General features: G+C 51.1%; 3 protein-coding genes across 17 annotated transcripts; all 3 read right to left on the bottom strand.

Moving 5' to 3' along the window:
- Positions 1-4291: 4291 nt before the first annotated feature.
- On the bottom strand, positions 4292-6064 carry F2RL3 (F2R like thrombin or trypsin receptor 3). Its single transcript, XM_053912081.1, has 2 exons — positions 5951-6064; positions 4292-5699 (listed from the first exon to the last, which is right to left on the bottom strand). The coding sequence occupies exons 1-2, from the start codon at positions 6057-6059 to the stop codon at positions 4630-4632; spliced, it is 1179 nt and encodes a 392-aa protein (XP_053768056.1). The 5' UTR covers positions 6060-6064; the 3' UTR covers positions 4292-4629.
- A 5122-nt stretch (positions 6065-11186) lies between these two features.
- SIN3B (SIN3 transcription regulator family member B) lies at positions 11187-47410 on the bottom strand. The gene is made up of 19 exons (XM_045195724.2): positions 47288-47410; positions 46928-47034; positions 45585-45738; positions 39831-40031; positions 35934-36077; positions 29266-29388; positions 28058-28147; positions 27504-27622; positions 25627-25834; positions 24687-24803; positions 23102-23340; positions 22237-22420; positions 19512-20163; positions 18857-19026; positions 16032-16205; positions 15589-15681; positions 14029-14123; positions 13114-13318; positions 11187-12948 (listed from the first exon to the last, which is right to left on the bottom strand). Exons 1-19 carry the CDS (start codon positions 47387-47389, stop codon positions 12718-12720), a joined length of 3408 nt encoding a protein of 1135 aa, XP_045051659.2. The 5' UTR covers positions 47390-47410; the 3' UTR covers positions 11187-12717.
- A 4385-nt stretch (positions 47411-51795) lies between these two features.
- On the bottom strand, positions 51796-114256 carry NWD1 (NACHT and WD repeat domain containing 1). 15 transcript variants are annotated; one of them, XM_045195785.3, is made up of 20 exons: positions 106872-106894; positions 106006-106040; positions 105837-105912; positions 104709-104825; positions 99204-99501; positions 95676-96948; positions 89597-89800; positions 88279-88438; positions 86997-87114; positions 85912-86070; positions 83014-83211; positions 81419-81541; positions 75447-75655; positions 73879-74145; positions 66598-66688; positions 64084-64238; positions 62580-62856; positions 60464-61014; positions 57794-57899; positions 51796-55987 (listed from the first exon to the last, which is right to left on the bottom strand). In XM_045195785.3, exons 4-20 carry the CDS (start codon positions 104775-104777, stop codon positions 55686-55688), a joined length of 4560 nt encoding a protein of 1519 aa, XP_045051720.2. In that variant the 5' UTR covers positions 104778-104825; positions 105837-105912; positions 106006-106040; positions 106872-106894; the 3' UTR covers positions 51796-55685. The 15 variants fall into 15 exon arrangements, 11 of the variants coding, with proteins under 11 accessions (XP_045051720.2, XP_045051717.2, XP_045051716.2 ...); XR_008425120.1 differs by lacking the exons at positions 105837-105912; positions 106006-106040 and adding exons at positions 56525-56613; positions 109298-109872 and having other exon boundaries at positions 55901-55987; positions 60489-61014; positions 106872-106957; XR_008425119.2 differs by lacking the exons at positions 105837-105912; positions 106006-106040 and adding exons at positions 56525-56613; positions 109298-109871 and having other exon boundaries at positions 55901-55987; positions 106872-106957.
- Between the last annotated feature and the right edge of the window lie 7640 nt (positions 114257-121896).

The following is a 121896-nucleotide window of genomic DNA, read 5'->3' as shown; positions in this document are numbered from 1 at the left end:
AGGGGTCCCTTCTCCCCAGCCACATCCATGCAGCACACATCAGGGAGCAGCCTGTGTGTGCAGTGTGCGGCTGAGGGAGCCCCCCACCCCGAGGACTAGGCCCCAGGACAGGCCTGCTCCTGAGGTGCACGGGGCTTGGGACCGCTGTTCAAGAAAATATTCCTGACACACAGCAGGCTGGTTCTGTTCAAGGGGGTGGGTATCGAGACAGGTAGAGGGAGCCTTGCCTTGGGGAGAGACGTTGGCTCCGACTCTGAATGCAAGAAGTGGGGATTTGTAGCCAAGGAGCTGGATGGGGTGGTCAGTGGATGGAAAATGACTCAGAGGAAATGTCGGGGTGAGGGGGGGCCTGGCTGAACCAACCTAACAGGATTCTTGCTGAAGGCAGACTGGGAGATCAGTCATCATCCCAGGGGTGGGGGCAGGGGAGGGTGGATGGGGGGCGGGGGAGGCCCCTGATTAGCTATGAGGGTGATCGGATATGGAGGGTGGGAGTTCTGGCTAACCTGACTTAGGATTCTTGCTACACTTGACAGTAGTGAGATGTACACAGCGGTCCAAGGCTGGAGATCTGGTTGAAAAAGAGCCCAGAGGAGCCTGTGTGGAGTTGGGTCAGGGAGGGGACCTTTGTCACCCCAGCGGGGGTGGTCAGACCACAGGAGAGCCCTGCGGGGTGAGGCTGGGAGGGGACTTCTGAGCAGACTTCCCAGAGGGGGCCAAATCTTATTTTAATCCTCACCCGAAGATATTTTAGAGAGTTGAAAGAGAGAGAGAGAGAGAGAGAAACATTGATCAGTTGCTTGAAGTACTCCCTGACCGGGGATCAAACCTGCAACCTAGGCATGTGTCCTGACCAGGAATTGAACCCACAGCCTTTTGGTGTACGCGAAGATACTCCAACCATCTGAGCCCCCTGGCCAGGACAAGGAGGCCTATCTTTTGGGTGTACATTACAGCAAACTCAACTCAAGAGGTTATAGCAGCAGGTCGAGTTACCAGCTCAGTCATGTGCCCGGTCTGGGCTGGCTGTGCTGTCAGGCCTCAGGCTCTGTCCTCTGAGCTCCGACTTCCTGGAGGAATCTCTTAGCCACCCCATCCCAGTGGCAAAGGCCGATTCTAATGCCCAATCAGGAAGCCCAGCAAGAATGCTTCTCCATCGGCACCAACCAAAGCCCCAGAGCTTCAGGGGTGCTTCATCTGGTACCAGGCAGTGGGTTTAGTCCATGAGCATTTAATATAATTATTGATAAGGCTTCTGTTGGAATATTTTTGTTTTGTCCCACCTGTTCCTCCCTCCATGCTCTCTTTTGGATTAACCGAATATATTTTTTAGAATTCCATTTAATTTAGGTAGTATCATTTAGCCTTGTTTTTGTGTTAGTGGTAGCTTTGGGGATTACGACAGTCATCCTTAAATTTTGCAGTCTATTCGGGGTGAGTACTGTACCGCTTTGTCAGCAACGTATCACCTTTGAAGTCGAGTGTCGCCGTGTTTTGGCCTCACCCACCCTTCATGCCGTAGCTGTCACATGCACAGCTAAACGCTCCCGGGCGCTGCCGCCCGCTTCCGTACCTGCCAGCTCTTTCCAGTGCCTTCTGAGGGGGTCTGCTTTTGTTTTTGTTTTTGTTTGGTGGGGGGTTGTCAAACTTTTAAATCTGAGGTCATCATAGGTTCACACACAGTTGTAAGAAATAACACAGCCCACGCTGGGGTGGCTCAGTGGATTGACCGCCGGCCTGCGAACTGAGGGGTCACTGTCAGGGCACTTGCCTGGGTTGTGGACCAGGTCCTGGTTGGGGGTTCTTGAGGGGCAACTGATGGATGTTTCTCTCCTCTGTCTACCCCTCCTTTACTCTCTCTAAAAAATCAATCAATCAATCAATTAAAAAAAAAAAAACCTACAAAGATCCCAGTTCCCTCCCACCTCCTCACCTTGCAGAACTAGAACACAGTGAGACACCGGGGAGCTGACACGCATACAGTGCACCGGTCTTGTTCCTCTGTCACCACGCCCACAGGCGCTCACCTGCATCTGAGTCTGCAAGCCCTCCCGTGTGGATTTGGGTAACCACGACCCCAGGCAAGACACAGAGCAGCTGCTCGCCTCCAGGGTCCCTGTTGCTGCCTTTTGTAGCCACCCTCATCCCTGCCCCGCCTGCCCTCCTCCACAGAAGTGTGGAGTGTGTCACTTCTGAGACCGGCTTCCTCCCTCAGCAGAGATGCGTCCTGCGGTTTTACGTATCAGTAGTGCCTCTTCACAGCTGAGTGGAGGTCCGCAGATCGTTTTTCGATTTGGCTAGTGGTCCCACACAGGCTGCTCAGCTCTTCACGAGGTGACAGCCCCCCGTGAGCTGTGCTGTCTCAAAGGGCCAGGGCTGCGCCGCGTGGAGGCGGGGTTGGGGAAGAGGGCTCAGGGTTCCCCAAGACCTGCCAGCCCACAGTGACTTTCTCCTTCTCTCTCCCTCAGTCAGAGCAGCTTCTCTTCCTGATGCTCCCGGCAGGACCTGATCTGGCTGCTTCCCGTTCCTGTCCCTCTGCCGGAAGGGGACCACTGACCGCAGAGCTCCCTTGACTGCCTGGTGGGCCGTTGGACCCTGCCCCAGGTGACCCCACCTCCAAATGCATCCCATAAACCCAACTGCAGAGACCTGACCTGCCTGACAGGTGACTGGCCTCCTGGCGACCCAGCCCCCACCTCTACAGGAGGGAAGGCCTTTGTGAGGGAGGCTGGAGGCCCTTTGCCCCCGACTCCCCAGCTGCAGCTGGAGCTCCGGGTACCCCAGCCTCCATCCCGGGGCTGGACCTCCCCTTTCTGCGGACCAGAGCAGCTTCCTCAGCCAGGCATTCCGCTCTGGGGAGGAGAGATGTTTCCGGGAAGAGCTCACGGCCTAAGGACTGTTTCTGAGAAGACGCGACTCCAGACAAATCAAGGACATAGCATCCGTGCCCTCCTCAGCAGCTTTGAAATGAAACAGGCCGCCTTTCTCCAAAATGCACAGCCCCAGACTCCCTTTGGGGACCCGGGCTGCTGAGTGCCCCCAGGCCCTGCACTGTACCAGCACTGTTGCAGGAAGTCCCCACATCCTCTGCCCAGTCTGGCCCACGCGGTACCTGAACGTTTCGTCTTGGGCAGATGCACCTGGTCCTTACTGCTGTTGAGGCCTCACCCCTGAAACCCTGGACCCTGCACCCCACCTGGAGGACCACCCCCTCTGCAGCCCCGCGGTGGGTGCCCTGCTCCACAACCCATGGAAGCCGCATGCTCAGAGTCGCCTCCTGCCAGGGCCCTCCAGCTCTGCTCTGATTCCCTTTGTAACCCTCAATCCGCCTGTCTCCCCACCTCCCACCCCCAGGTGGTATTTATTTCAGAGACCCCTCCAGGGCCTGAGGTGGCAGCCCCGCCCATTTCCCATGCCCTGGCCCCTGCAGTCTATGAGGGACAGGTCACTGGCCTAGGCCCCGTTTTTCAATCGCTGGAGGCCCTGGTATAACAAAAGCTAGTTTCCAGAGTCACTGACAGGCTCTGGCCTTTTGGGGGCCAGCCCCAAAAGCTAGAGTCCCAGTTCCCATCCGGCGCCCAGGCCTCTGTTCCTTCATCAACAGCCCAACCTTCCAGGGCAGGGTGGGGGGAAGGGGGTTGCACACCTGCACCCCAAGATGATCAGATTCCTGGGTATTTGTAAGAAATTGCACCCCTACAGAGACGTCCCAGCGTCCCCACTCAGGCTCCCCCAGTTGGTGGCGTCTTAGTACGTTAGCACCCAGGCCACTGCCATCAGGGCACTTCCCTGGTCTTACACTTCCCCAGGGGGTGTGTGTGTGCCTGTGTGCATGTGTGTGTGTGTCCCAGGGCTGCCCAGCTCAGTTTCCCTGGATCAGACACAGGCCCAGTGTGGAGTTCAGGGAATGACCTCTGTCCAGGGAGGTTTGCTGACCCCCACAGCTGATGCCTCGGTGGCTCTTGACAACCAGTGCTGCTCTCAGGTGCGAAGAGGGGGCGTGGCAGCTGCCTTTCCCTGTGCGGTGTCTCCCTCCCACCCAGCTCAGAGCAGGTGGTAAACAGCTGGGGGTCGCGGGGCCGGAACTGCTAACTAGGTCCCCACTGCCTGGGCCACCAGGGGGCGAGAGGGCCTGAGCCTTCTGGGTGGGGTTCTCTAGCAGGTCCAGTGCAACACGCGAGGGTGCTGGCTGGGCCTAGAATCTGCATTTAACCCGTGTTGGTTTCCCGGGGCTGCTGTAACCAAGCAGCACAAGCCAGGTGGCTTAAGACAACAGCAATTTATTGTCTCAGTTCTGGGTCCTTCTGCAGGGCCTGAGGGAGAGTCCCTCCCAGGCTCCTCTCCTGGCTTCCAGTGGCTGCCAGCAACCTTTGGTGTCTAAGCTGTGGCCATGATCTCTGACTCCATGGTCACATGGCCTTCTTCCCTGTGTCCTCGTGTCCTCTTATAAGGACATCAGTCATACAAAGTTCAGGGCCAAGCCTGCCTCAGCGGGACCTCATCTTAACTAATTCCACCTACACAGACCCTGTCTCCAAACAAGCTCATGAGCTTCCTAGTGCATGTGAGTTTGGGGGGAGGCACAATTCACCCCACTGCAACTGCTCTTCGTTGCCACCTGAGGGGCTGTCACACAAGTGAGGAGGACCAGGTGCCCATCCCCCGGCTGCGCCCCTCCCTGGAGGTCGTGGAGGAACTCCGCACCCAGCAAAGCAGCGCCTCCCACACCTTGTCCCTGAATTCGGTGGACACGTAGTAGTAGACAAAGGGGTCCACGCAGCTGTTGAGGGTGCTGAGCGCCAGGCTGGGCACGTAGGCTGCGTACAGGTTGCCCCGGGCCTCTGGGCCTGGGTCCGAGTAGTGCAGCAGCAGCAGCACGTTGCTGGGCGCGAAGAAGACCAGGGCGGAGGCCAGCACCAGTGCGGTCAGCCTCAGCGCGTGGCTGTAGCGGCGGCCCCCGGCGGCCAGCGCGCACAGTGCGGCCCCGTGGCACAGCAGCATGGCCATCAGGGGCAGGAGGCAGCCGAGCACCGCCAGGCAGATGAAGGCCGGTCGCCAGTAGGAGAGCTGGGCACCCATGGGCAGCACATCGTGGCAGAGTACGTGGTCTGAGCGTGACAGCTGGTAGGTCTGCCGCTGCAGCCCCAGGGGCAGCGCCAGGGTGGCCGCCGCCAGCCAGGCCACAGCACAAAGCCCGGTAGCCAGGCGCGGGCCTCGCAGGATGCGGGAGCGCAGTGGGTGAACCACGGCCAGGTAGCGGTCCAGGCTGATGGCAGCCAGCAGCAGCACGGAGCAGTACATGTGGCCATAAAGTGCGGCTGTGTCCAGGCGGCAGGCGGCCTCCCCAAAAGGCCAGTGCTGGCCCTGGAGATGGTAGGCGATGCGGGGTGGCAGGGCCAGGGCCAGCAGCAGGTCAGCAGCTGCCAGGTTCATGAGCAGCACTGTGGATGGCAGCCGAGGCACCCGTGTGGCCAGCACCCACAGTGCCAGGCCGTTGGCGGGCAGCCCCACCCCCAGGGCCAGCCCGTAGAGAGCGGGCACCAGCCTTGTGGGCACCCAGCCTAGCAGCAGCGCCCGAGAGCTATCCCAAAGGTCCAGAGTGTTGCTGTTGTTGGCACAGGACCAGCTGGGGAAGCTGCGCGGGAGGGATGGGCACAGGGTTGCCACCTGGGGCTGGGTCCAAGGTCCCAACGTGCCATCTGAGGGAGGGAAGGGGGTGGAGGCTCTGAGAACCCAGGCATCATCCTTTGCCCTTCAACCAGTCCCTCCTGCTCGATGGTACTCCCCCACCCAAGGGCTGCAGTCCAGGCCCCAGCTCCTAGGAGCCCCCAGGATACTGGGGCAGAGCTAGACATGACATGGAAACCCCCAGCCCCATGGGCTCCTAGTCCCCTCTGCCCATCCATGATGCCTCCCCGCCAGCCCCCAGGCAGTGACTGAAGTCACTCACCATCTCCTCCCTCTGTGTTCTCGTCCTCGTCGTAGACACTGGGGGTCTGGGTACCACTCTCAGGGCTGAACCCCAGTGTCAGGGGCCACAGCAGCAGGAGCACCCACATGCTATCAGGGCTGGGCGCCGGCTGCTCTGGGCTCTCCAGGCTTCAGCCAACTGGCCTTGGGTTTCCTGTCTGCTGGACGCCCCCTGCCAGCTTCCTGAATGCAGGCGAAGGAGGAGACAGGGCCCAGTAAGATAAGCCAGCAGCTTCTGCCCCCAGCCAGCTTGTGGCAGGCCCACAGATGACCCGAGGTGGCCTGGTAGCCAGGGCTACTTTTTCTGGCAGAGATGCCTCATGGGACCCAAGTACTGGGCCAGTAAGGTAGGGGAGGAAGTCCGGGCCTGCAGCCCCTGTCCAGCCCGGGAAGCCTCTGTGGGCCAAGTGAGCAGTTCCTGCTGGCCAGTCACAGCTGTCACAGCAGCCCAGCCTCCAGGTCATGTCCCCCATAAGGAGCTCATGGCCTTTCCTGAAGCCATCCCCCACGTCCACTTCTTGTCTCTCTCTGGTGGGCAAGACTAGAGTCCTGCCTTCCAGGTCATAGGTCAGAGCTGGTGAAGGACCCCCACCTTCGCACATGCACCCAAGCCCCTAGGATCTTTGTGGAGGCCACTCCACCTTCTCGCTGCCTCAGCCATGCCCCAGCACGGCTCCCTGGGCAGGCGCAAAAGGAGGCGCAGGGTGGGAAGGGGCCTTGCGAGTTGGGTTGGAGGTGTGGACCTTAGCCAGAGCCCTGACCCTGTGGCCTCGCATGGACTATCTGAGGGTAGCCTGGTGCTGCCTCCTCTGGGAGCTCCTTCTGCTTCTGCCCTGGCCCCACCTCAGCCTGGGGCCCTAGGAATGGCTGGGAGAGACGGTCACAGCCACATCTGAGCCTTCAAGGGAGGCAGCCAGCCTGCCCAGGTCAGGAGGCCACCTGGACCACTTCCCGGGGGCCTCCTTCCTCTGGCCCCTCCACGTTCCTGCATTCCGATGGGGGTCCACTGTGCAGATGAAGGAACTGAGGCTCAGAGGGGAGGGTACTCCTCTCTCCTGCACACAACCCCCTCATTCCCCTCCAGGGCTTAGAGGGGCGCCCAACAAGTCCTGCCCTGGGGAGCCACGAACTGGGGGTTCTCGACCCTAGTGGTCTGTGCTGGGGCATGGTGGCCAGGGGTGTGTCTGGGAGCAGAAGGACCCCAAAGGGGGGGTGGGGGTCAAGGAAGAAGAAAGGACAAAGGGTGGGAGAGGAGGTCAGATGTGGTGTGTCTCGGCACACGAAGCCCTAATCTAGTCAACTGCAGGAAGTGACTGAGCAATTCAGGCCTTCGGAGTGGCCAGAGGCTGAGATGCTGAGGTCCCTGCCCCCAGCCCCGGGGTGAGGGGGACAGAGGCCTGGAGCAGTCGTGCTGGGCAGGGGTCTCAGCCAGGAGCTGTCCTGAGCAGTCTCCACCAGGGACTAATTCAGCCTAGGCCCATGTCTCTGGGCAACGCATGACCAATGACACCCTCAGTACAGGAAAACTGGGATGGGGACGCCCTGCCACCCTGCAGGAAGCCTGGGCAGGGGAAGCTGGCGGCTGGTGATGCCAGACCAGGGCAGATCAGGGCCCCCCAGGAGGGCAGTTTGACCCAGGAGTTCTGTGTCTAGGAATTTACAGCGGACACCCCCATGAAGGAGCACATCTATACAGGGGGGTACCCGCAATGTAGGGCAGGGGGTGCCCATCGGCAGTGTCCCCACCATGGAGACAACCCTGGGCCAGGAGTCGGAGGGACCCCAGATGGGGCAGGCGGAGGTGCAGGCTGCCATCCTGTCCCAACTGGGTGCTAACCTCCCTTGGGGACCCTGAGGCAACTGCCTTTGCAAAGAGGGACTTAGGCCTCTACTTTTTCTCCATGTGCTTCTTTGTACAACACATGTGTTGCTTTCCTTAAAAACTTATGTTTTTAAAAAAAGCAAAAAGGTCGCTTCAAAATGGAAGGAAATTCTGTCACATGACACATAGATGGACCTTGAGTAAAATAAGCCGGACACAAAAGGACAAATACCGTATGATCCCACTTACGTGGGGTCCCTAGCGGAGTTAGGTCCACAGAGACAGGAAGTAGGTGGTGGGTGCCGGGGGTGGGGAGGGGGTGTTACCGCCTAGTGGGGGAAGAGCTTCTGTTTGGGAAGATGGGAAAGTCCTGGGCGGGAATGGTGGGGGGCTACACAACGATGTGAGTGTAATGGGTTGGCCAAAAAGTCCATATGGTTTTTTCCGTAAAATAAAAGATACATTTTTCATTTTCACCGATAACTGTATTGATTTAGCTATTTTGAGTATGCCAGCTCTCTCCCATGTGGTAGAATGTTGATTGTTCTCAATCAATGTCTCGATTTGATCACTACCAGCTTCAACTGGCCTGCCTGACCGTGGAGCGCCGTCTGGTGAGAAGTCTCCAGCGCAAAACTGCTCGGACTTTTGACGCGTTCGACCAGTCACAGCCCCCTCTCCACACCCCGCACACACCTTTTCTGGTGTTTCAGTTGCCTTTTCACCTTTCTGAAAATACTAAAGCATAATACGCTGAAAATGTTGCTTCTTTTCTTCCATCTTCACTATTAAAATGGCTGCACAAACATTCACCCATTTTGGTGTTTTTTTTAAATGCACGCTGATGTGACAGCTGTCACATCACACAATCCAACACAAGTGTTTCGAATGGAGTTAAAGACAGCTAAGCGCAGCTGGAGCCATCGTACGGAAAAGAACAAATGAACTTTTTGGCCAGCCCGATACTTAATGCCACTGAACTGTCCACTTACAAATGGTTAATGTGGGCCCTGGCTGGATGGCTCACTTGGAGTATTGTCCTGTACGCCAAAAGGTCACAGGTTCAACCCCCAGTCAGGGCACACACCTAGGCTTTTGGGTTCAATCCCAGGTTAGGGCGTCTATGGGAGGCAACTCAGGGTTGTTTCTCACATCAATGTTTCTCTCTCTTTTTCTTCCTCTCTAAAATCAGTAAAAACATATTCTCAGGTGATTATTAAAATAAAAGTCAATGTGGTAAATTTTACTTACCAAAATTTGAAACTTCTTAAATGATGAAGAAATGGCTGACAGGCCCGACTCAGTCACCAGTCCTGGGTGTCCTGACCCTCCAGCCCCTGGCCCGAGGCCAACCCTCCCACTGCCCCCGCCCCACCCTGCCTGCAGCGGGAGGTGGGCCTTGCACCCGGCACTTCTCAGGGTGGCCATCTTTAGGGGCGTGTGTTTTCTTTATGTTGGTGCTGGATGGGTACCCCGTGTGCCTTCCCCACCCCTCACCCTGGGCTGGGCCCTGTGCTGTGAGCAGGGTTGCTCACCCACTGCAGTGACCCAAGAGGAGGAGGCAGTGACTACGTCTTGCCGGGTGCGGGGGTTTGAAGTCTGGCCCTCCCAACCCCAGGTGGCCCTGCGCTTCCTCCCCAGGCCCCAAATCTGAGTCCCCTCAACTGTACTGCAGCCAGGACACCCACACCCAGGGCGAGGGGCTGGAGAACCCGGGGCGGAGTGCAGTGGGGATTCCAGAGGCTATCATCGCTCAGGGAGTCCTCCCCTAACACCCAAGTACCTGCAGGCTTCTACCAGGAAGTGCCCACCCCTACTGGCCCCACCCCCATCAGGGGCCTCCTGAGACTAATTCTAGGTCCATTTATTTGCCTTTTAGAACCACCAGCCTCATTCTCAGCCAGAACATCAGGTGTGAAGTCCTAGTTGTACCTTACGAACAGCCAGCAAGACAAACACCCCTCTAATAACAGAGTAAATGTTCTTTGGGTCCCCCCGAGCTCCCGATGCAGCACACAGCCCCTCTCTACCACACTGGGGAGGGCAGCCCGCCTGGGCCTACAGCCCCCCTTCCCGCACCTGAGGAGGTACAGGGGGAGGCGCAGGATAGTGAAGAGGGAGCGCTGCTGTATGAATTTGGGCTGATCTTTCTTTCACTGTGGCCTAATCCCTTGCCAAGGACACAGTGGCCCAGGACAACAGGCCCTTAAGGTCTGGTGCTTCCCAGGGCAAGGAGTCCAGGCAGCAATCTGGTCTCCCCTCAGGGCCAGGCCCCTATCTGCAGTGGTCACGGTCCCTCCCCAACATAGAGCTGCTGTCTTCCAGGACAGCAGGAGACCGTCAGTTTTCAGTTGCTGTCTAGCAACCTGACCACGGTCACAGGGCACCTGAGGGCAGGGACCGGTGGGGATGTCCATGGGGGTGGGAATCCTGGGGCTCTATCAGAGCTCTGCCCACACAATGGGACCCCCTTCAGTCTGCTCTCAGGGGACCCAGCGCTCTTCACGGGAGCTGCAGCAGCCACTGTTTGCACACCGAGGCCTCTCAGCGATTCAGACCGAGGAAGGTCAGTGCACGGGCACAGAGGCAGCCTGAGCACCCCTGACGCGGGCTCCAGGGTAGGAGGAATCTAACACAGAACAAGCCTCTAAGTTCCCTGCTACCCTGCACATGTGGGGAAATGCACATGAAGGGTCCCTGGGAGGTCAGGACAACTCCTGGGAGGGCTGGCCAGGTGGCAGGGCAGTGCCAACTGAGAGCAGGAACCTGACAGGACTGGCATGGCGCTGGCAGGGCTGAGGGGAGGGGGAGGTACAGGATGCAGCTGGTTCCTCTGCAGAAGTAGAGGTGTCAGCTAAGAGGCCCCTGAGCAGAGGTGTGGGCAACCCCATCCTTAAGGAGTGGGAGCAGGCCAGGGGTGAGGGGGTCCCAGAGATGTCCACAGGACAGTCAGTGACAGGGGAAAAAAGCAAGAGGTAGGAGGGTGGTTTTGTGGACCCGAGGAAGCAAGTCCACCACCCGCCCAGGCCTCCCACATCCCTCCTCAGCACCTGGCCTCCGGCAGGGAAAGCTCAGAGCCAACATCAGGCCCTGAAGTTGGTTTGGATACACAACGCTAGAAGGAAACACTTGGCATTTCTAATGAATATAAAACCTGAATTGGGACGAGTATTCTAGAAAACGCTCTAGTTTGGGGGTGGAGCACCACCCCACGGGGAACGTGACCTCCTGCGCAGGGAAGCTGCTAGGGCTCTGCAGGCGAGGTCTGGGAACAGCTAGGTGCCAGGAGCTGCTCCCTGTTGGTTCTGGCGCCTGGACTCACAGCTCGGGCGGGGTATGGGGTGGGGGGCCGCCCTGGGGTTGATCGCAGGAAAAACGGATGGAATCTCACAGCTTCAGGTCAATACTTAATTTTTAACATTAATGTGCAAATAAATAGAAAAGGAAACTACAATCAAAACAGCTGCAAAGGAAGTCTAAGCCCCAGAACAGAAATTCTTCAGAAATGAAAGGGCTGCCTAGAAGCATGCAGGGTAGGGGCTGGTGGGAGGGGAGCTGGCAAACACCCCAGCCCCACTGAGGCACAGAGGGGCGGCCTGAAGGGGCTGGTCCAGGAGTTCTGGTAAGTTCCCTTCTTACAAAACAAGGGCTTGGACAAAGTGCCTGGGTTACACTTGAGAACACGCTGGCAGGGAGACCCTGGGGGACACGCGGACCCTGGCCCTGGAGTCAAAGGCTTCATAAACCTTCAGTTCCACAGGTAACTTCTAGAAACACAGCCCCACCTTGGGAACAGTGAGTTTGGCACAGCTCAGCTGCAGGATACGGAGCACTGCGGGTGGCGGCAGGGAGGCCACGCAGGGACTGTTTTGGGCCCACCGGCCAGCGGTACGATGTTGCCAGGGCTTCTCCAGGGGCAGGAAGTTTGGGCGTTCTTGGCACAGAAAGCCTTGGAGGCCTCTACAGGACAGCTGCCTCAGCCCTCACACATGTGCCCTCCCCGGGTGGCATCTGCAGGAACAGCAGTGGCGGGGTGGGTATGAGGAGCGCTCTCACTCCCCAAGAAGCTGTGGGACTTGGTTGTTGCGAAAGTTACAACCACTAAGAAGGTGTAAAGGGATAAATATGTGTGCGCATCTATGTTATTTCTAGAACGTCCATCTTAGGTACAGAATCCTGCCCTGGGGCCCCCCCAACGTGGGCCACTTGAACATGGTGGGAGTGTCGGGCCAAGTCCTGTCCCTGACAGACCCAGAGGCCGGCTACTGGATCAACACAGGGTTTGGTGTATCCGTTTTCCATAGTGGGGTCTTCTAGGCCATTCTGGTGCCCTTGCCCACCCCACACCTAGCAGAAAGGGCTTGTACGGCTTATAAAATGAGGAGGACCTGAGCACCAGCTGATGCCAACACTGTCAGATATAGCCACTGCCCAGCTTGAGAAGTTTCTGGAAGGTTTCCAAACCACTTGGGAAGGACACACTTTTCAAGCAGGTCCCCGGCCCAACTCCTTCTATGCCAACCCTTCCCAACCATGTGCCCTCACAAGGATCGTCACTGACTCTCCCAGATGTCCCGTGCACGAAACGACCAGCACAGCCCCACCCGGCAGGTATGTGAACACAACTGCTTGTCATCAGGCAGCACGTGGATCCTCCCCTTTCTGCCGGGGACTGAGCCTCAAGTTCAAGTGAAGGGGTTTCAGGTTTGGCACAGGACTAGCCCAAAGGAAGCTGGGGAGCTGCGAGGGATGGTAGCGTGGGGCTGCAGCCGACAGAACCCCCTTCCCTGGAGCTGGCAGCCTGCAATGGCAAGGCTGGGGATGCTCTCCTTCCCTCAGGTAGTTCATGAAAATGCCCTTGACTGACACCTAGGCTGAGGACGTAACCACACCAAACTGCGTGTCGTGATGGCTGCTCGGGTGCCTCAGGGGGACGCAGGACGGCGGCTGTACTGCACGCGGTAGCGGGTCACAGGGAGGCCGTGCACGTGGGCCGTCTCGCAGATTGTCTTGCAGGGCACCATGTCCTCATCCTCTTCGCCCATCAGCCAGTCCTGCACCAGGCTGGCCGCCTCCACGGTCACGTTGTCCTCCAGCCAGCGGCTGTGCCACTCCTCGAAGTGCTGGTGGTGCCGCAGCAAGACCAAGGGCTGCACCTGCAGGCAGAGGGTGGGGTGGAGTCAAGAGACCCAGGTGCCCACAGCCAGCTGTGGGCTGGACCCAGGTCCCCGTTAGATGGCCATGGATTGGATCACAGGGGCCAAGGCAACCCCCGTGGGCTGTGGGCTAGACCAGTTCCCAGGACAGGGCAAGAGAGGCACCTGCTTGGCACGGCACAGGGTCCCCCGGCGGTACATGTAGTCCTCAGAGTTCACAATGAACATCATCTTGTGGGAGCTGAGCTTGAAGCGGCAGTCTACGTTGCAGGCGCTCTCCACCCCCACCAGCCGCTTCCAGGAACTCTTGGCCTCACCACGCAGGGCCCGCACCTGCTCGCACTGCCACCTGCGGAACTTCTTGAGGTTCCTGGGGGGTCAGAGGAACATTTGCAGACCAGGAAATCCTTGGCTGGATTTCCCAGGAGTCAGGGAGATGCAAATCAAAGCAAAACAAACCCTTCAACCCAGTGAAAGCCAACTCCACACAACACAGGTGCTGGCAACCCCGGGGTAGGGGGCCCCTGGCCAGCCCTGCCGGCTCCTCTCACTTGCTTCCCATGTCTCTCCAAAAGGGGGACCCCCTCATCCAGCGTCTCCCCTCCCTGCTTCCACTCTCCCAGATCCGGTTTTCTCTCTGTCTCATCAGTGGGCTTGAGTCTCCACCCTCAGCCTGGTCCCCACTTGGCAAGGGGTTCCCACTCAAATCTAAACACCCACCAATAACCCCCACTGATCTTAAAGTCCGCTGTCTCAACCTGGCCTGAGACGAGATCTGACCTGGCCTGGTCCCCGGTCCTGGGTCTGAGGGTGGTACTCCTGCCTCTAGCCTGATGGCTGCCATTTCCAGCAGCTTCTCCCTCCAGGCTGTTACCCCCTCCTCCCAGACCCTCTGCTCCCTTAGGCAGGGCGGCCCCCTCCTACCTTCCTTGTCCTGGGATTACTGGTCTGCTTATCCCAGACCTCAGGGGGGCAGGACCACACCTCGCACACATCAGGCGCCCAGTAAGTGTTCCCAGACAGAGAAAACCGTCGTTCGGCCTCAATTAAAGACACGGACCTCCCTGAGGCTCCTCTCACCTCTGCAGGAACACGGGCTTCAAGAGGAAGCCCTCAGTGGGTGAGCTGGATGCACCCTCGGTCCCCACATACTGCTCCACGTACCGAGCCAGGTGCTGGGGGAACAGAGGGGGCCATGCTGTGACTTCCCACACAAAGGGCTCTCAGCCAGGACCCTAAGCTCAGGGCCCGCAGGGAAGATGCTCGCACCCCACCCTGGCTGTGGAAGACCGTGTGTGTGACAGGGACCCTCAACTGCTGCTGGGGCAGGATGTGGTAACTTGTGGCATTGTGTGCTGAACTGGAGAAACCCCTGCTGCGTAATGACCTGTTCACCGTGTGGTTAGGTCCACAAGGGAGCGGGGAGCCCATGCGGAGGGAAGTGGGATCCAGGAGTGGACATCAGGACACAGAGTAGAAAGAGAGAAAAACCAAGTCAGAGATGGGAGTGAACAAAAGGTGGGGCTGGCAGGGGCCACACAGGTCCAAGGTGGGCGTGGCTGGTAGTGTCCAATGACCCTTCATTTGCTCACCGCCCTGTGAAAGCCACAGGCTCCTCCAGACATGAGCTGGAAACTTCTAGAAGATGCAGGGTATGCAGACCTCCCCCCTCACTCATCTTGAGAAGAGTTTCCTATACGGAGAGTCCTGAAGCAGTGCAAGGAAGGGAGCCCCCGTGGCTGTGCGGAGCGTCGGGTGGGCCCTGTTCCCAGTGGGGCAAGGGCACCCAGTGTCACCACACCCTCCCGGTTCTCCCACACGAAGCTCCTGAGCGGACATGACGCTGCAGGGCTGCTGGTCCACAGATCCTGGCTGTGTGACTCAAGGTCAAAAAAGCAGCAAGAGAAATGCTACTTTTTTGGTATCCTTACTTATTTGGTTACAGGCTGCTTGACCCATGAAGAGGTTCTGATGTAGCTAAGTGTCAGGGGACCGATAGTCATGGTTTGTCTGAGAACGAGCAATTCTTGAGATGTGGAACTTTTGGTGATAAAACCTGGGAATGTCCTAGGTAAATTGGGATGAGCTGTTCACTCTTTTGAATTGAATTGAGTCCCTGAGAAAGACACGCCTAAGTCCTATGCCCTGGGCACCTGTGAATGTGACATCGTTTGGAAACAGTCTTTGCAGATGCCACCTAGTTAAGGTGAGGTCACACTGGAGTAATGTGGGCCCCTAAATCCAATGTCTGGTGTCCTTGTAAGGACAGAAAGCAGAGACACGGGAAGATGTCTAATCTAGTGGAACATGTGACTCAGAGTGTGGGCCAGGCAGGTGTCCTCCTGGTGATTGAGGCTGGGGACTGGGATTCCTGAGCTCCATGCGCAGGGAGTGCAGAGGCCACACAGCTCAGGGGAGTGACCGTGCCAGCCACCAAAGGTGGGAGGAGTCAGGAGGCAGGGTTTAGGGAAGAGCGACCTGACCCTCCCACACTGGGTCACACTCTAGACTCCTGAGGGGCTGCCTGCAACTCCAGCCTCTCAGGCCCCCATGGAGAGCGTGTGGCTTGTGCTTGTGCCTGTAGCCGCCCCAGCCCCCATAGCGCTCACAAGTCACAGAGCACGGGGCCATGGTCCTCACCTGGACCTCCACGGGGTCCTCCGACTGGGCTTCCTCAGTGTCCAGGAGCTCAATGGTCATAATCACCTGCCCTTTGCGCTGGAGGAACATCACCTAGGGAAGGTGTGGGGCAAAGCCTGAAGCCACGAGCACAGCCCAAGAAGACACAGGACAACGTTGAAAGGCCATCAATGAGCCTCCTTCAACAGCCTCTGGGCCTAGATCCTTCCTCTAAGGACCACGTGCTGGGTGCCCACCTCATGGGCCCTGGGGTGCCCTCAGAGGCCAGGGCCAGCATCCAGAGGCCCAGGCAAGAAGGTGCATGTCACTGGACCGGCCGCAGCAGTCCAGTCTCAGTCCAGTCCTGCCCCCCAGCCTGAGCATGATGTCTGGCCCCCTCCTGTTCTAGGCGGTCCCCTTGCACCCCCAGCCTCATATGGGGTTGAGCAGGGCTGGCCTCTCACCTTGAAGCAGTTCTCGTCAGCCATGCACCGCTCAGCCTTCCACTGGTAGCTGGTCTCCCTGGCGGCACGGACGCAGCGGGAGGACAGGTTCCCACCAGCGGCACCGCGCTTCTTCTCGTTCAGGTAGAGCTCCACCACCTTCAGACAGACGTCGTCGCTCACGAGGTGGTGCAGCTGGTGGGGAGGGAGAGCCGGTGGGTGCCTGGGGTGTGCGCCCCCGGGAGGGGTGAGCATGGCTCCGAGCACTCCTCCTGCTGGAGTCCCTGCCTCGCCCGGAGAGGACATAGGAAGTCCACAACAGGGAGATGAAGGCCGGGATCAGATGGACCATGCAGAGTGAGTGACGTCAGCAGAGGGTGCAGAGCAGACCAGAGCAGAAAAAACTAGACCAACTCAGACTAGAGCAGACAAGAGCAAACCAGTTCAAAGCAGAGCAGACCAGTCCAAACTAGAAAGGACCAGCAATCCCTGCTTGGGTTTGGGAAACATACAGAACGAACACAAAAGAAAGTGCTCCAAAGTGGGGTTGGTCATTATCTGGATGTGGCGGGAGGAAGGGAGGCTATTTTCCCCAAGTTTCCAGCTACAAACACAGTGAGGTACTGTAACTCCTACAGACACGACAGCAGTAAGGCTAAGGAAGAAAGGACTAACAGAACGAGCTGAGGTGCGGGCCGGCCACGCCACCACTAGCGGCAGCAGACAGGCTGCCAGGCTCAGGACCTTGAGTCCTTCCCCGAGTGTCACACTGTCACGAACAGAGTGACATGTGGGTCTCATTTGGTGCCTGGCCCACAGCAGGTTCCCCAAAACACTGTGCTATTACAGAAAACAAGCGGTGCTGATAGTAATAATGAAAAGAGAGAGGAAAAGGGTGCAGACATGATCCCACCAAGGTGGGTATCAGATGTCAGTGTGCAAGGGCCCCGTGCACAGCTGGCCCAGGGCATTTCCAGTGGGACCTGGTGGACCCTGGCTCTCCCCAGAGCTGTGGCCTATTGGGGGAGACTCAACCCTGAGCCCTGGGGGTACAGCGCTTGGCCTCCTGGACGTGTGTGCAAGGCCCTGTGCATGCTTCTCCATACCCGGGCCAAAGCGGCCACGATTATGGACGGTGACAGGGAGGGAAAGATACACAGCTCAGCAGGCAGAGGGAAACGGGAAGGTTCCTGAAGACAGAAGGATGAGGGGTCAGAACAGAGATGTCAGTTTTGGTTATCTCCTTGTAACTGGAAGACTCAAAAGCCGCGCACTCATCAGTGAGGAAAAGTGGCAAAGGACATGGGTGGGCTCTCCACAGCCAGGACCTCCCGACGGCCGCAGAGGAACAGAAAGGCGCCAACCTCATGAGCCATGGGGGAAAAGCAACATAAACCACGATCAGGGCCCCTGCTCCCCAGGCCCAGGAGGGAGGGAAGAGACAGACATCCGACCCCCAGCTCTGGGCCAGGTGGAGTGCAACCACCGAGAAACCAGAAGCCTCCACAGTGGCTGGCGGGAGTGGAGGAGACTCACAGACGACCACCTGAAGACATGAAGCATTGCTTTGCTCCCAGGGCCCAAATGTGAGCCTGTTCCCTGGAACAGGCCAGGATGAAGGAGCCACAGGCATCTCAGGAAAAAGGAATGTCGCAGAATCACACGACCTGACGTGGCCAGACAGGTGGCACACCCCTCATTTACACACAGCTCCAGAGCAGGGACCCTATCCCAGCCCTCGGGCGCCCACGGGGAGGAGAGGCGGGGGCGGGGGGGGGGGGGGGGGGGGGGGCGGCTGTCCACACGCGAGGTCTGCGCACTCAGGTTTGGGCGCTTTTCTGTGTGTGTGCTCTACCTCAGTAAGGCGTTTCTCAAACCCAGAAGGAAATGGCTTTTCTGGCATGTTCCCACCGACTGGGTGGTGGAGTAATAACATTATTCTTTTCCTGGCTTCTCTTCCGCTTTATGGGAACTGCCTTAGCAGGCCATCAGGAAACAAAAGTGGAACTGAAAACCACCACTGGCAGGACCCTTGTCCCAGGACCACCCCCGACCTGTCTGGGGCTTTGCTGTTTTTATTTGTATGAGTAGTTTTCTCTCCTTGACATTTGGCTGCGAGCAGTGTTCTGCTGCTGTAAACAATGCTGACTGCTGGGGAACATCACCGCATCACTGATATCCACCCCCCACCCCCAAAGTGACCTAAGAGTCTCCACACATTGGCAAGTCCCGTCAGGAAAGGTTTGTCAGCAGGGGCTCCAATGCATGTTCACAGCACCAATAGCCTCAGTCCAGCCGCAGCAAAATGTGGCAGCAACGCAGGCGTGCACCCATGGATGAACGATCGCGACGCGGTCCGCCCACACGAGGGAGCATGCCTCAGCCGGAAAGAGGAGTGAAGCCCCCACACGACACGACGCGGATGAACCGTGGAAACACCTTGCTGAGAAGTCAGGCATGCAAGACCACGCAGTGTGTGGCTCCACGCAGATGAAAGGGCCAGGCCACGAACTCCACAGACAGAGAGCAGGCTAGGGGTGGCCAGGGGCTCGGGGGCTCATGGGGACGGGGCCTCTCTTCGGGGTGACAGGAATGTTCTGGAACTATAGGGAGGTGATGGTTGTGTAACGCTGCACGCACTAAATCCCACCGAATTGTTCACTTTAAAATGGTTAATGTTATGTGAATTCTGTCTTGACTAAAAAAATAAAAAAGAGAGGAAGGCGCTGACACGGGCTACCCACGGAGCATGAGAGCGACGGAAGGGCCCGTCTGCAAAGCGGGAGGCTGGCCGGGAGACTCGGGGAGGTGCCATGCCCTGTGTGTCAGGCCTCCTTGACACTCACCTGGCGCGCGATGCTCTGCACCAGCTTGTCCATGGTGAAGCCGACGTAGGCATGGATGGTGAACATCTCACGGAGCGTGTCCTCGTACTGCGTGGGGTCAATGCTGCCATCCAGCAGGCTGCGCACCATATCCAGGAAGGCTGGGTAGTACTCCTCCAGCTCCACCTCACCTGAGGGTGGGCGGGGACCAGGTCACCCTGGCTGTACCCACAAGGGCCCTGCCAGGTGAATCTGGAGCCTCTGTGTTCCCCACCTCCCACCACAGGCTTCCCGATGTTGGCCCATGACTCTAGGATGGAGGCGTGACTGGGCAGTGAGGAGTTCCGTGCATCCCAGTCTGGGGGAAGGACCACAGCTTCATGCCTGGGGAGCACAGGCAAGAAGTGGCTGTGACCCAGCGATGCTGGTTTCCTGGTCCTACCACAGCACCACAGTCAGAAATGGTGCTTCTGGTCGGGCGGGCTAGGTGTGTTCAAGACTACTGTTCTTGTGACTTCTCATCTGAGATAATTATTTCACATGAAATCAGAAAAACACGAGGGAACATTTCTGGTCATAAGCTACGAACTGGAACCCTGGGGCCCACACAGGCTGCCACTCGTCTCCCAGAGCCTGCACAGCACCCCTGGGCTCTTGCAGGGTCTGGGGGACTCACTAGGCTGCTTGAGCCGCAGCTCCATGGCGGGGTCATTGCCCTTTTCCCGGCGCCCCTCACAGAGCAGCTTCTCCCTCTCCTTCTCGGTCCGATACTCCAGGAGCTGCTTCTGGGCCTGGCGGTAGATCTTCAGGAGCCGGGAGCACAGAGTCTGGTGGAGACGCAGGAAGAAGTACCAGTTGTTGTTGGCAAAGAAGAGGCTGTAGACATCATCCATGGGCTTGTGAGGTGGTGGTGGTGGTGGCGGTGGTGGTGGTGGTGGCGGCGGCGGCGGTGGCTGCTGCTGCTGCTCAGGGGCAGAACCCTCGCTGGAGGCCACCTTCTCCTCTGAGGGGCTGCTTTGTGGCCCAGGCACCGGCTTCTTCCGGTCACCAGGGTCCACGCTCTGCCCCTGGGGGCTCCCCCGGCCCTCGTCAGCAGAGTCCTCAGACGCCCCTAGGTCCAGCTGCTGGGAGAAGAAGAGGCTGGGCACAAACTGGTGCACCAGCTGCTGGATGGTGCCCTGGTCCTCCTTCTGGATGGCTGGCTGCCGCTTCACGTAGTAGCTGATGAGCGCGGCTGCGTCCTCCAGGATCTGCCTGTCCTCATACACGAAGATAAGGTGTGGCTCGCTGGAGGGGGCGCTGCGGCCCTCTGAGTGCTGCTCCTGGTGCTGGGGACAGGGGTTGTCAGGCAAGAAGCGACCCACTGGGAGAACCCAAGATGGGGACCCAGGGCTGAAGGGCTCTAATGGTGTCTCATCGCCCAGCGCCAAGACCAGAACAGGGCCAACCCCTGTCCCTCCCACCACCAATGCCTGCAGCAGTGCCCACAGGACTGGGACATGAGAGGACCCGGGCCCTGGTCACCAAATCCCAACCTACCCAAGCTGCCCATTCCAAGCTCTCCAGGGAAGTGAGGAAGGCTCAGGGTGCCCCCTGGGCCTCTCTGCCCACCACATTCACTCATGGATGCCCAGCTGGACCTTGAAGGCCTGAGACTGCTAACATGTTAACCCTCTCCTTCCTTAGCCCTTCACACCTAGCCCACACCCTGCTCGTTCCCTCTTCCAGCCGCTACGAGCCCCTCCGCAGTCCTCCTATCACTTTGTACAAGCCTCCCCTACCTGCCTGTTTCCATTTACCTGCCAACACTCACTGAGACCTGAGCCATTTGGCCAACAGGAGCAAAGCCAACTCCGTCACCCCTCCCACACAGCTCAGCAGAGGACTGCAGTCCCTGGCATGCAGTCCTGCAGCCTCCCCGCCTCAAAATGAAGTCAGTGCCCTCCTCCGATGCTTCGGGGGGCCGAGCTGCCCTGCTGTGTACAGGATCTCTGTGTGAGCTGTCTGCTCTTTCTACCTGGAGAACCATGGCCCTGGGTGCACCCTCCCCTTGGTCTTTAGCCAATGATCGTTCTCCCAGAAAACCTTAAGACAATGGCTTCTCCCAGACTGTCTGAGCGCACTGGGGGGTGCCCGGGCTCTTGGGAAAAACAAGTGTGGGTGCCATCCCGGCAGGCGGGACGTCCTGAGGGCAGGGGCAGGAGGCAGGGCAGTGAGGGGGTGGTGATGACAGTCTGCTCCTCCAACAGAACTAGTGATTAGAAGGACACAGGGGCGGGGCTTCCCACACTGTGCCCTGCCCTCACCAGCCAAACACTCTTACCCTCTCTGCCCCCAGGGGAGCAGCCCAGGAACTCAGTGGTAAGCAACAGGTTTGCTGGGCTGTATTACCACCCCCAATTTGACAATGTGCCACAGACCCCATAGACGGGGGAAGTGTCTCAGGCTTTGAGGTCCCATGTAAGGAGATCAGATAGGCTGAAGGGTACAGCCAGGGGCCAAGGGGTGGGCCCTGCAGGAGAGAGGCTGTCCCATGGGAGGGAGGTGGGAGGGAAGGATCTCTGGGCCCAGGCCCGGTGACACGGAAGAGCATGCACTCTGGACAGGGCACCCCCCAGTAGCTGGCTCCTCCGCCTTCAACTTCTGCACTGCAAGAGGAGGTACGACTGCTTGCTGCTTATGTGGCAAATAAAGGGGAATAAGTGACCATCCCACGCAAATGCTCAGTCTTCGATGCCACTCTGTGCCTGTCTCCTTGGCACAGCCCGGGAGCAGCAGCCCTCCTGTGCCACTCCCTGGAGCTCTGGCCAACCTTCCTGACAGCCAGCCCGGTGGACTCCATCTTCCTGCCATGCCGCCCCGTGTGTATTGTTCAAAGGTCCAGATTCCCAGAGCCCAAGATGCCAGCCCTGCCTCAGTTTTGTAGTTCAGAGCCCATGAGCCCAGATGCTCCAAGACTGGCGAGAAGGCATGGCGCAGCTGCTGGGTGCTGGAGGGGGAGCCCCAGGGCCCAGAGCTCTGGTCTCCTGTGACTGGCCTTGGCAGGTGGCCACCTCTTGTGCCTCAATTTCCTCCCTGCTAAAATCTGGCTAACATTCCTTTGTAGGAAGACCTGTGAGCAAAGGTCACATGGGATGTTCCCTCCGGGGGTTGTACACTGTCCAGAACACACTGGAGGTGGAGAAAGGAAAGCCGCTAGTACCAGGCAACTGAAGGAAGATCCCTCAAGGCCCACGGGGCCGGGGGGGGGGGGGGGGGGGAGCCCTCCCCGGACCAGCCCTAGTGCCTGTGCTGCAGAAATGTCCGTCTATACCCCTCCACAGCCCTGTGAGCGCGATGCCTCCAATCCCACCTTAGCACTGGGACAGAGGCACAGGGACCCGGGCGGAGGAGGGCCTCACCTCATCGTAGACACTCTCAATCTCATTGAGCAGGCTCTTGGAGCGAAGGGCCTTGGTGTCATTCTGCTTGAAGTTCACAGCCTGGTGGTCCAGGGACTTGAGGTATGCCTTCTCATACTGCTCCCGCCAAATTTTGTTGAAGCCCTGCTGGGCCTCCCGCCACTCCTCTTCCTTGGCCTTCAGCCTGAGGGGCCAGAGGGGCTCAGCACAGGGAGAGTGTAGGAACAGCCCGGGACACCCACCTGAGTCATCCCTGCACAGGACTAGTCTGTCTTCCTCCCACAGACCAGCCACCACACTGCAGACTGGGGACAGCCAGCTCCAGGCCTGTCTGTGTTGACTAAATGAGGTAGGTTGGGAGCCATGGCCCCGGAGGGCCAACAGGGTTGGTTTCATGGTTTCTCAAATATCGCTGCCATGGGACCAACCTCTTCCCCGGCCTGGCTCCTGCCTCTGACGATATTCCATGCAGCTTTTGGCTCCACTGTGAACTCAATGAGGGAAGGGACGGTGTGGGCCTTGTTCAGCTCTACCCCCCATGGCCAAACACAGTACCCAACTGAGGGCAGCCACTTTACACCTGTTCGCTGTCATGGAAAAGCTGCTGAGACATATTACTACGTGAAAGGCAAGTTGTGGTATGGGTCCCACTCTTCATGGTGAGATCTAATTACGTGTGGGTGGCTGAGGGACTCAGACTGTTACGCACGCTTTCTTCTCAAGAGGGGAACAGGAAGAAGAAGAAGACTGGAAAACCCAGTGAGCCAGCATGAGGCCCTAGGGACCCGCCCCAACCCCCACCTTGTGACGACACCTGTGACCAACAACACTAACGAGCTCCCAGGGGGCAAGAAGCCAAGGAAACCTTTTGAGGACGACGGGGACAGCAGTGACAGGGTTTTTCTTGAGGCTCTCGATGATCTCAGGGGCCTTGTCCCCATAGATCCGATGGATGGCGCGACGCTGGATCACCTCGGACGTGCCCCCCAGACAGTCGTCCAGCCGGAACTTGTCCTGGTCTTCGGGCGCCATCCGGGAAAGTTTCTTCTGCACGCTTTCCAACACACGAATTGTGGCCAGGTTGGTCTCCAGGACGACGTCTAACTATGGAGAGGAAGGCGGGAAGGGGTCAGGGGGGCCCTGGGGGGGCCCAGCCTGGAGAAGGGCTGCTTGGACAGAGCATTCAGGATGACAGGCATTCGGAGGCAGGGCCCTGAGCAAGTGTGGCTGATTATCAGGCTGGGGCCCAGCCAGGGGAGGCACAAATGCAGGACTCGGCGTTGAGGGACTGAGAGCCATGGGTGCTCAACACTGGCTGACCCCCTTCACGGGCATAAAGAGCAAGTTTTGCCTGGCAAAAAAAGGGAAGGGACCCGTGTGCACTTAACCCCCAGATAACTCTCCAGGCATGTGTAGGGGGAGCCAATCCCCAAAGGGTACATACTGTGTAACTCCATTTATGACACAGTGAGAGAGACAAAGGACAGGTCAGTGTTGCAGGGCTCAGCGCTGGGTGGGGCTGGGAGGGAGGTGTTCGGACAAAGGGCAGAACGAGGGGTGCCGGTGGTAAGGAGCTGTCCAGTATCTTGGCTGCAGTGGTGGATACACAAACCACCAAAGGTGGGAAAACTGCACAGAGCTAAATGCACGTGCATGCACGATACAGGCGCACACACGCCACATATGCAAACACAGGCACGCACCCACAAATACAGTCCAACTGGGCAGGTGTCATGACAACACAGCCAATGTCACTGACCCGGCTGTGGTATCATGACAGGGATTTGTAAGCTGTTACCACTGGGGAAAGGGAAGCTGGACTGCTGTGTAATTTCTCACGCTACGTGATATTCTACGATGACCTCAGCCTCCCTCTCACCAGAAAATTAAGTTAATTTTCAAAAATTAACTTAAACCCTGGCTGGTGTGGATCAGTGGATTAAGCCCTGGACTTTGAAAGGTCGCTGGTTTGATTCCCTGTCAGGGCACATGCCTGAGTTGTTGACCAGGTCCCCAGTTGGGGGTGTGAGAGGCAACCAATTGATGTATCTCTCTCACATTGAGGTTTCTCTCCCTCTCTTTATCCCTGCCTTCTTGTTTCTTTAAAAAATAAACAAAATCTTTTAAAAATTTAAGCTAACTTATTTTTAATTCAAATAGTTACACATAAAAAGTAAGTAAAATAATTAAATTCAAATACATTGCCTAGCCAGTCCAAAGGAAAGCAAGGCAGGAAAGAGACCTGCACGGAGCTGCTCCTGTTGGAAAGCCCTGGCACCCCTGATACTCGAGAGGATGCTGAGGGGTGAAGCAGGGTCAGCATACATCCCAGGACAGAGAGGGAGATGAGCAGGGGAGAGAGGGCAGCGGTGTGGAGGAGGAGGAGAGCCACCCCTATGTGGGCCAGGATCCAGGGCTACCCAGAGGGCCTGGAGCACCAGCATACGCACCTCAAAACGCTCGTCCTCACAGCGGTGCAGCTGCTCCTCATAGGGTGTCTTCTTGGAGCTGACGAAAGTGGAGTCCTCTGACCAGGAGGGGAAGGAGACCCAGGTGTCATTCAGCACCTGCGCCAGAGGAAACACTGTTACTCGGGCGACAAGCCCTGATGGCCAGACCTGTTCACTGTGTTATCTAGTGTAAAACATACGAGTAGTAACAGCATTCTGATTTCACAGTACACTCCCTCACAAACAAATAGTTACATTAATTTTAAAGTGATCTTAAGAGAAAACATGACTTTGATCAAGGTGAACAAATCATACTATTTCACAGATCAGCAAACTTTCTCTGTAGAAAGCCGGATAACAAATATTTCAGGTTTTATGGGCTTGTGCAGTCTGCCAGGACCACTCAACTTTGTCTGAGTCCTACTAACGTAGCCACAAGCAACAGGGACATCAAAGAGCGTGGCTGTGTGCCAATAAAACTTTATTGACAAACACAACCAGCGGGCCAGCTCTGGCCTGGGGTCTGGCCCACAGGCCATTCTTTGCTGACCCCCAGCCACACCCTGGAGCCCAGCAGGCCCTCTGAAGTTCTGGGTAACAGTAACAGTCTGTGCTCCAGCCTGCAGAGGGTTCGACTGCCAAGTGAAATGGGGCCTTACTGAGGGCAGTGGGCCCAGGACTATGCAGACTTACAGCCAAAATAAACCTAAGTCAAAAATGATGGAGAGACATGCTGAATGCCACGCTGGTGCTGCGGGCGCTGCAACTGCCACTAGGGCATGGAACTGTTGTCTCTGCTCAGGTATTTGCCACGTCCCGGCACCATCCATCATCCAACACCTGGAGGACTGACATTTAGTCTTTCACCTGGCACATGGGAGTGGTAGGGGTTTTGCGGGGGAATGCATCACACGAGCTGACGTGAGCCCCGGGGAGCTACCTCTTTGCAGATGGCCGTCCTCCCACTGCACTTGGGCTGCTGGTAAGTTTTGGGGAGTGCCCGGTAGCTGGATCCGATGCGCTTGCAAGATGAGTAGTCGATTTCCCGGCTTATTCCATCCCCAGATCTGTCACTCATGGGCGGGGCGAATGACAGCTCTTTCACCCCCAGGAAGGATTTGAATTGTGCAAAGAGTTCTGGAAATTTCCTTCAGAAATAAAGACATATAGTTAGTCAGCACTCCTGGGGCTTTCTGGAAGTGATCTAGATATTTCAGCATAGCGCCGTAGAGATACCTGTGATCATTGATGGTCAAAATACAAGACCAGGGAGGAGAGGCAAGAGGCAGAACCTAGCACCAGATGTGCAAAAAGTCCCACTTGGGAGTGAATCTGTCCCCTAAAACTGTCACCAGCTGGGCCCCACCACTTGCAGGACAGCCCTGAAACACACTGGAAAAGAAAACCTAGACTGGCAGAAGCTGGGCTGGTGGCGTTCCTTGACTGGAAGCGGCCAGGGCTGAGCAGCCTGCCCTCACCTGCCTCTGTAAGTAAGGTTTCCCTGGCAGTGACAGCCTTCCCTGACACATCACTTGTGGGGTTTTTTGCACCATGCCAGAGTTGGGTAGTCCTAGCCCTTGGCCCCTGACAGATCAGATCGGTCTGCCAGGCTCTGCTCCAGAGTCTTCTTCCCCTGGGGGGAGACCCTCTTGGGAACACCCTCTATGGATACAGTCTCACGAGTCATAACGTAACAGCCATGCATGCTGATGGGAAGGTGTTTGAGCAATTCACCTGGCGTCACCTGGACTAATGTTTAAATGAACACCAAACCCTACTCAAAGTGTGCGGTTACTTGACAGCTGGCATGGTGATCCTGCCATGACAGAGCCAGGCAGACTCCTCCCTCGGAGTTGCCTTTGGGCACAAACAGATCACACGTATCGTTGTATATAACGCACACTCCTCATATTTCAGATTATAGTTTAAGGGTCTTGCACACAACACCCACATGGAGCTTCCTGAAACTGTGGTCAGACTGGCTAAGGAAATTGCCCAACATGACAGGGCTGGGGGGCGGGGGGAGGCTGTGCTGGGACCTGGCCAGGCCCCCTTTCCCAAGGCTCACTGGCCTCCTAGAACGTGCCCACCCTCCCAGCGGCAGCCCCAGCCTGTGGTCTGCCCACACACAGCAGCCCACGCTCTGCGGCGGGACAGGGTTTCTCTTCAGGCAGCTGGGATGCTGGGCAGCCTTTCGTTCTTCCTGCAGTTTGACTGTTAGAATTTTAAAAGCCCACATTAAGAGAATCTGCAGGGTTTTACGCCAGGTGGAGAAAGCTGATCCCAAAAGGTACTGTATGATTCCATTTATGTAGCACTTTTTTCCTGTAAATGTTAGGGACGGAGCACAGATGAGTGGTTGCCTGACGCTTGAGGGGGACTGGGAAGGGCAGCAGGAGGGACACAGCCTGTGGCTCTGGAGCCATGGTGTATCCTGACTGTGGTAGTGGACACACGCCGCTCCCCAAGGTATATACAGAGCTGTACACACACACACACACACACACACACACACACACACACACACACACACGGGTGCTAGACACAGGGAAACCTGCAAAGATGGGGGGGGTGCCCGAGAGTCACCATCCTGGTTGGGGCACTGACTGCAGATGTCACCATGGGGAGAACGAGTTCTAAGGTCTGTGTTCTTCCTCACAAATGCCCGTGAGTCTCTAACAATCGCCACAGCAACAGCTACTTCAAGACAGCATTAATAAAAGCACCTATCACTTTTCAGAAAGAACAGCCCAGGAAAGGTGGACAGAGTTTACAACAACAAGACTCATGTGGGGAGCCTGGGGCAGTGTTGCTCACCCCAAAAACGGGCTGACGAGCTGGAGGAGCTCGGAGCCGGACACGAGCTCCTGGTTGAAGAGGGCGATGCAGCGGAGAAAGTTCTCATAGACCTCCTGGCTCTTCAGGACCCTGCGCACCTGCAGGAAGAACAATACAGGAGGCCTTGCAGGCTGGGCACAATCTGGCTCCCACCTGGTTTGGACACCACTAGGCACATGACGTCACCAACACAGGTGTGCCCGAAAGTGACTGGCAGTGGTCTGCGGGGCAGTGCTTTCCTTGCAGCCGTCCGCAGTTCAAATAGCACGGGACATCTCGCTGGCTCTGGGTGGGAGCCCCAGCGAGATCCCTGCTTTAGAAAAGTCACACAGCTGGGGAGCAGCAGACGTGTGTCCTCAAACCTGGTTCCGACCCTGAGCTCTGCCATCTCCTGCCCACGACCTGCCATCTGTTCAACGATGGCCTACAGTCCCTTCCACGGGGAAAGCTGGTGCTAGCCCCACCTCCCAGACCCACTCACGAGTTCCTGTCCCAGGCACTCTCACCCTGCACATGTGAGCCCCACCGGTCACCTTGTCAAAGAAGGAGAACTCCTGCAGGGTCCCGTACTTCCCCACGGCAGCGATGGACAGGTCTTTGGTACCACGCAACTTCATTTTCTTCTGTGGAGAGAAATTCGTGTTGTCAGGGCTCTGTGCATCCCACGGGCAGCCCCTCTGTCTGTCTCGGTCAGTCTCAACACCGCTAGCACTGAGTTCCTCCGACAGAATCTGTCACTGCGTGCTAGGTGAGGTCAGCCCAGGACTCCTATGGATGAAAGTCTTAGACCACCCACCTCCAATTCCGTGACCCAGTGAAGGGTGAAGGTCACAAGACTGCCCCGCCCACAATCTGGGATCTAAGTCTGACAGTTTAGGGCTTTTGGTAACAGGTGGGGACATCATAAAGCTGGAACAGCAGGGAGCTGTGCCCCTGGACACAGTATCAGAAACCTCTCCTCTGCCTGTCGTGTCCCATGGGCCATGACAGTGATGGGAAGGGGACAGGAAAGGGACAGGGAGAGGACCGCACTGGTGGAATACTGGAGAAGCCCAGGTTTTAAATCTCCAGGGAGACATTTATCTCTAAGCTAGACTAGGACCTGAACTTGGCTGCACTCCGGAGCCTACAAAACCATCTCCCAAGTGCCTGAAGAACGATGGTGACGTGTCAGGAGGACACAGGAGCCAACCCAAAAGGGCCCCACTGGTCAATCCTGGGGCAGTCTGGGCACCACCCGGGGTCCATGCTGATACAGGTAACTGAATCAATGTGGCTGAAGACAAAGCCCTTCCTTACAGCAGAAAGTCACTGGGAAAGGCACAAAGAACAGTGGAACTGGAATATCACTACCATGGGTGACGAGTGCAACAGGAGCTGGAACTCAGGCCCTCTCCTCCCTCAGCGGGGCACCTGGTGCAGTGACCCACCTGTGCACGGGGCCCTGCTCACGAAAGAAATGAGCAGACAGAGCATCATTTCCGGTTTCTCAAGGAGGATGTAACACTCCTCACAACCATCTTCTGAGACGGACACAGATGAGCAGCCACCTTGGAGGTGAGCTGGCTTTCCAAGGTTCCTCAGCCTGTGCATTTCAAGCCAGACCAGGGTCCAGGATCAGCCCCTGCCACAGGCCGACTGCTTGGGGCCTGCGAGTGCTGTTCCTCAGGCCACCTACAGATAAGGCCTGGCTGCTGGGCCACCACACACTTGGACACCTACACTCATGGCTGACGGTTACCTTGGCCGGTGCTGACACAGGACGGAGGAGCGAGGGCCGGGAGCGCTTTTTGCCGTGTTCCAGGTTCTTCTCGTGCTCACTCTTCTGGACACTGTTCATTTCGCAGGGCCCATTTCCTGTGAACTAAGGACACAAACACAGGAGGTGGTCAGCACTGGAGATGCGGCTGGGCCCTTCAGTGTTGGTTCTCCACTTGTGTGAGTTCACAGAATGGCCAGGCTCAGCCCCCAGCCCCAGCCCCAGCGAGCACTGTCTGCCACGGGCCAGGGGCTCTGTCCACATGCGAGGTGGCCCCACCTCTCGAGATGCTCATGTTTACTGGGGGACAGACTCGTGTACACAGGCCATGACAGTGTAACGAACAGCAGCAGGCTGGGAGAAGGCCCACGGAAGGCCACGCTGGAGGGTGGGGCTCACCCGTGGACCACTGATAATGAGGGTCTGGTGTTCAAGGGCAGCAGAGACAGAAGAAGCCTTTCAGACAAGGGGACTGCATGCACAAAGCCCCAGCAGCTGGAGGAAGCAGTCGACGGCCGCCAGGTCACACGGGAGCAGGGGGTGCCTTCCAGCCAAGTCTGTATTTTTTTCTAGGATGAGCAGCATCATCGCTCAGCGGGGGATCCTCACCGGTCCTCTCAGGCCACGCCAGCCATCGATTACCAGGTTATACGGATGCTTCTCCCAAAGGGGGTATCTACAGGCTGTCAGCCACATTTACCAAAAAACAGTTCTGGAAGAATCTAGTCAGTATTCGCCTCCATGGGAATGTGCCCCAAGGCTGGAGTGGGTGGGGAAAGGTGGACAGACTTCAGCCTCTCTGCAGGATGTGGACAGGGCTGGGAGGGCGCGCCGAAATCACCCCGCCACGCTGCCTGCTGCCTGCTCCCCCCGACAGTGGGACCTGGACGTAGAGACACCACGCAAAGGATGCGCTGGGGGCCCAAAGCAGGGGCTGGGCAAGCAAGTCACGCTGCCTCCAAACAGCACAGCAGCGTCTATGGGGTAAGAGAGAGCTCTGCGCCTGTGCGCCACTGCTAGGGACAGGTGTGCTGATACACCGTTACGTGCAACGGAAGGAAAAACTGAAAAACAAACAAACAGGATGCCATTTTTTAAAAAAAGGATACACCTTTATTTGCACATGCAGTGGGAATCTCTAGAAGGACACACAGACACTGTGGGTACTTAATTCTGAGGACAGTGACTGGGAAACTGAGGAGAGGAAGGAAATTCACTTTCCATACCGACTCTCTTACGGATACTTGGTTTTTTCATGAGCACGCACTATTTTATAATAATTATAATGACAATAATGAAACCCTACCGTTAACTATAGGCCAAACGTGCCCCTCAGGGGATGAACTTCTTTGGAAGCAGTTATCTGAAGATTCAGTTACTCCAAGAACATTAGTGGAAAATTCTCTCTCATCTTTTTTGGATGCGAGAATAGCTGCGAACACCAGTTCCTAAAGGAGGTGGGTGGGTGGCACTGTGACACGTGCTGAGTGGGGTGGGGGTGGCGCCCCCACTGCTTGCCCCCCACGCTTGCCTGGCTGGAAGGGCGTATTAGTTAACAACAGTCTTTACCAGTTCCAATTTGTAAATGTTTGAGCTAGATGGACCCCAAAACCCATTTGGCTGGGGGCTGTCTTATTCACCATGCTCGGCCTGTTCGTGTAACTAAAGTTTCTTTGCAACAGAAACTGCCTGGCCTGCAAAGTCTAAGATACTTACTATCTGGCCCTTCATAGGAAAACATCTGCCAACTCCGATCTAGGCCAAACAGTCGAATTTAATTAGGACAATATCAAATTTCATCTTTGTTTTCTTTTTCCTGAAGTTTTAATAGAAATCCAAAAATTAATATAAAGGACTATGAATATAAAGATTACTTTATATAACAGATTGTACATGGGTGTTGTTAATAATAATTTAAAATCTGATTCAATCTTTCTAAATGTATAAGGTAGCTCTAATCACCCAATATACACTAAAAAACTGTTGAATTGCTAATAAATGCCACTTAAAGAACAGTAGACAGGAAGTTTTCTGAGAAAAAATGCTACTATTATTTCTTTTAAGGCAGGTTTGTCCATGTCCAATTTTGTAAAATCTCAGCCATACCACCAGGGGTTGCTGCGACCACAGAGGACAAGAGGTTCTACTCACTGGCCACCCACCCAGGGATAGAAGAATCACTACCAAGGTGAAGTTTCATGAACTAAGACGGCCCTTGCCAAAAAGCTGCTCACAGTTGGAACAAGCAGTGTGGACTGAGAGTTCTATCAACCACCTAGTGTCTGCTGTGCAACACCCCCACACCACAATGGACAGGGCTCTCCATCAGCTATACCGACCCCGGGGTGGTTCTGCAGCACAAATCAGCAAAGGCAGGGCCCTCAGCTCACCCTGGCCAGGCCCTTCCCTAAAGAATCTTCCAACAGGTCTGGGGAGGAAGGTCCCTATTGCCACTTCTAGATGAAGCTGAGGCTTGTGGAAGTTAGCTGCCAGGCTCCCACAGCAAGAAAGTGACAAAGTGAGATAAGGACCAGGTGTGCAATCATCAGTCCTTGCTCCAGGAGCTGTACCCACGGTCTCTGGTCAAGGCCGGGTTGCTTTCCTGAGCCTCCCTATGTGAAGTGAGGACACATCCCTCGCCGCCTGACTTCCGCCAGAGTAGCAAAACCAGGCAAAAACTCAGCTGGGCCTTTTTTCCCATGAAGCCTCTGGACTACTCAGCACTGATGGCGAAGGCTCTGGGAAGGCCAGCCATGGACATTACTGTGTACCCTTCTCTCTGTGAGGACGAGTTCAAGGAAAGAGCTGCCAAGGCTGAGGTCAGAGCTGAGATGCAAGAGCCAAATCCAAAAGGATGAGACCCAAAGAAAATTTACCAAGCATACCAGGGGGCACTATGGGGCTTCACAGAGTGCGACAAAATGCAGCTCAAGCTCCCAGGGGTGCAGAAGGAGGTGGTGAGACTTTTGCTGAGGAATGGAGGATAGAGTGCTGAGCACGTGCAGGGCCCTGCAGGGGCACTTGGAGAACAACAGCTTGCTGGGTCCCCACCTGAGCAGGAGGGCCGGTTAATCTCGTGGAAGAGAAGGAAAGGAGGCCCAGGAGGAGATGCGGTGGGCTCCAGCCCACGTACAGCACCCGAGGAGGCTGAGTGCTGTGGCCCAGGCTGTGTGCTCACAGGGCTCTGCCCAGTCCCTCAGCCCCCTAAGGACGCCCAGGGCTCCAGCTGTAGCACTTAATGTCAGATCCACTGATAGGCACAGGGCTTCTCTGACTTGGAGTCAGGAAGTGTTTCCCGGTGGCATTCCTGGTGGCATCCCTGCTAAGGGTCCTGGAGGCAGTGACACAGGGCCGGAAGAGTGTGTGAGGGGCATGGGACAAGCCCCAGCCCACCCTGACTGGACCAAGAATGCTCAGGGCATATAAACCCAGACTCCAGTTGCCCCGATCTCCCTTTGATGCCACTGCCCCCAGCCCTGCTTCCACAGCATCTGCATTCAGAAGACGTACGTAACTGGGAGCGGTGGTGATGACACGTGATGGGGGGTGACTTTTAATGTGCTCACACTCCAAGTCGTCATTAAGGGCAGAGAGGAAGAAGAATGAGAAGAGGAAACAGAAGTCAACAAACTAGGAAGAGAAAGGGAGCTTCCTCAATCTGATAAAGGGCATTTATAAAAAACACACAGCTCGCAGAACAGCACACTCAATGATGGAAGACTTCGATCTTCCCCTCTAAGATTAGGAACGAGACAAGGATGCCTGCTTCCACCACAGTACTGGGGGTTCCACCAGGGCAATGAGACCAAAAAAAGAAATAAAAGGCATCAAAACTGGAAAGGATGAAGGAAAACTGTATTAGCAGGTAGAGTAGTTGGATATACAGAAAATCCTAGCAAATGCACAAAAACGAAGCTGATCAACAAATTCAGCAAAACCGCAGGTTACAAAATCAACACACAGAAAGCACAAAGAAGTGGTCTTTCTATATGCTAGCAATTGAAGATTAAAAAATGCAATTAAGAAAATAATTCCAAGTGCTGGCTTATGAACCAAAGGGTCACTGGTTCGATTCCCAGTCAGGGCACGTGCCTGGGTTGCAGGCCACGTCCCCAGTGGGGGGCTCTCAAGAGACAACCACACATTGATGTTTTTCTCCCTCTCTTTCTCCCTCCTTTCCCCTCTCTCTAAAAATAAATAAAATCTTTAAAAAAAGAAAAAGAAAACAATGCCATTTCCAATAGTATCAAAAAACATTTAATAAATTTAACAAGGGCGGTACAAGACATGCACACTGAAAACTATAACGCGTTGCTGAAAGAAATTAAAGACAATTCAAATAAACAAAGATACTGCATGGTCATGGACTGGAAAGCTTAATATCGTTAAGATGGCAATACTCCCCCAACAGCTGAAAGATTCAGTGTAATTCCTATCAACAGAAATGGTGACTTTCAAAGAAGATCACCAGGAAAAACCGATCTTTAAATTCCTATGGAACTGCAAGGGCCCCTGAAGAGCCAAAACAATCTTGGAAAAGAACGAATTTGGAAGACGCACACTTCCAGCTTTCAACTTACTACAAAGCTACAGAAACCAGGACAGTGTGGTGCCGGCCCAGGGAAAGACATGGAGGTTAACGGATCAGAAACAGAGAGTCCAGAAATAAGCTCACACAACCACGGCCAACTGGTTTTCGACAAGGGCGCCAAGACCATTTAGTGGGAACAAAAGAGCTTCTTTAACAAGTGGTGCCGGGGTGACTGGATCTCCACATGCAAAAGAATGAGGTGGGACCCTCACCTCACACCGTATACAAATAGTGATGCAAAAGGGATCAGTAACATAAACGTAACAGCTAAAACTATACAACTATTAGAAAACACAGGGAGAAATCTTCCTGACTTTAAAAGATTTGGCAATGGATTCTTAGACTTGACACTAAAAGAAAGTGTGAGCAACAAAAGAAAAAGTAGGTAACTGGACTAGATCAAAATTCAAACTTATGTGCATCAAAGGACACTAACCAGAAAGTGAAAAGAGAACCAGTAGAATGAGGGAAAATATCTAATAAGGGCCTAGTGTTCAGAATATATAAAGAACTCCTACGATTCAACCACCAAGCGACAAACTAAAATAAGGGCAAAGGACTTGAATGCACGTTTCCCCAAAGAAGGTATACGAAGGGCCAATAATTACACGAAAAAATGTTCAGTGTTACTAGCCATCAGGGAAATGTGAATCAAAACCACAATGAGATGCCACTTCCCATCAACCATGAAGGATATAATGTGTAAAAAAGAGAGGAACACGCCATGTGTCGGTGATGGAGAGGAGTTGCTAGTGAGAGTACAAAATGGTGCGGCTGCTCTGGAAAACGGTCCGGCAGTTCCTCAAAAACCTGGACACAGAGTGACAATGTGACTCAGTAATTCCACTCTCAGGTACAGACCCCAAGGAATTGAAAACAAGGACTCAAACAGATCCTCGTACACACGTGCACACATCAGCGGCACTCGCAACTGCCAAAAAGTAGAAATCACTCAAATGTCCAGTGAGGCACAAACAGGACGTGGTCCATCCACACAACGGACCCTCACTCGGCCACGAAAAGGAGTGGCACACCGACACGTGGTGTGACACTTGAAAATATGCTCAGGGAGAAACGCCAGACACGAAAGGCCATGTGTTGAATAATCCCATTTTTATAGAATGTCCAGAACAGGCAAATCCAGAGACAGAAGGCAGACTGGTGGGGGGAGGGCATGGGGAGTGACTGTAATGGGGATAGGGTCTCCTTTTTGGAGTAGTGGAAATGTTCCAGAACTAGACAGAGGCGGTGCTTGCATAACATGTAAGTGCATTAAATGCCACTACACTGTATGCTTTAAATTTTGCCCTGGATGGTGTTGCTCAGTGGATTCAGTGCCAGCCTATGAACCAAAGGGTTGTCAATTCCATTCCCAGTCAGGGCACATGCCTGGGTTTCCGGCCAGGTCCCCAGTAGGGGGCACGTGAGAGGCAACCACACATTGATATTTCTCTCCCTCTCTTTCTCCCTCCTTTCCCTTGTCTAAAAATAAATAAAATCTTTAAAAATAAAAAAAAATTTACTTCTATTAAAAAAGAAAAGCCTCATGTTCATGGAAAAGAAAAAGAGGGAATGGAAAGTGTAGCCCAGCAAACCTCAGGCCACAACAGGGGGAGAAAGACCGCCAGTATAGTCCGCACCCGCACAGTCCCTGTCCCAGGTCCCTCCTCTGTTCTTTGCCCTTCAGTGACTGCCAAGACTCAGCCCACCCCCACCTGTACCTGCCCACAGGGCCCTGGTTACAAGGCAGGTAGCTCTGTAGTCCTGGGCTGCAGGTCAGGAGGAATACAAGGTCTCCTCCCCTCGTCTCCACCTCCTAAACCAGCCCTCTCCATCTGGCACTGTCCATACTGAGAAGCCCTCTTCAGGATCTGCTCCAGCTTGATGTGGAGGTAGAGCCTGCACTGGGGCCCCCTGGGTGTCTATATCCTGTGTGGCTCCCGGGGAAACCCAGCATGTCCTGGGGGTCGCACAAGCTGGCCTGGCTCTGGGGCTGCAGTGAGGCACAGGGTTCTGGATGAGAAGGTGGCCCCCAGGCTGGGTGGGCGCTCTTACTTACCAGGGACCGCTTGGCTTCAGGCAGGAACTGCCCAAACTCTGAGAGCAGGTCCTCCTGGCCCCGAAAGAGGTTTGCCACCTCGGTGAACACCTCCTCTTCAGACATGCCTCGGAAGGGCCGACCCTTTGTGCTCAGCTGCTCCTTCTGCCAATTGTGAGGAAAGGGAAAACAAGCTGTTAGCCACAGAACCAGGTACCCAGGTCATGACATTTAAGCATCTCACTGTGGAGGAGACAGAAGGACAGCTACTGGGAGAGAGGCCCAGCCTGCCACCTTGGGGTGCCTTGTGCCAGGCTCACTTGTCTGGACCTCGTTCCACAGCACAGCCTGAGTGCCCTGGCCTAGGATGGGGTCCATGCTAGGAGTATGAGGGGACGTGGGCAGGGGTCCAGTTGTGGGAGCAGTGGTCCCAGCACTCGCAAGGGCAAAGGAGCATGCACTGCTGGGCAGGGGGGTGCAGCGTTGGCACTGGGCCTGAGAGGGAGGAGGGTAAAGAGGAAGGGATGGCACTTCCAGGCCAATGAAAACGGTTAGCCCAGAGTCACTAAGACCTGAGGGTTGATGAAAGATGATGGCCTGACCCGGTGCTCAAAGGGACAAGATGAAGACCAGAGGGGACCTGGGTCTGGAAGGCAGGAAGCACAAGCAGAACTTAAGATGTACATCAGAAATAAGTCTCTGTAGAGTTTGCACCTGGAAATGTGACCAAGCGAGAGGCAGCAGCGGGCTGGGGCCCTCCCCGGGTGCAGGACTTTCCCTCTCCGCACGCCTACGCCAGGGCTACAAAGGACAACGAGCCAAGGGTCTTCCTCCTCCCGCTCTGCGGCACCCCAGGGAGGCTAGTTTTCAATCCTGCACCTGTAGCACGTATGTAGGAGGGGGAAAAATAACTGCCCCCCCCCCCCCCCAAGTCACCAGGACACCTGAAAGCCAAAGAAAAAATGGGCGAAGACCACTCAGTTCAGAGAGTGCTGCCTCTCTGCACAGGAAACAACGATCAAAGAGCGCTACTTTGCTCATCGGATCGACGAAGATGGAAAGGACCGACTTTCCAATGAGGACATAGGAACCATGAAGCGGAAGGGAGACTGGTGCCACCTGGCACAGGGAAAGGTGGCACTATCTGCAACCACATGTCAGGTGCACACCCGGACTCAGGGCCATACTTCCTGGGGATGTTCCCATGGAAACGGTCAGTTCTGTTCCAATGCTTGTTTTGAACACATGTGTTGGAGCTGACACGCATACTAAGGAATCGTTTGAGTGCTGTGCAGAGTTTGCGATTGCTTACGTGGGTGAGGGCAGAAAAGTCACAGAGCTGACGGAGCAGTGTGGGAACGTATCACCCCCCAACATCTGTCAGGAGCAACCCACCGTGCCCACGGGAAGTTACAAACACCCATTTCAGGAAACCCCCTCCCAGCACCTCACAGTGCCCCACAGGCTGCAACCTTCCACACCCACGGGTGAACCTCAGGCTTTTCCAATGTCAAGTGCCAGGAGTGCTGCGGTATTCCTGCCATTCTTAGCCAGTTAATGTGTTCGATGGCACTACCGTTTTTAGTAGGTGCCTTTTTTTAATGTTTCACTGAGTTTCCCAGCAGTGTGCTCTGACTGTTTTCCCATAAGCCCCGTGGCTGGTGCGAATTTTCAGAGCAAGGTCACTTTTAGGAGTCTCCGGTGTCACATCAAGGCAGGACTGGCTGTGCTCATCCAAGTACACATGGGACATATTTATGAAGTTGGGTAATGGAGACCAGCTCCCCACAGGCGACCCAAGGCAGGCACTGTGTGAGTCGATGATCTTAGTTAACTGCATTTTAACGCAGGAGTCAGCACCACCAGCATCAGGCCACTTGACAGATTAGGACCTGAGGGGGGTGAGCTCAGGCGGGTGAGGGAAAGGGCTCTGAGGGCGCAGGGGGCAGAACTATGGTCTGAACCAAAGCCTGACAGAGATCATAACTGTAACATGTGGCCAGATTTACCCAGAGCTTCTGGCTTTTGGCCTGACAATGTCTTTTTAAAAACCTAAGCCAATGTTCTGAAGTCGGAATAATTCACATAAAAATTCCCTTTTAGCTACTCTTGAAGAAACAGATGGTCTGACGTCCAGGCCATTAGGGGGCTTGTTTGAAATACAGATGCTGGGCAAGACCTGAGGAGTCACAACTCAGATGAGGCCCAGGCACCTGTGTTTCCAACCAGCTCCCAGTGGCTCTGGTTGGGGGATGCTGAGCTATACCTTCCCCAGTGAGTCTTCTCTGAAGGAGTCTGTGGCCCACCCACATGACTTTGGATAATGACCGTGGATACATGTCTAACTTCTTTGCCCCCCTCCCCATTGCCACCAACAGAACAGACACCTTCCAGCCTTCTCTCCAATGACCCTCCCAGCCCCTAAGCTGTAATGACCCCGTGGAGTCTACGAAGGACCCACAAGGTCCTATGATCCCAAATGTCGCTGTTCCCCACCCCGGGGCCCCATCGAATGTTCACAGCTGCCACTGCAATGGCCCACCTGTGAGAAGCCAGCCCTTACTACAGCATACGCACTACCTACAGCCTGGACTGAGTCCAAAGGGGCCACGCACACCGCCAGCGCCACTGATGGCCGAAGTCTGTTGTGTCACAACAGCTCCACTGGGTTTTCAGGAAGCAAACCCCATCAATCTGACCCTACACTTTTGGCTAAAGGGAATCCCACTTCTTTACTTCACTTATCAAGGTTGTACAGAAGATTTCATTTCTAAAAGTTAGGTTCCACTGCTTAGAAAAATAAAAGGAAACTCCATGTCTGGAAGAGGATGATGTCCAAACTCCTTGTATGACAGAGAGGTCCCTCAGCACTGGCCTGCCTGCACTTCTTGTCATGCCCCCTCCTGACCCCTGGGCCTTTGCATAGGCTGTCCCCAACAGCAAGAGCCCACCCTTTATCTGTACTTGTGCACCTGATGGTTCTGACCCATTTCCCAAGATTTAGCCTGAATACCTTCTATCTGATCCCTACACAGTGGGCAACTGTTAATCCTGACACACTTCTTCCCAGTTTCCTTCGTTCCCACCCCAAGCATCTCTAAGTTTCTCCCACCTCTAGACTGAACTCCTGGGCGGCAGCAACCATTCATCTCTGTCGCTCCAGCACCTGCACGGGGCCCAGCTGTAATCAGCAGAAACAAGGAAGCTGTGTGGTCTAAACAATTACGAAGTCATCTTTTAAGTAAAAGAGTATCCCCTCAGGTGCTTTTTAAATCCCTCTGATATACATTTCCTTGGGTGCACAGCTGCCTCAAGGAGTAAATTAAAGTAAAAACTAAACAGAACTCCAGCAGGTATTTGTACACCCGTGTTCACAGCAGCCAAAACGTCCCTCAACAGATGACTGGAGAAACAGAATGTGGTGCACCCACGCAATGGAGTATTATTTAGTCTTAAAGAGAGAATTCTAACACCTGCTGCCACAGCTGTTCAGTTAAACAGAACAGTCACAGAAGGACAAATACTGCAGGGTCCCACTTATGTGAGGTCCCTAGAGAAGTCCAAAACCTCACGGAGACAGACAGTGGAACGGTGGGTGCCGGGGGAGGGGGAGGGGGCTGGGGCGTTAGTGTTTGACAGGGACAGAGCTCCGGTCTTATAGGAAGAAAAGCCTTCTGCAGACGGATGGTGGTGGCAGCTGCACAACGATGTGAATGTACGTACTGCCACGGAACTGGACACTTAAGATGGTGAAAATGCTGAGTCTTATATTATCTGTATTTCACCACAAAAAAGTTAAAGCAAAAAAGTCAGATTTTTACAAAATTCCATCATTCAGACAAGAAAATGCTTCTAAGGCACCTGACACGGGATGACGCCAGGAGCAGCCACCGAGAAGTGTGACCAGAGGCCTCCTACCTGGTACGTATGCAGTATCTCCAGGAATGACCTGTAGATCTCAGGGTGGTCCAGAAAGCGGGTCTTAATCTTGTTCACGTAGCTGATGGCGTTGTTGAACTCCACGGAATCTGACTCCAAGGGCACCTGGGGCTTGTCCTCCTTGTACAGCAGCTGTTGTTTGAAATTCTCAGCACAGTCGCTGTGGTTGTGCGAATTCTCCTGACAACACGACAGTGAGCTACCGTCAGCCGGACACCAGGAACAGACTGTGACAAATGCCAGACAAGCCACTATCTGTACAATGACAGGCAAAACCTAGCACAGAGCCAAGTGTTTTGACGAGATGCAGAAAAAGGTTACTTCTAGGGGTCTGGAGGGAGGGATGCAGATGGGGGACCCACAGAACATGCAGACAGCTCCTCCCAGGCAAGTCTCACACGCTCGCCTCCACCTGATCCTTCCTGACCAGTTCAGAGCGCACAAAGGGTTGAGAAACAGTCTGCAATTTGAAAAATTAGCATTTGCGAGAAATGTACAAAATGTGGATTGTTTAATCCTTTTTGGAGAGTTTTGGCCTCTTTGTAAAAGACTTCCCACGCTTCCTGCCAGCCCATTTCAGCAAGACTGTTTTCAACCACAGAAGCACCTGCTCTCACCAGGAACTTGGAGGGGAGGGAGGCTCACTGTCCAGGCTGCCCGGACTGCAGGACTTTTGGTGCTAAGCTTCGGGCAAGTCACCTGAGAGAAGAGTGGGCCTTGCCCAGCCATTGGGCATACCTTCATTTGTGTGCTTTTCCATCAATCCAGATAAAAAACAGACACACACATCTCTCCCCTCTGCATTCAGAATTCTAATTCTTGGTGGGACATGTCCTCTGACTCCCCCAAGGTGATATTTATGTTTCTAAACTGGAATTTTGCACATGGTTCTGATGACAGCCTCCACCTGCCTCTGATAATAGCTGGGCCATCAGGAGTGACCCTGCATCCTGCAGATCTCCAGCAAGCAGGGGCTGTTTCTCCAGCAGTTTTCCGGAACCATCCCGTGCCAAACTAAAATGACCCCGTCTCCCAGCACTCTGAGCCTCTTTCTTGCTGCTTTTCTCCTACGTGCATTACAACACATTGTACTAATTTTGTTGTCTGTCCACCCTGACCAGATGGCAAACGCCACGGGGACAGAGATTCTGCTTCATTCACGGCTGTATCTGCGGCGCCTGGAACAGCCTGGGGCAGACCGGCCTCCTGCACTGCCGGGGAATGGTCAGACAGACAGTGCAGGAACAAACGGACTCTACTGTTTCCACTGCCCGGGCGCCCAGCACCCCACCTGCATCGACGCCGCCCGAAGGACTCTGGCAGGGTGGGGACTGCTAGGCACACGGGCCATCATCTGGGTGCGCGTACTCATCTGCTTAGGTTGCTGTAACAAAATGCCACAGGTTGGGTGGCTTCAACAACAGAAACTTATTTCCTCACAGTTATGGAGGCTGGAAGTTCTGGAGGTTGGTTTCTCCTTAGGCCCCTTGGCTTGTAGATGGCTGCCCTCTCGTGGTGTCCTCTCATGGCCGTCCCTGTGTGCGCACGTCCCTGGGTCTCTCTGTGCGCCCAAATCTCCTCAGGACACCAGTCAGACTGGATGAGCAGTCACCACGAGGCCTTAATTTACCTCACGTACCTCCGTAAAAACCCTCTAAAATAGTCACATTCTGATGCACTGAGGGTTAGGACTTGCAAGTTAAGAATTTGGGGTGGGGGGGATACAACACAATTCGGCCCACAGCAGTGGGTGTAGAGGTAGCCCTAGAAAGTGTGAGCTGAGGAAATCAGACACACAACGGGCCCAGAGCAGTCACAGTTCTAAACATCACATCTCCCGGGCAGTGCAGTTCCTCCGAAAACACTCTGGGGGTGCTCTTGCTGACAACCTTGCTGTGGAAGATGGAAGGAACAGGGACAGGGAGCACCTTGGGGCCAGGGTTTGCTTCAGAGGAGGCTGTGCGCTCGCTGGAAGCTCCCCGCCACTCCTGAAGGGGTGTTTTCAGGCACCACATGCCCCTTCCAACCCCCTGGAGCGAGTCACTGTGACCAGGCAGAGAGCCACCCCCAGAGACCAGGGCTCCACTAAATGGTGCGGCAGCTACAGCAGACAGTCTGGTGTTTCTCTAGTAAGTTAAACATAGTTACCATGTGACCCAGCAATTCTGCTCCCAGGTATCACCCCAAAAGAACTGAAAACAGGTGTTCAAACAAATCCTTGAACACTCATGTTCAAAGTGGCACTCACTAGTCAAAATCACCAATAGATGGAACCCACCAAAGTGTCCACCAGCTGAGGAACGGATGAACTAAATGTGGTCCATCCATACGGGGGCATGTTATTCAGCTGTAAAAAGGAAGGAAGCTCTGATTCATGGACGCTCTAATACAACACTGATGAACCTTGAAAACACCATGCAGAGTGAAGGAAGCCAGACACAAAAGGTTATACAGGCCCTGGCTGGTGTGGCTCAGTGGACTGAGCATCAGCCTGAGAACCGAAAGGTCACCAGTTTGATTCTAGATCAGGGCACATGGCTGGGGTGCATGCAAGAGGCAACCAGTCCATGTTTCTTCCCCTCTCTTTTCCCACTGTCTGGCTTCACAGGTCTCCTCTGCAACCTCAGTCCACGGCTGGCATAGGGGACTTTCCAGAACTGTCCACCAACTTCCCGCGCTCCTGGCTCTCTGTCCTACCCTCTACACGTGTCCCAGCCCCACTGGCTTCCTGGCTATTTCTCAAACACACTCCCTCATTCCTACCGCAGGCCTCCACCACACCACCAGGAAGACACCCGCTCCCCCACCCCAGGCGCGGCTCCCGCTGCCCTCCTCAAGCCCTGCCCCGGCCACCCTTCGCTCGTCATGCTGAACTCCCTCACACATTTCACATCTGTGTCTGTGTCTCAGGCCCACCTCGACTGTGCAGGCCCCCAAGAGCTGGGATTCCAGCAAACCCCGGGGCCTGACGCACAGGAGACGGTCTGCACTCACTCTGCGGGTGACCGCGCAGAGACGACCTACCGGGAACTGACCGAACTTCCAGACTACCCTACTCAGCGCGCGGACAGCAGGCCTCCCTTTGAACGCAGTGGGGCCACTTATCTTACAAGCTGCACTAGAGGTTTGTCTGCCCAAGCTGGCTGCTGCCCCAGCAAGCATAAACAGGTCAGCTCCCAGAAGGCAGGGTCTGCCCTTGAGGGGACCCACTGACATCCAGTATCTCACCCTGACCACACATGCCTGACAACGCGTGCTGAACGGGGGACACAGTCAGGACAAGACAGATGAGGGTCCTGCCTGACCTGGAGGACTCCCGGTTTTCCCAGGAAGGCAAATCTGTAAGAAACAGCAGATTTTTTATTTCCTGACTTTGCCACAAAAAGGCGTGGAATGAGAGTGACAGAGAGGGTGGCAGTGGGGGGGTGCTCTGCACAGGTGAGGTAACAAGGCCTAGATGACCAGATCCAAAATGGCACCGACTATGGAGGCTACGGCCCCATGAAGGGGACATTCTTCCCCTCGTGGTCCCCTGGCCCTCCTTTTGGCCCCGCTTCTCTCGTCCCGGCACATCTGTCAGTCTTCCCCTCTAGACTGGTGTTCTCCGGCTGGGTTGATCCTGCCCCGCAGGGAACACTTCGCAACGTCTGGAGCCATTTCCAAGTTGTCACTCCGGAGGCGGCAGTGCACTGGTATCAGGCGGGCGGAGCAGGGGTGTCGCTCAGTGCCTTGCGGTGCAAAGGAGGCCCCACCAGAAAGAACGATCCAGCCCCGACGGCAATGGTGCCAAGGCTGGGAAACCCTGCATGAGGGCTCCCCAAAGGCCAGGACGCCCTTATTTCTCTTCCTCGGCACCTAGGAGCTACTCCCTCGTCGGCAGTTGACAGGATTCATGATGAGGTGAAAAATGAAAAGAACCAAGCTGAACTTCAAACGGTGAGGCCAGACAAACCAATTTAACGAAACATCGCCAGAGCACTGGCACACGAGGAGCTCTGTGAAGATGCCCAGCTGCTGTATCCTGTCAAAGGACTCCGGGAAGCCAGGAAGACACCTTGTTTGTGCCCAACACTGAAGACTGCTGAGAAACCGGCTGAAAACCCTGCTGGTCCTCAGCACCGACCGAAGCTGAGCGGGCTGGTGTTCCCGAACGCACTCTCCAGCTGAGGGAGCAGAACCTGGACGTGGCTTCTTTCGGAAGCAGCAGGACTATTAGCCCCGCTGAGTGGCTGTTCACTAAGTTCTCCCCGACCTTTCCTCAAGTTAATGGGCCTTCATCACCTCAGCCAGCCAGGGAAGACAAGACTGGTCTGGTCCGTTATCTCTACAAGAACCCCCCCGCCCGGAGTGTGTGGAACAGCAGAGCCGCCACTGTGCAATTCCCATGCAGACGCAGCCCAGAGCAGAGTGACTCCCACAGCCAGGGACTCAGAAAGGCCATGTCCACATAGGAAGCACAATTCTTGCTCTATCTTAGCAAGTGATGGGAACGATACGCCAAGTTTACAGGGTGCTCAGACTCGCTAAGCACTCTGTGCACTCTGTTGACAGTGAGCTTGGTTTCCTCCCCCGGCCGTCACTGTTTCAAAGGTTAATCCTGCCAAGGCTTTTATGGTCTGGAGGCGCAAGCCCCCTGTCTGGATCCTGGGGCTTCATTCGCAAACATAAAATGGAAGCTCTTTGGAATTCAGCAGCCACAGGCTTCCAAGTTCCTTTTTAAAACTGAGATGCACCCCTCAGCTTTAACAAAAGAACACACTGCATGTGGAGCTTGCCTTGTGTAGGCCTCTCTCACTGTTTTCCTTCCCGATCTGACACCCGCATTGGAGAGGACACTCCTTCACCAGGGGAGAAACCTGCAAAATGCTCCCTGCAGTACATTTTTACCTTCCCCACGAAAACCCCTGCGGCAGAGATGGAGGAGGTTGAAAGAGTGAGTTCACTCAGATCAGTGGTTCTCACTGGGGGAGATTCTACTCCCAGAAGATACTTGACAATATCTGGTGACATTTTCAACTGTTTCCACTGGGTGAAGGCCTAGTGGGTTGAGGCAGGGACACTACTAAACGCCCCGCAATGCTCTGGACATCCACCTCCCTCAGCAAAACATTAAACCTTAAATGGTAACAGGGCCAGGGTAGAGAAAAACAATAATAACCTTGCAAAAGTAAAGCTCAAAGAGGCCTCCGAACTGCAGTAGAGGAGGCAGCAAGTTGTCACCGAGAGAGAAGAGACCAAAGACACAAGCCTGAACTGAGCTAATGACCCTGCTGGCAATTATAAAAATGGCCAATCACACCCACATCCCAACTGTTTCATTCTGTGATGTCATCAAGGGTGGTCAGAGTGACCACATGCCCGAGTACCACCGTGGCCTGCCTTGTGCGCTCAGAGGGAAGTAAGGTCTCAGGCCAAGACCTTGGTCACTGAGGATGCAGTTATTCTGACTGGACATAAACTGTGTCAGGAGGATGCCTTCCTCACACGCACCCACATACATCCACTCTTGATTTAAATCCTCCCAATGGACCAATTTGGGAAGCAGAGGCTGCCTGTATAGGTGTTTCGGTCTATTTTGATTTGTGCTAGGAGAAATCAGCACGTCCAGGAAAGACCACATTGTTATTGGCTTTCCGGCAATGCAATATTCGACACTCTGTCTGACCCGAGTGCCAGAGAACCAGTGCGGGCTGTGTTAAGGCCAAGATCAAGCAAACTACTGCAGCAGCATACCTGGCTGGACAGAGGCGACTGTATGTTCAACTTGCCATTCTTGGGGATGTCGATTCTGTACCCAAGGGGAAGGAAAGCATTGAATCCAACAATGAGGTCAGGGTGTTCGTGGAAGAGCTGTGAGACTCGTCGGATGACTCCAGGAGTATCGATGCTGGAATAGAGAGCATAAGTGGGCAAGAGTGTCTCCGCAAACAAATTCAAAGTGAAATCTATTCCAGATTCCTATGATGGTGCCATGTAACCGGCTTCCAACTGACAACGAAGCACCCTAAAACGTGACTGGGGCGATTCTGCCGATGATGATCTACTTCCAGAGCAGCCAGGCCTGAGCTCCCTGTGCCCCTGGTGGGCACCACAGAACAGTCACATGGCACAGCTCCCCCAAACATTCCAAGCACATGTACTCAGTGCTGAGGATGCCAGGAGAGCAACTGCAAGTCCTGGACTCTAAGACGTGGCAGGAAGTCAAAGTCCTCTAAATGATGAGGTGAGATAAATTCCCTCATTTGATATGAATTAGGGAATCAACAATGACACAGGAGTTGATCCCAGCAACTGATTACAATGCATACATACTAAAGGCCCTACAAGCATGGGAACTGCTTAAGAATTCGAGTGGAGACACAGGGTCTCCCTCACGGGTGCAGTCAAGGCCATGGCTTCAGTGTAGTGCTTATGGCAAGAAACCAGGCCAGCCCTGTCATACTTCCTCAGAAGGAGAAGCAGCAGGGTGGGGATGTAACAGTCAAGAATCTAAGTGTCAGAGGACCCAAGTTCTAGTCCTGACTGTCTGCTAGGCCCTGTCACACAAGGGAATGATTGCAGGGTCCTCTATGGATGTCTAACCCTCTTGATTCTATGCCTGCAAAAACAACTAATGTGTTTTAAATGCCTTCTAAAATAGCAGGTTCCTTACCAAGGATTTTGTGGGCATAACTTCCTAGGAGGCCTGGGACTAGGGCGAGGTGAGTGAGGAACTCACCTTGGGGACAAGATTTAAGCGAGAGAGGACGCCAAGACATTCAACAATCAAGAATAACGTTTTAATGCAGTGCTTTAAAAATTAATTTAAAAAAGTCCTGGATAAACAAAATTCATTTAAAAATCATTATTTTGAAGAAAGATTTTGCTGTTCTGACTCGCTTCACCCCCAGCCCTGCCCTCCTTCCAGGAATTCCATAACAGCTCCACGAAGGGAGGACTCTACACTCCCGTTTTTTAGAGGAAGGAACCGAGGATCCCAGAGGTTCGACGACCTGTGCAAGGTCACCCAGCTGGGGGCTCCCACGTAGCGCAGCCCGATGGCGGCCCCCCGGGGTGGAGAAGGGCCCCACGGGTACCTTTGGCTTTTGAACTCCTTCATAATCTCCAGGAAGCCGTTGTAAGTGGCAGGGTCGCTGCCGAAGCGGATTTTCACCTGGTCCAGGTAGGTGAGGGCGTCCTCCACCTACGGAAAGGGGGAGGGGAAAGGGTAAGATCCCGAAGAGCCAGGACAGCGGAGGGAACTGGGGACGGGGGTCTCTGGCGGGGTGGGAGACGGGCCGGCATCCGAGGGGCCCGAGGTGAGAGGTCGGTGGTCAAGGGTTCTCAGCCCCACGAAGGAGAGTCCGAGGTAGGGTCGGGCGGGGCACAGGTTGGGGGCGCAGGTCTGTGGGGGCCGGATGACGGGGTCTCCGAGGGAGGGCTGGGACGCCACTCACATGCACTGGCAGCTTCTCGTGGCCCGTGGACCCCGAGCGACCCCAGCGGGCGCCACTCAGCCCCCGGCCCGCGGGGCCGCCTCCGCCGCCAGCGTGCGCCATGTTGGAAGTCGGAACCCTGGCCCGCCCCGCCCCCGCCCGCGGGCAGGACGCGCATGCGCCGGCTCCGCCCCGGGGGCGAGGCCTGATGATGTCAGAGAGGGCGGGGCTCCTTGCAGGCCTTGCTGTTTTAGAGCTTACCCCTAAAAGTGATATACAGTGCTAAGTACCGTATTTTTCAGGCTATATGAAGCACCAGACCATAAGACGCACCTAGGTATTAGAGGAGGAAAATAGGAAAAAAAATTTTGAAGCAAAAAATGTGGTGCTGCTCCAGCCGCCCGCCCCCCAGCGAGTCAGGTACGCTACATTCGGACTATAAGACGCACCCCCATTTTCCTCCCAAATTTGGGGCGGGGAAAGTGCGTCTTATAGTCCAAAAAATACGGTAATAGCGTTTCTAGCACTGGTGGGTAAACCAAACCGTGAAGTCTGCTTTTGCCCGACTTCACAAGCAAGTTCAGAGTAGTTTTTACATTTTGTAAAAGTTGGAAGATGTCCAAAAGAGAAGACTTTCGTGACACGTGAAAATTCTAAAACTCAAAATTTTATTTCTGTAAAATAAAGTTTTATTGGAACACATGCACGCCCCCCTTTACCTGACATCTCTGGCTGCCTTTGTGCTACAGCAGCAGGTTGGGTAGGTGAGACAGATCCTAAGGTCTGCAGAGCCCGTTATATTTACTAAAAAAATGTTGGTGGAACCCTGCTTTCTAGGGCTGATGTGACAATGGGACGCAGCAGCCTAACACAGGGCCCTATGTGGTGAATTTTTGTCCCTCTCCTCCCATCTTCACTTCCCTAGTCCTGACCTCATCACTTCCCCACTGGACCAGTTTAGTAGCCATGCAACCAGTTTTCCCCACCCTGGTGCTATCAAGAACTGGGATCATTCCACAGCTGCTTCCAAACCTCCAAAGTCTTCCTTTTTTTTTTTTTTTTTTCCTTTTTGTGAGTTGAAATCTAAGCATCCACACACAGCATTGAAGACCATCAGAACCTGGCCCTTACGAACCTTTTCTTGCAGAATTTTCTACCCACCCTCTCCCTGTGTAGAACCTCCTGCCAATTCCTGTCTAGCCTGGCTGCTTCCTGGCCACATGCACTGACACATTCCGTTTCCCTTGCCAGAAGCTCTGTTCCATCCCTTCACTACCCAGAAAACACCTATGCGTCCTTCAAAACACAACCAAACCCACCCCTCCTCTGCCGTGCTTCATCACAATTTCCGGACACAGAGCCCCATCAGTGAGCATTTATGAAATGAATGAGCATATAATCAATGACCAAATGACGTCTCTTCTTCTGTTTGAACAGGTGCCAGGAAGCTGAGAATACATTGGCAATGAACGCATCATTTACGAGGCACTGTGCTAGGTGTCAGGAATAGAATGGTGAACAAAACTGACAAGGCTTTTGCCCTCCTAGAGCTTTTAGTTTTTCAAGAAGAATAGGAATCAAATAATCACACACACAAATGTCAAGTTTCAACTATAATAGATACTTCAAAGAGAAGGTACAAATGTAACAGATACTATGTTCCAGTCAGTTACTGTGACTGTTTAACACCCCAAGAGTTAGAGACTTCGATTGATAACAAAATTTATTTTCTCCAATATGCTATTTGGGCAGGCTTGGCAGGAATAGCTCATCTGTGGCCCCGTGGTGTCTGGTGGGTAGCTGGGAGGCTCGAGCTGGAATCCTCTGACGGTTTACTCACTCACCTGTCACTTGCTGCTAGCTGCAGGCTGAGACTCATGTTGGGGCTGCTGTCAGGAGCACCTACAAGTGGCCTCTTCAAGCAGCTGAGCTCCCTCGTATGGCAGCTGGTGGGATGAGTTAGGAATTTTGGTCTTGGCATTTCACACTGGTGGAAATTGCGCATGGGTTTTATGCAAGGAGGTGCTTGAGCAGCTTTGAATTTGGAAGCACACTGCTCTGGCTGCTCTGCAGGGAAGTGATTGGAGGGGATCCAGAGGTGACTGCAGGGAGGCTGTTTCATCCTTTAGGCAAAGGACAGTGGTGGCTTAGACCAGGCTGGGAGCAGTGAAAGTGGGGTGGGGGAACAGGCATGATATTTAGAAGGTAAAACAGAGTGAATATATATGGTGCTGGGTAGAAGTCGGGGTGAGGGCACCGGAAGCATGGCTCCCAGCCCAGAAAGGAATTCTGCATGGTTTCAGCGCATTCCTGTAGGAACAAGCAGCTAAGGCAGACTGAGGCCACCAGATGTCTGGACAGTCCTTTTCACACCAATGCCTGACAACTTATTAGTCACAGCCCCAGAGAACCAACAGCACATGTATGCTTCTGAAGTTGCTGACAGAGTCCTCACACAGTACCCCCTGCCTCCAAGGAGTGTGACTCTATTCAAATTTTAAGGGTCACTTTTAGTTTTCCGTTCTTTTCATAGCTTTCATATGGTCAGAGGAAGCCCTCACTCATTTGGAGAACAGGCAATTACAGACCAATTCCACCTTAGGGGTGTGTGTGTGTGTGTGGTGTGTGTGTGTGTGAGAGAGAGAGAGAGAGAGAGAGAGAGTGAATGCATCCTTCAGAACTCAGCTAGAATGCTACCTCCTCCAAGAAGCCTTCCTCAACCCCTGCTGGGCCGGGTTAAGTGCCTGGGTGGCAGGAGGTCCTTTCCACAATGGTCATGCTGTATTGCTGTGTCCCATGCCACTCCAGAACCCGTACGTGGGCGTCTGTGTGCCTGTGTCAGCACTCGGGCAACGGTGCACATGCATCTTGTCATTCTTATTTTCTTAAAGCAGAAAAAGTTTCTAAGGTAATTTTTCCTTTACCGTTTTCATCTACACAGATGAAGTTGAAAACCTTAGACTTGACAATTTAGGTGGATCAGCTTTGGAACACAAGTTTCCTCACTGTTTGTCAAATTTACCATTAAGGGGAGATCCTGAAGCAGGTCTTTTTAGATAAAGACCTAAAGACCCGTTGGATAGTCTTCGGATGGGGTTAAGAGGACAAGATCAAAAGATCCTGTTTCAATTTGTCTTCCCAGGTGGCAAACTTGATGACCAAAATCTCTAAAGTTCAGAGTCAAGTGTAGTGGCAGAATTCCAAGATGGACCCGGAGATTCTCAGCTCTGGTGGGAGCGCCCTGTCTGATCCCCCACCTCGGGGCGTTTGTGGGACCTGGGAGTGTAATGCATGTCACTCCTGAGATTAGGTTATGTTACATAGCAAGGGTGAAAAGATTTTGGAGCTGTCTTTGAGGTCCCAAATGAGTTGATGGTGAGTTCACCAGAAGTGAGACTCTTCTGGGTGGTCCTTACCTCATCAGGGGCACCCTTTAAGAGACAGTCTAGAGGTCAGAGTCTTGAAGCAGCAAACAGATGCGATCCTGCTGGCCTTGAAGGAGGAGCCAGCATTGTAGTGAACTGCCTAGGGGGAGGGGCAGCCTCTAGGAGCTGCGAGGACCTCAATTCTGCCAACAACCCGAATGAGTGTGGAAAGGGCTCTGGGCCTCTCAGTGAGCTCCCAGCCTGCTGGCACCTTGTGATGCTCTGCACAGAGGGCCCAGCCACAGTGCACCCAGATTCCTACCCCTCGAAACTGTGAGATAAAAAATGGCTGTTCTTTTCAGCTACCAAGCTTGTGGTAATTTGTTATACAGCAACAGGTAAGTCATAATACTCCTGTGACGTAGCCTTGTCAAAAAAATGTATACCTTGTGCTGGCTGGTGTAGCTCAGTGGATTGAGCTCTGGCCTGAGAACCAAACTGTCGCTGGTTTGATTCCCAGTCAGGCCACGTGCCTGGATTGTGGGCCAGGTCTCCAGTAGGGGGAGTGTGAGAGGCAACCAACCATTGATATTGCTCTCCCTCTCTTTCTCCTTCCCTTCCCCCTCTCTAAAAATAAATAAATAAAATCTTTAAAAAAAGTGTATAACCTGGGACAATGATGTGTTGATGCGTCAGTGTAGGTTCATCAATTGTCACAAACGTACCACTCTCGTGGCGGAAATTATGCCTGGGTGGGGGCAGGGGCATATGGGAAATCTCTGTACCTTCCAGTCAATTTTGCTGTGATCCTAAAAGTACTATAAAAGATAAAGTCTATTTTTAAAATGTTTACCCTGAATCTAATCGATCCTTAAGACCAGGCCTGGCACACTTTTCTGTAAAGGGGTTGATGGCAAATATTTTCGGCTTTGGGGTCATATGTTCTCTGTCATTTTAGCATGTAAGGTGCCACGGGCAACATGTAAATGATGCATGTGGCCATGTTTTGATAAAACTTTATTTATAAAACAAATGCAGGCTTGCAGGCTGTGGCTTGCTGAGGCCAGCTCTACAATATAAGAGGCTAAAGAGACAAAACAACTAAATGCAATGCATGAAGGCATCTTGATTGGGTCCCAGTTGGAAAGGAGCAGCTATAAAAGAGGTTTCGGGGCTAATAAGGAAAATTAGCGATGCCTATGAAAAGATATTAAATCGCGATTATTGGTGTTCATGGGTGTGTGTGGCTGTGTGGAGAGTGACCTGATTCCTAAGAGGCTTGTCCTGTGTCTTGACGTCGCCAGGGCTGGAATGAGGGTGAGGGGAGTGAGGCGAGTCTGTGCGAGAACATGGTCAAATTCCATTTTTATTTAAAATGCTGATATTTTGTTCATTATGCATTTTTATTCATTTTGATTTTTAAAAGCATGATAATAAAATAGTATTTATCTTGATTGTCGAGTTGTTGGTGCCCCCTTGAATTCTGGGTCTCTCCTCACCCTCGTGGGGCCCCCACCCGGACCGGCTTCTGCGGACCGGACGGCGGAGCCAGGGCGCAGCCGCAGAGGCAGAATGGCGAGTCAGGGTGTGTCCACTGGGAGCAGCAGCGCGATGAACCTCGAGGGTTGGGGTAAGCAAACAGTCTTCAGACTTTTAAAACAAATTTTAAAAGAAATTTAAAAAATACGAAACTCGTAGGTACAGAGAACAGAGTGGCGGCTGCCGAAAGTGGAGGGATGAGGGGTAGGTGGAACGGGCCAAGGTGGCCCTGAGCTTCCAGTTACACGGTGGGTCCTGGGGCTGTAACGTCCAACGTGGTGACCACGGTCAGCGACGTGCGCTGTATATTTGCAAGTTGTTAAGAGAATAGATCTTGAAATTTCTCATCACAAGAAAAATGTTTTGTAACTTTGTGTGGTAATAGTATCAACTGGACTTACTATGGTGATAATTTTATAATATATACAAATATCAAATCATTATGTTGTACACCTGAAACTAACGTAATGTTTCATGTCAGTTGTATCTCAGCAAACCAAACAAACCAAAAACAATGAAGACAAAGCAGCAACCAAAAACCAAACAAACAAAAAAGAAAGAAAGAAAGAAAGAATGAATGAATGAAAAGTAATTGTAACTGTGTGGTGATGGATATTAACTAGATGTATTGTAGTGATCAGTCTGCAATATGTACATATAACGAATCATATCTTGTACACCTGAAACTAATATGTTATGTGTCACTTATATCTCAATTTTTAAACAGTCTCTAGAATTTAACAAATGAATTCTTGCTACAGCTAGAGGGGCTGTAGATTTCCACTGTCTTGGGACAGTCCAGTTTATTTCAGTGGTCTGGGAGTGATTGTTAAAAGCATTCCACTTTACTCTCAAAAAGTGTCCCCCAGCATGGACGGACCTGGAGTACATTATGCTAAGTGAAATAAGCCAGTTAGAGAAAGACAAATACCATATGATTTCACTCATATGTGGAATCTCATGAACAAACTGAACTAACAAGCAAAACAGAGACAGACTCATAGATGGAGAGCAGGCTGAAAGCTCTGGGGGGGTGGTTAGGGTGTGGGGAGATCAAGCAAAAAAAGAAAAAAGAACTCATGAACATGGACAACAGTGTGTTGATTGTAGGGGAGGGCAGATAAGGGGGATACATGGTAATGGAAAAAAAATACAATAAAAAAAAGTGTCCCTGTTTGTATGAGGGGTTACATGGTCCTACTTAGCATAAGAGAGCAGGAGAGGCCCTGGTGGGGTAGTTCAGTGGGTCAGAGCATCGTCCCTGTACGCCATGGCTGCGGGCTTGCTCCTCGGTCAGGGCACGTACAAGAAGCAACCACTGAACGCATCAGTAAGTGGAACAACAGATCGCTGTTTCTCCATCATTCTCTCTCTCTCTCCCTCCCTTTCCCACTAAATCAATAAATTAAAAAAAAAAGAGAGAGAAAGAATGAGATGAGGATTTTGACAACCACGTCCTCGTCCTGGTTCCTCCACGGCTAGGAGACCTTACGGAAGTCATGCCTCCAAGCCCAGGGCTTGCCGGACACTCAGAGCAGCCAAACTCCCTCTCAGGTGAAAACTCTCTGCAAAGCCTCCGACGCTAGCTAGCAACGATTGGGACTAGCGTTTTATTAGTGAAAACTCCTTTCCTGTGTTCACTTTCGTATTTACCCACAAAGCAATTGATCCTCAGTGAGACTGTTGAGATGGATGCACACATTTTAAGCCAGAAATTGTACTTTGTCACGACATCCACTTTGGTCCCTGACTCACAGAGAAGTGGTGGCAAAGAGTAACTATTTTTTCAGGGGCTCCCCCTGCAATCTGAGTTAAATGGAGATGGTAGGAGAATCCTCAGTCAGTTTTCGCCAACACCTTAGAACTTGCTGCCCAATGCGCCTGAGCATGCATTTTATAATTACAGTTTAAAACATTTTCCAGCAGAGTGTGATGCTGTATGCAGAACTGCCAAAGCCTTCCTTGGAACCCTGGCTTGGGAAACAAGTGAATAAGATGGTCCGTAGGGTCACGTGCAGCTCGAAAGCTTCTGTTCTCCTCAGTTACTTTTTCTGAAACTCTGAACATCACAGAAGGGAGAAGGACGCACCGGGAAGATCTGGGCTCTCCGGTCCTTACAACAAGAGCCCCAGGAGCGAGCGGGCGTTGAGAAGGCTGCGAGCAGAGAAGCAAGAGCTGCATAGTTTCAGTGGAGACAGTTGGACTGATGAACTTGCACAGGACAGAGACAGTCCCGAAGCATGTCAGGGAGATGTTGACTGCTCTTTGCATCTGCTTCTAAGAGCCTCCATTTCTTAAGGTTTAAAAAAAAAAAAAAAAAGGCCTCTTCATCCTTGAAGCGTGGGAGCCAAGGAGATCGAAGAACTCTGACAAGTTTATTGTTTAACACCAGCCTGGGGCATGAAGTCAGCTCATGAGCTGGAGACACACAGGCCGAATGCGCCTGGAGATGGAAATTTGAGCCAATCACCAGTTTTTAAAAGTGAAAACGTTTAGCCTAAAAGTCTGGATTTCTGGCTTTGCCGTTGACCGCAGAAAGCTCTGGCAAAAGTGGGCTGCTTTCCTCATACAGAGTCCAGGTTAGAGCCAAGGTGCCCACACCCATCCTAGGCAGAGTGTGCGTCCTCCATGTTCCCGTGGTCGGCATCACTGTCGGCTTCTCCCCCAGGGGCATGAGTGCCATCTAGATTTCTTACTGGCCCCTTCGGGCATTTGAGTGTGCCACCTGTGGACTGGATAGCCATGCTTGCGAGACTAAAATCGAAGAAGAGATGGTCCAAGAGGGGTTGAAACAGTATGCCTGCTTGTTCTCGTTTCTCAGAGCTCTTGCACCTAGCGCCGTGACCTTGAGCAAGTCACAGCGACCTCTGCAAGGCTCACTTACCCGTCTGTAAAGCGGACGCAGAAACTCCTGCCCTCCCTGAAGCATGGGCTGCGATAAGGACCAGACCACAGCACCCGGTGTTTTATAAACTTTGTTTTATAAACCCGGTGTTTTTGTAAAGCTTTGTGTCCACGTCTGTGGTTTGGTCATTCTCACATCTACCCATCCCCACTTTGCCTGGTACCAGCACCCCAGTTTCTCTCCTGGGAATAGCTTCCCCCATTCTCAGTCCACAGAGTTGGGTGGACTGAGAGCCCCGGTGGGCAATTAAGTCATTGAGTCAGGCTGGCTTATCACAGAGCTACATTCTCCTAGACAATTGATTGGTTCCGGGATGAGCATATGAGCCAACTGGAACCAACAGAAGCGAGGCCAGGACTTTAGTACAAACTTTTGGGAAAGGGAAGCTCTCTTTTCTACTGAAATGGCTGCCATGTTGCTAAGTTAGGGATGGCAGGTCTGCGAATGGAGCTCCCAAGGAGGAGAGAGGAATGGAAAGATGGTGAGAAGCAAGGTCTGGGTCCCATGATCTGAGGCATTGGGCCCAGATATACATCAACACGTAGTTCTCTTCACTTCAGCAGGACTGAATAGACGAAGCTCATGGAACCCCATCCCCCCACAGGCAGTTCTACACTATCAGGCAGACTTGTGAGCGCTTGTTTGCTTTGCATTCATTTCCCTGGGCCCTCCCTAATCCCGAGTCCTGCGCTGCTCCTGCCGCAGCAGCCAGCTCTTCCCTCCGCCTTGATTTGACCATCCACACTGCCTTCTTGAAGTTCTGGAGGGAGTCCTGCTGCGAGGCTCTGGATGAAGGGCACTGGAATCGTTCCCGGAGGAGATAGCCATGCCTGGTGGGGGCAATGAAGCCATCGGAGGTTGGGATGATCCTGTTCACCACGGCATGGACAAACTGGGTGGCCAGCAGGGTGCCTGTGGGGGGTGGAGGTCAGGCAGCACGAATGAGAAAACCAGGCCCACAGGGATTCCATCTCACACAGTTAAGAGGTGGCTGCATGGGATCAAATCTCTGCTCTGCCCTTTCCTGGGTCAGGCGTGACATCCAGCCTCTCAGAGTCCCTCTTGCTTCATCTGCAGTACGTGAATGACAACGGAATCTATGTGCCGAGGGGAGTTCTGAAGGTTTAAAGATGTCATCATGTTGGGTGCTTAATATAAATTTCAGCCCAGAGGGAGCTCAGTAAATAATATTATTATTATAGAAGGAGGAGTGAAAGAGAAGTTGTGAATCTGCCCCTGATGGTCTTTTAAGGCCACACTCCACAGACTCAGTTTTTGAGCCATCTGTGACATTCTGCCAGTCCCCAAAGTTACAGTGTAATCGATTACAATGTATTAGACTACAGGTATGATGTATTGGACTGCACGCTTTGGATTGCAATGTATTCTATTACAATGTGTTTGATTACAATGTATTTAACTCTACCTGATATTCATTCAGCCACTTACTTGCTTTGTGACCTTGGGAAATTCTTTTAACCTCTCTGAACTTCAGCTTCTTCATTTGTTAAACGGCAATGGCACTTACCCCCCAGCCACTGTCCACAGGAAACAGTGTAGGAGGGTGACAGAGGTGAGCAAGGGGACCAGGCAGACCAGCTCTAAACCACAGCCTACCAGTCACTCACCAAGTGACCCTGGGCAAGCCACCCACTCTCAGAGTCTCCGTTTTTGCTCTGTAAGATAGGGATGGCTATTGAGAGAATTAAAAGGCTTGGCGACAGTACCCAGTACACAGGAAGTGTCAATTCTTGTTAATATGCCCTTAGTGTAACATTAAACAGGCCAAGAGATGTGGGGTTTGCAAAGTGGTCTTAAACAGGCTGCCCCTAACTTTCACAAGACCTGGGGCAAGAGAGTAATCAAGGCCCACATCCGATAAGACACAATAACTAAATGTTGCAAATGCAGCTAAGGAACTGTCAAACAAAATATGATCTATCCTCCTACATTGATGGCTATTTACCTTTGGAACCACCCGGAAAGTCAGGTTTAGGCTGAGAATTCCATGATGGAATATAGTGATGTGAGAGAGCCAGCCCCTAGCTGTTTGTGGCTGAACTCCCTTCTCTCCCCACACCCAGCTCTATCCTACACTCGTAGGGGCCTCACATGTCCAGAGTTCATGTGCAGCACCCATGGCCACCCCTGAACCTAGAGGTATGCACACTGGGGGCACAGTCCCCCCTCAGAAGGACAGACCCGGGGAAGATGTCTGTGAAGACCCTGAAGGGGGCTCCAGGCCAATGGGACTGGACTTCCAAGTACCCAGAGCGTGGGTCTAGAAGAGGAGCTGTAGCTCCAAGTGGGCCTGTCCCCTCGGCCTGCAGAGGCTTGAGAGGGAACCAGCTAGAGGAGGCCAGAGCAGGGCCTCTAATGCCCAGGACCCAGAACAGGGCCTTTCCTCCAGATCTAAGCTCAATCCTGTTCTCAAATCAAAATGACTCGCCCTGACCAGTGTGACTCAGTTGCTTGGAGTATCATCCTGCAAAGCGAAACATTGCCGGTTCAATTCCTGGTCAAGGACGCATGCCTGGGCTGTGGGTTTGGTCCCCAGTCAAGAGCGTATGAGAGAGGCAACCGATCGATGTTTCTCTCTCACATCAATGTTTCTCTCCCTTTCCTGCTCCCTTCCTTCCCCTCCCCAAAATAAATAAATAAATAAATAAATAAATAAATAAATAAATAGTCTTAAAAAAGAAAAAAAAACCGACTCACCGTCCAGCACACTCCAGACGATTATGGAGCGATCCCTCAAGCCTGCATACACGTACTTGTCATCCTTGGAGAAGCAAGCACACTGGACTCCTCGACAGTATGTGTTCTGTTGAAAAAGACAACGTCATCTTGATTTCAGACGGAGAGACACACTGGAGACCAGCCCACGGCGTGGGTGCGGGAAGTGAGGCCTGTAAGCACCCCATGGGGGATGGGTCAAGTGAAACCCCGAGAAACGGGTAGCATCAGCGTTTCCAGGGTCAAAACGCACCTTCGCTGAGACTGGGCGAGAGTTTTAGAGATATCTGGCGTTGGAGAGAAGAAATTCTAGGGTTCAGTTCTTAAGTGACCTCAGCTATACAGGTATTAGCCATCATCGTCTTTAATTAAGAGCTCTGTTTTAAGTGCACTGTGGGATCCTGGATTGGATCTGGGAGCAGAACAAGGGAACTTGTCAAAAATGTACAATCCCAGTGAAGTTGATAATTCAGTTAATAATAGTGTTCCCGTGTTAATCTCCCAGTTTTCACAAACGAATTCTTGTTATATGAGACATTAGCATCAGGGGAAGCCGGGTGAGTAAATGGGCTGTAAACCTGAGCTTTTCTGTGATTCTAGAATCATCCTCAAACTACGTTCACTTAGAAACAGGACGGAAAGCTAGGGGTATTAACTGCACCGGTGGCTTTTCCCACCTCAGCCAGACCACACATTCCTTACATCCCCGCCTTACGGTGGCTTCATAAAAACAAGTCACTCAGGTGGGACAAAGGCTTTGTAAGATGAAAGGACTCATACTCTGTTTTCCTAGTACAAGATCACCTCCCCATGTTTATTATCAATTTTCACATCTTGCAACCTAAGGTATGGACTTCGTTCCCCATCTGAAAATCTGGAATAATAACCCCAAAGTTACAAGATCATCGTGAGGGTTAAATTACAGAATATTTTAATATGTATATTTTTATATAATATATATAATATAAATATATAATGTAGTTCTCAATAATATTGATAGAAAAATTGTAACAGCTCTTGAAGACGGGCAGTGGGGACTCCAAGACACTCTGTGTATAAAGGAGTCACCAGTCCCCTCTTCAGAGCCTTTGCAGCTACTGTTCCTTCTGCCTAGAATGCTATTCCACAGGACATATTTGACCTCAAATAGCAGCCCTTGCTACTCTCTACCCCCTCGACATTGCCCTATTTTTTTCCCACACACCTGTCATTCCCCAGCCCATCACATACTCGCTGCCTTGTTTTTATTTCACAGACATTTATGGAGTCCTCAGGCTATGTCGGAGCTCTCCGAAGGCCGGGGGAGATTTCAATGAGCAAAACAAAAACTTCTGCCTGCACAGAGCTCACAGTGTCTCCCCGCCCAGAACGAGGCTCCACGGGCAGGGCCTCTGGTGTCTGCCCTGGCTCCAGCTGCTTCCTTAGGGCTGGAAGGAAGCCTGGAGATGTATGGTTAGGTCAGCACACAGTTTTAATATGGATTCGCCCTATTCTGATATTTAGCTTTCAGATATTTTGTAGACATTCTTTCCGTTGGCAGTTTACCAGGAATGTGTACAGGCCCGGCACTGCAGAGGGAGTAAGAGACCAACTCCTGCTTCAGAAAAGTTTGCCTCTCTGAGTAAAGGTGTTTCTTGGAGATGAGCCACACTGGGGCACGTGGTACTCAGCTTCTCTGCTGTATGGTAATGGCGGTTTACTTTCATTTGCTTTGTTTTCAACCTGTTCCCTATTTTGTTCTCAATCTTTTGTTTATAGAAATAGAAATTGTGAGAAGCTGCGTTTCATGTTTAAAAATGTGAGAGGATAAATCGACTTAATATGTATGTAAGATCAATTTTCTAATAGGAAAGGTATGGTCCAAAATAGCAAAAGTAGGACCAGGTAAAATAAGTAGTCTATTTGTTTATTTTTTAAATGTGTATCTGGTCTTTTGGCTGTGTCTGTTGTGTTCCACTAGAATATGTGTCCTTGATGTAAACGTAAAGCATTTTTCCTAACTAAACTGAGATGTAGACCTCAGTATAATTCAACAATAAAAAGTAATTAACCGCTAAGAAAAAAAAGGAGCAGCAGCCTGGCGCAGACCGTGCAGTCAAAGCTGGCGGGTGACAGAGCAGCAGAGTCAGCGTTCGGGAGAGGGAGGCGAGGCTACGCCAGTGTAGGATTGGATCCTGTCTTGATTTTATTTTATTTTTTAAAAGGCTTTACTTATGTTTTTAGAGAGAAGGGAGGGAGAGAGGGAAAGAAACATCACTGTGTGGTTGCCTCTCAAGCGCCCCCCACCGGGGACCTGGCCCACAACCCAGGCATGTGCACTGACTGGGAATCAAACCAGTGACCCTTTGGTTCACAGGCCAGTGCTCAATCCACTGAGCCCCCCCGGCCAGGGCTGATCCTGTCTTGATTTTAAATGTTGATATCTTTGTTCTTCGTGGATCTTTTGCATTTGCTGTGTTTTTTTAAAACACCGAATTAAAATATTTCTCTAGACTGCTGAGTTTTTGGCACCCCCTTTAACTCTGCTCCCGAGGCAAGCGCCTCACTTCTCTGAGCCTACTCCCGACCCTGGTCAATGGCAGGTGGCATGTGCACTTAATAAATGACCCCTGTCATCAGTTTTCTGACACCGGACCTAGCATGGCCACACACCATGTAACTCATCTCAAATTTCCACCTGCAGGCCTGCAGGTCCCAGAGGCACAGCAGGGCATCCTCGGACCCGCTGACTGCCAGCTGCTCCTTGTGGCTGACCTCCACGCAGGTGACCCGGCTCCCGTGGGCCTCCAGAGGGAACACTTTGGAATTCACACACTCGTAAAGGAAGAGGTCGCCTTTGGTCATGCCGTAAATCACACGGTAGTCGGCCAGAATGGCCACGCTGGATATGGTCACAGGCAGCTGGGTATAGAAGGTGTAGGTTGGCCCATCGATGACTGGACAGGGGTCCCCAGGGTTGATGTCAAACACCAGGACGATGCTGTCATAGGCGATGGCCAGGTGCTCCTCGCCCTTACTCAGGGCCATGCAGTTGACGGCTTTCCGGGCCTCTGGAGGGGGGATGCACATCACATCCTGCCTGGAATTCAGGGGAAACACCAGGACAATTCCGGAAACGAGGCCAGTGAAAAGGAGCTTGGCCTGCTCGGCAACCTCCAGACACCTGACCTCATTGGAGGTGTCCAGGGCATCTTGTTCTTCACCTGCCACGGAGGGAAGACAGCGTCAATAATGGGTCAAAGGAATGCTCGTTCCACAGTTTTTCCAGTTTTTCCAGTTGTGGGTAATGCTGTCATTATCCGTAAGCTTCAACTTGGCCACTGCAAGTTTCCCCGCTCCCACTCCTGCCCCCGGACCACCCAGGGCTATAAAAACGAAGCTTGCGCCCGCTCACCGCCTGCCCACTACTCTCCAGTGACTTCCACTCCCTCACGTCGTCACCTCTCAGACCTCATCCCTAGCGTTTCCTCCACACACTTTTGTAAAGGCTGAAGAGTAAACGCTTTTGCCTCGCACACTGTGAGCTTTCTGCTGCAACCATTGAACCCTGCCTTTGTAGTCCCCAAATTGCCACAGATAATAAATAAACGAAACTGTCTGTCTGGATTTGGCCTGCGGGCTGGAGTTTGCAGACTCCTATCTCATCCCCCACTGCTTCTCTTCCTTTACCTCTTGCTTTGTACCTCAACTAGCAGGCAAGCACCTTGAGAATCTGTCTTGCTGAGCCCCCCTCCCCCCGGAGCCTGGCACTAAACAAACATCTGTCAAATCAATGAATACATGAACTTGAGAATGAATTTATTTTCTAATATTATTTTATCACAAACGGGAATTTCTATATCCCCATTCGCCCAGTGGGCATTGTCACAGATACTGTTGCTAACACGCCAGACCCTTCACTGGCCAGTTCACCCAGGCCCAAGGCTGCCCACTGCCGCTGTGAGGGCAACCCTCATCTGCAAAGGCTTGGGGGCTATGCCCACCCCCCTACCCCCCCGAGGGCGGCACCAAGCCAATGACTGCCTGATAGGGAATACAAGAGTCTGGCCTCCTTGGTTTGAGATGGGAAAACTCGGTGAGATTTACGCCCTGGAACTCCAGGTGGGACCAGGTGGCCCCCCGCCCCCTGCCCGCCCCTGCTTGCTTCCTCACTCCCTCTCAGGCTTCTCCTGGGAGCTCCCCTCTATACACCACTTGTGCAAATACAGCCATCACATGCCCTGCTTTCTGAGGAACCTCAAGTAAAACAGAGACTGCCAACCAGCTATCAATCGCCTGTGCCAGAAATTTACAAAAATCAAATCCTCTTTTCTATGAGCCACTGCCAATTCGACTGGAGTTATGGGGATGATGTGGCCTGAGTGTTTGTGCTTCTCCCAAATTCATATGTTGAAACCCTAACCCTTGATGTGGTGATGGCCTTGGAGCTGGGGCCACTGGGAGGTGGTGAGGTCACAAGGGTGGGGCCCTCACGATGGGCTGAGTGTCTCTGTAAGAGGAGACAGGGGAGCGTGCCCCCCCCACCCCGTGGTCTCTGCCATGCGGGGACACAATGAGAGGACAGCCATCTGCAAACCAGGAAGAAACCCCTCACCAGATCCTGGATCTGCCGACGTTTGATCTTGGACTCCCAGACTCCAGAGCCGTGGGAAGTCACTGTCCGCTGCCGAAGCCCCTCGCTGGTGGCGCTGTTACAGCAGCCCAAGTAGACGGAACCAGGGCCCGCAGTGCTCACCCACACACCCGACCGCGCTTCTGTCATACAAACCTTCTGCCAAGTCCCAAATGGTGACTTTGCTTTTGTCCCCAATTTTGGGGAAGTAAATGTAGCTTCCCTGGTGTGACACAGCAGTGAGGCCGGTGCGGTCCAGAAACGGGGCCGAGGCCCGCGGCTTCTGGGTATAAGTGAGGTCCCAGACGTTGAAGGAGGAGGACTGCTGAGAAGCAGACGCCACCAAGGCCCCACACCGGGCCAGCAGGCTCACAGGGGCCCTGACGCCTTCCAGGATGTCCAGCAGGGTCCCCTGTTCCGACAGACTCCACACCTGAGGATGGGGAGCAGAGGGGCAGAGCTGACTTCTTCTGTAGCTTAAGGATATGCTTAAGTTCATTTGTCCACCTCAGGTGAATCCTTAGGCTGAAGTTCAAAGGCTTTCATGTCGCACCACCCCTGAAACATCCCTACATCCCACCAGTCTACCCCCAAGCCAGTTCTCAAAGTGTGTTCCAGGGAACCTCTGGAGAACACCAACACCTCCACCCCCAGCTTTTTCTGTAAAAGCAAGACTATTTCCATAATGATTCTAAGACCTTATTTGCTTCTTTGATTCTCTTCTCACAAGCAGACAGTGTTTTCCAGAAGTTAGGGGACATGTGACATTACAGGACAGATATGAGCATGCAGAATCAAACAGGAGAAGCCAACAGCTTTCCATGAAGCCAGATGTGGAAGAGACACTCTCCTCATGAGTTTTCTGGTTTGTTTCAGAAAATGGAGTTATTGTCATAAAAGTACGTTAACATGTTGGCATGTTACGTAAATGAGTTAGTGGATCAGTATTTCTGGATTTCCTCATTTTTAAATTTTTAATGTGGTAATTATCAGTAAACACTAAATGCAACGTGGGATTCTGCACTGGACCCTAGAATAGAAAAGGAGTACATTCGGGGGGAGGCTGGCGGAATTGAAACAAAATCTGCAGCTCGGTCAAGAGTATCATTCCAGTGTCAATGCCTTGGATTTGACCAAGGGGCCGCCGAGGCAATAGGAGATGTGAGCACTGGGGCAAGCTGGGGGAGGAGTGGATATATATTTGGGGGCTTTCCCTGGATGTAAGTCTTTTGTAAATACTAAAATTATACCCCCAAAATCAGTTGTTAAAAATATATAAACCAAATTACTGTAATCCACATAAACAAAAGTTCTAGGGGGCGGGGGTCTCAGTAATCTCAAAAATGTAAAGATGTCCTGAGAACTTTGAGCTTAACGGGCCTCTCCTTCCCTCCCCCAGCCCTGCTCCACTCTAAGGTCAGAACCCCCCTGGTCTCAGGTCCCGCGGGAATGCCATCTCCTTCGCTGCATGTATCGGTAGTCCCCGCAGGTCCGCCTCTGGGTCCTAGGAGATCCCCCTCCTCCTCCCCATGACCTGCCCTGTTTTGCTCGCACTCGTTTTTGTGGGTTTCTATATTTAGAAGTTCAAGGATCCCTAAAAAATTATACTTTTATTTCAGAGGCAGAGGTGAGGATGACAAGCCCTAGGTCACCCCCTCACCTGAATGAGTGCATCCCGGGATCCAGTGACAATCAGATTGTTTTCAGGACCAAAAACGGCCATCTCCACTGTGTCCTCATGTTCAAGGTCAGTGCTTATGAGTCGACGAAACCCCTGTGAGTCGGCCAAGAATATCCGCACAGATCTTCCAAAGCCTGTAATGGCAGAGACCGGGGTTATGCCTTTCATTCCTGGAGGATCTTGAGTAGTTCAATTTAGTCAATGGCATTTTTTGAGCACCTACTATGTGCCAGTGGAAGGAATACAATGATGAGCAAGACAGACATGGCCCTCATCCTCACACAGCCCAACACTAGGGAGGGGAGGAGGGAGGGGATGACAGTGATCAGTAATCTCACAGAAAAACAGCAAAGCTATTTATTATCAGAAGACAGTGAGTTCTCTGAGGACTGGGACTTCCTGTTTGGGCTGCTCAGGGTGTCCCAGAACCCAGCACAGGACTGGACACAGTAAATATCTTTTAAAGAAGGAAGGACGGACAGAAGGAAGGGAGGGAGGGAAGAAGGAAGGAAGGGAGGGAGGAAGAGAGGGAGAGAGGAAGGGAAGAAGAGAGAAGAAGGAAGGAAGGGAGGAAGAAGGAAAGGAGGAAGGAGGGAGGGAGGGAGAAAGGAAAATAAAATGGTTACAATCTATGACAGAGGCAATGAAGCCAGGGGACTGGGTGCCATGAGAAAATGGCACACGGCACACAGAGAGGCAAGGTGAGGACAGAGGCAGAGCCTGGGACGTGGCCACAAGTCAAGGAGTCACAAGGCAGAAGCTGGAAGAAGCGAAAAAGGATTCTTCTCCAGAGCCTGTGGAGGGAGCCAGTCCCGCCAACTCTGATTTCAGACTTCCGGCTTCTAGAAACAACAGTGCGGGGAAAAACTGGCCAGGCTCCCCCTTCTCATGGGCTGCTGGAAAGAGCCACACTTGAAACCCAACTGTAACGAGTTTTTAGGTCACCAAGCTCCTCAGTGTCTGTGGCCTCGGTTCCGATTCCATTTTGTGCCTCTACCTTTGTTTTTCTTTCTCCTTCCATCCTAGTTCCTGTGCTGCGTTCTACACATACTTTAGCCATCTGAAATTCTTTTGGAAACAGGTAGAGGGTATATATCAATCCATCACCCATCATTCGATCTCAGAAGGTAAGTGTTTATCAGCCCTGCACTCTCCAGTGGGGTCACACAAGGCTGTAAACAAGGCCGGTCCGAACTGCGATAAAGCCATAAGTATAAACTACACACCAGATTTCGAATTTTAAAAATAATGTCAATATACCCTTAATGATAGTTAGTATATTGACTTCACGTTGAACTTTTGGGTTAAATATGTTACTAACACGAAGGCCACCTGTTTCTCTTACATAAGCTCACGAGGACACTCTCAACCATAAACACGGCTCACGTTTGTGTCTCACGTGACTGGACAGCACTGGCCTACAGTGTCTTTGACCCCTGGAAGGGCTTTGCAGAAACCAGGCTGATTTTAGGGCAGGGAAAATACTCTGTGTGAGGCTATAATGATGGGTCCATGTCATTGTCCCTGTGTCCAAACCCCTAGAATGTGCAAAACCAAGAGGAGAACTGTGTAATGTAAACTGTGGCTTCGGAGGTGTGTCAGTGTAGGAATCTCCGTTACCAGTACGCACCACTCTGGTGGGGGTGTTGATAATGCGGGAGGTTGTGCGTGTGCGCGTATATGGAAAGTCTCTGTACCTTCTGCTCAGTTTGGCTGTGAACCTAAAACTGCTCTTAAAAAAAATAGTTCTTAAAGAAAAATCAGGGTCTGGAGCCTATGTTAGTCACCTCCACTAGGAAGCCTTCCCTGACTGCTTGGACTAAAGAAGGAAACCCGTCACACACTCCCATGGCCCCTGATTCTTGTCTTTCCTGTACTTACCTATGTGTCCATCTTTCCTGCTAGCCTGCAAGCCCTAAAAGCAGGGGTTGTGTGGGCTGGCTCACCCCTGACTGTACCCCATCCTCTCAGCCAACCCCACCCTATCTCTGTGATTATCTAACCACTCCCACATCAAAGGTAATGAACCAGAAACCTAGAAAGGTTAGGAGATGTGCCCAGAACCCAGGTTGGCAGGCAACAGCCTGGGGGCCAGAACTGGCTGGCCACCTATGTTTTTGTATGGCCCATGAGCTAAGAATAGTTTTTACCTTTTTCAATGGTTGAAAAAACTCAAAATAAGATTATTCCATGTCACATAGAAATAATAGGAAACTCGAATTTCAGCATCCACAAAGAAAGATGTATTGTCACATTGCCACACCCACTTGAAATATCATCTGGGTGGCTTTTGCATTACCAGGGCAGAGTTCAACAGCTGTGACAGAGACCATCGGGCCTGCAGAGCCAACAGTGTGTGCTGTGTGGCCCTGGGCAGAAAAAGTTTGCTGCTTGCTGGTCTAAGACTCTGCCTTTCCCACGAGCCTCTCTCCATTCCAACCAAATCCAGAGCTTCCCCCTCCTCACTCCCCAGGGAGCAAAACGAAACGCTACCTGTGGCGAGAAGGGACTCATCTTCAGAGACTACCAGGAACCCCACGGCTTCTGGAAGCTTCTCCAGCAGGCTGTCTCCTTCAGAGGAAACCTGCACAAAGTCAAACGTGCCCATCAAGCATTTCCATAGGGTTTAGGGTTCAGGGTCGGGAGCTTCACGGGGGCCTCTGCCACTCACCAGCAATGTGATCCTAAGCAAATTCCTTGACCCCGGGTGCCTCAGTTTCCTCATCTGTTAAATGGGTGATCACACCAGGACTGCCTCACAGGGCTATCATGCGCTGAGAAGTGTGCCAATGGCCCCCCACCCCCACCTGTCAGCCCTCCCAAAGTGGCAGGTGTTCTTCCTGTTGACGTTGTTGTTGTTGTTATAACCAACCCAGAGAACATTTTAGCATTTGTTTTCTGCCCCCAGAGGAGGTCTGGAGAGCTCAGATAAAAATCAAAACAAAAGGTGGAGGCAGAGGAAGTCAGCACAGTTCTCTCCATTCCCGAGTTGCAGAAGTGAACCGATTTGGTTTGAATCTGAGAGGGAGATTCGTTCTCTTACCCTGATTCAAAGCCTCAATCCAGCTACTGAGTTTTGAGTGCCCGACTGCCAGGGGGCATGTGCCCACAGCGTTCTGTCCGTTATGTGTTGGGGGTGGGAGGGAGGGGATGGGACACGTGGGCAGCCCAGGAAAGTGAGTCCTTTGCACCAATTCAAGCCAGGATTTTAAAAAATATTTGTCCAACATTTATTTAACAGGTGCAGAAGCAAGTGAATTTCTTTATGGAGGATATTTTTTAATATCATTACTGCTGATATTTTTTAAATGTGATTCTTTTAAAACTTAAAAAACTAAACAATCATATTGTATCAAACTTTTTAAAAAGAAATATCCAGTACACACCATGAACGTCTGTTTACCTTTCCTGTTTTTCCTCCTTCTCCCCAGAAGGGACTGCTGTCCATTTGATGGACAAATGGTCACATGAGTGTCCTTTGTCGCACAGTCCATCACAGATGTTCTGCAAGTTGCTCCTTCACTTAACGCGTCTGGGGCAGTGGTTCCCCACTGGGGGTGGTTTTGCCTCCCCAGAGGACACTGGGCAATGTCTAACGACATTTTTGGCTGCTAAGATCAGCAGACACCGTGCACCGAGTTGGTGGAGGCCAGGGCTTCTGCTGAGCACCATGCCATGCCCAGCACAGCGCCCACAGCTGAGGAGAGCCTGGCCCCAAATGTCAATGGTGCTGGGGTAGGGGTAGCCTAGCGGTTAAGCGCATGGATCCTAGAGCTCATCTGCTTGAGTTCAAAGCCCATCTGTGCCACTCTCTGTGCCTCGGTTTACCAATGTGTAACAAAGAAAATGCAGCAGCTACATCTTGGCATTGCCATGATGGTTAAATAAGATAAGAAATATAAAGTGCCTGGACTAGTGCTTAGTACACAGTGAGCACTGCCTGAAAGTTTGTTGTAATGTCCGTGAAGGCAGCGCTAGCCCTGGAGTTGGCAAACCTGTCCGGGGTGGGCCAGACGGTGACTGTTTTAGGCTCTGTGGTCATGTGGTCTCAACTTTGCCATTTCAGCCCAAACACAGCCACAGACAGCACACGCACAGATGGGTGTGGTGTGCCAATAAAACTTCACTTATGGACACGGAACTGTGGATTCCGTAGAATTTGGACAGTCCATAGAATTCCATAGAATTTTTAACTTGCAAAATATTAAAAAAAAATTTCAATTACTAAAATTAGAAAACCATTCTCAGCTTGTGGGCTACACAGAACAACAGGCTGTGAGCCACCGTTTGCTGACCACTGCCCAGGATGATCAGATTTTTCATGACCACGTAATCTTCCATAGTACAGATATTCCTAAATGCGTTCAACCACTTTTCCACACATGGACATTGGCGATCATGCCAATGTTCTCCTATCACATAGAGTGCTACAGTAAATACCATCCTCTAGGCTGCTCTCATTTTTAAGTGAGGGGTATGTTCTTAAAGGTCTCTGCTAATACAACACATGCCGAGTTTGACAGGGATTTCTGCCTTGGACCGACAGAGGACCGTGGGTGTCTCTGCCTGCCAGGTGTCCATACCGACATGAGTGTAAATACAGTCTACCGTTCGTGAGATGCTGAACAAATTTTAAAAGGCTTTTGCATTTTCCCTATTTCAAATTTGCTCCTGAAATGGGATTGAATACTTTTATAATCCTATTTCAAATTTACCGAGGTCAAATTCACATAAAAATTAGCCACGCTGTGTTTACATTCGTGTACTCCCCTGCAAGTATTTAGGATCCGTTCCTGGAAGCAGAATTGCTGGGTTCAGTGGGAATGTGACCTTTGAATCTTCAGAGACATTGCCCAGATTGCTTCCCCAAGGGCTCACCAATTTATATCCTCACAAAGCAGGTAAAATAGTGCCCAAGAAATGGATTTTCTTTTCATAAAAACATACATTTATATTTAATATAAGAGCTCCACTATATGGGCTTTGCTGAACTAGATAAATCTTGGGATGTGTTTAAAAAAAATCATCATCTACATAATAAAATAAAGTTCCCATTCCTGGTATAAGCATCTCTCTATACAGAAGTCATCTTCCAAGTTTCACTGAATTACAACGACCAGAGGCAGGCCACCGCTCTGGAGTTGCCTCGTGTGACCGGCAGGTGCAGCCGTACAGTTGTGCTTGTCAGAAGTTTGTGTGTTTGTCTCGCTAGAGCAGGACGGCACCCTCCTTTGAGTTTTTATGTCCTCGTTGTAAGTTTCCTGTAATTTCAATCCCGGACTCGTGGTTGACATAGGCATGATCTTCATTTCCTGGCTTGCAGGTCTAGTGGTTCTGCATCCTGAGTCCTACTTGGACTTAAATATTTCAAGGTCAGCTTTGATGAAGAGTGATGGTTGGATGCCACTCAGGAGCTTTAGTGCAAGGAGACTACTTTTCCCAGGACCAAATGGTTTCAGAGTCTGGTTACCTGCTCATTCAGTCTCCTTCTCCGTGGTTCTAGGACACAGGCAGCTTTGAGCTGAGCCTTCCCTTCTAGTTACTTTTCCTGATTCTCTTCTTTCATTAAGCTTCTCTTCTACCTGAATAACTTTTGAGCATCTCTTGTAGTGCAGATATATTGGAGATAGATTGTTTCAGCTTTTGCTTGCCTGAAAATGCCTTTATTTTGCCTTCAGAGTTAAAGGATATTTTTACTGGTTATAGAAGTACAGGCTGAGAGGTTTTGGTTTTTTCTTTCATCAAGTTATAGATGTCATTCCATTGTCTTCTGTACTTGTTTCTGATGAGAAGTCAGCTGTCATTCTTATTATTGTCACCCATTATATGTAATGAGTCTTTTATTCTGGATGCTTTTAAGATTTTTCTTTTTATCTTTGGTTCTCAGCAGTTTGATTATGATTGCCAAAATGCAGTTTTCTTGCTTTTGACCTTGCTTGGGACCCTGGGAGCTGTTGGACCTTTAGGCTGATGTGTTACATAAGTTTTAGAAAATTTTCAACCATTATCTTCAAATATTTTTTTTGTAGCATTCTCTTTTTCGCCTCTACTTCAGAGACTCTAACTGTCCTTTAGATATTTGGCATTGTCCCACTTTTCATAGAGGCCTTTTTCCTCTTCCCCTCTTTTATTTTGTTCACATTTCTGTTTGGATCATTTCCATTCACTTGTTCTTAATTCTCTGATCTTTCTCTGCTGTGACCAGTCTGCTTTTAAGCCCATTATGAATTCTTCATTTCTGACATTGCCTTTTTATTTCTAGTATTTCCATATCATAGTCTTCTCAAGTTTTGATTTTTAAAATTTGAAATTCCTATCTGTTCGCGTATGTTACCCACCTTTTCCACTATTTATCGTATACATTTTAAAGGTCTTTGATCATTTAAACATCTGGATCACTTGTGTGTCTGCTTCTATTGACTGCTTTTGCTCTTGACCATGGTCCCACTTTGCTCGTGATTATGGTCCTAATTTCCTGCTTCCTGCTGTCCATAGTTTTTGTAACATAATGGATATTGTATGTAAAAGGATTGTCGAGCCTAATGCCCTGAGAAAAGGGTACCCTGTTGGGTCTCTAGGGTGGAGGGGTCTGAATCAATCTAATTTATATATCGACTGTGTCTGGGGTGGATTGCACTTTTTGTTAAATTTATTTACCACTGTCTCAAATGTTTTGAGGGTGGTATCAAGACTCGTCCTCTAGTAGGGCTAGTGTCCGAGCACCGAGGAGACCCCACAGGCCCCCATTCCTTAAACCCAGCCACCAGTTTTCCAGATCATGGTGTCTCTCTCTCTAGCCTGACCATCAGCTTTTTGGGGAAGCCAGAGATTGCCTTTCCAGTCCTGCCTGCAGCTTTCTGCCCGAATTTATATTTTTCCAGGAATCTGGTTTGGGTTGCTCCAGAAATAGACTTTGAGAATAGCATTTGAGTGCAAGTAGTTTATTTGGGAGTTGATCCCAGGAAACACTGGTAGAGGGTGGAGAAATGGGACTGGGAAGGAAAGGCATCCAATAATGTGGCTCATAAAGCCCATTAATGATGTGGGCCAATGGGGCTCAGTCCTGCTGAGGGTGCTCTGGGAGAGAGTGTAGAACATGTGTCAGGGAGGCCGGGAGCTGGGGTTATATCCATCAGCTCCACCAGTGGGTAGGGTAAGGCTGCTCTCAGGAGCATTAACACAATGGCCAAATGTGCTGGGAGAGAGGGGGAGTCAGGAAAAAAACCCAGGTGCAGAGTCGCAGGTGTGCAGTAAGCAGCTGTAGTGTACGTGCCTGGCATTCAGGTTTTGATTGCCAAGGCGTCTGTCCCAAAAGACATCCACCTTGAATAAACATATTGCTGGCTGCATGACACAGCTACTAGTGGGCAACCTGGATAACTGACCCCTTGAGTGACCCCACTCCTCCCTTTAAATTCACTGATAAACAGTGAACTTACGAAACCCTAGGTCCCACCCTTAGACTCTAATAAATGCAGAGCCCCAGGTCCCCTCTCTCAATTTTTCTGTCTCAGTCTCTGTTTCTCTGTCTCTTTCTGTTTGTTTCCTCTCTCTCCCTCCTCAGCTGTGTGGCCCTCGGCTGTGCTGTGTGCCACATACTTTCAGGGACTCATCAGTAATAAATCTTGTTCCTCAAAGTTCCCTGATCGTTTCCTGCTGAAGTGCATCCTGCGATCTTAAGGACCACAAGAGCCCTGGCTGATGTGGCTCAGTGGACTGAGTGCCAGCCTGTGAACCAAAAGGTCGCTGGTTTGATTCCCAGTCAGGGCACATGCCTGGGTTGTGGGCCAGGTCCCCCCTTGGGGCCTATGAGAGGCAACTGATAGATGTGTCTCTCACACATCGCTGTTTCTCTCCCTCTCTTTCTCCCTCCCTTTCTCTAATAATAAATAAATAAGTATCTTTTAAAACTAACTAAATAAATAAAGGAGAAGGACAGAGTGCTGAGTGCGTGCAGGGCCCTGCAGGGGCACTTGGAGAACAACAGCTTGCTGGGTCCCCACCTGAGCAGGAGCGCCAGTTAATCTCATGGAAGAGAAGGAAAGGAGGCCCAGGAGGTGATGCAGCGGGCTCCAGCTCACGTACAGCACCCGAGGAGGCTGAGTGCCGTGGCCCAGGCTCGCACATTGCTGTCTCTCCTTCTGTTTTTCCCTCCCTTTCCTTCTCTCTAAAAGTAAATAAATAAAATCTTTAAGAAAATAAAAAGAACCACAAGAGCTTCCCCAGCCGTAAATAGGGGCCCCGGCGGGGGACATGTTTGTGGAGGTCCCTACAAGTGATGTGTACCCAGGTGAGCACTGTGGCTTTGCTAACCAAGGGCGCCATCATCCATAGGCTTGGAACCGACAAAACAGTAGCCTTTCGGAATAGAAGAATAGCCTTCAGAGCTGAGGGGATGGGAATAGAGCACCACTGCTGAGTTATGGAGGGAGAAATGTGAGTTTAACTAGCACCTTATTTCCAATTCATTCCAGTGATATCCTACTTGTCAAAAGTCTGAGCAGGCGCCCATCTATCTATCCCTTGTCCTGGCTCTGGATGTAGGTGCCATTTCTGCACCCCCACCCCCATTTTACTAATGAGGAAACCGAGGCTCAAAGAAGGGGCCGAGCTTGCCCAAGAATACAACTAGTTTAAGGCAGAACTTGGGTTTTCAAACCTAGCTGTGTCTAACCCCCAAATTCAGGTTCCTCTAGGCTGAAGGATATTACCAAAGATAATCAGTAAATGGAGAAATAACATTAAACATCCAAGAGACCTGATAAAAGAACCGAGGGTCTCTTTCATTATTGTGTTTGCTGCCTGGATTGCTCAGGGAGGCTATGAGGCCATGAGGTCCAAAAGTGTGGAGCTTCAGGATGATTCTCCAGTGGCCATGTTCCTCCCTGCCCCCAATTCTCACCTCCCCGGCAGAGCATACAAGACCCTCTGTGACCCGTTTCCATGATGCCTCTCTTTTCCTTAGAATGTCAGGCACAACCTACCTCCCCACCATGGTATCCCCTATTCCCTCTGTCTTTCCCTTTTCATCCTGGAAATCCTTCCTGTTCCAAGGATGCCTACCCAGGGGAGCCTTCCCAGATTGCTTCTTCCAGAAGTATTTACTCCTTCCCCCCAATGAAGAACACACTACCTCTACCTCTACTGAAAACAGAGTCTGTTCCCTTAGTGTGGCTATATGTAATTGGTGAGTGCATCTCCCTCCTTAAGTTGAGTTCTTGGGGGCACAGCTGGACTCCTATGCCTCCTACAGCCCCTCTAGAGCCTGTTGTGGTGCCCTTGTTTCCCCGCCTATGACTCCTTATGTAACTTGCTGTTGGTGCCCATCCACATCCCCTCAAGGTTCTTTTGTATTCCTGGAGGTTGCCTACTGCACACCTGCAACTGTACACCTGGGTTGGTATTTTTTCTGACCTCCCCACCCCCATCCCACCATCACACTCCGTCCCTGTGTGAATCCTCCTGGGGGCATCTAACATGGATGGAGCCGGTGGGTGGTACCCAAGCTCCTGGCTCCTTGGTGGGGATAGGGCTAAAGCCCATTCTTAACAGCGTCTCCCACGTCAGCCCCAGCAGGACTGAGTGCCAACAATGACCCCCACTGGCCAGCCCCCAGGAGACACCCATAGGTGTTCTCTGAAATGTGCTGAATTGTGAATCTTGGATTAGGAAGTCAAGTGTCGTATTACAAGATGGTTTCTCCCAGCTTCTAGGACAGCTGAGCACTTTGGAGCTGAGTGAGTGTTGGCCTCATATTCAATAAAAGTTGCTTACCAAAGAGATGGAGCCCTTGCTGAATCCAACAACCATCCATCCTGATTTCTGGACTGCGACCCCACAGGTGGGCGTTTCTTCTTTGATACTGGACAAGTGTTGCTTCCCCTGCACTCTGCCTGTGGCCGAGCCCCACAGACTGACCACGCAGCCCTCTGACACTGTCAGCAGCACGGCCCCCAGCACTGCTGTGCACAGCCAGGGGCCAGAGGCATCTCCCAGGACTTGGAAAACCAGCTCTGCAGTTTCCAGATTCCAAGCACTGACCTAATAGGATGAAAAGGAAGAGAAAACTTGGCAGACGGCCTAGGCTGCAAGTTTTCCAGAGTCAAATGCAAGACCTGCTCCTTTTTATAGTTCATGCATTTTATTTTCAACACTCTGGTAGCTCCAAATATAAGGGGGTCAGAGAGAGAGGTATCCTGAACTGGATCCTGGAAGAGCAAAAGGACATTTGCAGAAAATTGATGAAGTCCAAATAAAGTCTGGAATTAAGTTGATAGAAACGATCACTATTAATGTCTTAGATTTGACAACTGTAGCCATGTAAGATGTTGACATTGGAGAAGCCTGGATCAAGGGCATGAGGGAACTCTATAATAACTTTATAACTTTTGCATAAATCTAAAAGTGCTGCAAAATAAAAAGTTTTAAAAATATAAAAAAGCCAGCCCTACCATATGCATCGACATCGTATGCCCATTACAAGTAATTATTGATTAAAGCAGTTTCCCTATTTAACCTCACAAAAATTATCTTTTACCAGCAGTAACCATTTAAATAGTAAACATTTGCCTACTAATTTTACTTCTGGGGTTTGTGTTAAAGAAATAAGGAGAGATACACACAAAAATATATGCATAAAGAAATTTATCTCAGTTATTTGAAAGCTCAAAGAGCTGGACACAACCTATATGTCCAACAGTAAGGGATTAGTTAAATAAACAATAGTGGAGCCATGCAAAGGAACCTTATGAAATCACTCAGCAAGCTCTTTTTGAAGACTGTTTAAGGGCATGAGTGAATGAAAATAGCTTTATAGTCCTGGCTGGTGTGGCTCAGTGGGTTGAGCGCTGGCTTGGGGATTGAACCAGAGAGTCCCTGATCTGATTCCCAGTCAGGGCACATGCCTGGGTTTTGGGCCAGGTCCCCAGTAGGTGGCGCACGAGAGGCAACCACACATTGAAGCGTCTCTCCCTCTCTCCTTTCCTTCTTCTCTCTCTAAAAATAAGTAAATAAACAAAATCTTAAAATAAAACATATTTAAAAAAGGAAATAGCTGTATAGAACTGCACATACGGTTTTATCCCGATTCTGTTTTATACACACAGGCATTTGCAAACACACACACATATACCACATAAAGTAGTATCATGTAAATGTTAACAGCAGTTATCTTTGAGAGTCATTGTTTCTTTACTGTTGTTTCCAAACTTTTGTGGATAACAAAGGTGATTTCTATAATCAGTTTTGAAATCAACATTTCTCTAATATTTAAGCCTGCACTACCCAATAAAAATACAGTACAAGCCACATGTAACTAAATTTTTATTAGCCACCTTTGTTACCTTTGAGCTAGATGCGGCGTACACAATCTTCTTCGCTTCGTCCACATGGAGGCTCCGGACCTGAGATTCAGTGGGCTCTTTTGAGCCTCCATCCCAAATGGTGAATTTCTCCCGGCCAGAGAGCAAGTCCCACAAGCGCAGCGTGCGGTCCTTGGAGGCCGAGATGGCCCGCGTCCCTTTGGCAAACACTTCTACGCACCTGATCTCTCCTGCAGCGGGCCAGGGTGTGGGAGAGTATATTAGCTGGGCACACTTTGACCTTCCATCTACCAAAATGCCTGTCGGCTTGGAAGTTCACTGGTTTACACAAAAAGGGGCGGGGGAGGAAATACGTGGCAAAGCATGTAATAACTGGTTGGGAGTAAATCAACTGCCCAGATGGTGAACCTGTAATAAACAGAGATCATTGAAATGAATAAAAGTTCAGCATCATCCAGGGGGTGTGAGAAAAGCAAGGTAAAATTATAGAAGAAGATTCTATAATTTGGGAGAGATATTATCTAAGCAAAACATGAAATTTCAAAGTCATGAAGAGAAAAAATAAGCAATTGGATTATATAAAAATGTAAAACTTCAGGAGGGTAAAATGTAACTGAAAGGCATATGGCAGACTGGGAGAAAATATCTGCAGTATATAACAGATGCATGGAGACCCTCCTTAATAAACAAAAAGTTCTTATAAATAAGCAAGGAAACTGCAAATAACCTGTTCACAAGGTGGGCAAGGAATATACACAGGAAATTGACAGAAATAGTACAATAGACAATAAGCTTTAGAAAATGATGCTCAACCTCATAGTCACCACAAAAATGCAAGATGAAATTCCAATATCATTATTACCCATCACACTGGCAAAAATTTTATAGGTTGATTGCTGAAGGGCTGGCAAAGATAAAAGAAATCAGTTATGGTCCTACCTTGCTGATAGACATTTAAGTTGATGTAAATTTGTAGAGGGGACTTGGTACCATGTATTAACACAGTTACAATGTGCAACCTCTTGGTTTTGATAATATACTGTAATCACGTAACATGTTGCCAGTCAGGTGAATAAAGGGTACACAGGAGCTCTCTGTACTACTTTAGCTAGCAACTTCACGTGGGTCTACAGTACTCAACATTTCAAAGCAAATGGCTAAGAAAAAGAGGAATAAAGAAAAAGCGTGCATACAATTTGACTCAGAAATCCTACTTCTAGAAATATATCTTACAGAAATAATAGCATAACTGTGTGAAGTTCCAGAAGCACTTTAATTGCATACTATTTGTATATGAAGAATATTATGCAGGCATTAAAAATAATAAGATGGACCCTGGCCGGGTGGCTTAGTTGGTTGGAGTGTCATCCCGTAAACCGAAAGGTCGAGGTTCAACCCCAGTCAGGGCACATCCAATACCTAGGTTGCCAGTTTGATTCCTGGTCAGGGCTTGTACGGGAAGCAACCAATCAAGGTTTCTCTCTCACATCAATGTCTCTCTCTCTCTCTCTCTCTTTCTCTCTCTCCCAAATCAATAAATATATCCTCAGGTGAGGGTTAAAATAATAATACTAATAAGATGGGTGTATATATACAATGTCGTGACCACGATAATCTTTATTATAACAGCCAATACTTACTGAATGTCTTCTATGTGCCAAGCATAGTTGTAAGGGGTTTACATACATTAAATTCTTTTAATCCTCATAACAACTCTGTGAGCTATGATGATTATCCCTTAGACCGATGTGGAAGCTGAGGCTCTGCAGAACTTAGTAACTTATCCAAAGCCACATGGTTAGTAAGCAATGGAGCCAGGATTTGAGCCCCGAGCCCAAGCTCTCAACCACTACAGAACACTGTTACAATGAATTGTGATAAAAGCTAGTTGCGGCACAGTACATAAAATAGCATGGTCTGGTTTTTGACAAAAAATCCAAGTACACCAGCCCATAGAGAGCTATGTCGGCAGCAGCCTAGAGAAAGCGTGCCATGGGCATACAACGAACTGTGAACTCTGGTCACTTCGGGGAGAAATGCCAAGGGGGAGAGAATAAAGGGAGAGAGTTTTATTCCTTTATAATTCAAATGCCAGCAACATAGTGTGTGATTTTTATTTCTTGTAATTTGGGTATTTGCAAGCAAGATTGTTATAAATAGTAATATTTTACAATATATCTCCATAGAGAACACATATTACTGCTAACATGAATTAGAGTACATACATGATATGCAAAGAGGTAAAATATATGATGTCAACTGAAAAAAAGGTAAAAGCTTATAAGATTATATAACCACATGTGTATAAGGCATATATATATACTACATATCTACATACTATATATACTCGTGTATATATAACTGTATGTACATACAGTTACATGCCACGTAATGACATTTTGGTTAATAATTGTATACACGATGTGGTCCCATGAGATCAGATTGGAGCTGAAAAGTCCCTATGGCCTAGTGACATTGTTGCCACTGTCATGCAACACGTCCCTCCCCGGTCGTGACGCTGCCGCTGTAAACACATCCACTGTGCTCGGGTGGGACTATGATGCTCCCACAGGACGAAACTGCTAACAGTCCTTTCTCAGACCCATTCCTGTCCTTGAGCAGGATATGACTGTATGAAATCAAACACCCGTGGAGGAAGGGGTTGGAACAGCCATATGCTGGGAACTGTTTAGTGACTAGCTCTGCAAGGAGGTGGTAGAAAGCCCTGATGTGCGGTGCTGGCCGTTTTTCACGGTGCCAGTACTCCCACTGTGGGTGATTCCAAGCCACCACTGACTGTGCAGGGGGAAGCAATGCCCAGGGGCACACCACTCCTTCCGCGCTGGTACAGCGGCCAAGAGCATCGGTAATGCTGGAGGGTGGTGAAACAATTAGAAAGGGACAAGTTCTGCGTATTCATTACCTTGTATCAATAGAACTGATTTAATTACAAATAGAATGTACTGTTCAATAATGGTTTATTATGTCAACTGCCTTAAACATCCCTGAAAACGCCCCGATCGGCTGCCACAAGCCAACACGAACCACCCGCAGCACGCTGCCCTGTGATCAGAAACTCACTTTTCGTATACGTGTCTGAGTTTTTCAATAAACTGATGACTGAAGTTTTCCAATTACAAATAATAAGAGTTTGATGGCTTTAAAAAAGAAATAAAGGTCACTATTGGTAAATGGGCACAGGCCTTGAATATTCATATTTGCCAACACAGAGATTGAGTAGACATATAGAAAGAGAGCCATCCTGGTGATAATGAAATGATTGGAAACTTATTTCCCAGACGCCCTGGCAGTCAGTACCCGCCCACTCCCATCCCTCGGGGAAGAAGAGAGTGAAACGAAACTCGGACCCTGGAGCCGTGAGGCTGAGGGGAGTCATGTGCTGCATGTGACCTGTCTGGAAACCAGAGAGACGACAACTTGTCAAAACTCAGAGGAATGCTCCTACCCTTCAACTCAAGGATCCCACTTCCTGAAAGTATCCAACAGAATGCTAAAAATATTGATAAGAGTAATGAGAGATTCACCCTACCATTACCCAGAATAGCAGATAACTAGAAATACTCTAAATGTATATTTTTAATAAATTCTGGAAGGTGATCTGTTGAGGGAATGAAATATTTTTGCTTCATTTACACGTGATAAATAGGAAGACGTGGTGGATCACAGCGGCATTACTCAACAGCCCGAACTGGAAGTGGTGTAAAGGTCGTTCAGCTGAGAATGGATAACAAGCGCCGCTCAGCCCACGCCGCGGATAGGACGCGGCAATGCAGCAGCGCCCACGAACCTCAGACACATCGCGCTGAGTGAACGAAGCTGGGTGCAAGCGATCACAGAGCGCACAATTCCATGTACACAAAATGTCCAGAAAGCAAACCCACAGATTCAGAAAGCAACCGGTGGTGGCCAGGGAGCTGGCGTGCGGGAGCAGGGGCGGACTGAGACGGGACACGGGGAGCTCCTGGGGGTGACGAAAAGTTCTAGGACTGTGGTGACGGTTGCTCGACTCAGCAAATTTACTAAAAATCACCGAATTGTACATTGAAAACAGTTGAAGTGTATGGAATATAAATTAGGCCTCAATAAAGTTGTTTTTAAAAGATTCAACAGAAACAAAAAGTAATGTGTGTGGAAACACGCTGAGAAAATACAATCTCAGGAACGCCAACAGTGTACTGCTTGGATTGCGTAGGCATATTTCTGACATCTTCACTGAGACATATTTACAAACAAAATCCACCCGTTCGGCCAACGGTAGAATTCCCTGAATGCTCACGGTCGTTCAACCACCACCACACGCTACGTTTAGAATAGTTTTATAGCCCCCCAAAGCCGTCACTCCTCCGCCTTCTCTCCGTGTCATTTCACAGTGTCTAAGTCAGTGGTGTGCACTCACAGTGTTGTGCGACTGTTGCCTCCATCTGGTTCCAGAACATTTCCACCACCCCTAAGGGAGACCCCGTCCTCAGGAGCAGTCGCTCCCTATTCCTTCCTCTCCCGCTGGCACCCTGAACCTGCTTTCTGTCTCAGGGGAGTTGCCCACTCAGGACATTTCATGGAGATGGAATCATACACTACGTGGCCTTTTGTGTCTGGCTCCTTTTATTTGGTGTGATATCCTGGGCTCCAGCCTCATGGCTTCCTTGCTGTTCTGGAAACACGCGCCAGGCTCCTCTACCTCTCGGTGACTTTGCACCGGCTGTTTCTCATGCCTAGACGCTCTGCCCTGTGTCCTCTGCACACCTCTTCCTTCACACCCTCTGCCTCTTGGCTGAAATGTCGCTGCTTAGAGAGATGCCTTCCCCAAGCCCCTAAGTTGGTCACTTGGGTTATTGTAGCTCACGACATGCTGTTTTCCTCATGACACTTGTCCCAGTTTGTACTGGCTCACCCTCCCAAATACGTGAGCCTGACTCAGGCCAGGGCTGGCGTGAGGAGAGTGCCCCCCTAACCTGGCCAGACAGTGCAAACTTTAAGGAGGCACTGAATCGCTGAGTGCCCCTTTGCCTCTGGTTCCAATACGGCTTGGCATGCACTATTGCCGATCCTGTCTTTATTCAGGACAGGTTGATATTTATTCATTGTGGTTCTTTTAGCATTAATTTCCATTTTTAAAAGACATTGTATTGAAATAGTATTTGTCTCGATGACTAAGGTTTTATTAACTATGGGGGCACCCCTTTAAATTGTACACCCAAGGCGTGTGTCTTACTCCTCTCACCCTAATCTCATCCCTGGTCTGTCTCTCTTTGACCTCTAGAACAGGGCCTGGTACACAGTAGGCACTCAATAATTGATCAAATGAGTGAACCACAGTGGTGATGGGGCGCTGTAGAAAGGAAAACTTCACTGCGCTAGACAGTTGCCTAGATGACCACAAGGCTTTACCCTCCCTGGTCCATATGTACCTTCTCAGTGTGGCTCTACCTATCCCATCAAGAGATAGAGTCTGTTTCTCTGATCACTAATTTTTGACTGTTCTTGTGACTTCCCCTGGCCACCAGAATGTGACAGGGTGCCAGTTCCAAGGACAGTTCTGGACCTTAAGAGTCTTGTGCACTTCTGCTTGCCCTCTAGAGGCCCTGCTGCTGCCCCAGCTAGCCTGCTGGAGGACGAGAGCCCATGGAGCACAGCTGAGTTGTCTCAGCTGAGAACATCCAGAACCAGTCAGCCCCCAGATGCCTCACTAAGGGATCTCAGATGATTGAGCAAGCCCGGCTGAGACCAGAAGAGCTGCCCAGCTCAGTCCGGCCTGAACAGCCAATCCACAGAAGGTGAGCTAAATGAACGGCTATTGTTTGAAGCTACTATGTTTTGAGGTGTTTTGTTATACGGCTATAGCTAACTGATGCAGGATCAAAGCCAGGGTTTTGGTGCAGGGAGGTGAATTGGTAGTGAAGGGGTTCTGGGGACTGACTGGTTGATGTGGGACACTAGGAAGAAGGTGGTAGAAACCCCTGCCCGAGCCTCACTTGTGTGTCCAGTTAGGATGTGGATCACCTGCTGTTCTTCCATGTCCCACACGGTCACAATGCCGTCCTGGCTGCCGACCACCAGCAGCTTCTCTTCCAGGCTCCACGCCATAGCAGTGATGCCTGCAGCCCACAGGAGACAACAGGGAGAACATCAGTCCTCGTACATGAGTGCTCAGCCACGAGGTCCTCTCACGGACCGCCACTCCACAGACAGAGAAACTGAGTCAGGGTCGGGTTCAGTCCCTGTCCAGAGCCACACACCCAGGAGGTCGCAGAGCCAGGATGCGAACCCGGAGCTGTCAGACACCAGGCTAAGATCCCGGCCATCATGTTTATGTTGCTCTTGGGAGCGAAACCACAGCTTGGTCACAAGTGTCTCTCTAGCTCAGTGTTCTTTACCCAGGGGCGACTCTGCTACCCAGACTGGGACACTACACTGTTACGTGAGAGAGAGATGAACTATTTTATTTTATTGAAGCCACTGCTGTTTCGGCCTTTGTCACAGCATGCAAACCTGTATCTTAACAAATACAGTTTTCCGTTAAACCAGATTCAGCATCAGACTCCTTCTCAATACAGCATTTTAGTGGCTGACCCTAAATCAATTCTTCCATTGATTGTATTTAGTGTCTCTTAGAATTTCTGTTTTGGAAGCACTACGCCTTGGGAGTGTAGCTTTTCGTTCAGGGCAATGCAGCATAGAAACGTCCTGAGTTGCAATAACTGACACTTGAACCACAAGCTAATTGTATTGAGTGGTCTTCTAATTAATGCAAGAGGTTGTGGGTGAGCAGGAAAAGGGATAGACGGTGGAGGCGGATTGGTAGGTAAGTGGGCAGGCAGTTGGTTAGATGAGTGGGTGAGTGAATGGTTAGGTATTACATGAGGAGATGGACAAATCAACTGATAGATGGGTGGGTGAGCTGATAACTGGCTGAGTGTATGGAACGGTGGAGGGGTAAGTGAGTGGATGGAGCATGGCCAGGTGAAGGAAATGGAAAGATAAGTGGCATGGATACAGGGATGGAAGGAAAGCTGATAAAACATGAATGGTGATGAGTGGATGGAAGGAAGGAAGGAAGGAAGGAAGGATAGATGGATGAAGAGAGGAAGAGGGGATGGACAGAAGGACAATGGAAGGAAGGAAGGATGGATAAATGGATGACAGATGAACAGAGAGAATGAAACCCTCTTGTCTAATATTCCGGAGTGCTGGGGAATCCACGGGTTCCACCAGCATCCCCGGGGCCAGTCAGACACCAGTCCTTAGCTTCCAGACGTACCAGCACCAGCCTATGAATCGCAGAAACTCTCTGTAAGACGGGCACTAAGTGCCTAGAGACCAGACCCCTGAGGCGGCTGGCATCTCCTCACTCTGGGCTCATTAGCAGTCTTCACACTAGTCACCTACAGTCCCTGGTGGGACAGAGAGAGTGAGCCAGCAGGAGACAGCAGGGGCAGCCCTGATGGCACCCGTGGGACCTCCCGCCTGGCAGAGAGGAGCCCCGGAGAGCAGGCTGAAATATCTGCCCTCCGCTGCCCCCGGGGAAAGGGGGGGCCTGGCAGGACTTTTGCTACCCTGGGAGACCCACCTTTGTGACAGCCTGTGAGGGTCACCTGGAGGGGACCTCCTGGGGGCTGGAGGAATCCTCCAAGAGGCACCAGCACAGGGTGTGGGCACACCCGGAACCAGTTCTGGGCCTGCTGGCAAAGCTGTCCCACCAGTGCTGGATGCGAGGTGGCGAAGAAATGGAGTCTGGCCAGGATTTCTGTACACAGGATGCTCCTCTCTGCAACGAAGGGACTCTGGTTAAGGGAGGGGCTCTGCTTTCCTGGGATGAACACCCCCCTTGCCCATCATCCTCTCCTGCCTTTGTTATCTGCATACATTTGCCCTGATTTGAGTGCACTAGGTAGTCTCCAGCCTTCGGGCCTCTGCCTGGAATGTTCCCTCCCCTCCTCCCCCTCCTGTTTCTCATACCAATCATTTCATCCTCATCTTAGCTCGAAGGTCACTTCTGAGAAAAGCATTCTGCAGTCCAGCCCTCCGGCCCCCGCAGTCCTGAAGCTCAGATCTTATCGCAGCTGCCATCTGACATTTCTTTGTGTGTTTATTTGAAGGCCCAGCCATCCCCACCGCCCTGGGCCTGGAGGAATAATGTGTGTCTTATGTATTCTTACTGCCTAGCTGGAACCTTAGAGACACCCAACAAGTATCTGCTAGAGAAACACCTATCATTTCCCCAGCACTTCACAGTTACAGAGTGTGTTAGTTTCCTGTGGCTGCTGTAACAAATGACCACAAACTGGGTAGCTTAAAACAACAGAACTTTATTCTCTCCCAGCTCGGGGGAGAAGTCCAAAACCAAGGTGTCGGCAGGGCCATGCTCCCTCTTAAGGCTCTAGGAGGGGATCCTCCTCATCTCTTCCAGCTTCTGGGGGCTCCAGGAGGCCTTGGCTTGTGGCCACGTCACCCCAATCTCTGCCTCTATCTTCACACAAACCTCCTATCTGTGTGTGTCCATGTTTTCTCCTTTTCTGTTTCAACTCTCTCTTTGCTTCCTTCTTATAAGGATACTTGCGATTTCACTGAGGGCCCACCTACGTAACCTGGCAGGAACTCTCCATCTCAAGACCCTTAACTTAATCACATCTCTTGTCAGATAAGGTGATTGTCACGGGTTTTAGAGATTAGGAAGTGAATGTACATTTGCCCGTGGTTGGCAGTTTTCTGCCAACCACACAGAGGTATCATCATTATCACCTCAAATTTATAAAGGGGAAAATTGGGGCACAGAGAGGTTAAGCAATTTGCACAAGGTCACACAGCCGGTCAGAGGCAGGACTCTGACCTAAAGAGCTTGATTCCAGTGCTGAGTAAAGACCAGGGACACTGAAGGTGGACAGTTTATTTTGCTCCTGTTGTTGGCACACCCTAACTGTGGGGCCCAGGACAATGGTGGTGATGTCCTGAGCCTTGGTTTGTTGGTGGGTCAAATGCGGCAGAGACAGGACCAGGGGCAAGTGCCTCCCTTGTCATGGGTGCAAAATTTAAGGTGGCGCCTATAAATTCAACTATCAAGATAAATACTATTTTCATGCAATATTTTAAAAATCAAAAATAATGTACCTCAAACCCATGATGAACAAAATATCAATCTTGCAAATAAAAACAGGGTCAGAAATGGCACCACACTACCCTGGCTGGTGTGGCTCAGTTGGCTGGGTGTCGTCCCGCAAAGTGAAAGGTCATCAGTTCCGTTCCCCGAGTCACCGATCCCCCGTCAGGGCATGTGCCCAGCTGTGGTCCCCAGTTAGTGGTGTGTGAGAGACAATCTATCAATATTTCTCTTTTTCCCTCCCTGTCCCCTTTCTCTAAATGAGGAAGGAAGGAAGGAAGGAAGGAAGGAAAGAAGGACGGACAGAAGTGGGGAAGGAAGGGGGAAAGGAAGAAAGAAAAATGGCACCGTGCCGAGTCATCCTGCAGCCGGAGACAACAGAGGTCAGAAATATCGGCCCGTGTTCTAGGAGCCGGAACGTAAGGAACGTTGCCCAGCTGCAGCCTCGTGTCGCAAATTGGTGTATGGTGCTCTGTGAGAGGGGAGCGGGGAGCTGGCGTCCAATGGGGACAGTTCAGTGCGGCAAGAGGCAAAGTTCTGAGATGGACGGTGGTCATGGTTACAGAACAACGTGAACGACTTAATGCCACTGAACTGCGTGCTTAACGAGAACTACAATAGTAAATTTGAGGTTACATGTATTTTACCACAATTTTAAAATACAAAAACAAACAGCCCTGGCTGGTGTGGCTCAGTGGACTGAGCACCGGACTGCGAACCAAAGGGTCACTGGTTTGATTCCCAGTCAGGGCACACGCCTGAATAAAATCTTTAAAATAAAACATAGAAAATAAAAAACAAACAAAATACCACCCTGGACAGAGCACCAACTGAACACGCAGAGGTTCTTCAGCCTCTAGGGCAGCCCGACGACTTGCCCTGAGGGCCAAGAACGACTTTTACAGACCAGTGTTTGCAACCCGTGAATGACAGGAAACTCCGACTTTGACCCGCAATTAAGCAAAACCTTATTCCCCAGAACAAGAATAGACCTGAGTTACCAAAGGTCATGCTCAATATTATAGTTGTATTTTGAATTTCATCAATAGGAAATCTGTGGGAATGTTTTTGCTCTCTTGATATGTTAAGTATTGGCATCGTTTCCTTGATTTTACTTGAAATATCAGCCATCCGGTCCTGTCTAGAAACAGGCGTTGGGCCAGGGGCAGGGGACAGGCACTGCTTTGGTGGTTGTTACGCCAAAGCTCTCCCAGGTACAACTTACAGTTCTGGAGGCTGGGGGGGAGGAGCCCCAGAGGTGTAGGCGGGAAAGGTGTGTGTTAGTAACAGTCTAGCTGGTGGCACACTGGGGAGAGTGAGCTTCTAGTGGCCAGTACAGAGCGGACCCCCCGCCAGGCCGGCCCCCCTCACCCATGCCTCGGAACTCCACGGCTGGGCGGCACAGCTGGAGAGCTTCTCGGACCAGGCCCACCTCTGGACAGCCCACATGAGGGGCGTACAGGTCGAAGTCATCCAACAGGCTCTCGATGCCCCCGGAGACACCCCGGCAGGAAATCCAGTCCATGCTGCCTGCAGGGAGAAGGGGGGCTGTGGGGAGCACGTTCCTCCCTCCAGTTCATCCCGGGAGGTGGGCTCCCACCTCTCCCTTTCTCCCAGGGGGTCTCACTCCTGGCACTGCTGACACAAGGCCGGGTGACCCTCTGTGGCGGGCGGTCCTGCGCACTGCACTGCGTTGGGCAGGATCCCTGGTCTCCACCCGCCGGATGCCAGTAGCTGCCCCCAAAGTCATGATAATCAAAAACACAGACACTGCCCGTGGGCAGTGTCACCCCTGGTTGAGAATCACAGAGATGAATGAGAGAGAGAGAGAGAGAGAGAGAGAGAGAGAGATAATAGGCAAATAGGTGGATAGACAGAAAGAAGGATGTATAGACAGGCGGTGGATGGGTAGACAGAAACATGGTAGACACAGATGGCAAGAAAGAGAAGTGACGGCTGAACAGACAAACCTAGATGGTAGCTAGAGACAGAGACGGTAATAAACAGACAGAAGATGGATGGATAGACAATGATGGATAAATAGATATAAAGATGATAGAAAGATGCAGATAGAGACAGGATAGAGAGACAGATATGATAGGCAGAGGTGATTGATAGATAAATATAGATAAACAGAGATAGAGACAATTGATGACATATAGATCAACAGGGTCTCTCCCATTCTAAGGCTGATTCTCACCCTCCGCTATCAACCAGCACTCAATGCCAGTAGCACCCCCTCCCCCAGTCTTGACAACCAAAATATCCCCAGGCATTGCCAAGTGTCCCCTGGGAAGGAGGTGCAGAGAGAGCCACACCAGGTGAGACCCAGTGCCCTAAGAGGAGCCAAGGATATTGACTTTTGCCCTTCACTCTTCCCAGGCTCTGGAAAGGGGGAGCATGGGGGAGGGGCAAGACCTGCTCCATCTCCTCCAAAGCGGGGTAGGGGGCCTTACCCAGCACCTCCTGCTTCAGCTCCTCGATGCGGCCTGAGTGGAGCAGGTGATGGGGCAGCTCCTTCAGCTTCCGCAGGTTTGCAACAGTGTCTGAGAACCACAGGGGCTGGGGGGCCACCTGCAGAGGGGGAGGGCATGGCAGCCAGGCTGCTACCACAGGAGCCAGCTCATTCCTTCACTCCACAAACGGGAGCCAGGCTGGGCACCATGTGATGCTGGAGGGAACGGGCACACAATTCCAGACAGAGATGCCCTATTTCCACCACAAGTCAGGCTGGGGCAGAGGGAGGGGCGTGGGGCTCAGGAAATCCAAGGGGCATTGGAAGCGGGGCCTCAGAGGATACGTAAGAGTTTGATAAAATAGGTCAGAAACAGTGGGGTTCTTGGGTGAGGGAACGGCATGTGCAAAGGTCCAGAGGTGGGAGGGCACAGGATGAGAGTTTTGGGGAGGGCTGAATGATAAGACAGAGTAGGCAATCATGGTGGGGATGAGACTCGGGAGTTCGTCGGCAGAGGATCACGAATATCAGGCTGAGGTGGGGGTGGGCAGAACACAAAGGCACTCGGGAAACATGGAGGCGCTACAGGAGAGGCATGACCAGATTGCATTGTCAAAAGCATTCCCTGGGAGGACGGACTGAAGCAGGAGGTCCTGAGTCTGGGAAGGAGTACAGACCACGCCCCAGAGTGAAGGGAAGAGACTGAGCCCGCAGGGGTCCTGGGCACTGTACTGGGAGGAGACGTGTGAGTCATCAGCACCAAGAAACCTCAGCCTGGCCCTGCCTCTGGCCTCCCCTGTGCATCCACGGAGACAAAATAAAAGAAAAATCTAATGACAACAAAAGACTTACAAGTATAGTTGCTGGTGGTAACCAATGTGCTACAGTTGTGGAAGATGTTCATTAACGTCAGGGGAAACTGACAGAAGTGTCCACGGGAACTCTCTCTACTTGACTTGCAACTCTTCTGTAAGTTTAAAATCATCTCAAAACTAAAAGTTTTTAAAAACTTGTAAGTTCTGTCTCAGAGTGAAGGGAACACAAAGTAATCAGGAAGAGGAAAACCTGGAAGGCTTCCTGAAGGAAGAGGCTTTTGAGTTGGGCTGTAAGGTGTTTGAGAGGCAAAAAAATGAAGGCACAGCACACCAGCTCAGGATGCCAAGTCTTAGAGCTCCTGGGCACAAAAGAAGAAAGACTAGAAGGGAATTTGTGAATAGTGACTTGGTCTTGCCCACATAGCAGGGTAGAAGTTGCAGGTGGGGAACGGGGTGTAGACACCTCACCTTTCGGTCCAGGTTCAGGGGCTTCCCCACCAGTGGCAGGGTGATGAGTTTCTTGGTGCCCTGGCTCCAGGTCCCCAGGAAGAAGTCAGCCAACATTCCGTGCCTCTTGGCTTTCTCCGACCCCAACAAGTAGCGCTCTCGGATCACCTCCACCAGCTGTCTGCAGAGAGGGACGTGGGCTAGTGGGTTTGGGGGACTGGACGAGCTCAGAGTTGGCCACTAGCTTTCCAGGAGGCAGTTCCCAAAGGCAGGTCCATCCTAAACCACCATCCAGATGCTTGCAAAGTCTGCTGGATTTATCTCTACATCAGCCCATCTTTTTTTTTTTCTCAAATAAATGTACTTTAAAAGGAACTTTGGGGATTCTCATGTTAAATATAAAATAAGCCCTGGCTGGTGTAGCTCAGTGGTTGAGTGCCAGCCTGCAAATCAAAGGGGTCGGTCGGTTCGATTCCCAGTCAGGGCACATGCCTGGGTTGGGGGCCAGGCCCCCCACTGCAGGGCACATGAAAGGCAACCACACATTGATGTTTCTCTCCCTCTTTTTCTCCCTCCTTTCCCCTCTGTAAAAAATAAATAAATAAAATCTTTTAAAAAACCATAAAATAAGTTACTGCATGACCCAGAAATTCCACTCTTGGAATTATACCCAGTGTGTATACTCCGAGTATACACCAAAAGAATTGAAAACTTGTACACGCAAGTTCATAGAAGCACTATTCACTTGCCCAAAAGGTGGGAACGGCCCAAACGCCTGATGAATGGATAAGTAAATAGTGATGCATCCATACAGTCAGAAAAAGGAATGAAGGTTTGCCACACGCTCGCTACCGCACGGATGAATCTCAGAAACACCATGCTGAGGGAGAGAGGCCAGAGACAAAAGGCCCCTCATTGTGTGACCCATCTCTGTAACGGGTGCAGAGCGGGAGATCCTCAGACAGGAAGCGGGTCGGCGGTGGCCAGGGTGGCCAGGGATGGGGAGTCACTGCTCGTGGGGGTGGGGTTTCCCTTTGGGGACATCAAAATGTTCTGGAACTAGATAGAGACCAGGGTTGCACCACACCGTGAATGTACCAAATGCCACCGAACTGTTCACTTTAAAATGTGAATTTTTTGTTGCGTGAATTTCTCCTCAATTTAAAAAACAAGCTACTTGTGTTCCAGTCGGTCGTGCACAGAAACCCTTGAACGTTGTGCCAAATGGGCCTGATTCCCGGGAAATGGGGACAGAAGGGCATTTGGGTCAAGGAGGAGCCCCGTCCGTGAGTTCTGGCTCTTGGGCACCCAGCCAGTGTCACCTCCGCATCGGACCTACCTGTGGGCGATGGCCAGGAGTGTGAAGCCATCCATGGGTCGCCTGGCCAAGCAGTTCCCCAGATCACGGCGAAGCCTGACCCACAGCAGGGGTGGGAAACGCAGCAGCTCCCTGCTGGGCGGGGTCCAGGCCTGGTACGCAGCCTGCAGGACCTCGTCGTCCACGGACAGGACGTCCTTCAGCTCAGCCTCTGAGAGCCCGTGTCTGTAGCAGGAAGGATGGGAAACACACCTGTGTCTCCTGCATGTGGAGGACAGAGACGCCAAGGGGGGGACGTGGCCAGCTGCACAGTGTCCTGCATGTCACCAAAGGGTTTGCCCTGAGGATCAGCATTTGGACGATGCCCAGGCCCAGTGGGCACCAGCGCCCGGTTCCGCCTATACCCATCACGCAAGACCTTTCCTGATCAGTCCTTCTGCACCCACACAGCTACAGAACCTCAAATCACCCCTCCCCCGGGGAGCACAGCGAGGGAGGGAGGGAGTAACAGGGAAATAATACAGAAACCAACTGTGCCCACCCCAGCCGACCCCATATTTCCTGGCCCGAGAAGGGGCTGGGTGAGAGAAAGGGAGTGGCTTGAAACTGTGACCAACTGGAGTTCTGGTGCTGAACTGAACGGACTTCCTAACACCTGCGAGCCTGAGCCGGGAAAGGCTGTGGATGTGCCTGCAGCATGGGCCCTCCTGGGATGCGGAACATCAGAGCTCGTTTCAGAGCGGGGAGAGAGGGAGGCGGCTTCTGTTTTTGCCTCACTGGGCAGGAACGCCTCCTGTGGATTTTTTTTTAATTCTCTGATGTTGAGCAAAGTCCTCATTTTGATCAAGACACTTGCCACATTCTTCACACATATACAGAATACCCGCTCACGTAGAATTTTCTGATGGATGACAATGGGTCTCAACATCAGAGAGAGAGAGAAAGAGAGAGAGAGAGAGCGCAGACAGGGTCTCAGGCTAAGGCAGACTTCCTCACACTCGGTACTACTGACATTTGGGGCCCCATCATTCTCTGTGGGGTGTCCTGTGCACTGAGCAGCATCCCTGGTCTCCACCCATTAGATGTCAGTAGCTCCCCCCCCACCCCGCCCCATTATGACAACCAAAATGTCTCCAGACACCACCAAGTGTTCCCGGGGGTGGGGCTGGGTAGAATCTCCCCGGGTGAGAACCCCTGGCCCAGCAGAGCTCCGATCTGCTCCGAGAGGCGGACCATCAGCCATCACAGCCACTCCGTCTGTAAACACAATGTGTTTTCATGGGACTGGAGGTGAAACACCTCCCCACAGCCACCATCCTTCCACTGCCCTCCCCACCTGGTGTGTGTGTGGGGGTCCTACACGCTGTGAAGCCCCTGTGTTACTAATTGGACCAAGCATGGGGCCAAAAAGGCCAATTGATTTCTGTCTCCTCGGATTTCTCAATGGCGACTCAAGAAGGAGCCAGGACGGTAGCCTCAGGCCCCTAAAATGGGAGCGCGTGATGCCAACAGAAGCTTGAGGCCAGCTGAACTGAGGAGGAAAAGGAAGAGTCTAGAACAAAAGCTGATGCGCAGAGAGGATCCAGAGGGAAGAGGGGGTGAGAAACTGCCCTGATTCTTGTGGCTTGCCGGTTTCCATGACAACCCAGCTTCCTCCACATAGCATCAGAGTGCCCTGATGGCCCAACCCCTTTATTCTGGAACATTCCCCAGTCTAGCTTTGTAGAGCTCAGGCCAGTCCCCTATTTGGGGCATCTGTGGCAAAATCTGGAGTATGTTCCCCTGGAGCTGGATACGGGGTGGTCCTGGCTTCCTGAGCTTCTCACGTGGCTGTGGCATGAAGCCCTTATTTCTTGTGTGTTAGTATGAGTGGGATCCTGTTCCCAGCAAACCAACCAGCCAGCCAATCAACCAACCAACAAAAAGCCCCTTCACTGGTCCCCGCCCATCTTGCTTGATCCGTGGTGAAAGACAAAAGTCAGAAAGAGGAAAACTGCCCCCAAACTGAGAAGAGCCGAAATTGCATTGTGAAGTACTTCTGATTATGGGCTCCGGAGCTCCTGATTATGGGCTGTTTTTTATGAAGGTAAAGCTCGATTGCCTGGTGTGTTGCTAATTGGTCTCCATCTCCCTCCCGGGGCGGGAGCTCGGCTGCTGGGTGTCTGATGAACACACTCCTCTCTCCTGCTCATTATTTCTGACTCACTGTCCACACTTGGCATCTCTGGGCCTCCTGACCCTCCCGATCCAGGTTCATCGGGGTTTGCAGCCCCAAAACTTTCTCTGAGCTGAGCGACCTCATTTCAGCCTTCATTCCTTAAACTCCATAAACACCCTGGACCTGGATTTTCCTGCCAGTGTTGCTGACTCCCATGCTGCAAGCCTGAAATTATTAGATGTAGACACAGGCTTGCAGTTGCTTCTTCAGAGAAGTATCAGAGAAGTTTTAAGGAGATTTTTTTCCTGAGCTCTCCCCACGTGTTGTTTAATCATTACAAAGGGGAACATTGCAAACTTACAGTGGGAAAAAATAGGTGCCGGGCCTCACTCAGGTGTAACCTGGAGGGGATCTCCAGGAGATGTCAGACCATACCAGGAGGCTGGAACTCCAGTCTCCTCTCCCCCCAACCCCGGGCTGTGCTCCCCCGGCCAGCAGCGTGGGTGGGAAAAACCCTGTGACCCAGGCCCCACCCCAGACCCGCTGGGCCAGGGTCATTATTCAAAAACAGGACAAGGATAAATACATCCATTAAAAATTGAGAATGTGGCCCTGGCTGGTGTGGCTCTGTGGATTGAAAACCAACCTGTGACCTGAAAGGTCACAGGTTCGATTCCCAGTCAAGGCACATACCTGGGATGTGGGCCAGGTCCCCTGATGGGCGTGTGCAAGAGGCAACCTGGTGGATGTATCTTTCACACAACAATGTTTTTCTCCCTCCCTTTCTCCCTCCCTTCCCCTCTCTCTAAAAATAAATAAATAAAATTTTTAAAGGAATGTATCCCATACTGTTCAAAAGTACAAAGACAGGGAGCAGAATGTTCCAGATTATAGGAGACCAAAGAGATGACAACTAAATGCAATGTGTGATCCTAAATTGGCAGCTATAAAACACTTGCAAGTTTTGACTATAAACTGTGTGTTAAAAATATTATTGTGTTGGTGATATATTTCCTGAGTTTTATAATTATCCTGTGACAATATGTGGTTCTGATTGTCCTTGTATTTTGAAAACATCTGACATATTTAAAGGTACCGAGGAGCCCAACCTGGTGCGGCTCAGCGGCTTAAGCTCTGGCCTGCAAACCAAAGGGTCGCTGGTTCAATTCCCAGTCAGGGCACATGCCTGGGTTGCAGGACAGGTCCCATGGCACGTGAGGCAACCACACATTGATGTTTCTCCCCCTCTCTCTAAAAATAAAATAAGTAAATAAAATCTTTAAAAATCTTTAATATAAAAAAATAAAATAAATCTTAAAAAAATAAAGAGGAGTGACGCCTGTCATGAATTCTCCTGGTTGAGGGAAAATTGTGTGTGTGCGTGTGTGTGTGTAAATAGACAGATATAGAGACAGAGATCAGATAGACAGATATCTAAAAAGAACAAAGAAAGATAGAATGATAGATAAATAGAAAGAAGGATTATAAATAAAAGAAAAATAGCTAGCTACTTGGAGAAAAATAAATGATAGATCAGTAGGAAAATAGAAAGAAAGAAAAATGACATAGGAAAATAGAAGGAGGGAATGAAGGAAAAAAATTGGTAAGTAAAAAGAGAGAGGGAGAGACAAAGCTAATGTGGCAGCAGTTCTCAACTGCAGCCTGTTCCACCTGCCAGGGACACTTGGCACCTGAGACAGTGTTGACTGCCCTGGTGGGGATGGGCGCCACTGGTACCCTGTGGGCGGGGCCAGGGAGGCTGTTTCCGCCCACACATTGCGAAGAATGGTCTGGCCCCACTGTCAGCAGTCCCTCGGCTGAGAAAACCTGATAGTGGAATTCTTTGCACTATTTTTGCACTATGGGACTTCTTCCAACAGTCTATAATTTGAAAGTATTTCAAAGTAAACATTTTATAAAGAAATATTTCTGTTTCCATAGAGACATCAAAGGAAGGAAGGGAGGATGGAGATGGGGTCTGCTTTGGAGGTGATGAAATGTTCTAGAGATGGATCATGGCTGTCAACACTGGGAATGTAAAAAATGTCACTGGAATGTACACTTTAAAAAAGTGAACTTTGTGAGCCCTGGCTGGGTAGCTCCGCTGGTTAGAGCATCCTCCTGATATGCCAAGGTTGCAGGTTTGATCCCCAGTCCAGGCCCATACTTGTAAAAGCAGCAACCAATGAATGCATAAGTAAGTGGAACAACATATCAGTGTTTCTCTCTTCTTTCCTCTCTCTCTCTCCAATAAATAAATAAAAGAGTGAACTTTATGATCCATGAATTGTTGTGGGTTGAATAGTGTTTCCCCAAATTAACATCCACCTTTAACATCCACCTGGAACCCGTGCATGTGACCTTATTTGAAAACAATCTTTGGGGAAGTAATGAAGTTAAAATGAGGTCATCCTGGATTACGACGACCCTAATCCAAAGAGTGGTGTCCTTATAAGAAGAAGGAAATTCAGACGGAGAGACGCACACAGGAAGAGGCCAGGAGATGACAGAGGCAGAGATCAGAGGGCTGTGTTTACGAGCTAAGGGACACGGAGAAAAGCCTAGCCCACAGTGTCCTCTCGCACCTGAGCGTGGCCCTGCTGACACCTTGATTTCAGCCTTCCGGATGCCAGCACTGTGGGAGAATGGATTTCTCTTGTTCTGGACCAGCCCCTCTGTTTGGGGTTGGTTACAGCAGCCCCAGGAGATGACTGCGTGCCTTATATCTCAATCTTAAAAAGAGTTAAAAGGGAACCCTCGTGCACTGTTGCTGGGATTGCAAACTGGTACAGCCACTATGGGAAACAGTATGGAGGTTCCTCAAAAAAATAAAAAATAAAGCTGCCACATGGACCCAACAATTCCACCTCCAGGTATTTACCCAAAGAAATTCAACACACTAATTCAAAAAAACATATGTGCCCTGTGTTCACTGCCGTTATTTAAATCAATAGGCAAGGTATGGAAGCGACCCAACGTCCATCCGTGAATGAGTAAATAAAGAAGACAGACACGTGCAACGGAAGATTACTCAGCCACAGAAAGAATGGAGCCCTGCCATGTGCGACGACCTGGATGGATCAGGAAGCGAGTGCACTAAATGAAGTAAGCCAGCGAACGGCAAAGGCTGCACAGTTTGACTTACAGGTGAAACCCAAACCCCAGAACAGCCCAGAAACAGACCCACAGCCACAGAGGACAAGCTGACGGGTGCCAAAGGGGGGGAGGATGGGAAATGGCTGGAAGAGAAAAAAATATATGATCTAGAACAAGGTTATACTGAACATAATGTAACTACAGTAATAATAGAGGTCAAATTAATATTATAAACTTAATAGACTCCCTCAGGTCTGTGAAAGGTTTTCACTTGATGTTTTCTGAGAATTTCCTCTTTGGTTTTCAAAAAGCTAAAAATAATTTTATGTGTAAAAAATAAGGCAGAAATGTATAAAGGGCCCATGGACGGGGACAACGGTGGGGAGGACTGAATGCGGGAGGTGGGGCATGGGCAGGGCAGGGAGAGTAATAGGGGGACAATGGGGACAACTGTAATTGAACAACAATAAAAATTTAAAAAAGAATAAGGCAGGAAGTACTTTTCCAAAAAATGCATTGCAACCAATGCTTCTCAGTAACATACATTAAAATGTATGAGTCGTATGTTAGATTGCAACTTAGCACATTGAGTCATTTGTTTTTAAGAGGTGGGTTTTGTGTAGCCTGTTCTGTATTTTTCTTGTACATGAGCTCTGTTTGGTAGCATAAAAACTAAAATTAATCCAGAATTTTAAAAAAATGAGTCAGCCCTGGCCCAGTGGCTCAGTTGGTTGGAGCATTGAGATGTTTTTTCCTCTCTCCCCTTTCCTTTCCTCTAAAACCAATGAATATATCCTCAGGTGAGGATCATAAATAATAATAATAATAATAAAAACAGAGACTTACCGGGAAGACACGATGTAGCCCAGCACCCGGGACACCAGGGGCCCCCCGTGGGTCTGCTCCAGACGCGCACACAGCTGGTGCATCACCTCCGTAGCTGTGGAGGCCAGAGGGGTGGGCACAGTGAAGGAGGCCCATTTCCGGGCCTCCTCGAAGGCCAGCCTCAGCTGCCCCGGGTGCCCGCAGTCCGGGAGGCTGGCCCAGAGCAGATCCCTCTGCCCTGGGCTCAGGGTCCTGCCGGAGGCCGCCAGCAGGAGCTGGATCATCTCTTGCCCTTGGCTGCTGGAGAGGGGTTTCACCTCCCAGTAGGACTCTGGGTCCATGAGAGTCTGCCGCACTGTGTCTAAAACTCCCCGCTGCCCTGAGCAGGCCGAGAGGATGAGGTGGACCCTCGGGGGACACTTGGGGGGCAGCCAGGGGACCCTCCGCGCACGGTGGATGGAGTCCACGTCATCCACGGAGTCTAGCAGGATCACAAGGGACTCGAAGTTTCGGCTGGAGACAGTGTGCAGGAGGGTGTGGAAAAAATGGACCACCCTGCTGTGGGCCTCTAGGACCTGCGAAGGAGGCAGGGGCAGCCCATAGGCCAGGCACACCTGGAAGCAGATGCCCTGGAGCAGGCTATGGGCATCGCAGCTCATCTGCGATGTCCCCAGAAGCCGCAGGACAGTCACCGTCTTGCGGCCCAGCAGCCCTGGCATTTGCTCGGCCAGTTTGCACATCAGAGCCGTCTTTCCGATGCCTGGGGGTCCGAAAAGCACCAGGGGCGTGTGGGGGTGGCTGTCATTCTGCCGGAGTCGCTGTCCCACCTGGGCCAGGAGCTCTTGGTGCCCGCAGAAGGTCCTGGTGGCCTCGGCACTCAGTCCCAGGTGGTGGCGAATCTCCTGGTAGAGCCATGCCAGTTCCTGCCTGCCTGCCTCCAGCTCCCGGAGGCGCTCGAGGACCTGGTGGTTAGCCCTGGCCACAAACTGCTCTCCTAGCTCCTTCAGGTACCGGGCGTGAGACTTATTTTTGGGGTTCACGAGGTCACGGCTCCATGGCAGGTGGTGGGCCTTGAGGACTCCGGGCTGCATGTCAGCAATGCGCCCCTTGAGGCTGCTGAGAAGGTTCTGGGCATCTGTGTCCAGGCAGCCGTCTGCGAGCCGGTCCACCATCTTTAGGGCACAGTCTTCCAGGATGTGTTTGTTAAGGTCTTGGATCTCTCTCAAGAAGACAGTGGCCCCCTGGTCCCCATCTGTCAGGCTCAGCAGGCCCCGTTCTATCTCCCACTCGATGGCTGAAAAGCGGAGGGGATGGGAAGAGAGTGTGGTCATTGCGTCATCAGCTGGCCTGAGTAGCAGCACTTGGGAGACACATTAGGGATTGGGGATATTGGTTCCGAAGCTCAGCATGTGCCTGAGTGACATGTCATAGCCATAGACAACATGCAACCGAATATTCTCGAGTATGTTTCAGTAAAACTTTATTTACAAAAACAAAAGGCGGGCTAGATTTGGCCCTTGGGCCATTGTTTGCCACACCCTGGTCCCGGAGCTGTAGCGGCTGCCCTGAGGACCCGTATTTTTCTGGACCAAAGGCCCACACTGACTTCTTGGAGGCTGTTGTTTGGAAATAGTGGTCAGACCCAAGAAGTTGTTTCTGAAGCTGCCTTGCATTTTGCAGAGGCTTCTAGCTCTCCGCAGCTGAGTGGGCCAGGCCCTGAGAGACAGGACTTAAGTCTCTGAGCCAAAGACAAGAGCCACACAAAAGTCCTCTTTGGAGTGACCCCACACCCACCTCAGTCCTGTATATGCAGGTCAGAGGGATGAGGGCAACTCACAGTCCCAAAATGCGATCCTTCCTGGACACATTTCAGCATGAACCAATCCAAGACCACCTTTGAGCTGTGTGACCTTGCGCAAATCTTTCTGAATCTGTTCCTCTCCCGCAACATGGATATACCCGTCCGACCCTGAAGGGCTGTTATGAGGATTTTCTATGATCTAAGGCTGGTGGAAAGCTGAGCACGCTACGCTACAGGAACAAAGCCAACCTCAAAAGATTACAGACTGTGCAATTCCTTCTTCTATACCATGTTGAAATAGAATTATAGAGATTAGTGGTTGCTAGGAGCCGGGGGTGGCAGCAAGGGGTGAGTGAGCCTCTAAAGGAGAGAACAGCCCCATGAATTGACTGTCGTGGTTCCTCAAAGGGACGCAGGCGATAAAATTGCACAGGATGAAATCCACCTGCGCATGTGCGCGCCCACACGACTGTGGGCCTGTGACAGAGGTGCTCTCTCTGGGTGGTGACAACGTCCACTTCTTGGCTGTCATACTGGGCTCTAGTTTTGCAAGCTGTTACCTTTGGGGGAAGCTGGGTAAATGATTACAAAATTTTGTTGGTGGTCACAAAATAGTGACCAGGATGCAAAGTGCATAGGGAATATATACAGTCAGTAATATTGTAATAACTATGCACAGTGCCAGCTGGGCACTGGACTTACCAGGGGAGCACTCTGTAAATTATATAAATGTCTAACCACTGTGCTGTACACCTGCAACTAATATAAAATAATACCGAATGTCAAAATAACAAATACAAAGCAGATCCCCAGGCTCGTGCTTGCTCTCGCTCTTGCTCTCTCCTCCCCCCCACACCTTGCTGTGAGCCCCCGTCATGCCTTGTCCACTCCACGGCCTGTAGGCAATAAATTCTTTTTTCTTTAAAAATAAAAATAATAAAAAGGATACATGGAACCTCTTCCTACTAATTTTCAAAAGAATTTATTTATTTATTTTTAAAGAGAAGGGAAGGGAGGCAGAAAGAGAGGGAAAGAAATATCGATGCAAGAGAGAAACATCGGTTGACTGCCCCTTGCACACCCCCAACCATGGACTGAACCTGCGACCCAGGCATGTGTCCCAGCCCGGAATTGAACTGGCGACCTTTCGTTTTGCAGGACAAAGCCCAACCGACTGAACCACACTGGTCAGGACCTCTTCCTAATTTTTTGCAACTTCCTGTGAATCTCTATTTCAAAATAAAAACTTTTTTAAAAAGAAAGCAAGGTACCTGGACAGTAACGTGCCCTGCAAGGCCATTGCTGACATGCATTGTGCTTCCTGCTACTTTCAAGGAGTTCCTATGTGTTCTTTCAGGTGGGACTTCTTAAGGGGTTAATTTAGGCATTGCTGGTTAGAGCTCAAATGACGTCATGGATGAGACACGACCCTTTAAACCCCACAGTGGCTCTATGACTTACTAATTCTGACTAGTCCCTTTTTACAGATGAGAAAACTGAGGCTCCAAGCCTGCACAGGTCAGTACAGCTGGACAGGGGCCAGGCTGAGCTATAAATCCAGCCCCATCCCGAAGCACAGACCCTAGACACTGATTATGGCCTTGATGGCAGATGTGCCATGAAAGCGATTAGCTAGGCAGGCTTGGCATTTAGAGAAACGCAGACCATGGCTTTTGGACAACACTCAGTGTGTTTTCTGAACACGTGGGCGTTTCCCACAGACCCCGAGGGCAGTCCCACTACCTCACCTGACCGGTGGTAGCGATGCCACTGCTCCTGGGTGATAAGGCCCAGCCTCCTGGCTTCCTGGGCTCCACAGCGCAGCACAGAGGTCAGGGTGGCCTCCTCGGGCCCCTGGGTCTCCCTGGTACCTGGGGCCTGCAGCACGTAGATGGGGGGCACGGCGTTCTTGTCTCTCTGGAAATGGTGAGCCACCAGCTCCAGGTCACCTGGCCTGCTGGTCAGCTGAGCCTTCAGGGCCTCCCACTCCTTCTCCTCGATTAGCGTGGGGACCGGACAGGGGCCGTATTGGTCCCCTAGGAGGGCCTGGCAGAGTGAGGGTAGAAAGAGAGGCACAGGTTCCGATCTCAGCTCTGGCACTTAGCTCTACGACCCCTGCCTGGTGAGGCACGCAGAGCTCCTAAAAATGGGTCTGGCTGTAGTGCCAGGCAATGATTGCATGAACAAGTGCAGGCAGAGACAGCACCTGCGTGTGGACGCACCTGAGGTCATGGGGCATGAGGCAGGTAAATTTGGAATCTGATCGAGTACCAAGCATCACAGAACCTTTTGCTTGGGAAACGCTCTGTGGTAGTTGAATAGTGGCCCCCCACAAAGACATCTGGTCTGCTCCCTGGACCCTGTGAATGTACCTTTAATCAAAATAAGGTTGTAATGGTTACTTTTATGTGTCAACGTGGTTGAACTAAGGGACGCCCAGAGAGCCGGTCACGCATGATTTCTGGGTGTGCCTGTGAGGGCATCTCTGGAAGAGATGAGCATCTGAGCTGGTGGGCTGAGTAAACAAACGGCCCTCCCCAGTACAGGTGGGCCGCATCCAGTCCATCACAGGCCGCCAGAACAAAAAGAAGGAGGAAGGGAGAATTTCCTCTCTGCTTGAGCTGAGCTATCTGTTGTTGGACATCCGGGTCTCGGGTTTTCAGACTCAGATGGGATTTACACCATCAGCCCCCGCTCCCCGCCTCAGGCTGAATTATACCACCAGCTTTCCTGGGCTCCCGCTTATTGACAGCCTGCGATGGGGCTTCTCAGCCTCCAGAACTGTATGAGCCAATTCCTATAACAAACATCTTCTCTATATCTACCTGTCTATCTATCTGTCTATCTATCCCATTGGTTTTCTTTGTCTGACCCCTGACTACGACCAGGGGCTCGGCCTCCGTGATTCAGTTAATGCTCTTGAGCTGGGGAGAGTACCCTGGATTATCCAGATGAGCCCAAAATGCACTCCTGAGTGAGAGTCCTTAGTAGGAGACAGGCAGAGGGAGGTGTGACACAAAGGAAAGAGGAGAAGATGATAGAACAGCAAAGCTGGAGATGGGAGTGACACAGCCACAGCCAAGGATGCGTGGAGCCCCTAAAGTGGGCCGAGACAAGGAGAAGTTCTCCCTGAGAAATACAGGCAGGGCCACGCTCCTGCCGACACCTTGATTTCAGACTTCTGGTCTCCAGGCTACAAGAGAATAAATTCTGTTGCTTTAAGCCACGTGGTTTGTGGTCATTTATTGCAGCAGCCCCAGAACATGAGTACTGCCCTTCATTGTATGTAAAACTGGGGCCCCTCGTAGGTAGGCACTGGGTTGTCCCAGGAATACACCTGGGACAAGAGCTACAGCCCATTGGCTCTGTCCAAATCTCATGCTATGTGGTGGCCCTGGGGACAGACTCTCTCCAACAGCAGCCAGGGAGCAGGGCCCAATGAGTGGGAGGTAAAGGTAGGTCTCAAAAGTGCAGGAAGACCCCACTGGTGTAGCTCAGTGGATTGAGTGCTGGCCTGCAAACCAAAGGATTGCTGGTTCAATTCCCAGTCAGGGCACATGCCTGGGTTATGGGCCAGGTCCCCAGTAGGGGGCATGCAACAGGCAACCACACATTCATGCTTCTTCTCCCTTTTTCTCCCTCCTTCCTTCCCCTCTCTCTAAAAATAAATAAGGAAAATATTTTTTAAAAAGTACAGGAAGGATCCTATCTTTATTCATAATTTTGATATTTCATCCCTCATGGATTTTTTGGATCAATTTTGATTTAAAAAAAACACATTGCATTAAAATATTTATCTTGATAACTAAGATTTGTGGCACCCCTTTAAATTTTGTGCTGGGGACCAGGGCCTCACTCTCCTCCCGGCCCCTCCAGGCAGCATTAGAACTGCTGCACGCTTCAGAAAACCCTAAGTCCTGCTCCCGCCTTGTTAGATGTAGAAACTAAGGCCCAAGGAAGGTGCCAAATGGAAATGATGTGAGGTCAGGGGCTTGAAAGCGCTGACTAGGGAGGTGGGGGGCAACTAGAGGTTCCCAGTGTGGAACCTCTGAGCTCTGAGCACAGTCATTCCCCAAATGTGTATTGAGCAAACCCATGATAGCTGCTCAATAATATTGATGGCAGTGACCAACACGGTCTTGGTCCTTGCCTTCCTGGACCTTGGAGTCCTAACAGGAGAGTCAGGCATGAACCTGAGAATGGCCCCATGTCAAAGTGCAGCTGACCTGGCGCTAGAAGGAAAGGATAAACATGGGTCACACAGGGGCTGTGGAATCAGGAAAGTTCCCCTGAGGAAGTGAGGGTTGAAGTGCAGAATAAGATATGAGAAGACTGCACTGGGCAGAGAGCCTGGCAAGCAGTGAGAACAGCATGTGCAAAGTCCCTGTGGCAGGAAGGGCAGGCGTGTGCAAGCAGAGGAAACAGCATGTTCCAGTGCAGAAAAGCCAGGGGACTGAACACCAACAAGGAGGGAGCAGTGGAGGGAGAAAAGGATATGCTGTGGGTGAGATTTTGTAGGGTATGGTGAGGCCCAAATATTTTGGTCCTAGTGCTGAGAACACTAGGAGGCCCTCTCTCTGCCCCAACATGTTCAGAGAAAGTGCAAGCTGCAATGCAAGAGAATTAGGCCTAGGACATGGGCCCCAAAGTCTTGAGTGTCCTCATAAAATAGAAGCAAGTGCCCCCTCCCCCTTCACTGAATTGTTCCAGACTATTCCAGGGTGTGCACCCAGGAGACTTGAGTAAATGGAATCTGTGATGACTGGAGGTTGAAGAGGATGCTGTTTTTCTGGGGCCTTCCCAGCAGCAAGAACCTTGGAGGAACAAGGAAGTTGAAAAAGGTGTCGCCAACCAGTCACAGAATAGAAATCTAATGAAGGAGACAAACAGTTAAAAAACACAAATAAAAACAGAAAAACTGCTCAGGTCTGGCAGACCAGAGCAAGGGGAGCAGGAAGGGCTGCAAAGGAGACCAAAGAGCCATCAGAGCCCCCGTGCGGGGCTCTGGTGCCAGGGGGACCCTGGGCCTTGAGGAGGAAGCCCCCAGGGAGAGATCCCCTGCCACGCCGCCTAATGACTTATTTACTAGAGAGGAGCCTCTCCAAGGACCCGGGCACAGCTCCAATTTTCATGGAAAGGACCCTACGTCAGAGCCACTGAAGGAGAATGAAGCCGTGACTCTCGGCGCCGGAGGGGAGATGCCTGGCACAGGAGAAGCAGGATGTGGGTAGATGTCACCCATCCACCTGCCCGAAGAGCCCTTCGAGAAGGACTGGCAAGGTCCCTGGGCTGATGGGGCCTGGGGGAAGCTGGAGACCATGCTCCATTCCCCACGTCGCCTGGAAGCTGCGCTGTGCTTTTTGCAGCCTGCGGTGTGGGTTGCAAAATTCAATTCCCCCTGGAGTTCTTTTTCTCCCCATCTCCCTTTTTCCTTTAAGAATTTTTCCTTTTCTTTTTTCCTTTGAAACTGAACAAAATGATCAATCATCAGGCTCATTTGGAAAACTGAGAAGATTAGGAAAAAATTATTTACGAGGGAGATATGCAAGTGGGAGCATAGAGCCTTCCAAATGCTAGGGTGTCTTTTAAAGCAACGACACCTAAGACAGAGATGTTCACGTGACACAAATTCCAATTACGAGGCGAAAGCGTCCTGGGGCTGGAAGGCGCAGCAAGAGGGCTGCAGCGAAAGCTGCTGCGTGGGTCACTTGGAAGTTGATCCTGAGAGTTCTCATCACAAGGAAAAAATAATCCTTTTCTTTTTTGTATCTATGCGAAAGGATGGACGTTAACTGAAGTTATTGTTGTAGTAATGATTTCACAGTATATGTAAGTGAAGCCATCATGCCGAAACCTTCAATGTACACAGGGCTGCAGGTCAGTTTTATCCCAGTAAGGCTGGGGACCAGGTACAGAGCCGAAGGCCGAACGCTGGCCCCGCTGCAGCGATAAAACAATCTACAATAAAGAAAGCTTCTTGCACACCCCGCCCAGACCTTGGTTTCTTTCAAAGCGGCCTAACCCCTCAGGCGGCACTTCCTGCACCACGGGAGTGTCCTCACCTGTGAAGCCCAGTGTGCGGGCTCCCTGCCATAGCGACTCGGGCAGTAGGACAACGAACGAAATTTTAATTCTGCCTGATTTTAACTGATTTAACTTTGAATCGCCACATGTGGTTCATGGCTACGGCACTGGGCCGGCAGTGCTATGGCAAACAGGTCCCACCTAGTTCTCTTTATTTCCTAGAAAAGAGCATTTATAATGGGACCACGCTCTCCTGCAGTCTACATTCTTATCCCCAGGAGAGGTTCAGAGGGTTTTTCTTTTTATTGGTAGCTGCTCAGAGCTTCTTTGTGATTAAGGTGTGTTGGGTAAAAATACTTTCTTGGATTTTCCCCCCTTTACGTTCTAGGAGAGGAAATAGCAAACTTTTTTCTATCAAGGGCCAGATGTCCAAATTTTCAACTTTCCAGTCTACACAGCCTCTGGCCCAGCTGCTCGGCTATAGAGGTGTTGCTAGAAAGCAGTCAAGGGCCATGGATACATAAGGAGCGTGGTTGCATGCTAATCAAGCTTTGTTTGTGTAAATAGGTAGTGGGCCAGTATAGCTCATAGGCTTCGTCCCATGAGCTATAGTTAGCTGACCCCTGCTCTGGGGTTGCAGACCCAAAATGTAATGCTTCTCAGATAGAGCTGGAACTTGCTGGTATAATAAATCAAAACTTGAACGTCGTCTGCTGATCATAGTCCAATCTGTTCATTGTGAGCTGGGGGTTGTTTTGGTGACAGAGGGGTAGTTGGGAGGGGAGGAAAGAAGACCTTGTAAACATTGGCCTCGCCTAGGATCGGAGGAGGTTTGCTCCTGGGGCAGGCTCCAGATGCGCCACAGAACCTGCTCCCAGCGCCATGGGGCATGTGGGAGAAACAAAAATCCCAGCCATAAAGTGGATGGGGTGGGAAAGCTGGGGGAAGGTCCAGGGACAATTCTAAAATCCCTTTGGACTTCAACACTCTGCTCTCCAATTTACCTGCTGCTTCCAACTTGGCTGCTGATGTCTGGATCTCAGCCAGCTCTGCAGAAAATGTGCTGGGAACGATTAGCAATGTCTGCCATGCACAGGCTATGGTGATTGGGTATGATGGCAGAAGTGCCACCCACCTCCCTCCACCCGTGGGTTTGGCTTGAAAGCAGGGGCCGTACCCTGGTACTGGAGGAGAAATAAGAGTGACCACATCCCTCCCAAGAGACTCACAACAAAAGCTGGCCCCAGGGATGTTTTCCGACACCGGTCGACCTCCTCCAGGCAGAGATCCGTGGTCATGTGGTCGGTGGCCTCGGTGTGCTGAATTCCCCACCGCAGATCAACCACCTGGAGATTACAAGTGTCGCTGGTCAGGAAGGGCCAGGATGGGTGACTTTTTCAATTCCCTTTGGCAAAGGCATAAAGTTTCTTTCACTAATTTTTGACAACCTCTCCCCAAATGGACATGTCTAGATTAAAAGAACTTGAATGAATCCTATAACCCCAGAGTAATCATGGGGAAAATATCAGGCAAATCTGGGTTGGGGGCATCCTGCAGGACACCAGGCCAGTCCTCCCCAACACTGCCAAGGTCATGAGCAGCAGGGAAGGACCAAGGAGCCGTCCCGGACTGGAAGAGACCAGGGAGGCGCGACTGCTAAAAGCACCTGGGGTTCCCTGGGCGGCGTTGTAGACCAGAGAGAACTGGGGTTCTCTGGTAGCACCAAGAGACTGGTTAATAATAACGCACCAGTGTCAATTTCTCAATTGTACAAATGCACCTGATAATGTGAGATGTTCACATTCGGGAAAAACTGGGTGTGGGTTATATGGGAACTCATGCGCTAGTTTCCTGTAAATCTGAGTTCCAAAATAACAGTTTACTTAAAAACATTAATCTGGCCGGGCAGCTCAGTTGGTTAGGGCATTGTCCCCATACACCAATGTTATGGGTTCAATCCTTGGTCAGGGCACATACAAGAAACAACCAATAAATAACTATATTAGTGAAACAACAAATTGATGTCTCTCTCCCTCTCTCTCTCTTAAATCAATCAATTAAAAAAAATTAAAAAATTTAAGACCTTGGTCATTTTCAAACTGTTTCTTTCAAAGCAAAGATATGTCCACATTTGTTTGCGGGGCTTTTTTTGCAAAGGGGTTTGTTTAGTTTGGCCAAAATCAGATGTGGCGAAGTCTCCTTGGCAACCGCACACTTATGGTCCATTTCTGCCTGCTAGCTGGAGGGGGGGCAGGCAGAATGGCTCAATCCAAGTAGCTAGGCTGACCCTGCGAAGGCAGGGATGAGGACAGGGCGGGGGTGGGAGGAGGGGGAACAGGGCTCAGAACAGTCCCTACCTCCCTAAATTCTCTTGCCCACGGGAAAGACGGTTCCCAGTGAACTACAGCGCAGGGTCAAAGGCCACAGTGCTGACTGGGACAGGAGGAAGAAGGGAGAAGGAAGGAGCGTCAGCCATCAACAGTCTTGGGCAAGACCTTTCCTCCCTCCAGACCACGGTGTCCCCACCTCTGAGCCGAGGCTGTTCACGGCACAGCCAGCACCTGTGTGGGCATTAAAAGGACGAGCGTGGGCATTTCATTAGTTCTCAGCATGGAGGGTTTCCTTTTCGGTGCCTCTGCCCCTGAGCTGTGTCTCACGTTCAATAGCAGGCAGAGTCGAATTTTCTGAGCAGTATATCCTGCTATTTTCTTAGTAATAGATCAGTGACGGTACATCTTCAGTCCAAGGACCTTCGAGGTGCTGAATTGCTGTCGTAAACGGCAAGCAGGCAGCATCCATGAAAGCAGAGACTCCAGAGACGGTTTGTCGGTTTCCACATCAAATGTGTGGGCAGTGACATCCCCACTGAGGCTGGTGTGAGACTCTGGAGCCAATGACGACTGTGCCCAGCAGGCACACCATCAGAGCTCCAGAAGAAGGTGCACCCCTCCTCAGAGCCCACCCTGCACATCCCACAGCCCTCTTAGACTCCCCTGAAGCCGCCCAGTGCAGGGAGGGCCAGGAGGGCAGGAGAAAACAACACAAAGAGTGACACGCCCAAGGAGCAGGGTCTCGGGGCGTCCACTCCCAGTACCGGGCCACGCCGCCTGTGCTGACCGCTGTGCCCACAGCCGTAACCCCTCCACCTGCCTTTCAAAGGGCTTTTCATCTCCCTGGCCCATTGCCAGAGCCTGGTACAGAATTTGCAGGGTCTGCTGCAAAAAGAAAATGTGGGTTTCTTGTTCAAACATCATCATGAATTTCAAGACTCGACAGGAAAGCAGTAAGCCCAGAGCACAGAGCCCCTGTGACGGACTGCCCGGCAGCACACCCTGGCTCCCGAGTTTCCAGGCAGAGGAAACTGAGGCCGTGAGGTGTAGGCAGGCGATTACCTCAAACATCAGGCCGTGCTTCTGGCAGAAGGTCTGCACTTCGGGGTACGCGGTGCTCTGCAGAGCTTCTCTCTCCGCATCCATGTCTGCAAGGGACAGCATGGAAGGTGTCAGACGGAAGAACCCAGAACTCTTCCCTGGTTCTGCTTTTCCCAAACATTTCTGTTTATTTATTTTATTAACATGATATTCTTTTTAGAGAGAGAGAGAGAAAGGGAGGGAGAGAGAGAGTGGGAGGAACATCAATTTTTTGTTCTGCTTATTTATGCATTCATTGGTTGCTTCTTGTATGTGCCCTGACAGGGGATCGAACCTGAACCATTGATGTATTGGGATGACTAACTGAGCGACCAGGCCAGGCCTGGCTCTGCTTTTAGCTTCATTTCTGCCTCCCTGCCGCCCCACCCCCTGTCCCGCCCCATCCAGACTGGGGCCCTTCAGGGTAAATTAAAAGATTCAAAAATGAGGTCAACCTAAGGACACCAACCACCTGGATAGCCTGGGCCTTTATCTTGTGTTAGCCCTAAAAATCCCACATCCCAGAAACCCTTTGCTCCCAGCTAACCTGGGTGGTTGGTTGCCCTGGGTTAGGGTTGCCAGATAAAATACAGGATGCTCATTACAATTTGCTTTTCAGATAAACAATGAATAACTTAATTGCATAAATCTATCCCATAGTATGTGGATAACTTTGCATTTGTAGTAAACCCTGTTCCATTTGCACGTCAGATAAGCAACAAATAATTTGTTAGCATAGGCTTGTCCTGTTCCCTGCGATGTTTGGATACTGACACGTATCTGACAAACGCAGTTCTGTTTGTGTGTGAGACACAGCAAGTAAGTTGTTAGCCTAAGTGTGTTCCATGCACTGTCTGGGATATACTTACAGAAAAGTGTATTTGTTGTCTATCTGAAATGGAATTTAACTGGACGCCCTGCTTTGTCATTAATGTTTCTTTAGGTTTGCTAATTTTTTGTTTTGTTTTGTTTTGCTGAATCTGGCAGCCCTACCCGGGGTAAACCTGGATTCTAAGACCTCCGCCACTGACTCCACTGTGGTGCCGAGTGTCAGGCTAGCCTCAGTCTCCCCCTCTGTAAAATGGGGCAGCATTCCCCAAAGTAATAAAAAAGAAAACCTCTTCTGGTCTCAGCCCTTACTGATTTCTCGGCGCTCAATGCAGGTGCTCAGTAAATGTTGGTAGAACCAGTGAATCTTACGAGTGAAGTACCTGGTGCAAGGTAGGTTCTGAAGATGCGTTTGTTCCCTCCACATGGTCGGGGGAGGTCATGTCAGCGTCCCTCACAGGACGCCCACGGCCACTGGGACAAAGAGCTGACCCGGATGCCAGGCTTGGACCTGTCCCTCCCCTCCTCCCTTCCCAGGCCTGTCTTATAAACCCTGCAGGTTATTTGCATTTGTCCACAAAACACTGACTAGGGAGTTTGTTTCAATCTAGACGCCACTTAGATCCAGGGCAGGGCAGCGAATGAGACACACATAAATAATGCAGTAAGCCCGAGCTGGCCCCTGCTGACATGGGAGAGCTGATGGCTAGATCTTCAGGAATTCGGTGAGCCAGTTATTGGCACAGCCGTTACAAAAAATTGAATGACCTGAATTTACAATGGAATACATTATAGCAAAAGCAAGATCACAAGTACCCAAAACTCATCACTCCCAAATCATTTTACCGTGCTTGGCCGTGAGCCCTGCCCTTGAGTTTGTTTACTGCGCTTGCTTCTGTATCAGGAAAAGATTGGAGGATGGTGGGCCGCCACGCGGCTCGGCCCCCGCTGTCTATGAAATCACACTGGCAGCTTGAAATTGACCGGGTGGGAGGACTTGCACCCCGGAAACTGGCAGGCAGTACAGATAAGGAGTTCTATGGCTTTTGTCTCTTTTCTTTAAAATTCTTGAAGAACAGGTTACTAAACACTGGCCAGCATGCCACTCTGTGTAGTTTTGCTGTGAGGTGCTTGCAGCCGGTTGGGAGGAGCCAGGAGTTAAACAAACACATAAATTGAGTATCTCCAGCTTTGGGGGCCTAGGGCTTCATGGGCTCCGGGGCCTGCTGGAGTCCAGTGGGACCACATGTGGGGGAGAAGAGCGTCACATGAGGTAACGTTAGGGAGGTGAGGGGTCAGTCATGCAGGGCCTTGTCCTGGAGGGAAGACGCTGGCACTTTCTCAGCCTGGTGCAGAGCGCGTGCATCAGAAATGTTAGTTGCAATTTCATTTGCCACTGACAGCAACTCTGTCAAGCCAGGCTCTCAGCCCGGATTATCAAAGAAGAGACAGAGGGTCTGAGGTGCTCCCTTTCCCCCGTTCCCACATGGGTCACCGGCAGGGAGGGTCTCCTAGAGCACACGGTGGGCCATGCTCATTGCTCCGGCTCCCCTGCCCCCAAGCCCTGCCCTGCCCCTTACCTGAGACTGTGGAGCTGATGAAGATGGCCACGCTGCTGGTTGGAGGTTCTGGGAGGGGGCCTGCCTGACCCTGGAGAAGCCGCCGGCGGGTGTCTGGGCTGAGGGGGCCCAGGCTCATGCTGCCCACCCACCTGGACGATCTTTCTCCGGGACAGAGCCTGATCTCAGACACCTCACACCAGTGGCTGGGTGGCCTTCCTGGGAAGCCAGCCAGGCAGGGCCCTCTGGAGTGAAGTGTCTGTTTCACCCTCCAAGGTCCCCTCAGTGACCTGCAGCCCTGTCCCCTCCAGTGTCCCTGAGGAGCAGAACCACCTGCTCCCCACTGCCCTGCTTGGCCTGCAAATGCTAATGGGTGGACATTGGATGGTGGCCTCCCCGCCGAGGTCCTGGATGTTGGCTCCTCAAGGCACTGGAGCCTGTTGCCCCTCAGCCAACAAGCTCCTCGCCCTAAGAGCTCAGCAGTCGCCACAGCAACTGCGGTTTCTTGGCACTTGGCACTGGGGCCCTGGGGCCAGCCAGCCTCTCGAACACCTGGGTCCCCTGGGGCTCCGTGAAAGCTGAGCTTGGGCCCAGGTGTGCAGAGGGAGGTGGTGGGATGCTGGGAGCCGTGCCCAGCCCTGGCAGGGCAAGCCAGAAGGACAAACATTTAGTGGAACTCCTCACCCCATCCTGCGCTCACCAGCCCCTCCAACGAGGTCCAGACACCACAGTACTATTTAAACCAGCAATTCCCAACTGGGGGCCATTCTTCTCCCCATGGGACACTTGCAATGCCTGGAGACACTTGGGTTGTCATGACTGGGGTGGGGGACTATGGGCATCTACTGGGTGGAGCCCAGGGACGTGCTGAACACCTTATGGTGCACAGGACAGCAACCATATCTGTCCCCAAATGTGAGCAGTGCGGGGAAATCGAGAAACCAGCTCCCAGTGAGCTCTTGTCAGATCTCCTTGCCCGTGGAGGCCTGGAGCCAGAGGCCAGCGCTCTCTGACAGAAGAGAGATTAGCAAGTCTCCAGGGGCAGTTAGCTGCGGCACACTGAGAGTGCTCTTTGAAATGAGCAGTAGTTCCACTTGCAACAACAAGGGTAGACCTTGAGGGCGTTATGCTAAGTGCAGTAAGTCAGATAGAAAAAGACAAATAATGGTCTGAGGTCACTTATCTGTAGAACCTAAAGAAGCCAAACACCTAAAAATAGAGAGCAGAAGGTGGTTACCAGGGACTGGAGGTGGGAAAAGGGGGACACTGATGGGAGGTCACAAAGGGCCAATTACGAGACGGATCAGTTGTGGAGATCCAACTTTCAGGACAGCGAGTGCAGTTAGCAATAGTGTATTATGTTACTGGACACTCGCTAAGAGAGTAGATCTTAAATGTTCTCACCGCAGAAAAGAAATGGTAATCGGGTGATGTGGTTGGGTGTTGGTTAACCTAGGGAGGTAACCGTTTTGTGATATGTAAGTGCCTCAAACCAACACGTTGTGCACTTTAAACTTACGCAATATTATATGTCGATTACATCGCAATAAAGCTGGGAAAATAATAAAAAATATGGGCTGCCTGACCAGGGAGAGACCTTCTCAGGATTAGACCTTATTGGAAGCGCCCTGAGATCTAAGTTCCACCCACGCGCCCATCACTGATAATAAACCACGGACAGAAGGGAGGTTCCGCCTCCACATCCGCCAGCCTGGTGGGAACGCCGGCTCCTCCTCCGCCTTCCAGGAGGATTCAAGCAAGTGGCTTCTCTCCCGGACGTCAGCTACATTGTCTGTGAAGTGGGGGTGGGAACCACTCAGGGGCGGGCTAGGGTGAGGAAAGCGAGGCACTCACCTCCAGTGCGACACGCGAGGACGCACAGTGTGCCTGGAAATCAAGATGAAAGCCAAAATGTCCGCGATGGATGAAACGCACCCAGGACATTTGGCAGAGAGAGAGAGAGGCGTGTACAGCCCCCACTTCACGTGCGGGCTCTCCATCAATAGTGCTTTTTCCTGCCTTTTCCTTCTCTGCCTCAACTTACCTTCCCTGCCTTGTTCCCTCAGCAAAGACCCTGCCGTTCAGGGGTCCGCAAGACCACCCTCACTTTCAGGGATTCGCTGGAAGGACTCACCGGATGCAGAAAAGCTGTCCTACTCACCATTATGGTTGCTGCAGGGGTTGGCTTGGGGCAGAGTTCGCGGCCTTGATTGGAAGGGAAACTTACTTTTCATTACACAGACGCTCCTCGAGTTACGAAGGTCAAACCCCAGCACACCCACTGTACACTGAAGCTATTTTAAGTCAGAAATGCACTTAATACCACACCGCACAGCACCTGCCGTCTGCGCTCCCGATAACGTGGTAGACTGGGGGCCGGCCCTGCCGCTGCGCCGCACCCGAGAGGGTTTCAGACCGTGTATCATTTCCCCGGGAAAAGATCAAAAATCAGAATTCAAAGTACGGTTTCTACTGCATGTGTATCACTTTCACACCATTGTAAAGTCGAAAATTTGTTAAGTCAAATCATTGTCAGTTAGGGGCCGTCTGCGTAAGATTTTTTTTCTTTTTTTTAAGAAAGAAAAACAGAAAATCACTCGAGGGTATGCTCATTGATTTTAGGGACAGAGAGAGGAAGAGAGAAAGAGAGAGAAAGAGAGAGAGAAACAGTGATGTGAGAAAAAAACATCGGTTGCTTCCTGAATGCCCCCTGACCTGGAATGGAACCTGCGGCCCAGGCATGTGCCCTGACCATGAATTGAACCCACAACCTTTCCGGGTGTAGGACGGCATTCCAATTACTTGAGCCACCCGGCCAGGGCGGAATAAGATTTTATACAACTTAATGTTGACCATTTAAAATATTTTATGTTCTTTTAAATGCTACTAACTAACAGAAAGGATGCATTTTTGGAAGTCTTTCAGAGCTCCAAAATGCCTCTTCTAAATAAAACAGCTACACTCGATGTTTCTTTGATATCCCCTTACATTTGTACATGTTTTATTGCTAAAACAGAGTTGGCTGAAAGGAGACCTTAAGTGTAAGATTATTCCAGCACTAGTACTATGAAAAAGATTAACAAGCAGATCCTGCTTGACATTGGGTAGTTAGTGAGGGCCTCTTGGAGAAAGTCACATACAAAAGATGCAGATTCAAATGAGCCAAGCCCTGGCCGCTGTGGCTCAGCTGGTCGGAGCATTGTCCCATAGACTAAAAGGTCGCAGGTTCTATTCCCAGTCAGGGCACATACCCTGGTCGGGGTGCATGCGAGAGGCAACCAATCCATGTTTCTCTCTCACATCAATGTTTCCCTCACTCTCTCTCTCCCTCCCTTCCCCAAGGGAAAGGGTGCATGGGGAGCGTCCAGGGAAGACCAAGTGTGAGCTTCCAGCTGTCCCCTCCCACTGGAGACATGTGGACAGTGTTAATTCTCACAGCAATGGTGTGTGACAACATGCGTGGTGTGCTGCCAGCCAGGGAAGCTCACCCAAGCCTCAGTGTCCAGGGCTTTAACTGGGTGTCAGTCGCACAGACACCGCGGACCTCCGGAGGCCCAATGCCCCTGTCATAAGCCACAGTGTTAGCACAGATTATCTGGCAAAGATGCTCTTATCAGTCAGGTCATTTCCAGGGCTTAAGGGACACTTCCCAGGAGGTGGGCAAAAGCCAAAGCGTTCACGGCAGGGTATGGACAGCCAGGCCTGCCGAGTTCGTCCGCCCCTGCACAGAGCGGTAAGTAAGTGCTGTGATGCAGAGTTGACTGTTACCACCTTATGGATGAGGAAACAGGTTCGGAGCCAGAACTTTCTCACCAGCCCAGAAGCACAGAGTCGGGGAGCAAATACTGGTCTCCCTCTCCTCCAGGGACCCCTAAAGCCAGCCTGGCCACCCAGTCACTTCTGGTTTAGCCACATCCTGCTGACCTCACCTAGGCCCCAGCTCTGGGCTCTAGTGTCTGCGTAGCCTTATCTTAACCCCTCTCCATCAGTCTCCAGACTTGGGATTTGCCTCCCTTGAAATCTCTGTTCCTTTTCCCATGTCCCTGGGTCCCCAGTATGCCCCTTGGATGTGACCCCCTTCCAGTGCATGGCCACGTTCCCTTGGTTACCACCATCTGATGTTCATAGGAGGAATAGAAGGTTTTAACCTTGATAATCACACTGGGCTTTCTTTCTGCTCCTCTGGCCCGGCCTTTTCCAGTCTCAGCATGACTGATGTTTGCAACTGGGTCATTCTAGGCAGTGAGGGCTGTCCTGTGTACTGGCTTCCACCCACTGGGTTCCAGGAGCAGCCCCCTGCCCCCAAGTTGTGACAGTCAAAACTATCTCCAGACATTGCCAACGTTTACGGGCCGGGGGGCGCAGAATAATGCCTGGTTAAGACCCCCTGGTCTAACGTAGCCAACTATTTTAACCTCAGCGCCTTTGCATGTGCCGTGAACGGCCCCTTCTTCGTCCTTCCATGCCTTTCACATTTCAGCTTAAACGCCACCTCCTGAGAGGCCCTCCTTTACCATCTCATGACTCAGTGACCTCCCAAGTCACTCTGACGCCATCACCCTATTTTAATTCTCTGCACGGTACTCACCATCAGCTGGTATTTCTTCTTTGCTTCTTTACTGGTTGTCTCTCCCACGAGAATGTGATTTCCACAAGTGAAGGACCTTGTCTGCCAAGGTTGGCATGCCTGGCACATAGTAGGTGCTCAGTAAATAGCTGTCACATCCACAAGCTCATTCACAACTATCCATGTTTCTCAGCTCCTGTTTGCCACTGCAGACAACTGAGCAGGCCTGGACTTCCCGGGGAAGGACTGAGGCCCCTTGCAGCAATTTCTTTCCTTGGGGGCCCCAGCCTCCCTCTCACTCCTGTTGGTGGTGGGAGGGCCAATTTAGAATCCTCTAGGGAGGTAGATTGAAGAAGAAAGTTTTCTGGGCTCAGGGCTGGCCGGAAGGCGAGCCCCCCTGCAATCCTGGTAACTTTTGTCTTACGTACTTCACAGGTCTCTCCCTGCCAATTCCCCCAGCAACCGGGATGAAAGAAATTGTGTGGTTCTCAGGCCCCAGCGTCCCGGCTTAGCTGGGCACTTAGCCAGACTCGGCAGTTAACTGTTGTGTGCCAGGCTAATGCAGCCAGCACAGCAGATGCCATTTGTTGAGGGTCCACGAGGTGCCAGCTGGTTGGCCTTTGGCACTGGCAGCCCACACACAGCCTGAGAGGCAGATGTTATGTTCCTGTACCATGGATGAAGAAATGAGGTCCAGGGAGATGAGACCCCTTATGTGGGCCACGCTGAATTCAAGTTTTCTCAGCAACCTCCTGGGCGGGAAAAGAATGAAATGCACGTGTACAGTGAGCCTAGCACCACTCCAGGGTCATGCACAAGGCCCACCAAATGTTGGCCGTGACTGATTTCCATCACTACCAGGCCCACTCAGCAAGTGGCAGAGTGGGGAGTCCACACCTCTAGTATCCGTGTTCCAGCAAGTGTTGATAAAATCTCAGTCTCTAGAGCGGGGTTTCCCACCCTGCTGACATTTGGGGCCGGACCATCCTCTGGGGGTGGAGCCATCCTGTGCACTGTAGGACCTTGAGCAGTGTCCAGGGATGGGGAACCTACCCCCACTAGATGCCAGTAGCACCACCACTCCCAACATTGCCGCCTGGGGAGGAGAGTCCCCACCCCCACCCCCTGGTTGAGAACCACTGCTCTATCATGTTATATAGCCATGTTACAATAATCATGTTTCAGGTGCAAATATAAATACTGCTTCTAATACTCCCAGTGACCGGGGGACTTCAGTTTGCTCCCTGGTTTATTGATAATGAAAATCAGCTGTAGAGAAATTCAATAATTTGCCCAATCTGAGCAGAGTCAAACCCATTTGTCAGCTACCTTGGAATATACGGGTATTAAAGAATCCTCGAGCCCCGGCCAGTGTGGCTCAGTGGACTGAGTGCTGGCTCTGCGAATCAAAGGGTCACCAACTCCATTCCCAGTCAGGGCACATGCCTGGGTTGCGGGCCAGGTCCTCAGTGGGGAGGCATGAGAGGAAACTACACATTGATGTTTCTCTCCCTTTCTTTCTCCCTCCCTTCCCCTCTCTCCAAAAATAAATAAATAAAATCTAAAAATAAATAACTCTTGACAAAGTTTTTAAAGTGTGATATGGCATTGTTAGGTTTTTAAAGAGTCTTTATCTTTTGGAGACACATAATAAAAAATATTTATAGAATGATAAGATTTCTAGAAAGACTGGGGTTTGCTTAGAAACAATAATCCCAGGTGGTGAGGAGGATGGGGTAAGGTTGGCTGGGGGTGATGGTGGTCAGGGCTGGGACTACTGGGGGCTCATTGTATGATTCTCCCTACTTTCATGTTTGAAATTCTCCTATTCTCTTTGGTGAAAGTGTAAAGTATTCCATCTGTGCGTTTAGAAAATAGTCATGAGTATTCTGTGTTGAGTAGGTGCTGAGGCTGAGGACAGGGGATTTCCGTACCTTACCTGCCATCCCGGAGCCCCAAATGTTATCATCCCCACGTTACCAAACAGAAATCCAGGCTGGGAGATGTTAATAAATGGAATCTCACTCAGCCTGGAAGGAGGTGCCTGCACTGAACATGAGTGGGGGGGCTGCGCCCCCTGGTGGCCAGAGCAGGGGCTGTCACGTGAATGGGCCAAAGTCAGTATAACCTGGAGTCGGGTAGGAGAGGGAGGCAGCTGAGCCATTGTCCTGAGGCATAAAATTTAAGGAGGGGGACGTCAGTTAAAAAAAAAAAAAAAGCCATAAAGATAAATAACATTTTTTCAATTTTTAAAATTGTGGTAAAGGAGAAATGTTTTTTAAAATTATTTTAGAATATTTTATTTAAAAAAAGATTTTATTTATTTTATTTTTAGAGGGAGGAGAAGAGAGGGAGATAGAGAGGGAGAGAAACATCAATGTGTGGTTGCCTCTCGTGCACCCCCTACTGGGGACCTGGCCTGAAACCCAGTCATGTGCCCTGACTGTGAATTGAACCTGATACCCTTTGGTTTGCAGGCCGGTACTCAATCCACTGAGCCGCACCAGCCAGGGCAAAAAGGAGAAATGTTTCAATGCAATTTTTGAAAAATCAAAATCAATGCAGAAAAATTCACAATAAATGAATGTCGCAATTTTAAATACAATGAGTCAAGTAAGGGGAATATGGAAATCAGGGCTGGATCCTGTTTTCACTTTTATTTTGCTCATCATGGATTTTTTGCATTGATTTGGAATTTAAAAAATATTACTTTAGCCCTGACCAGCGTGACTCAGTTGATTGGAGCATCGACCCGCAAAGCAAAGGGTTGCTGGTTCGATTCCAGGTGGGCACTTGCCTGGGTTGTGGGTTTGGTCCTGGCCTGGGCTCAAATGAGAGACAAATGATCAATGTTTCTCCCATCAATGTTTCTCTCCCTCTCTTTCTCCCTCCCTTCCCCTCTCTCTAAAACTAAGTATACAAAATCTTTAAAAGATTGCCAAAAGGGTCACTCCAGTTTCTGCTTCTGTCGTCGATCACATGCCTTCCCCCCTTTACGTATGAGTTCCATTTTCCTCTTCTTATAAGGACAGCGGTCACACTGGATTAGGCCCTGCCTCGTGGCCTCAGTGTAATTTGATGACATCTGCAAAGATTCTATTTCTAAATAAGGCCACATTCATAGGTGCCGGAGGTTAGGGCTTCAACATATCTTTTGGGGAGACACAATTTACCCCATAATGGGTAACTCCATGTCTTTTTCTTTTAGTTTTATTACTTTATTTGACAATCAGTAGTTAGTTGTCATCCACATGAACTATTGGGAGATTTTTGAAAGTGCTGGCAGGTACGTAGGTAACTAAAGTACGGAGCTTGTTTGGTAGGTCTTCACCCCCATTACAGATTCTGGACCACCACACCCCGATACCAAGTGGGACGCTCCTAATTCCTTTGGCCCACACGGCTTTGTTGAGCCCAGGGGTGTCAGTGGACACATCTGGAGTTCCCATCTCCTTCCTGGCAAATTTCCGGATCTCTCTGGGGGGCCTGAGGTCACCCTTCCTGAAACCCACTCCACGGATGCGCTTGTGAGTGTTGGTGGTGTGATCTCCGGTCAGTACCTCGCTGGTCACAGGACCCTTCTTCTTCTCCGCACCCTTCTTCGTGGGAGCCGCTCTGCCAGGCCCTGGTTAGAAAACACCCACGGCTTCTAAATATTTTGCACGACAAAATGGAAAGTACGCGTAAAGCCTTTAAAAGGAGCATTAAGATCAATGACCACCTCTAGGAAAAGTACTTGAGCAAATGCTGGAGTCCAACCCCGCCTTTTTTTCCCAGGGAACATTAATTTTCTTGAAATGTCTGACAAACTATCGATTAGACTTAGCTGTTTGGCAGAAATTTTCTGAAAAATGTAAGATGAGCCTGTCTCTTCAAGGAAAACAACTATCAGTTGTTGTTGCCAAGAATAAAAGTCAAGCAGTCAGGGGAAAAAATCTGAATTTTGGAAAGACTGTCCCCGCCACTCTGAGCTTGACTGCTTCCTGATATGTAAAGGCTTGTCTGATAAGGTGATCAGGAGGGTGATGATATTAAAGAACGTGACTCTCTGGTATCAAATAATGAAATTGACAACCTCTGCGTAACTCAGTGAGCTACAATTTTCCAAATGACCAATGTATGGTGTTACATTGTAGCGGGTCCATTCGGAGCACAGGACAGACCCACAGATTTTGTTTTGTTCTCAAATATCCCTTTTTAACTTTCCTCTCATTTTCACTTATTTTTAATTGAATTATTGGGTGACATTGATTAATAAAATTATATAGGCAGATGAATAGATTTTTAAAAATATTTTATTTATTTTATTTTTAGACAGAGGGGAAGGGAGGGTGAAAGAGGAGAGAAACATCAATGTGTGGTTGCCTCTCACACGCCCCCCACCGGGGATCTGGCCTGCAACTCAGGCATGTGTCCTAACTGGGAATCTAACCAGTGACCCTTTGGTTCATAGGCTGGCACTCAATCCACTGAGCCACACCAGCCAGGGCCACACCAATAGATTTTAATGGAACCAAGTGTAGTGGGTTGAAAGAGGGGGGGCTACTAAAATGATATGGTCTTATCCCAGCCCCCAGAACCATGAATATGACTTATTTGGAAGAAGTCTTTGCAGATACAATTAGTTTAGGGATCTCATGAGATCATCCTGGATGACCAAGGTGGGCCCCGCCAATGACAAGTGTCTTTATAAGAGAAGAGGAGGAGAAGACATGGACACAGAGGAGGAGAAGGCCATGTGACAAGGGGGCAGAGAGAGTGAGTGATATAGCCACCAGCTGAGGATTGCCTGGAGGCACAAGAAGCTGGAAGAGGCAGAGAAGGACCCTCCCGCAGAGAGGAAGGCATGTGCAAATGCCCAGGGGTGACAGAGGATGTGGCATGTGCAGGGACAGCATATTGTTTGTAGAGACTCCATATTAGATAAAGATGTAAGATTTCGGTAGAAGATATAAAAAAGAACAAAATGAACATCCACATACACATCCTCTAGCAAACTTTTTCTATAAAGGACCAGGAAGTAAATTTTCAGCTTTTCAGATCAGTGTCTGGCTTAGTTATTCAGCTCTCTCATTGTAGCTCAAAAGCAGCCATAGCAAATACATAATGAAACGGGCGTGAATGGGCGCCAAGACCCTTCATTTCTGGACACTAGCATTTCAATTTCATGTAATGTTCACGTGTCATGAAACAGGCTTCCTCTTGACTCCCCTTGACTCCCCTGCCCCCAACATTAAAAGAATGTAAAAAAAGTCACTCTTAGCTCACGCATTGTACAAAAGCAGGTGACTCTGATCTAACTGAAGGAGTAGAGCATCTCCGGTATTTGAAGGCTCCCTGCACCTCGCCCAGTTGTGTGTCTCTCTCCCTCACCGCACATGATCTTGCATTTTGTGTTCCTCGTTCTTTTGGTTTGTGTGATAGTTTTACTGTATAAATACGTATCCTAAAACAATATATTGCTAGGTTCATATGCTTTTGGCATTTATGTCAAGGGGAGCCATGCTGCAGGTATTCTGACACTATCTGCTTTCTACTTTCAAGGTGGTTTTGAGACTTTTCCGTGCTGTTATAGTTTGTTCATTTTCAATGTTATATGGTATCCTATTGTATGACTATAGAACAATACGTTCATCCTCCTGTCATTGGGTATCATTGTTTCCAATGCCCCTCGCAGAACATTCTGGAACATTCTGGAGTGCTTTGAAGCCAAAGTTGCTGGTGATCAGACTGATGGATTAGAAAAGGGACCACCCCCAGCTATTTATTCAGCAGTCATCAGTTCTTATGAAGATTGTGGCTCAGACAGGGGCACAGATGGGAAACCGAGGCTGAGAGTAGCTGGTGATACCCACAGCCACACATATTCATGGTGAGGAAGGCAGTCTCTAAGATGGCCCCTGGTGATATCCACCTCCTGCTTTCCAAATATTCACACCTCCCAGCTTACGTCCACGCTGTGGTCTCCATCTGGAATACTCTCCAAGTCATCTTCTAATCCTCCCTGTGTATTTCAAGGCCCCAGACAAGTCTCTCTCCTCCACGAAGCCCTCCTTGACTCTTCATGACCCCTCTGAGTCCCCGGGGCACTTCCTTCCCTCTCTCAGGGCACTCCTTAAGAGCAAGGGCCTTCACATCTCTACCTCCCTAGGGTGGAGCCCAGGGACAGACACAGTAAGCCTCAGCAAGTGTTTGTTGAATGAATTCATGTCTACTCTAATGTTAAAATAGACTCAATATTATTTGAGTCCCCTCAAGTTCATATGTTAAAACCCTAATGCCCAACGTGACAGTATTTGGAGGTGGGCCTTTAGGAAGTGATTAGTATTAGAGCAGATCATGAGAATGGAGCCCTCATGATGAACGCTCTCATAAAATGAGGAGACAGTGAAAGATCTCTCTTTGTTCTCTGCCACAGGAGGTTACAAGAAGACAGCCATTCACAAACCAGGAGGACAATGCTCACTGGATACTGGATCTGCTGGTGCCTCGATCTTGAACTTTCCAGCCTCCGGTGTTTAAGCCACCCAATCTATGGCCATTTGTTATAGCGACCTGAAAGGGCTAAGACACCTGACTGATTATGGTCTGTTTTTATAGAAGAAATGTAGACACTTGAGCGATGGTGAGATGCTCCTTTGCAATGTGGCACAGAGTCAGATACAGCCCTCTTGGCTTTACCTAGTTATTGTACTGTTCATTTCTTCTACGAATGATCATAAAATTGGAAAGAGTCTTAAATATCATCCAGTCCAGGGGTGGGCAAACTTTTTCTACAAAAAGCCACAGTCAATATTTTCAGCTGTGCAGGCCAGACAGTCTGTTTTGATGACTCCGTTCTGCTGTTGGAGGTTGAGAGAGGCCACAGACAATATGTAAACAAATGAGTATGGCTGTGTGCCAATAAAACTTTATTTACAAACACAAGCAGTGGGCCGGATTTGGCCCTCAGGCCATAGGTTACCCAGCATTGACCTGGTCCAACATTTTCATTGAATAAAGAGGCATTCACCCAGAATCACTTGGCAAGTTAGGAGCAAAACCAGAACTCACTCTCAGGCCTGCCAACATCCTGCCTTTGTGCCTTCACTTTGATCTCTCAGTCGACTTCCAGGGGCTGGATTAGGTGTTCATTTCCTCTGCTAATTGAGCTGGGAATTTTTCCAGATGCCTCCAGGCAGGTACCAACCGGAAAGTACAAGGTAAAACAGTTATAACCACCCACGTCTGTGGTAACTGCTGGATGGCGGCCTCGCCGTTGCTGAGCACCTGCTCTGTGTCAGACACTGCTAACCTCTTCCCACGTGTGTGTCTCATGCTTCCCTAAAGAGATTCAGAGAAGTGAAGTGTAAAGGGAAAGCATGGGCTTTGGGAAAAAATAGGCCTGGACTCTTATCCCGCCCCATCATTAGCTCTCCAAGTCGCTTTGCTACTGAGTCTAATGTTTTTTCCATAAAATGACTCACCTCACAGGCATCTGATCTGTAACACCTGCTTATGTGCCTGGCAGGCTTCAAGTGCTTAATAGAAATTTCTTGGTTCATTCATGGTCTGGATTTGCTTATGAGGCACGGTGGGCACCTTTGAAGGTGGTCCCAGTGAATCCCCTAGCCTTCAGTGCAGGGGCCTGGAATTTGCTTCTAAGGAAAGAATGCAACAGAAGTGATGGGCTGAGGGTCCGCAAAACATTAAATAAAGGATTACCATATGATTCAGAAATTTCGCTTTTTGGAGTATATCCAAAAGAACAGTAAGCATGGCCTCAAATCCATACCCTCACACACCTGTGTTCACGGCAGCATTATTCGCAACATCTGAAAGGTGGGAGCACCCCAGGTTCCATCGGCTGGTGAACGGATGAACAGAATGTGTGTATCCACACAGTGGAATACTATTCAGCCTTAAAAAGGAAGGGAAATCTGACACATACTCCAATACAGACGAACCTTGAGGACATTATGCTGAGTGAAGTCAGTCCATCAGAAAAGGACAGACACCGTGTGGTCCCACTCACATGAGGCCCAGAGAGGAGTCTGATTCACAGAGACAGGAA

The sequence above is a fragment of the Desmodus rotundus genome, chromosome 9, assembly GCF_022682495.2.
Source record: "Desmodus rotundus isolate HL8 chromosome 9, HLdesRot8A.1, whole genome shotgun sequence".
NCBI classification, from domain to species: Eukaryota; Metazoa; Chordata; class Mammalia; order Chiroptera; family Phyllostomidae; genus Desmodus; species Desmodus rotundus.
Note: the sequence above shows the minus strand (reverse complement) of the source record. Positions and strands in the feature narration are given on the sequence as shown.

Excerpts from the sequence above, each read along its gene's own strand:
- F2RL3 (XM_053912081.1), bottom strand. The coding sequence starts at position 6,059 with ATGTGGGTGCTCCTGCTGCTGTGGCCCCTGACACTGGGGTTCAGCCCT. Across the intron at positions 5,700-5,950 it reads GAACACAGAGGGAGGAGATG|ATGGCACGTTGGGACCTTGG; the intron begins GTGAGTGACTTC and ends TCCCTCCCTCAG.
- SIN3B (XM_045195724.2), bottom strand. The coding sequence starts at position 47,389 with ATGGCGCACGCTGGCGGCGGAGGCGGCCCCGCGGGCCGGGGGCTGAGT. Across the intron at positions 40,032-45,584 it reads AGTCGCCTCTGTCCAGCCAG|GAGAATTCGCACAACCACAG; the intron begins GTATGCTGCTGC and ends TCGTGTTGTCAG. Across the intron at positions 12,949-13,113 it reads CCCTGTGCCGTGCCAAGCAG|GTGCAGCCCTTGGTCTTGCT; the intron begins GTGCCTCTCTTG and ends CTCTGCCTGCAG.
- NWD1 (XM_045195781.3), bottom strand. The coding sequence starts at position 109,415 with ATGAGCCTGGGCCCCCTCAGCCCAGACACCCGCCGGCGGCTTCTCCAG. Across the intron at positions 83,212-85,911 it reads CGTGGAGTTCCGAGGCATGG|AGAGGAGCATCCTGTGTACA; the intron begins GTGAGGGGGGCC and ends CCTTCGTTGCAG. Across the intron at positions 62,857-64,083 it reads CCCGGGATGCACTCATTCAG|GTGTGGAGTCTGTCGGAACA; the intron begins GTGAGGGGGTGA and ends CCCCATCCTCAG.